The sequence below is a fragment of the Eucyclogobius newberryi genome, unplaced genomic scaffold, assembly GCF_026437365.1.
Source record: "Eucyclogobius newberryi isolate DKJ021-1_F unplaced genomic scaffold, fEucNew1.0.hap1 SCAF_13, whole genome shotgun sequence".
NCBI classification, from domain to species: Eukaryota; Metazoa; Chordata; class Actinopteri; order Gobiiformes; family Gobiidae; genus Eucyclogobius; species Eucyclogobius newberryi.
This window is the reverse complement of record NW_027315757.1, coordinates 4,070,852-4,208,177: the sequence shown is the minus strand read 5'-3', so window position 1 is coordinate 4,208,177 and position 137,326 is coordinate 4,070,852. Positions and strand designations below refer to the sequence as shown.

The following is a 137,326-nucleotide window of genomic DNA, read 5'->3' as shown; positions in this document are numbered from 1 at the left end:
GCAGATAAAGTCCGAATTGCGTCAAATTAGAATCAGTTGTTAAACTCTTTGCCCTAAACCTACTTGAAGTGAAATAAATTAATTTGGAGCCACAGCGCCTCCTAAAGATTTTATATGGAGGTTAAATATTTAGTTTTGCGAAATTATATGAAATTTGACACACAACTCAATTTTGGCATCCCCATCAGAAAAGTCAATGAGACCCATGTCATAATTGTTATGGCTTTGCCGTAACGATGACCGAAACCTTCCATGTTATTCCAATGGGGAAATCGCCAGAACATGTTTACACTTTAGACTTTCACAAACTCCTCTTAGGGCGTTAGACATATTAACCTGAAATTTGGTGAGACTCATCTTCAGGGGTGGACCATCAAAAGTTATCCACATTTTTATTCAAAGAGTCACGGTGTCTGTGCGGCAAAGCCGCACATTTTGCCAATAATTCAAAATAAAATAGCTTTTTGATGGTAAAACAAAGTGGAGAAGATGTGACAGCGTCACAGATTCAGCAGTAGGCGTAATAAAAGGACAATTGGGGCGCGTCAGCGCCCCCTCCTCTTGCGGCGTGGCGGCGGCGTAGCGAGGGCCGATCATTGCCGCTTGCGGCTATATTTCAAAATTATTATTATTATTATTTTTTTTTATAAAAAAAATAAATAAAACCATGTTTGGACGTACGAATCAAAAATCGGTCATTAAAGGTGGTATGGACGATTTTTCGGCGATTTGAGAACGCAGGCGGAAGTGCGCATGCGCACTCCCCCGTGCGGACTGATACAACACACACGTGCGTTTGTTTATTAGCGCAACGGAGCGCATCGCATCTCTCGTCTCCCGTAGATTTCTGTCCACTTCTCCGTCAGCTCGAACTGTCTTTCTCCGTCTTCATTTTGCCTCGTACACTGAAGGAACTATATTATGATAGATCCATGCGCTTAGACAGCCGGAAACGTGAGGACGAACCGCACGCGGCTGCAGGTGAGCGATAGGTGCGTTTTATGATTGATACGTGGCAGGACAAATGATTTATCCACGCCACAAGGAAATATTATAAAAAATTTGCTGAAAAAAATCGTCCATACCACCTTTAATATGTGAATCGATTAAAAATCGGAAAATCAATTTTTTCAACCCAGCTCTATTTGGAACACCTATTTCGAACATTTTCTCCCATTCTTCTTTGCACAACATCTCAAGCACCATCAGGTTGGATGGTGAGCGTCGGTTCACAACCATTTCAGATCTCTCCAGAGATGTTGAATTGGGTTTGAATTTTAATTTCTATTTATTTGGTCAGGACAGCGCAAGTTAATGATCATGAAACACATGATGTAAACAAGCCGGATTAGCCATGGGCTAATTTCATCTATTGTCCCGCATTCACTCTCACAACACTCTCATTCATACACGTTTTTAGTGGTAGGGGAAACCGGAGTACCCAGAGGAAACCTACGCAGACACGGAGAGAGAAAGCAAACTCAATACAGAAAGGCCCTGCACCTACTGTGCACCTACTGGGTGACATAGCAGCCAACTACTCAAGGACATTCACAGAGTTGTCCAGTAGCCACTCCTTCGTTATCCTGTCTGTGTGCTTAGGGTTGTTTTGTGTCTCTGTTCTGATCAAGGATTGATCAAAACATCTCTCTGTCTCTGTAACTGCAGCATTCATCTTTCTTTTTATCCTGACTAGTCTCCCAGTACCTGCAGCTGAAGAACGTCCCCACAGCCTGATGCTGCCTCCACCATGCTTCACTGTAGGGATGGTACTGGTCAGGTGATGCTGCCTCCACCATGCTTCACTGTAGGGATGGTACTGGTCAGGTGATGATGCTGCCTCCACCATGCTTCATTGTAGGGATGGTACTGGTCAGGTGATGCTGCCTCCACCATGCTTCATTGTAGGGATGGTACTGGTCAGGTGATGCTGCCTCCACCATGCTTCATTGTAGGGATGGTACTGGTCAGGTGATGCTGCCTCCACCATGCTTCACTGTAGGGATGGTACTGGTCAGGTGATGCTGCCTCCACCATGCTTCATTGTAGAGATGGTACTGGTCAGGTGATGCTGCCTCCACCACCATGCTTCACTGTAGAGATGGTACTGGTCAGGTGATGCTGCCTCCACCACCATGCTTCACTGTAGGGATGGTACTGATCAGGTGATGATGCTGCCTCCACCATGCTTCACTGTAGGGATGGTACTGGTCAGGTGATGCTGCCTCCACCACCATGCTTCACTGTAGGGATGGTACTTGTCAGGTGATGCTGCCTCCACCATGCTACACTGTAGGGATGGTACTGGTCAGGTGATGCTGCCTCCACCATGCTACACTGTAGGGATGGTACTGGTCAGGTGATGCTGCCTCCACCACCATGCTTCACTGTAGGAATGGTACTGGTCAGGTGATGATGCTGCCACCACCATGCTTCACTGTAGGGATGGTACTGGTCAGGTGATGACGCTGCTTCCACCATGCTTCACTGTAGGGATGGTACTGGTCAGGTGATGATGCTGCCACCACCATGCTTCACTGTAGGGATGGTCAGGTGATGACGCTGCCTCCACCATGCTACACTGTAGGGATGGTACTGGTCAGGTGACGAGTGGTAGCTGGTTTCCAGACATTACTCTCACTATTCAAGCCAAAGTGTTGTTTGTTTCATCAGACCAGAGAATTTTGTTTCTCAGGGTCTGAGAGTCCTTCAGGTGCCTTTTACTGGAGGAGTGGCTTCTGTCTGGCCACTCTAACATACAGGCCTGACTGGTGGAGTACAGCATGAGATGGTTGTTCTTCTGGAAGGTTATCCTCTCTCCGCAAAGACACCCAGGAGAGCTGTCATCAGGCTCTTTGTCACCTCCCTGAAGGCCCTTCTCCCCCAATTGCTCAATTTGGCCAGGCGGCCGGCTCTAGGAAGTCTTGATGGTTCCAAACTTTATCCATTTACTGATGATGGAGGTCACTGTGCTCAGAGGAACCTTCAATGCTGTGGCTTGGTTTGTGCTCTGATATCACTGTTAACTGTGGGACCTTATATAGACAGGTGTGTGCTACCAAAAGGTAGACTTTAAATCAAGTTGGAGAAGCACCTCAAGGATGATCAGCCGAGGCCGGGTCGCGGGGCAGCAGTCTAAGCAGGGACTCCCAGACACTTCCTCCAACTCCTCCAGGGGCATCCCGAGGCGTTCTCAGGCCAGCTGAAAAACATAGTCCCGCCAGCGTGTCCTAGGTCTTCCCAGGGGCTTCTTCCCGGTGGGACATGCCAGAAAGACCTCTCCAGGGAGGTGCCCAGGAGGCATCCGGAACAGATGCCCGAGCCATCTTAGCTGGCTTCTCTCAACGTGGAGGAGCAGCAGCTCTACTCCGAGCCCCTCCCGGGTGACTGAACTTTTCACCCCATCTCTAACCCTATCTGCGAAGGAAACTCATTTCAACCGCTTGTATCCACGATCTTGTCCTTTCGGTCATTACCCAAACCTCATGACCATAGGCATCGTGTTTTTTATTCAAGTCACATATAACGCTATCATATAGTTGAGAAAGCTACACTCAATAACGTAGACGACTTCCATTCTGGTCCCAAATGTTTATTTGGCACCTGTTCTGCGAGAACGTCTGGTAGTCGTGGGTGAAAGTGATGGGTGGGAAGGAGTTCACCACGTGGGACCCATTTTCTCACACACAGTCACACACAAACGTGTGTGAGCGTTTTTGATGGAGCCATCAGGACAACATTGTTAGAAAAACAAGACATCTCGACTCTCATCCAAGTGTCATTCTCAATCTTGTCTGGGAACTCAGATGTTTATTCTATTCTGAGTAGGCCCTGGAAACTCCAGATGAAGGGTGTTTACAGTTTCACTTGAGACTACACTCCTTTGTATCCTAAAAGCCCTGTAGTGGGTCGGTATAATCCCTCATTCATCCAGAATTGTCGTTAAATAATTTCCTAAAACATCCCTGTAATGGGCCATAAAAAATCCTATTTTAAACTGACTGTCGCTCCCTCATGACCGAGTACCGGATTTGCATCAGAATTGCCAGGGCTTCTCCCGCCCCATGACTTAAAGACATTGTCAAAGAAGACTGGTCTCAAGTGAAACACCCTTCATCAGGAGGTTCAGGAGAATATCTGAGTATCCAGACCTGATCCGATTGAGAATTACTTCTGTCTACATGCGTGTGCTGCAGAGACACAGGGAGATGCTCAAATAGAGAGAAGAAGGTAGGTGAAGGTAGGTGCGCGCGTGTGCGTGTGTGTGTGTACGTGTGCGTGTGTGTGTACGTGCGCGCGTGCGTGTGTACGTGCGCGCGAGCGTGTGTACGTGCGCGCGTGTGTGCGTGTGTACGTGCGCGCGTGTGTGCGTGTGTACGTGCGCGCGTGTGTGCGTACGTGCTAGGGCTGGGTATCATGGCCAACGTCCTGAATCGATTAATCACGATTCGATTCGATTCAATTCAATCTGCTCTTAAACAATGAAAATGGCTCAACTGTGTTACAAAATACAAATGTACTTTATTTTTTCTTTTCACCATAAACAGGTTTTAAGTGCAAACTTGTAAATTGGACAGTTTAAACTTCAGCTGTAAACAAAACACGAACCATTATTTGCAGCGTTGTCCGTCACGACTGCTGGGTCTTTGCTGGTCAGCCCCCACATTTCTACAATAACTGACCTCCGCTTCGCAGATTTTGCTAACCACTTTGGTTTTATCCGGCTCTTTGTTCTTTGTTGTTTTAAATCCAAAATGGTTCCAGACGTCAGACTTGAGTTGGGACGGCTCGCTGAGCCCAGTTTGACCTGCGTCTTGCAACTTGACAAGCGGACGTAAACGCGCCACTGCTGCGCCACGCACAAGACTACTGGGGTTAACTTCATGGGGAAAAAAATCAATCTCATGCCTTATGAATCGATATTGCAAAATTTTAATTACATCGATCCAAAATCGATTAAATTGATTTTTTTACCCAGCCCTAGTGCGCGCATGTGTGTGCGCGTGTATGCGCGCGTGTGTGTACGCACGTGTGTGTACGTGTGTGTGTACGTGCATGTGTGCGTACTCACCAGCACAGCGTGGATGAGCTGCTCATGCTCTTTACTGAGTAGCGTCACACAACTTCTGAATTCTTGCAGCCAGTTCACGATCTGAGCGTCCTGTTCAAACCAGAGCACAAGGTTCATCTACACATGAGCACAAGGTTCATCTACACATGAGCACAAGGTTCATCTACACATGAGCACAAGGTTCATCTACACATGAGCACAAGGTTCATCTACACATGAGCACAAGGTTCATCTACACATGAGCACAAGGTTCATCTACACATGAGCACAAGGTTCAGCTACACATGAGCACAAGGTTCAGCTACACATGAGCACAAGGTTCAGCTACACATGAGCACAAGGTTCAGCTACACATGAGCACAAGGTTCAGCTACACATGAGCACAAGGTTCATCTACACATGAGCACAAGGTTCATCTACACATGAGCACAAGGTTCAGCTACACATGAGCACAAGGTTCAGCTACACATGAGCACAAGGTTCATCTACACATGAGCACAAGGTTCAGCTACACATGAGCACAAGGTTCAGCTACACATGAGCACAAGGTTCATCTACACATGAGCACAAGGTTCATCTACACATGAGCACAAGGTTCATCTACACATGAGCACAAGGTTCATCTACACATGAGCACAAGGTTCATCTACACATGAGCACAAGGTTCATCTACACATGAGCACAAGGTTCATCTACACATGAGCACAAGGTTCAGCTACACATGAGCACAAGGTTCAGCTACACATGAGCACAAGGTTCAGCTACACATGAGCACAAGATTCAGCTACACATGAGCACAAGGTTCAGCTACACATGAGCACAAGGTTCAGCTACACATGAGCACAAGGTTCAGCTACACATGAGCACAAGGTTCAGCTACACATGAGCACAAGGTTCATCTACACATGAGCACAAGGTTCAGCTACACATGAGCACAAGGTTCAGCTACACATGAGCACAAGGTTCAGCTACACATGAGCACAAGGTTCAGCTACACATGAGCACAAGGTTCATCTACACATGAGCACAAGGTTCAGCTACACATGAGCACAAGGTTCATCTACACATGAGCACAAGGTTCATCTACACATGAGCACAAGGTTCATCTACACATGAGCACAAGGTTCATCTACACATGAGCACAAGGTTCAGCTACACATGAGCACAAGGTTCAGCTACACATGAGCACAAGGTTCAGCTACACATGAGCACAAGGTTCATCTACACATGAGCACAAGGTTCAGCTACACATGAGCACAAGGTTCAGCTACACATGAGCACAAGGTTCATCTACACATGAGCACAAGGTTCAGCTACACATGAGCACAAGGTTCAGCTACACATGAGCACAAGGTTCAGCTACACATGAGCACAAGGTTCAGCTACACATGAGCACAAGGTTCAGCTACACATGAGCACAAGGTTCATCTACACATGAGCACAAGGTTCAGCTACACATGAGCACAAGGTTCATCTACACATGAGCACAAGGTTCAGCTACACATGAGCACAAGGTTCATCTACACATGAGCACAAGGTTCAGCTACACATGAGCACAAGGTTCAGCTACACATGAGCACAAGGTTCATCTACACATGAGCACAAGGTTCAGCTACACATGAGCACAAGGTTCAGCTACACGTCTCAAACTTAACCATCCAACAACTCCTACTAAAGGCAAAAAATCTTTCTCATACACTGTGTTCCAAATTATATTTTGATCTGACTTTACAGAATAGTCAATATAACTGACAGTCATCAACCTTTAGACTACAATTCAAAAGTTATTGAACAAACCTCCCAATGATAACGTTTCTTTCCTTTTTTCCCCCCAAAAATAAAAACTTAAAATGCATCGTTCCAGATTATTATGCATAGCAGTTTATGTTATTGTAGAGAACTGAAACTGGTCATTTGTTAAATCAGTAGCATTAGCAGCTCATATTTAATACAATCAAAAGCCATTTCAATCAAACCATCTGAAAAGTTCAAGTTACATGTGAAGATAGAGCACTGATTCGACAGGAGCGTCACAATTGTTGCATCCATTGAACTTGTGAGTTTGTGAGAGTTTCTGCTTGAATTTCTTTGCAGCCGCCGAGCAGCCGGCCGGCCGCCGAGCAGCCGCCCGCCCGCCGAGCAGCCGCCCGCCCGCCGAGCAGCCGCCCGCCCGCCGAGCAGCCGCCCGCCCGCCGAGCAGCCGCCCGCCCGCCGAGCAGCCGCCCGCCCGCCGAGCAGCCGCCCACCGAGCAGCCGCACGCAGAGCAGCCGCACGCCGAGCAGCCGCACGCCGAGCTGCCGCACGCGGTGTATCGGCGTAGTGTGATCATATTGGCTTTCCATATCGAGGGCGCGAGCGGCAATTTTTTAAAGTAATTTTTGCTAGCGCCTACGGCAGTGTCCCACAGCCATCCTCAAACCTCAGCCCAGCGAGAACACTGTATTTGTCTGGCAGAAACCTTCCTCATTGTGCCTTTATCTGTACCAGTGTGTTCTGAATCAGCTACAAATGTCTTAATAGTCCGATGATCACACTAAAGTTTTTGTGAAATATCTAAGATTTTCATACCTTGTTGAAAGCATTCAACTATTTCACACTTTTCAGCACTAGAGAGATCCTTTTTCTTTCACATATTGCTTGAAAATTGTGGTCTGCTTAATAATGTGGAAAGTCCTTCTTAAGTGGATTTACCTTTAATTTGACCTACTTGGCAAACTAGAAGTTTGAGATTGATTTCACTGACCCAAAGAGCCCTGGGACACAAAAGACCCAGACACTTCCTGGTGGGACATGCCTGAAACACCTCCCGAGGGAGGCGCCCAGGAGGCTCCGGAACAGATGCCCGAGCCACCTCAGCTGACTCCTCTCAACGTGGAGGAACAGCGGCTCTACTCCGAGCTCCCCCCATGTGGCCGAGCGCCTCACCTTATCTCTAAGGGAGCGCCCGGCCACACGGCGGAGGAAACTCATTTCAACTGCTTGTATCCGCGATCTGGTTTTTTCGGTCATTACCCAAAGCTCATGACCATAGGTGAGGGTAGGAACGTAGACCGACCGGTAAATTGAGAGCTTTGACTTTCGACTCAGCTTCTTCTTTACCACAACGGTCCGATGCAGCGACTGCATCACTGCAGCCGCTGCACCGATCCGCCTGTCGATCTCACGCTCCATCCTTCCCTCACTCACTCACTCGTGAACAAAACCCCGAGATACTTGAACTCCTCCACTTGGGACAAGGACCCCCCACCCACCTGGAGAGGGCAAGACACCTTTTTCCGGTCGAGAACCATGGCCTCGGATTTGGAGGTGCTGATTCTCATCCCAGACGCTTCCGTCCCAGTGCATGTTGCAGGTCCAGGTTTGATGGAGCCATCAGGACAACATCGTCTGCAAACAGCAGAGATGAGATCCTGTGGTCCCCAAACCGGACACCCTTCGACCCCTGACTGCGCCTAGAAATTCTGTCCATAAAAATTATGAACAGAACCGGTGACAAAGGGCAGCCCTGGCGGAGTCCAACAGAGCTCAAATCCCTCAGAGTTAGAAGGAAGCCATCACATCGTTCATACCTAAAGAGGGGAAGGATCGACTTGACTGTGCCTCACACAGACCAATCCCTGCAGTGAACTATCAGGTATACATCTCAATTATGTCCAAAATAATGGAGAAAATTACACCCAAATGTAATTCAGAATGTTAACAAACACAAGATAACAAAAGATGATCTTTACACATAATGAACCATGTTCAAAAACAAAAAAATATAATAAGATATTAGACAATCGGAAACAATTTATGGTGTCTCAATTGATGGGACAGAACATAAAATTGTCTGCCATGCAGATGATGTCCTACAACATATGACCAAACCAGAAATGTCCATACCCAATATGATGCATTTTTCCTTCGTGTTATTGATCCAATGTCTGGATACAAACTGAATGTACAAAAAAAGATGAAATTCTCTCTTACTGACATCCCCCTCTGTCCTTTAGAAAGACTTACCCATTTAAATGGCAAATGGAATTCCTTAAATATTTAGGTGTGGTCCTCCATGAGGAACTATCAACAATCTTAGAGAAAAACTATACTATTCTCTTTTCTCCACTATAAGAAAGAGCTCGAAAAATGGACTCAGATCCAATACTTGAGTCAAAAGACTGAAACTACAAAAATGAATGTTTTGCTCAGATTTCTCCATCGTTCCAGACTCTCTGGACTCTCTTTCAGCTCAATTTAGAGCATTGCTGGTGTGACCCAGAGTATGAAACTCAATGGAAAAATATTGAAATGAATGTTGTGCCGGGGGTTCCTGTACAAGCCTAACTGGCAGATGACAAATGCTTGAGTCATTTGAAGGACAAGAATCCCTGGGTAAAATTTGTTCTTACATCATGGAAGGAGCTGATCAAGACATATAAACTAAACAAAGATGAGAACATCTTAAACTGGTTGGCTTATGACCAACGTTTTGTACCAAATAGAACTGACCTGAGATTTAAGGTCTAGATTACAAAAGATATAATGGGTTTTCCACCAAATTGTTGAAGATAATCACATGAAATGCTTTGATATGTTGAAAGAATCCTTTGACTTGGAGAAACAGGACTTTTATAGAAATTTACAAATAAGGAGTTATTATAACCAAGAAATTAAACAAAGTAACGACCATTATAACCATTTGACTGAAATAATTATCAAGGCTTATAAATTGGAACTTTCAAGGGGAAAAATATCTCAATTGTATCAATGCATTTATAATCTGTACAGCTACTCTACTAAATATATAAAGACAAGTGGGAAAGAGAAGTTCATCTTGTTTTGACAGACAAAGAGTAGGAAAGTGTGTGTAGGACCAGTGGAGGACCACAAAGTCACATGTCTAGAGTGAATTTTGTTGGGAAAATGTGACAGGTTTTTTCATAATACCGTTGGAGAACTGTTGGAGAAACTGTGGCACCAGGAGGCGAAACACTATGTTTTGGGACTGTCCTGTTGCTCAAAAATATTGGACAAAGACAATTAACAATACAAAGCAAACTGTTTTTTTACATTGCCATCCTTTTTTATAATCCACTTCTCTCATCTCTAATCTCATCTGTGGACCGGCACAGTGCAGTGGTTTACCTTTATCTCGGGGTCTCCCAGCTGGTGTCGGAGCAGCTCATAGTCACTCAGGTCGCCCTTAAAATACACACAAAAGGATTACACACGTGTGTGTGTGTGTGTGTGTGTGCGTGCGTGTGTACGTGTGTCCGTGTCTGTGTGAGTGTGTGTGTGTTCATCCTGCACTTAAGTTACCATCCTCTTTGTAAACCCCTCATTTGAACAGTATTCTGCAACGTTTACCATTTAAAATAAGGGAGTGTCTACAGAGCCGCGACGCGCGGCCGAAACTGCCATGTTATTTTTGTGCCGGCCGCGCGCCGCGGCTCCTGAAACTGCTGCGCTGTTTGACCGCGTTTTATTGCTGTTTTAGACCGCGCCGGGTTAAGGTTAAGGTTAGGGTTAAGGTTAGGGTTAAGGTTAGGGTTAGGGTTAGGGTTTGGGTTAGGGTTAAGGTTAGGGATGAGGCTATAAGAGAAGTGCTGCGGTCCCTGAAACTGCTCTCCAGCCACGGCCTTAAAATAAACTGTTAAACCTGCCTCAGTCTCCTGGCTCTGCGTTGGGGTTCACCTGTAAACATTACACTCATGATTCATTCAAACATCTTGAGCTGCTGTTAACCCATATAAATCAAAATTAAATAATTTGTCGACTAATCAAATATTTGGCCGACTAAGACATCAATCAATCGACTAAACGACTAAAGAATTACAGCGTTAGACTCTTTGACTTAAGTACATATTTTGGCTACTCTGTCCACCTCTGCACATTTTTGTGGTATATACTTTTAATATTTTTTAGTAGTATTGCACAATTGCACGAAATATCATGTCTTATTCTGCATATCAACTGCCAGCTCTGAAGTTTAGATCCAATTCTTGCATTAGTTTATCAGTTAATAAGCCCATTTCAGTCTTTTTGTCAAGTCCCCTGGATGAGTTTAAAATGTGACCTTTGGGCAGAATCACAATTGTAAAACTGCTCAGAAAAATCTCACCCAGAATTATATTCCTAAATACATGTTTACTCAATTACTATAGCAAGTCAGTATTTTCTTTAAGCAATGTTTTGTACTTGAGTACTATTGTTTTGAAGTAACCATTACTTTTGTACACATTTTGGCTACTTTACCATCTCTGATTATCTCCAACATCCAATGTTAATAATCAAGCTAAAGTAATCAAATGTCCACCACTAGAAAAGTCAGACAGTGAGTGTAACACTGATCAGATGTGTGATGTAAATGTGCACCAAAGACACCAATGAGACAAAGTACTAACATGTCTCTACATGTCTCAGATCAGTATTCTTACACGAACAACACAAATCTAACCTATATAATAATAAACGAATAATTCTAAGAGTCTGTGTCATTTCCACTCACCTTCTTGTATTTGGCTAAAGTGTCCGCCACTGTCGCCCCAAAGCGGACTGTCTTCATGGGAGGAGAATTCAAGAAGTCCCGACTGTGCAGCTCCATGTCAACAGCACAATGCTAACGCTAAAAGCTCTGACAGCACCGACAGAGAGCAGCGGGCAGAGACATGTCCAGGGCCCGGTGTGGGGACGGTGCGGGCCCGGTGTGTCAAGTCTTGAGTCTTGAAGCGGTTCAGTCCGGTGTGAATCCCAGAAGAGCCGCGGATATCAGCATCTGTGAAACAGCAGCAGCAAACACATGTGAGCGCTCCATCTACGGGACCGGAAGAGACCAGCGTGTTTACGGAAGTGAGCGCGACAAAGAAATCCCTCCGACGGCTCAGCGCCATGGATCTGGTATAATATCGGACCTCAGCTTCGTTCTTTGTTCTTTGTTCTTTGTTCTTTGTTCTTTGTTCTTTGTTCTTTGTTCTTTGTTCTTTGTTCTTTGTTCTTTTTTCTTTATTCTTCGTCTTCTTCGTCGTTTTGTTTTGTGGCGAATGGAATAATAATATATATAATAATAATATATATATATATATATATATATATATATATATATATATATATATATATATATATATAACATAACATATATATATATAAAATAAAATACTAAATTCTGTTGATCAGTCCTGACTCCTTCAAGAATCTAATGTATAGAAGGTATTCTGCTTAACCCATTTGAATACTGACACATGCCCCTTGTTTCTCATCTCGTTGATAATACTCTTTTCTGCCTTTGCTCTCGTCACTTGTCACATGAATGATGCTCGACTGTCCTTCACACACTGGTCACATGACTCCTTCAATTCAATTCAATTCAATTTATTTTTGTAAGGCCCAAAATCACAACAGTCGCCTCTGAGGGCCGAATCAACAATGTCTGTGGTGGCGATGGAGTCAGACAATGTCTGTGGTGGCTAGGGACGATGTCCCAGGGTCCTCTGTCCTTAGACCCTCCTTCTCGGCCAGGAAAAACTACAAAAAACCTCCTTGGGAAAAAGCGTAGAAACCTGGAGGAGTTCCAGTGAAGGAGAGATCTGACTCTCACAGACGGACGCGAGGGAGACTGGAACATGGACCCACTCTTCAGGCAGATGAGGGACCGTCGGAGGCGAGCTGGACCCACTCTTCAGGCAGATGACCACTTCACCAGGGGAGGGGCATCTGGGTCCACAGGTCCTCAGGAGTGAGAGAAAGAAAAAGAAGGCGGTGAACAGTTTGCAAGTGGAATTAAAAAATAAATATTGTTTGATAGCATAAGTAGTCAGAAGAAGAGGATAGTGCTCAAGCTGTCATACTTCCCCCAGCATAGTTACTCCTAGGGCAGCGTAGCTAAAGCTGTGGGTTTATGTTTCTGTTCCTAACTAGTCTGACCATAAGCGATTTCAAAGAGGAACGTTTTAAGCCTGGACTAACATGGGTCGGGAGCTGATTCCATAACACAGGAGCTTGGTAGCTAAACGCTCTACCTCCTACAGTACTTTTAGAGACTCTTGGCACCACCAGAAGGCCAGCATTCTGAGAGCGAAGAGCTCTGTTTGGATGATATGGTTCTATAGCATCTTTGAGGTGGGATGGGGCCATGTCATTTATGGCTTTGTAGGCCAAGAGTAGAATTTTAAATTTGATTCTAAACTCGACGGGGAGCCAGTGAAGAGACTTCAGCACTGGCGTTAATGTGCTCTCTTCTTTTTGTTCCTGTTAGTAATCTTGCTGCTGCATTTTGAACCAGTTGAAAGCTTTTTATGGAGCTTTTAGGACACGCTGCAAGCAGGGAGTTACAGTAGTCTAATCTAGTCGTTACAAATGCATGGATAAGTTTTTCAGCATCACTTTTAGGCAGGATTCTTCTGATTTTGGCTCTTGTTGCGCAAATGGAAATAGACTGTTTTACAAGCTTGATTTATATGAGCTTTAAATGAGAGCTCCTGGTCAAATAAGACTCCAAGATTTCTTACAGTAGAACTGGAGGCTACACTAACATTGTCCAGTGTGACTATCTGCTCAGATAGAGCGTCTCGTAGATGCTTAGGGCCAAGCACAATGACCTCGGTTTAATAAGCAGATACTTAAGTGTCATCCAGGTTTTTATCTCCTTCACACAAGCACTAAGTCTGTCTACTTGATCGCTCTGATCAGGTTTCATTGATAAATACAGCTGAGTGTCGTCTGCAGAGCAGTGGAAGTTAATGCCTTGCTTTCTGATAATGTTGCCTAATGGCAGCATATAAGAGTAAACAGAATTGGACCGAGTACTGACCCCTGTGGCACACCGTAAATTACTTTAGAGCAATGTGAGGAGCTCTGGTTTACATTAACAAATTGGTACCAATCTGATAAATAGGATTTAAACGAGCTGAGGGCTGTTCCTCCAACACCTACATCACATTCTAACCTCTGCAGTAGAATGTTGTGGTCGATGGTGTCAAACACTGCGCTGAGGTCCAACAGAACCAGGATTGAGACCAGTCCATCGTCAGCGGCTAATAACAAATCGTTTGTGACTTTAACTAGTGTCGGTGTAATCCCTCATTCGTCCAGGCGTGTTCCATAGTAGAAAAAGCTTCAGTTGTAGTCATCTGGACTCAGTTTGAAAAAATAGACGTTTCGACTCTCATCCAAGAGTCATTGTCAATAAAAGAATTTAGGTCGAGAACTCCGATATTTATACTATTCTGTGTTAAGTCTAGCCCATTGGGAGGAGCCTTCCTGAAGAGGAAAGAGTTGTTTGTTTCAACAGAAACTTAGCCTATTCAACCCTTTAATGGGCTATTAGTCTCCCCTTTCTCTTTGTGAGACCCTGGCTCACCCAACCTGAGTACCTGATTAGCATCTAAATGTCCTGGTACTGGTCCTCTAACTCTCCAGGGGTTCGGTATACCATTATAGATACCAGGAAGATTGAACCCTAGACCTCCGTTTCTGTTTTAAGAAGGTTTTTCTTTTTTAACAAAAATAGCTTCCTTAACTCCTCTTTCAAACCATCTACAGACAGATTCATGGCTGTGCCATGGGCTCGCCCGTCTCTCCCATAGTGGCCAACCTGTACATGGAGCACTTTGAGACGAAGGCACTGGCCTCCTTCTCAGGCATAGCCCCAAAACTGTGGCTTCACTATGTCGATGATACTTTTGTAACAATCAAGAAACAAGAGCTGGAAACCTTCTCTGATCACATCAATGCTGTGGACCCACATATCAGGTTTACAAGAGAAGACGCTAAGGAGAATCGCTTGGCCTTTCTTGATTGTGCCACGATCAGAGGAGAGGACGGGAAACTCCAAATAGAAGTATATAGGAAACCTACACACACGGACCAGTATCTGCTCTTTGGTTCCAACCACCCACTACAGCACAAGCTGGGGGTGATCAGAACCTTACAACACAGAGCTCAAGGTGTGCCCACCAGCTCAGAGGGCAAGAAGAAAGAGGAAAAACATGTCCGAAATGCCCTCTCAGCCTGTGGTTACCCCTCTTGGGCTCTCAACAGAGTGAAGAGAACCAAGAAGCAGGACAAAAGGGAAACTGAACAGAGAAGGAAGTTTGTTTCTATCCCTTATGTGTCTGGCCTGTCGGAAAAACTTCAGAGAATTTTTAGACAACACGAAGTCCCTGTTTATTTTAAACCAGGAAACACTTTAAGACAAAAACTGGTTCATCCTAAGGACAAGTTGCCGACCCAAAAACAGGGCAATGTAGTTTATTCTGTCCAATGCAGTGAAGAAAGTTGTAAAGAACGTTACATAGGTGAGACTAAACAGCCTCTGCACAAGAGGCTCTATCAGCACAGAAGACACTGGAGTTCAGGACCACAGAGCGCCGTGCATCTGCATCTTGAAGCCTCTAATCACTCGTTTGAAGACGGTGAGGTAAAGGTTTTAAGCAGTTGAAAGAGGAGTTAAGGAAGCTATTTTTGTTAAAAAAAAAAAGAAAAACCTTCTTTAAACAGAAACGGAGGGCAAAGATTCAATCTTCCTGGTATCTATAATGGTATTCTGAACCCCTGGAGAGGTAGAGGACCAGGACCAGGTCATTTAAATGCTAATCAGGTCCTCAGGGTGAGCCAGGGTCTCACAAAGAGAAAGGGGAGACTAATAGCTCATTAAAGGGTTGAATAGGCTAAGTTTCTGTTGAAACAAACAACTCTTTCTACTTCAGGAAGGCTCCTCCCAATGGGCGGGTCTTACCACAGAACAGTATTAATATCGGAGTTCTCGATCTAAATTCTTTTATTGACAATGACTCTTGGATGAGAGTCGAAACGTCTATTTTTTCTAACTGAGTCCAGATGAAACAACTGAAGCTTTTTCTACAATGGACTTTAACTGGTGCAGTTTCAGTGCTGTGGTGGGCTTTGAACCCTGCTGTGGCGGGCTCTAAACCCTGCTGTGGTGGGCTCTGAACCCTGCTGTGGTGGGCTCTGAACCCTGCTGTGGTGGACTCTGAACCCTGCTGTGGTGGACTCTGAACCCTGCTGTGGTGGACTCTGAACCCTGCTGTGGTGGGCTCTGAACCCTGCTGTGGTGGACTCTGAACCCTGCTGTGGTGGGCTCTAAACCCTGCTGTGGTGGACTCTGAACCCTGCTGTGGTGGGCTCTGGACCCTGCAGTGGTGGGCTCTGAACCCTGCTGTGGTGGGCTCTGAACCCTGCTGTGGTGGGCTCTGAACCCTGCTGTGGTGGAATCTGAACCCTGCTGTGGTGGGCTCTGAACCCTGCTGTGGTGGGCTCTGAATCCTGACTGGAAAACTTCAAATAAGTGATTGAGTTTACTTCACACACTGGCCACAAAACCCTGTTGGATGTTTGTTAAATGTAAAGACTTTAAGCTGTGTCCTGTTCTGATGGGAGTTATGACCCTCTCTTCCTTGGTGCTTCTCTGATTGTCCGTCCTGATCCAACTGTTTTCTGAAGCGTGTATAGACGTCTCCCTCTGTTTGTCCTGTCCCATGTGTCTCCCTTTGTTTGTCCTGTCCCATGTGACTCCCTCTGTTTGTCCTGTCCCATGTGTCTCCCTCTGTTTGTCCTGTCCCTTGTGACTCCCTTTGTTTGTCCTGTCCCATGTGTCTCCCTTTGTTTGTCCTGTCCCATGTGTCTCCCTTTGTTTGTCCTGTCCCATGTGACTCCCTCTGTTTGTCCTGTCCCATGTGTCTCCCTCTGTTTGTCCTGTCCCATGTGACTCCCTCTGTTTGTCCTGTCCCATGTGACTCCCTCTGTTTGTCCTGTCCCATGTGTCTCCCTCTGTTTGTCCTGTCCCATGTGTCTCCCTTTGTTTGTCCTGTCCCATGTGACTCCCTCTGTTTGTCCTGTCCCATGTGTCTCCCTCTGTTTGTCCTGTCCCATGTGACTCCCTCTGTTTGTCCTGTCCCATGTGACTGTCCCAGTCTGCCTGCCACTCTGACTTTGTCTCTGATCTGCTCAAAGGTCCATGAAAGTTTCTGTTTAAAGTGCCTTTAAAGTGTGTTTATCTGCTGCTTCAGGCTCAGCACATAATAGCCACTTCTGTGGCTCCTTTTACCTGAAGTGTGTGGTCTTAGAGCGACATCTACTGGACTGTTTTGAAACTGCAGGTCATTCAAGTCCAGAGCTGTGAGTAACGCGTTAGATTCATGGAATCTATTATATTCAGTTCTTTTCCCAAACTTTTGATGTCTCGAGTTCCCCCAATTCTCTGTCTCCAAAAGCGCCCTAACTACTACTACCGGCCTAAACCCGAGACACTTTAGTAGTAAAGTGTCTTTTATACCATATATTTTACTGTTTTAATTATATTTATGTCAACAATCCTCCAAATGTGTTCTTAATGATGTAGTAAGAACATGTTTTTATTCATGTTTGACTCTATACTTGTCCTCCTCCTCGACTCACATATTGTACAGTGTAACAGTCCTACTCGACTCACATGTTGTACAGTGTAACAGTCCTACTCGACTCACATGTTGTACAGTGTAACAGTCCTACTCGACTCACATGTTGTACAGTGTAACAGTCCTACTCGACTCACATGTTGTACAGTGTAACAGTCCTCCTCGACTCACATATTGTACAGTGTAACAGTCCTACTCGACTCACATGTTGTACAGTGTAACAGTCCTACTCGACTCACATGTTGTACAGTGTAACAGTCCTACTCGACTCACATGTTGTACAGTGTAACAGTCCTACTCGACTCACATGTTGTACAGTGTAACAGTCCTACTCGACTCACATATTGTACAGTTAGATCTACTCCTAATACGACTCTTTACGCTTTACTCTTTACTTTCATTTGTGGCTACTCTACCCACCTATGCAAAGCCACAATACTGCACATGTGCAACACCTCAAACCACTGCACCACCAGTTTGAAGCTTTGGTGAGAGAGGCCGGAGAACAACTTTGTGAAGTGTTCCTGGCTCCAGCAGAGGGCGCTCTTTCTTTTGGAGGTGGACAGTGTGCTCATGCTTCAGAGCCTTAGAACCTTCTGAACCTTCAGAACCTTCAGAACCTTCAGAACCTTTAGAACCTTTAGAACCTTCAGAGCCTTAGAACCTTCTGAACCTTCAGAACCTTCAGAACCTTCAGAACCTTCAGAACCTTTAGAACCTTTAGAACCTTCAGAGCCTTAGAACCTTCTGAACCTTCAGAACCTTCAGAACCTTCAGAACCTTTAGAACCTTCTGAACCTTCTGAACCTTCAGAACCTTCAGAACCTTTAGAACCTTCAGAACCTTCAGAACCTTTAGAACCTTCAGAACCTTTAGAACCTTCTGAACCTTCAGAACCTTCAGAACCTTTAGAACCTTCAGAACCTTTAGAACCTTCAGAACCTTCAGAACCTTTAGAACCTTCTGAACCTTCAGAACCTTTAGAACCTTCAGAACCTTCTGAACCTTCAGAACCTTTAGAACCTTCAGAACCTTCAGAACCTTCTGAACCTTCAGAACCTTTAGAACCTTCAGAACCTTCTGAACCTTCAGAACCTTTAGAACCTTTAGAACCTTCAGAACCTTCAGATCCTTGTGTGAGGAACATAACACTTGTTGTACAAAGAGATGAGATCATAGGGCTGGAGTTGAGCCTTCTTGTGGGCGTGGTTTGTCAGCTGTGGTAAAGGTCAGTCAGGTGTGGTAAAGGTCAGTCAGGTGTGGTAAAGGTCAGTCAGGTGTTGTACCTGATCCTGTCAGAGACACTGAACTGGCCCCGCCCACACTAGAACACACCATGGGCTTCATCAATAATCCAATGTGCTACTGCTTATTTACAAACTGATCAAATCAAATATTGCTATGAGAGATTATATTGCTAGAAATATAGATGAAAAACATTTTTGTTTCTGAGATACACACGTATTATGACATACTTACAGTTACTCATACATACTTTATTACTTACATACATACAATACATACTTCTGATTCATCATTAGAAGACGCTGTCATGTGAAGGGCAAAACATGAAAGAATGAACCACATCCTCCATTTTCAAAGGAGCAGCACAAAATGAGAGAAAACTCATCTTTTCTGAAGAATAAGAAACACTTGTGTTTTGTCACTGTAGATTTCAGAGAAGAAGAAGAAGTAAATGTAACTGACTCTGAATGTTGTGACCTCAGACTATGTCATCACTGGTGTGGCCTAAAGCAGAAGGTGCAGCCTGGTACAGACTGTCACAGGCTGGTACAGCCTGTGACAGTCTGTGACAGTCTGTACCAGCCTGTGACAGTCTGTACCAGCCTGTGACAGTCTGTGACAGTCTGTACCAGCCTGTGACAGCCTGTGACAGCCTGTGACAGCCTGTACAAGCCTGTGACAGTCTGTACCAGCCTGTGACAGTCTGTACCAGCCTGTGACAGTCTGTACCAGCCTGTGACAGCCTGTGACAGCCTGTGACAGCCTGTACAAGCCTGTGACAGTCTGTACCAGCCTGTGACAGTCTGTACCAGCCTGTGACAGCCTGTACCAGTCTGTGACAGTCTGTACCAGCCTGTGACAGCCTGTGACAGCCTGTACAAGCCTGTGACAGCCTGTGACAGCCTGTACCAGTCTGTTACAGTCTGTGACAGCCTGTGACAGCCTGTGACAGCCTGTGACAGCCTGTACAAGCCTGTGACAGCCTGTACCAGTCTGTGACAGTCTGTGACAGCCTGTGACAGTCTGGTGACAGCCTGTGACAGTCTGTACCAGCCTGTGACAGTCTGTACCAGCCTGTGACAGCCTGTGACAGCCTGTGACAGCCTGTGACAGCCTGTACAAGCCTGTGACAGTCTGTACCAGCCTGTGACAGCCTGTGACAGCCTGTACCAGTCTGTGACAGTCTGTGACAGCCTGTGACAGTCTGGTGACAGCCTGTGACAGTCTGTACCAGCCTGTGACAGCCTGTGACAGCCTGTGACAGTCTGTGACAGCCTGTGACAGTATGTACCAGCCTGTACCAGCCTGTGACAGCCTGTACCAGTCTGTGACAGTCTGTGACAGCCTGTACCAGCCTGTGACAGTCTGTACCAGCCTGTGACAGCCTGTGACAGCCTGTACCAGCCTGTGACAGCCTGTACCAGTCTGTGACAGTCTGTGACAGCCTGTACCAGCCTGTGACAGTCTGTACCAGCCTGTGACAGCCTGTGACAGCCTGTGACAGCCTGTACCAGCCTGTGACAGCCTGTGACAGTCTGTACCAGCCTGTACCAGCCTGTGACAGCCTGTACCAGCCTGTGACAGTCTGTGACAGCATGTACCAGCCTGTGACAGCCTGTACCAGTCTGTGACAGTCTGTGACAGTCTGTGACAGCCTGTGACAGCCTGTGACAGCCTGTGACAGCCTGTACCAGCCTGTGACAGTCTGTGACAGTCTGTACCAGCCTGTGACAGCCTGTGACAGTCTGTACCAGCCTGTGACAGCCTGTGACAGTCTGTACCAGCCTGTGACAGTCTGTACCAGCCTGTACCAGCCTGTGAAAGTCTGTACCAGCCTGTGACAGCCTGTGACAGCCTGTACCAGCCTGTGAAAGTCTGTACCAGCCTGTGACAGCCTGTGACAGCCTGTGACAGTCTGTACCAGCCTGTACCAGCCTGTGACAGCCTGTGACAGCCTGTGACAGACTGTGACAGTCTGTACCAGCCTGTGACAGCCTGTACCAGCCTGTACCAGTCTGTGACAGTCTGTGACAGCCTGTGACAGCCTGCACCAGCCTGTACCAGCCTGTGACAGCCTGTGACAGTCTGTGACAGCCTGTACCAGCCTGTGACAGTCTGTACCAGCCTGTGACAGTCTGTACCAGCCTGTACCAGCCTGTGACAGCCTGTGACAGCTTGTGACAGCCTGTACCAGCCTGTGACAGTCTGTACCAGCCTGTGACAGCCTGTGACAGCCTGTACCAGTCTGTGACAGTCTGTGACAGCCTGTGACAGCCTGTGACAGCCTGTGACAGCCTGTACCAGCCTGTGACAGTCTGTACCAGCCTGTGACAGTCTATACCAGCCTGTGACAGCCTGTACCAGTCTGTCACAGTCTGTGACAGCCTGTACCAGCCTGTGACAGTCTGTACCAGCCTGTGACAGCCTGTGACAGCCTGTACCAGCCTGTGACAGCCTGTACCAGCCTGTACCAGTCTGTGACAGTCTGTGACAGCCTGTACCAGTCTGTGGCAGCCTGTGACAGCCTGTGACAGCCTGTGACAGCCTGTGACAGCCTGTACCAGCCTGTGACAGTCTGTGACAGTCTGTACCAGCCTGTGACAGCCTGTGACAGTCTGTACCAGCCTGTGACAGCCTGTGACAGCCTGTGACAGCCTGTGACAGCCTGTACCAGCCTGTGACAGCCTGTGACAGCCTGTGACAGCCTGTACCAGCCTGTGACAGCCTGTGACAGTCTGTACCAGCCTGTACCAGCCTGTGACAGCCTGTACCAGCCTGTGACAGTCTGTGACAGCATGTACCAGCCTGTGACAGCCTGTACCAGTCTGTGACAGTCTGTGACAGTCTGTACCAGCCTGTGACAGTCTATACCAGCCTGTGACAGCCTGTACCAGTCTGTGACAGTCTGTGACAGCCTGTACCAGCCTGTGACAGTCTGTACCAGCCTGTGACAGCCTGTGACAGCCTGTACCAGCCTGTGACAGCCTGTACCAGCCTGTACCAGTCTGTGACAGTCTGTGACAGCCTGTACCAGTCTGTGGCAGCCTGTGACAGCCTGTGACAGCCTGTGACAGCCTGTGACAGCCTGTACCAGCCTGTGACAGTCTGTGACAGTCTGTACCAGCCTGTGACAGCCTGTGACAGTCTGTACCAGCCTGTGACAGCCTGTGACAGCCTGTGACAGCCTGTGACAGCCTGTACCAGCCTGTGACAGCCTGTGACAGCCTGTGACAGCCTGTACCAGCCTGTGACAGCCTGTGACAGTCTGTACCAGCCTGTACCAGCCTGTGACAGCCTGTACCAGCCTGTGACAGTCTGTGACAGCATGTACCAGCCTGTGACAGCCTGTACCAGTCTGTGACAGTCTGTGACAGTCTGTGACAGCCTGTGACAGCCTGTGACAGCCTGTGACAGCCTGTACCAGCCTGTGACAGTCTGTGACAGCCTGTACCAGCCTGTGACAGTCTGTACCAGCCTGTGACAGCCTGTGACAGCCTGTACCAGCCTGTGACAGCCTTTACCAGCCTGTACCAGTCTGTGACAGTCTGTGACAGCCTGTACCAGTCTGTGGCAGCCTGTGACAGCCTGTGACAGCCTGTGACAGCCTGTGACAGCCTGTACCAGCCTGTGACAGTCTGTGACAGTCTGTACCAGCCTGTGACAGCCTGTGACAGTCTGTACCAGCCTGTGACAGCCTGTGACAGCCTGTGACAGCCTGTGACAGCCTGTACCAGCCTGTGACAGCCTGTGACAGCCTGTGACAGCCTGTACCAGCCTGTGACAGCCTGTGACAGTCTGTACCAGCCTGTACCAGCCTGTGACAGCCTGTACCAGCCTGTGACAGTCTGTGACAGCATGTACCAGCCTGTGACAGCCTGTACCAGTCTGTGACAGTCTGTGACAGTCTGTGACAGCCTGTGACAGCCTGTGACAGCCTGTGACAGCCTGTACCAGCCTGTGACAGTCTGTGACAGTCTGTACCAGCCTGTGACAGCCTGTGACAGTCTGTACCAGCCTGTGACAGCCTGTGACAGTCTGTACCAGCCTGTGACAGTCTGTACCAGCCTGTACCAGCCTGTGAAAGTCTGTACCAGCCTGTGACAGCCTGTGACAGCCTGTACCAGCCTGTGAAAGTCTGTACCAGCCTGTGACAGCCTGTGACAGCCTGTGACAGTCTGTACCAGCCTGTGACAGCCTGTACCAGCCTGTGACAGCCTGTGACAGCCTGTGACAGACTGTGACAGTCTGTACCAGCCTGTGACAGCCTGTACCAGCCTGTACCAGTCTGTGACAGTCTGTGACAGCCTGTGACAGCCTGCACCAGCCTGTACCAGCCTGTGACAGCCTGTGACAGTCTGTGACAGCCTGTACCAGCCTGTGACAGTCTGTACCAGCCTGTGACAGTCTGTACCAGCCTGTACCAGCCTGTGACAGCCTGTGACAGCTTGTGACAGCCTGTACCAGCCTGTGACAGTCTGTACCAGCCTGTGACAGCCTGTGACAGCCTGTACCAGTCTGTGACAGTCTGTGACAGCCTGTGACAGCCTGTGACAGCCTGTGACAGCCTGTACCAGCCTGTGACAGTCTGTACCAGCCTGTGACAGTCTATACCAGCCTGTGACAGCCTGTACCAGTCTGTGACAGTCTGTGACAGCCTGTACCAGCCTGTGACAGTCTGTACCAGCCTGTGACAGCCTGTGACAGCCTGTACCAGCCTGTGACAGCCTGTACCAGCCTGTACCAGTCTGTGACAGTCTGTGACAGCCTGTACCAGTCTGTGGCAGCCTGTGACAGCCTGTGACAGCCTGTGACAGCCTGTGACAGCCTGTACCAGCCTGTGACAGTCTGTGACAGTCTGTACCAGCCTGTGACAGCCTGTGACAGTCTGTACCAGCCTGTGACAGCCTGTGACAGTCTGTACCAGCCTGTGACAGCCTGTGACAGTCTGTACCAGCCTGTGAAAGTCTGTACCAGCCTGTGACAGCCTGTGACAGCCTGTACCAGCCTGTGAAAGTCTGTACCAGCCTGTGACAGCCTGTGACAGCCTGTGACAGTCTGTACCAGCCTGTGACAGCCTGTACCAGCCTGTGACAGCCTGTGACAGCCTGTGACAGACTGTGACAGTCTGTACCAGCCTGTGACAGCCTGTACCAGCCTGTACCAGTCTGTGACAGTCTGTGACAGCCTGTGACAGCCTGCACCAGCCTGTACCAGCCTGTGACAGCCTGTGACAGTCTGTGACAGCCTGTACCAGCCTGTGACAGTCTGTACCAGCCTGTGACAGTCTGTACCAGCCTGTACCAGCCTGTGACAGCCTGTGACAGCCTGTGACAGCCTGTACCAGCCTGTGACAGTCTGTACCAGCCTGTGACAGCCTGTGACAGCCTGTACCAGTCTGTGACAGTCTGTGACAGCCTGTGACAGCCTGTGACAGCCTGTGACAGCCTGTACCAGCCTGTCACAGTCTGTACCAGCCTGTGACAGTCTATACCAGCCTGTGACAGCCTGTGACAGCCTGTGACAGCCTGTACCAGTCTGTGACAGTCTGTGACAGTCTGTGACAGCCTGTGACAGCCTGTACCAGCCTGTGACAGTCTGTACCAGCCTGTGACAGCCTGTGACAGCCTGTACCAGTCTGTGACAGTCTGTGACAGCCTGTGACAGCCTGTACCAGTCTGTGACAGTCTGTGACAGCCTGTGACAGCCTGTGACAGCCTGTGACAGCCTGTGACAGTCTGTACCAGCCTGTGACAGTCTATACCAGCCTGTGACAGCCTGTGACAGCCTGTGACAGCCTGTACCAGTCTGTGACAGCCTGTGACAGCCTGTGACAGCCTGTACCAGTCTGTGACAGTCTGTACCAGCCTGTGACAGCCTGTACCAGCCTGTGACAGTCTGTACCAGCCTGTGACAGCCTGTGACAGCCTGTACCAGCCTGTGACAATCTGTACCAGCCTGTGACAGCCTGTGACAGTCTGTACCAGCCTGTGACAGCCTGTGACAGTCTGTACCAGCCTGTCACAGCCTGTACCAGCCTGTGACAGTCTGTACCAGCCTGTGACAGCCTGTGACAGTCTGTACCAGCCTGTGACAGCCTGTGACAGCCTGTGACAGTCTGTACCAGCCTGTGACAGTCTGTACCAGCCTGTGACAGCCTGTGACAGCCTGTGACAATCTGTGACAGTCTGTGACAGCCTGTGACAGCCTGTGACAGCCTGTGACAGTCTGTGACAGCCTGTGACAGCCTGTGACAGCCTGTGACAGCCTGTGACAGTCTTTACCAGCCTGTGACAGCCTGTGACAGCCTGTGGCAGTCTGTACCAGCCTGTGGCAGCCTGTGACAGCCTGTGACAGCCTGTGACAGTCTGTGACAGTCTGTACCAGCCTGTGACAGCCTGTGACAGCCTGTGGCAGTCTGTACCAGCCTGTGGCAGCCTGTGACAGCCTGTGACAGCCTGTGACAGCCTGTGACAGTCTGTACCAGCCTGTGACAGCCTGTGACAGTCTGTACCAGCCTGTCACAGCCTGTACCAGCCTGTGACAGTCTGTACCAGCCTGTGACAGCCTGTGACAGTCTGTACCAGCCTGTGACAGCCTGTGACAGTCTGTACCAGCCTGTGACAGTCTGTACCAGCCTGTGACAGCCTGTGACAGCCTGTGACAATCTGTGACAGTCTGTGACAGCCTGTGACAGCCTGTGACAGCCTGTGACAGTCTGTGACAGCCTGTGACAGCCTGTGACAGCCTGTGAGAGTCTGTACCAGCCTGTGACAGCCTGTGACAGCCTGTGACAGCCTGTGACAGCCTGTGACAGTCTTTACCAGCCTGTGACAGCCTGTGACAGCCTGTGGCAGTCTGTACCAGCCTGTGACAGCCTGTGACAGCCTGTGGCAGTCTGTACCAGCCTGTGGCAGCCTGTGACAGCCTGTGACAGCCTGTGACAGTCTGTGACAGTCTGTACCAGCCTGTGACAGCCTGTGACAGCCTGTGGCAGTCTGTACCAGCCTGTGGCAGCCTGTGACAGCCTGTGACAGCCTGTGACAGCCTGTGACAGTCTGTGACAGTCTGTACCAGCCTGTGACAGCCTGTGACAGCCTGTGGCAGTCTGAACCAGCCTGTGGCAGCCTGTGACAGCCTGTGACAGCCTGTGACAGCCTGTGACAGCCTGTACCAGTCTGTGACAGCCTGTGACAGCCTGTGACAGCCTGTGACAGCCTGTGGCAGTCTGTACCAGCCTGTGGCAGCCTGTGACAGCCTGTGACAGCCTGTGACAGTCTGTGACAGTCTGTACCAGCCTGTGACAGCCTGTGACAGCCTGTGGCAGTCTGTACCAGCCTGTGGCAGCCTGTGACAGCCTGTGACAGCCTGTGACAGCCTGTGACAGTCTGTGACAGTCTGTACCAGCCTGTGACAGCCTGTGACAGCCTGTGGCAGTCTGAACCAGCCTGTGGCAGCCTGTGGCAGCCTGTGACAGCCTGTGACAGCCAAGACCTGCAGTCAACAGTGTGTGGTTCTGGGTGCGTGTGGCCCCTGTCACACCGCCCCTGTCACACTACACCTGTCAAACCGCCCCGTCACACTACACCTGTCACACTACACCTGTCACACTACACCTGTCACACCGCCCCGGTCACTGTGCCCCTGGAGTTACAGTATTTCCAAAACTCAATTTCCAAGTACATTTTGGCTGTCGCTGTCAGACAATATCTGCATGAATCATTTCAGCAGCATTTGACCTGATCTCCCTCTGGTCCATGAACTCCCATTTACAGGAAAACAAAAGCACAGATTTGACTCGTCCTGCACTGTCCAGACTCAAAGTGAAACAAGGACAGTCCAGAGTACTTTTACTTTGTTCTTTCATTCAGCATCAGATTCAGTCACTGGCTCATTTTACCTCATGTGGCTCAACTTTGCTGATTTCAGGTCAAATGGGCCACAATGTAAAACTCTTACAATCATGATTTGACCATAAACTGAATATTTTTACTGAATAATTGAAGGAAACACGTGGCTCATTAAAGAATAAACTGATGTGGATGTTCTGGAACGTTCTCCGATGTAAAACTATGATACATATTTAACACATACACCAAACAAGTAGTATAAAGCCCGTCTTATGATATTGTAAAGACAAAATAAATGCATTGACAAAATATATTGATTGATATAAAACACAGAACGAACAATGTGACAAAGAGAAAACAAATGAAACTAAAATCTAGATCACTTTGGTCTGGTTCTTTCTGTGGTTTCTATGCCTTTGTTTTCTCTGCCACAAGTTCTTTCACAAGACCGTTTGTTCTGTTTCCACTGCAGAAGATCTTTGAGCTGCAAAGTCCAGTGCAGCGCTTTATTCACCTCTGTAATCTGCAGTATTTGTGAGCAGTAAAACACGTGATAATGTCGGGCCGTCTGGCAACAAGCGTTTGAATGGTTTGTTCACTCATTAAATGATATGACTCGACTTTGACCTCATAAATCCAGGCCTAATGCAAACTGAGCCTCGGAGTTTCCCTGAAGCAGCTGTGGTGAAGCAGACGGGTCTAAACCAGCTTGTGGAATAAAACAGCACTTAAAAGCTATTCCCATAATAAGCCAGTTATAAACCAGAACTAGACTTTAGATTTAGACTGGACACGAGTTAAAATAACATCTTCAATTTATTATAAAAACAAACGTCAGCAAAATACTAAGGCAATGAGATGAACAGTGTGGATACAGAGGACCAGGACTCAGCACCAGGAACCAGGAACAGAGAACCAGGAACCAGGAACCAGGACTCGGTCAGGACTCAGGACTCGGTCAGGACTCTGCAACCCCAGATCACGGGTCAGTGGACACAGACAGTAATCCATACAATACAAAGTGATATATACATATATAACAGGACACGTGCCCTTTCCTGAACAGTCCAGTGTACAAGGGTCCTGATCCATAGAACTACAACCATCAGAGTGCCACGGGTGTGGGGTCCCAGGTGTGGGGCAGGGTCCCAGGTGTGGGGCAGGGTCACAGGTGTGGGGCAGGGTCACAGGTGTGGGGCAGGGTCACAGGTGTGGGGCAGGGTCACAGGACTCGCGACAAATCTGTGACTTAAAACACGGGGCCCATCCCCTGCGGAGTTCAGAGGGGCCGAGAGGAACTCATAGACTTGTGTTTGAACCTTAAATGACAGAACTTTTGGTCATTCTGTCACGTCAAAAACCAGAATGCAATTTACAACATCTTAGAGTTTCAGATTCAGAGTTTTAGATCCTGGGTGCTGTTCTATACGACGTAATGTGTCACATTTACATAAAACAGATTATTCTAGTCCTTTCACTGCGCGTGTCATATCTGCAAATGACTCATTTCATAATTAAGATAAGATTATTTGTCCCATAATTAGACAAAGAAGTATAATAAAAAAAACAATAACTTACAAAAACATCCCAGGAAAGTTATTTGACTCTTAATAAAAATAGAGTAAGGTTTGTTATTTGAATTGAAGTTTTCATTCCATCTTTGAATAATGAGCCGACATTTACAAAACAAAACCCATTATCACCAACATTTTAAACCTGCTGTCTTCATCATTTATAATTTGTTCAAAAGAAGACAAACTCCCAAATGTTCTGGTTCATTAAAGATCAAAACAAAACATGCAGCAGCCAAATATTGTCACAAGATACTTTGAGTTAAAGCTGCTGCTGCTGCTGCATTTTATTATTCTTATTCAAAAGTACCACTTTATTAATATAAATATTAAATATTTTCCACCGGGACTATTCACCAAACCGTCTGTGTGACGTCCCGTCATGTGCTGTCCGGCCTGAACCAGCCCGGGACACGCTTTATGACAAATGTGTTCAATGATAAACTAGACTGGAACATGAACAGATTAATAAACATACCTCTTCAAGACTACACCCGCGCCCCTGCACCTGCCCCGCGCCCCTGCACCTGCCCCGCGCCCCTGCCCAACAAATATATGAGGCTAAACTAAAGAGTCCAGTGTTCCGAAAGTGTTGAAACGCTGTGAATGATTAACAGAGATAACGCCGGAGGAGGAAGCAGTGTGGCAGTCTTTAGAGGGCCACAGGGGCCAGCGGGGCCCTCAACACTGCTGAGCTTCATCATTCAGTGGTCACTTAAACGCAGGACCGTTCACTGTGCGGTCACGTCAGACACGCGCTCACCTGCGCTCATGTGGGCCGCGTCTGTGGCGCGCTCGCGCTTCGTTGTCACCGTTTCCATGCCAACACACCCCGGTGCTGCCTGCCGTGCTGTCGGCTCGTGCGCGCGGCCGCTCCTCCTGAACGACGCCCGCACGGTGCCGGACACGCGGCTGGACACGCGGCGCACCGCGCCCCCCAGCGCGCCTAGCGCGCCGCCGCCGCCGCCGCCGCCGCGCTTCTTCGGCTGCAGCCCCACGTCGTCCTGCAGCTCGGCCGGAGGAACCTCGATGTTCCCCGAGTACCAGAAGACCCACCACACCAGGCTGAGGAAGATGAGGATGGCGCCCGCGTAGATGAGCAGGTCGTAGAAGAACACGTTCACAAAGACCCCCAGGAGCAGCACCAGGAGCCCCAGCACGTCAAACACCACCGCGAGCCAGAAGCAGCAGGCGCAGCGGCCCAGGCCCCGGTACACCGGCTCCATACCGCGCTCCAGTGCGCACGACACAGAGGCCGACCTGCGGCAGGTGAGGCCGGAGGAGGGGCCTGTGCCGGGGGGAGGGTTCACCTGAAGCCCCGGGATCAGGTGTCTGCACTGACCCGGGCCACAGCTTCTGCCACTCCCACGGGACACTGGAGTGACCAACACACAACAGCTGGTTGGATTTAGAGGACAGAGGCAGTTGTGTTTAAGACCAACACATATGGGTCTTATTCACATTTATTTCATATTATTTCTGTGCAGACAAAACCAAAGTGGACAGGTCACTTCTGAGCAGAGGGGGCATGATTAGAACATGGTTTACACATGGAGACACCTCTGGAGCAGTGGACAGGCCTGCAGTGGTGCACTTGCCCCCCCTGCTGGCCTACAGTTGAACACCTGGGTAAAGACAGTAAATGTAGGCCTGGTTCACAATGTTAGACGTTTATTGTCATAGTTGTTGCTTTAATAACATTTGCACACGCTCGAGCTGAACGCCACACAAACCAAAGTGGGTCAAAGCAAATGGAGACGCTCCGGTCTCACAGGGATTCAAAACATTCTTCTGGAATTTACCGCTCAAAATCATTCTCCAAGCAAAGCTCTGGTCCACATCTGACCGCAGATACAACTACCGTAGGTCAGGGTCATGTATGATAGCACAAAAAGATGGAAGAAATTGGAAATGTAATGTGTTTGTGTGAATGGCATAGCTGAGCTCTCAATATGAGAAAGCCGACTCGTGTGGACTTGTTCTTGGTCTGGTAAAAACGGGTTGGATTTTCCGTGAGTTTGTCTGGTCTCTGACGCAGAGGACGGCGCTCGGACCAGCTCCTGTGTCTCTTCAGCAGAAGAACCAGCAGGAGAACATCAGGAGATCCTGCAGGGCCATCAGTCTCGGTCTGTTATCAGCTTCAGCACCTTCCCGATGGCTATGGTCTTTCCTGAGGAGAACCACAAACACAACACTCAGCGCTGACATTCTCCACTACTAAACCTCCAGATAATCAGAGGTTAGAAGGCCCTTTCAAACAGATGATGTGGCCCAAACACCAACTTACAATGTTTATGACTTTATTTAGGAACAACAGAATTGTGATATGCCATGGCAGGGACCATCAGGGCCCCTCACAGGACCATCACACACTTTAGCTATATCACCTTTAAATCTGGAGCACCTGACTCCTTGTACAGGAGTAGGCTAAATTTGTTTTATCTCTGTAGAATCTTGAGAAATTCAGACCGCTGCACACCGTCTGCGTCCAATAAGAACGTATCTTCTCACTTTTATCCATTCCTGCTGAACTATGATCTAACCCAGGGACAATCACAGACGGCGGCGTATAAAGGTTTGTCACGAGGCCATTAGCATGAGGCGCTAACAGACGCTTTAACCCTGTGTCACAGAACGGTGCAGGACAGGAGAAAATGACTTGGGCACGGTTCAGAAACCCTTGGTTTGGGGCCCCTGCAGTTACAGCTAGGTGCATCGCTCACCTTCGTCCCGCAGGGTGAAGCGGCCCATCTGAGGGAAGTCCTTGAAGGTCTCGAGGCAGATGGTGCCGGCCGTGCGCAGCCGGGCGATGCACACTTGGTCCTGTTTGACGAAGCGCGGCCGCGTGCTGCTCTTCTCTCCCGTCTTTTTGTCCACCAGACAGCACAAGGCCTGTGGACACAGAGCACGGGTCCAACTGACACTCACTACAACACACACTGCTGGACGCTCGGCACTAGATCAGACACTCCTAACTCACGGAAGTCAGAATTCGGAAGTTACAGAATCCAATATGGCGGCCCTCGTGGTGGTCCAGATCACATGCGAGGTACATTTCCTGTCTTGCAGCGTAGAATCTTCAGATTTGTTGTCCCAGCGGTTAAAAACACGGCGTGCGGCGCTCGAGATCCTGTGTTCGACTCGCACTCAAAGTTATTGCAGGATCAAACTTTTTTATATACTTATAGATTAAGATTGTTTTCCCCTTCGTCTCCCAACGAATACAACAATTTAGAGTTATTTATTTTATGGTCAAACACTGTCTTTGAGCAGACTATACTATGTGTGAAGTGGAACAGACTAATGCAATGAAGGGACCGGTCTCAGTCGCCGCCATGTTGGATTCAGATTCAGTCACAGTTTCTTCCTGATTCCGTATATTAACTTGTGGAAACTGTTTATTGTCCGTTATAAAAGTTTTGTAATAAAGAATTTTGACCAAAAACAAAACCAAAAACTTGTGGAATTCTGACTTCCGTGTTCCGAGTTAGGCTTGATCTACTGCTGGACCACACCCACTGCCGGACCACACATTTTTCTCATTGACTTGATGGACACTTGGTGGACGTTCAAATGTACATGGACTTGTTTGTGCAGCTGCAAATGTGTCATTGTGAACCATGTGTGTCCAAATAAACCCAGCAATGTTAAAAGTGCCACGCTCGAAATGTGCTGTCATCAATGCTGAAGGAACTTGTGCAATGTTCAAAGATGCTTCTCTCTCCTGCCTCATTATTCCTCTCAGATCTTGCATTGATGGAGGGAGTGACCACTGCATTGATGGAGGGCGTGACCACTGCATTGATGGAGGGAGTGACCACTGCATTGATGGAGGGAGTGACCACTGCATTGATGGAGGGAGTGACCACTGCATTGATGGAGGGAGTGACCACTGCATTGATGGAGGGAGTGACCACTGCATTGATGGAGGGAGTGACCACTGCATCAGTCGGGTTTAAATAGTGAAAGGTCATTCATTACTTGCAGCCGGAGATGACCCGTTTGCCTAGTTAATATTAAGTGGCCACTTTTTTTTGGTCAGGCACTGTATATTTTCCATAATACTACATGAACAGTACCTGCCCTCAGATATAAAGTGAACTAAATCAAATATAGATGCACTTTCACAGTTGAAAGTGTTTGATGGTGCGTTCAGATATTTGCAGTTCTGACTTGTAAACTCACTGGAACAATCGTACTAGTCAGAATTCCTACTCAGAAGCTGGAGTTGATCAGAGTTACGTGGCATTCACAGCTGCACACGTGCCTCTACACACCGGTTACACTCTACATATTAAATAAAGTTTCAACCATTTCAATTTCCTAATTTGACAATTCATTAGTCCTAGTCCTTCAGGAGGTTCTTGGAGAACAGGCAGTGTCATGGTGGTGCTCGTGCCTCACCGTGATTTCCACCTCCTCGATGCAGGTGTGCACGTGCAGCACTGCGTTATACCCTGGACAGATGATGGACTTGTGCTCGATGATGACGATCTGAAACAAACACAACACCTTCACTCAAATGTTCTCACAAGTGCATTTTATTTTGCTGCATAGTCTATATGCCATTCACATGTTCATTTTAGTTGGACTCTCAATACAAGAATAATGGAAGAAAATCTTTGCTGATTGGAAAAAAGTATCCAAGCCATAAGCAATTGTCTATTGCAAATAAAATGGACACTCTTAAAAAACAAACAGACTTTGATCGTCAGCCAAAAGTCATTCTCAATCTGTGGATCTATTCTGAGGAAGTCCCACCCACCGGGCGGAGCCTCCAGATAAGAGCCTTGTTTATTTTATTGACACAGTTTTGAATTTTGCCTGAAATGTATCTTCTTTGTTACCCTAAGAACTCTGTATTGGGCCATCTGCTGCAGTTCCCTCCCTGAGGGGCGAATGAGGGCTTACACCACCTATTGCAGATAGGACTTACATTTAGGGCTTAAAATAGTTTCAGATAGCGGGGCCCCTCCCACTGCTCATAGCTCCTCAGAAGCACCTCCCAGTTTCCCCATTTAAAAGCAGGACGTCTCTACACTGCTGTGCCATTAGCATCACTTAACAGTGATGCTAATGGCACAGCAGTGTAGAGACGTAGAGCCGTGTAGAGCCTCTACCTAAAGAGCAACTAAAGCAAGTGTTTTCAGTGTGAAGGATGCTCTCAGAGCTCAGGACTATGGAGGAGGTCATAGGGCATATTTAGCATATGTGCTGCAGTCACTTCAGCAGTCTTTGTCAGAAGCTGAAATAATCCAGTGATCTATGAGCTCCTAAAGTCCTAAACCAGTCCTTAAACACGTTTAGGACTGGAGCTTTTTGGACTTTAAGCCTCTGCTTTTCTCCAAGCTTTGAACCCTGCGCTCATTACAACGGTGCGTCTAATTTATAGTTTTACGGGAAAACGGGGGCACTCTAGCAGCAAGCGCAAGCACTTGACACAGTGGAAGAAGACGTCAGTGGACAGTGGTCACTGTCCAAGGAAACGTTTTATTACAATCAGACTCATATTCACAGAGAAATGAGGCTAATGCAGAAGTGAATCTAGACGCGGCTGAACACAAAGCACAAAGACACACGGACATGAGATATACGGGTCTGCAGTTTACAACCTGCTGCATTGAAATGAGGTCAGATTGGTGAGAAAGCCTTTACACGACCGGTCCACCGACACAGGAAACACGTGTTTTGAATGAAAATACAATCTGATCCTTAAAAAGTATATCGGTAACTGATTACTTCATTGGCTAAATACTTTGCAGCGTGGTTCTGTCATGGTAACCATGCTTTGATACGAGTCACAGATTAATCAAGGGCAATTTATGTGAGCAGTTAAAGTGCACACAGGGAACAGCCAAACATGAGACACACAGCGCAGCCATTGGTCAGTAAAAGCTTCTAATGAAAAACCTGGACACGAGCGCAGTCAAAATGGCCTTGAATATGAGGAGTTGTGATATTTGGGGGCAAATGTAGAGAATATAAAGCTGCATGAAACAATGAGGTGTTTCTTGGTTCAAACCTGAGCGTCAAAAACCCGCCCGGAGTGGCACAGGTTGTCCGGGGTGCACAGGATGAAGCCGGGCAGGATTTCCTCCTCCTCGATGCCTTTGAGTCGGATCTTCAGGTTCTCCCCTGGTCCTACGTCATCCGTCTCCACCTCGTCTGAGAGCAGGCCCAGCACCTCCACTACGTGCTGTGGCAGAGACAGTCACAGGTCAGAGGTCGGAGTGTGAGGCCGAGCTGGGTATTGCCTAGTACTTTGCCACAACTTGATACGAGAAGTGTCCTGATACATGGAACATCCATCACATGGTGTACAGCATGAGCCAATGAAACGCGCCCCACTCGTGTGTCCTGTCTGTGTGTGTGTGTGTGTGTGTCCTCTATGTGTGTGTGTGTGTGTCCTCTATGTGTGTGTGTGTGTGTGTGTCCTCTATGTGTGTGTGTGTGTGTGTGTGTCCTCTCTGTGTGTGTGTGTGTGTCCTCTCTGTGTGTGTGTGTGTCCTCTATGTGTGTGTGTCCTCTCTGTGTGTGTGTGTGTCCTCTCTGTGTGTGTGTGTGTCCTCTCTGTGTGTGTGTGTGTGTCCTCTATGTGTGTGTGTGTGTCCTCTATGTGTGTGTGTGTGTCCTCTATGTGTGTGTGTGTGTCCTCTATGTGTGTGTGTGTGTGTGTCCTCTATGTGTGTGTGTGTGTGTGTGTCCTCTATGTGTGTGTGTGTGTCCTCTATGTGTGTGTGTGTGTCCTCTATGTGTGTGTGTGTGTGTCCTCTATGTGTGTGTGTGTGTGTGTGTGTGTCCTCTGTGTGTCTGTGTGTCCTCTATGTGTGTGTGTGTGTGTCCTCTATGTGTGTGTGTGTGTGTGTCCTCTATGTGTGTGTGTGTGTGTGTGTGTGTCCTCTATGTGTGCGTGTGTCCTCTATGTGTGTGTGTCCTCTATGTGTGTGTGTGTGTCCTCTATGTGTGTGTGTGTGTCCTCTATGTGTGTGTGTGTGTCCTCTATGTGTATGTGTGTCCTCTATGTGTGTGTGTGTGTCCTCTATGTGTGTGTGTGTGTCCTCTATGTGTGTGTGTGTGTCCTCTCTGTGTGTGTGTGTGTGTGTGTGTCCTCTCTGTGTGTGTGTGTGTGTGTGCTCTATGTGTGTGTGTGTGTGTGTCCTCTATGTGTGTGTGTGTCCTCTATGTGTGTGTGTGTCCTCTATGTGTGTGTGTGTGTGTGTGTGTGTCCTCTATGTGTGTGTGTGTGTCCTCTATGTGTGTGTGTGTGTGTCCTCTATGTGTGTGTGTGTGTCCTCTATGTGTGTGTGTGTGTGTCCTCTATGTGTGTGTGTGTGTGTCCTCTATGTGTGTGTGTGTCCTCTCTCTCTGTGTGTGTGTGTGTCCTCTCTCTCTGTGTGTGTGTGTGTGTCCTCTGTGTGTGTGTGTGTCCTCTATGTGTGTGTGTGTGTGTGTGTCCTCTATGTGTGTGTGTGTGTGTCCTCTATGTGTGTGTGTGTGTGTGTCCTCTCTGTGTGTGTCCTCTCTGTGTGTGTGTGTGTCCTCTCTGTGTGTGTGTGTCCTCTGTGTGTGTGTGTCCTCTCTGTGTGTGTCCTCTGTGTTGTGTGTGTGTGTGTCCTCTATGTGTGTGTGTGTGTGTGTCCTCTCTGTGTGTGTGTGTGTCCTCTCTGTGTGTGTGTGTGTGTCCTCTCTGTGTGTGTGTGTGTGTCCTCTCTGTGTGTGTGTCCTCTCTGTGTGTGTGTGTGTGTCCTCTATGTGTGTGTGTGTGTGTGTGTGTGTCCTCTCTGTGTGTGTCCTCTGTGTGTGTGTGTGTGTCCTCTCTGTGTGTGTGTGTGTGTGTGTCCTCTCTCTGTGTGTGTCCTCTCTCTGTGTGTGTGTGTGTGTGTCCTCTCTGTGTGTGTGTCCTCTCTCTGTGTGTGTGTGTGTGTCCTCTCTGTGTGTGTGTGTGTGTCCTCTCTGTGTGTGTGTGTGTGTGTGTCCTCTGTGTGTGTGTGTGTGTGTGTGTCCTCTCTGTGTGTGTGTGTTCTCTGTGTGTGTGTGTGTGTGTCCTCTCTGTGTGTGTGTGTTTGTGTGTCCTCTATGTGTGTGTGTGTGTGTCCTCTCTGTGTGTGTGTGTGTGTCCTCTCTGTGTGTGTGTGTGTGTCCTCTATGTGTGTGTGTGTGTGTGTGTCCTCTATGTGTGTGTCCTCTATGTGTGTGTGTGTGTCTGTCCTCTATGTGTGTGTGTGTGTCCTCTATGTGTGTGTGTGTGTGTCCTCTGTGTGTGTGTGTGTGTCCTCTATGTGTGTGTGTGTGTGTGTGTCCTCTATGTGTGTGTGTGTGTGTGTGTCCTCTATGTATGTGTGTGTGTGTCCTCTATGTGTGTGTGTGTGTGTGTCCTCTATGTGTGTGTGTGTGTCCTCTATGTGTGTGTGTGTGTCCTCTATGTATGTGTGTGTGTCCTCTATGTATGTGTGTGTGTGTGTCCTCTATGTATGTGTGTCCTCTATGTGTGTGTGTGTGTGTCCTCTATGTGTGTGTGTGTGTCCTCTATGTGTGTGTGTGTGTGTGTTCTCTATGTGTGTGTGTGTGTGTGTGTGTGTGTGTCCTCTATGTGTGTGTGTGTGTGTGTCCTCTATGTGTGTGTGTGTGTGTCCTCTATGTGTGTGTGTGTGTGTCCTCTATGTGTGTGTGTGTGTGTCCTCTATGTGTGTGTGTGTGTCCTCTATGTGTGTGTGTGTGTCCTCTATGTGTGTGTGTGTGTCCTCTATGTGTGTCCTCTATGTGTGTGTGCGCGTGTCTCCTCCGTGTGTGCGCGTTTGTCTCCTCCGTGTGTGCGTTTGTCTCCTCCGTGTGTGCGCGTGTCTCCTCCGTGTGTGCGCGTGTCTCCTCCGTGTGTGCGCGTGTCTCCTCCGTGTGTGCGTTTGTCTCCTCCGTGTGTGTGTGTCCTCCGTGTGTGTGTGTCCTCCGTGTGTGTGTGTCCTCCGTGTGTGTGTGTCCTCCGTGTGTGTGTGTCCTCCGTGTGTGTGTGTCCTCCGTGTGTGTGTGTCCTCCGTGTGTGTGTGTCCTCCGTGTGTGTGTGTCCTCCGTGTGTGTGTGTCCGTCCGTCCGTCCGTGTGTGTGGTGTCCTCTGTGTGTGTGGTGTCCTCTGTGTGTGTGGTGTCCTCTGTGTGTGTGGTGTCCTCTGTGTGTGTGGTGCCCTCTGTGTGTGTGTGTGTCCTCTGTGTGTGTGTGTGTCCTCTGTGTGTGTGTGTGTCCTCTGTGTGTGTGTGTGTCCTCTGTGTGTGTGTCCTCTGTGTGTGTGTGTGTGTCCTCTATGTGTGTGTGTGTGTGTCCTCTATGTGTGTGTGTGTGTGTGTCCTCTCTGTGTGTGTGTGTGTGTGTCCTCTCTGTGTGTGTGTGTGTGTCCTCTATGTGTGTGTGTGTGTGTGTCCTCTATGTGTGTGTGTGTCCTCTATGTGTGTGTGTGTGTCCTCTATGTGTGTGTGTGTGTCCTCTATGTGTGTGTGTCCTCTCTGTGTGTGTGTCCTCTCTGTGTGTGTGTGTGTGTCCTCTCTGTGTGTGTGTGTGTGTCCTCTATGTGTGTGTGTGTGTGTCCTCTATGTGTGTGTGTGTGTGTGTGTCCTCTATGTGTGTGTGTGTGTCCTCTATGTGTGTGTGTCCTCTATGTGTGTGTGTCCTCTATGTGTGTGTGTGTGTCCTCTATGTGTGTGTCCTCTATGTGTGTGTGTGTGTCCTCTATGTGTGTGTGTGTGTGTGTGTGTCCTCTATGTATGTGTGTGTGTCCTCTATGTATGTGTGTGTGTCCTCTATGTATGTGTGTGTGTGTCCTCTATGTATGTGTGTGTGTGTGTGTCCTCTATATGTGTGTGTGTGTCCTCTGTGTGTGTGTGTGTGTGTCCTCTGTGTGTGGGTGTGTGTGTCCTCTATGTGTGTGTGTCCTCTATGTGTGTGTGTGTGTCCTCTGTGTGTGTGTCCTCTATGTGTGTGTGTCCTCTATGTATGTGTGTGTGTGTCCTCTATGTATGTGTGTGTGTGTCCTCTATGTATGTGTGTGTGTGTGTCCTCTATGTATGTGTGTGTGTGTGTGTCCTCTATGTATGTGTGTGTGTGTGTGTCCTCTATGTATGTGTGTGTGTGTGTCCTCTATGTATGTGTGTGTGTGTGTCCTCTATGTATGTGTGTGTGTGTGTCCTCTATATGTGTGTGTGTGTCCTCTGTGTGTGGGTGTGTGTGTGTGTCCTCTGTGTGTGGGTGTGTGTGTGTGTCCTCTATGTGTGTGTGTGTGTGTGTCCTCTATGTGTGTGTGTCCTCTATGTGTGTGTCCTCTATGTGTGTGTGCGCGTGTCTCCTCCGTGTGTGCGCGTGTCTCCTCCGTGTGTGCGCGTGTCTCCTCCGTGTGTGCGCGTGTCTCCTCCGTGTGTGCGCGTGTCTCCTCCGTGTGTGCGCGTGTCTCCTCCGTGTGTGTGTGTGTGTGTGTCCTCCGTGTGTGTGTGTCCGTCCGTCCGTCCTCTGTGTGTGTGTGGTGTCCTCTGTGTGTGTGTGGTGTCCTCTGTGTGTGTGTGGTGTCCTCTGTGTGTGTGTGGTGTCCTCTGTGTGTGTGTGGTGTCCTCTGTGTGTGTGTGGTGTCCTCTGTGTGTGTGTGGTGTCCTCTGTGTGTGTGTGGTGTCCTCTGTGTGTGTGTGGTGTCCTCTGTGTGTGTGTGGTGTCCTCTGTGTGTGTGTGGTGTCCTCTGTGTGTGTGTGGTGTCCTCTGTGTGTGTGTGTGATGTCCTCTGTGTGTGTGTGTGATGTCCTCTGTGTGTGTGTGTGTCCTCTGTGTGTGTGTGTGTCCTCAGAGTGTGTGTGTGTCCTCTGTGTGTGTGTGTGTGTCCTCTGTGTGTGTGTGTGTCCTCTGTGTGTGTGTCTGTGTCCTCTGTGTGTGTGTCTGTGTCCTCTGTGTGTGTGTCTGTGTCCTCTGTGTGTGTGTGTGTGTGTCATCTGTGTGTGTGTGTGTCCTCTGTGTCTGTGTGTGTCCTCTGTGTCTGTGTGTGTCCTCTGTGTCTGTGTCCTCTGTGTGTCTGTCTGTGTGTGTCCTCTGTGTGTGTGTGTCCTCTGTGTGTGTGTGTCCTCTGTGTGTGTGTGTATTTGTGTGTGTCCTCTGTGTGTGTGTGTCCTCTGTGTGTGTGTGTGTCCTCTGTGTGTGTGTGTGTGTCCTCTGTGTGTGTGTGTGTGTGTCCTCTATGTGTGTGTGTGTGTGTGTGTCCTCTATGTGTGTGTGTGTGTCCTCTATGTGTGTGTGTGTGTCCTCTATGTGTGTGTGTGTGTCCTCTGTGTGTGTGTGTGTGTGTCCTCTCTGTGTGTGTGTGTGTGTGTGTGCTCTATGTGTGTGTGTGTGTGTGTCCTCTATGTGTGTGTGTGTCCTCTATGTGTGTGTGTGTCCTCTATGTGTGTGTGTGTGTGTGTGTGTGTCCTCTATGTGTGTGTGTGTCCTCTATGTGTGTGTGTGTGTGTCCTCTATGTGTGTGTGTGTGTGTCCTCTATGTGTGTGTGTGTGTCCTCTATGTGTGTGTCCTCTATGTGTGTCCTCTATGTGTGTGTGTGTGTCCTCTATGTGTGTGTGTGTGTGTCCTTTATGTGTGTGTGTGTGTCCTCTATGTGTGTGTGTGTGTGTCCTCTCTCTCTGTGTGTGTGTGTGTCCTCTCTCTGTGTGTGTGTGTGTGTGTCCTCTGTGTGTGTGTGTCCTCTATGTGTGTGTGTGTGTGTGTGTCCTCTATGTGTGTGTGTGTGTGTGTGTCCTCTCTGTGTGTGTCCTCTCTGTGTGTGTGTGTGTCCTCTCTGTGTGTGTGTGTCCTCTCTGTGTGTGTGTGTCCTCTCTGTGTGTGTCCTCTGTGTTGTGTGTGTGTGTGTCCTCTATGTGTGTGTGTGTGTGTGTCCTCTCTGTGTGTGTGTGTGTCCTCTCTGTGTGTGTGTGTGTGTCCTCTCTGTGTGTGTGTCCTCTCTGTGTGTGTGTGTGTGTCCTCTATGTGTGTGTGTGTGTGTGTGTGTGTGTCCTCTCTGTGTGTGTCCTCTGTGTGTGTGTGTGTGTCCTCTGTGTGTGTGTGTGTGTGTCCTCTCTGTGTGTGTCCTCTCTCTGTGTGTGTGTGTGTCCTCTCTGTGTGTGTGTCCTCTCTCTGTGTGTGTGTGTGTGTCCTCTCTGTGTGTGTGTGTGTGTCCTCTCTGTGTGTGTGTGTGTGTCCTCTGTGTGTGTGTGTGTGTGTGTGTCCTCTCTGTGTGTGTGTGTGTTCTCTGTGTGTGTGTGTGTGTGTGTGTCCTCTCTGTGTGTGTGTGTTTGTGTGTCCTCTATGTGTGTGTGTGTGTGTCCTCTCTGTGTGTGTGTGTGTGTGTCCTCTATGTGTGTGTGTGTGTGTCCTCTATGTGTGTGTGTGTGTGTGTGTGTCCTCTATGTGTGTGTCCTCTATGTGTGTGTGTGTGTCTGTCCTCTATGTGTGTGTGTGTGTCCTCTGTGTGTGTGTGTGTGTGTCCTCTGTGTGTGTGTGTGTGTCCTCTATGTGTGTGTGTGTGTGTGTGTCCTCTATGTGTGTGTGTGTGTCCTCTGTGTGTGTGTGTGTGTGTCCTCTGTGTGTGTGTGTGTGTCCTCTATGTGTGTGTGTGTGTGTGTGTCCTCTATGTGTGTGTGTGTGTGTGTGTCCTCTATGTATGTGTGTGTGTGTCCTCTATGTGTGTGTGTGTGTGTGTCCTCTATGTGTGTGTGTGTGTCCTCTATGTGTGTGTGTGTGTGTGTTCTCTATGTGTGTGTGTGTGTGTGTGTGTGTCCTCTATGTGTGTGTGTGTGTGTGTCCTCTATGTGTGTGTGTGTGTGTCCTCTATGTGTGTGTGTGTGTGTCCTCTATGTGTGTGTGTGTGTCCTCTATGTGTGTGTGTGTGTCCTCTATGTGTGTGTGTGTGTCCTCTATGTGTGTCCTCTATGTGTGTGTGCGCGTGTCTCCTCCGTGTGTGCGCGTTTGTCTCCTCCGTGTGTGCGTTTGTCTCCTCCGTGTGTGCGTTTGTCTCCTCCGTGTGTGCGCGTGTCTCCTCCGTGTGTGCGCGTGTCTCCTCCGTGTGTGCGTTTGTCTCCTCCGTGTGTGTGTGTCCTCCGTGTGTGTGTGTCCTCCGTGTGTGTGTGTCCTCCGTGTGTGTGTGTCCTCCGTGTGTGTGTGTCCTCCGTGTGTGTGTGTCCGTCCGTGTGTGTGGTGTCCTCTGTGTGTGTGGTGTCCTCTGTGTGTGTGGTGTCCTCTGTGTGTGTGGTGCCCTCTGTGTGTGTGGTGCCCTCTGTGTGTGTGGTGTCCTCTGTGTGTGTGTGTGTCCTCTGTGTGTGTGTGTGTCCTCTGTGTGTGTGTGTGTCCTCTGTGTGTGTGTGTGTCCTCTGTGTGTGTGTGTGTCCTCTGTGTGTGTGTGTGTCCTCTGTGTGTGTGTGTGTCCTCTGTGTGTGTGTGTGTCCTCTGTGTGTGTGTGTGTGTCCTCTGTGTGTGTGTGTGTGTCCTCTCTGTGTGTGTGTGTGTGTGTGTCCTCTCTGTGTGTGTGTGTGTGTGTCCTCTCTGTGTGTGTGTGTGTGTGTCCTCTCTGTGTGTGTGTGTGTGTCCTCTATGTGTGTGTGTGTGTGTGTCCTCTATGTGTGTGTGTGTCCTCTATGTGTGTGTGTGTGTCCTCTATGTGTGTGTGTGTGTCCTCTATGTGTGTGTGTCCTCTCTGTGTGTGTGTCCTCTCTGTGTGTGTGTGTGTGTCCTCTCTGTGTGTGTGTGTGTGTCCTCTATGTGTGTGTGTGTGTGTGTCCTCTATGTGTGTGTGTGTGTGTCCTCTATGTGTGTGTGTGTGTGTGTGTCCTCTATGTGTGTGTGTGTGTGTGTGTCCTCTATGTGTGTGTGTGTGTCCTCTATGTGTGTGTGTCCTCTATGTGTGTGTGTCCTCTATGTGTGTGTGTCCTCTATGTGTGTGTCCTCTATGTGTGTGTGTGTCCTCTATGTATGTGTGTGTGTCCTCTATGTATGTGTGTGTGTCCTCTATGTATGTGTGTGTGTGTCCTCTATGTGTGTGTGTGTCCTCTATGTATGTGTGTGTGTCCTCTATGTATGTGTGTGTGTGTCCTCTATGTATGTGTGTGTGTGTGTGTCCTCTATATGTGTGTGTGTGTCCTCTGTGTGTGTGTGTGTGTGTCCTCTGTGTGTGGGTGTGTGTGTCCTCTATGTGTGTGTGTCCTCTATGTGTGTGTGTGTGTCCTCTGTGTGTGTGTGTGTGTCCTCTGTGTGTGTGTGTGTGTCCTCTATGTGTGTGTGTCCTCTATGTATGTGTGTGTGTGTCCTCTATGTATGTGTGTGTGTGTCCTCTATGTATGTGTGTGTGTGTGTCCTCTATGTATGTGTGTGTGTGTGTCCTCTATGTATGTGTGTGTGTGTGTGTCCTCTATGTATGTGTGTGTGTGTCCTCTATGTATGTGTGTGTGTGTGTCCTCTATGTATGTGTGTGTGTGTGTCCTCTGTATGTGTGTGTGTGTCCTCTGTGTGTGTGTGTGTGTCCTCTGTGTGTGGGTGTGTGTGTGTGTCCTCTATGTGTGTGTGTGTGTGTGTCCTCTATGTGTGTGTGTGTGTGTGTCCTCTATGTGTGTGTGTCCTCTATGTGTGTGTGTCCTCTATGTGTGTGTGTCCTCTATGTGTGTGTCCTCTATGTGTGTGTCCTCTATGTGTGTGTCCTCTATGTGTGTGTGCGCGTGTCTCCTCCGTGTGTGCGCGTGTCTCCTCCGTGTATGCGCGTGTCTCCTCCGTGTGTGCGCGTGTCTCCTCCGTGTGTGCGCGTGTCTCCTCCGTGTGTGCGCGTGTCTCCTCCGTGTGTGCGTGTGTGTCCTCCGTGTGTGTGTGCGTGTGTGTCCTCCGTGTGTGTGTGCGTGTGTGTCCTCCGTGTGTGTGTGTGTGTGTGTCCTCCGTGTGTGTGTGTCCGTCCGTCCGTCCTCTGTGTGTGTGTCCGTCCGTGTTTGTGGTGTCCTCTGTGTGTGTGGTGTCCTCTGTGTGTGTGTGGTGTCCTCTGTGTGTGTGTGGTGTCCTCTGTGTGTGTGTGGTGTCCTCTGTGTGTGTGTGGTGTCCTCTGTGTGTGTGTGTGGTGTCCTCTGTGTGTGTGTGTGTCCTCTGTGTGTGTGTGTGTCCTCTGTGTGTCCTCTGTGTGTGTGTGTCCTCAGAGTGTGTGTGTGTCCTCTGTGTGTGTGTGTGTCCTCTGTGTGTGTGTCTGTGTCCTCTGTGTGTGTGTCTGTGTCCTCTGTGTGTGTGTCTGTGTCCTCTGTGTGTGTGTGTGTGTCATCTGTGTGTGTGTGTGTCCTCTGTGTCTGTGTGTGTCCTCTGTGTCTGTGTGTGTCCTCTGTGTCTGTGTCCTCTGTGTGTCTGTCTGTGTGTGTCCTCTGTGTGTGTGTGTCCTCTGTGTGTGTGTGTATTTGTGTGTGTCCTCTGTGTGTGTGTGTCCTCTGTGTGTGTGTGTGTCCTCTGTGTGTGTGTGTGTGTCCTCTGTGTGTGTGTGTGTGTGTCCTCTGTGTGTCCTCTGTGTGTCCTCTGTGTCTGTGTGTGTGTGTCTTCTGTGTCTGTGTGTGTGTGTGTGTGTCCTCTGTGTGTGTGTCCTCTGTGTGTGTGTCCTCTGTGTGTGTGTCCTCTGTGTGTGTGTCCTCTGTGTGTGTGTCCTCTGTGTGTGTGTCTCTCACCCTGTTGGGCATCATAACCAGCTGCTGGGCTTTAGCGATGCAGCCAGACTCCAGTTTACCCAGCACCACAGTGCCCATGTCCTGAGGAGAGAAGGTCACACAGAGGTCACGGTCACATTCACACACCCATGTCTCACACATGCACAGGTCCCACACTGGTCACATTCACACACCCATGTCTCACACATGCACAGGTCCCACACTGGTCACATTCACACACCCATGTCTCACACATGCACAGGTCCCACACTGGTCACATTCACACACCCATGTCTCACACATGCACAGGTCCCACACTGGTCACATTCACACACCCATGTCTCACACATGCACAGGTCCCACACTGGTCACATTCACACACCCATGTCTCACACATGCACAGGTCCCACACTGGTCACACACAGGTCCCACCCACTGGCCCCACACTGGTCACACGGGTCACAGGTCTCAGTCACACACTGGTCACACACCTACACACAGTACACACCTTATACTTGTCTACTATAGGCAGTCTCACCGGCCCGTCTTTGGATCTGTACAAGTTTGGCAAACTGTCCAAATGTGGAATGAAAGGTAACCCTCTGAAACGAGAAAAACACACGTCAAACTAGGATTGCTGTTTAGAGCAGTGGTTCTAAGCCTTTTTCCCAGGGCAACCCCTGATTATTCCAGTGCCTTTGATGGACACTACATCCTCCTGACAAATGGCCGTCTTATACAGACTAGTTAGTAATAAGACTGCTCCAATGAATCATGATTATTTAATTATAAAGAATCATCTTAGTCAATTGCAATGTTCTGACTTACATGTACCAGGGGCACAGGTCCGTGGCATCCTTCAGATTGGCCCCCGTCAGTCCAGAGCAGGGCATGAAGTGAATGTCTTTCTTTGGGTTGAAGCCCACCTTCTTTAGGAATGGCATTAGTTTATCTTTGCACTCTTCATACCTGTGGGGAGGCAGTGGGGCGGGGTCAGTCTTTTCACAGCATCACACTTATGGGCCATTTCCACCAGCCCTTATCCATGGAAACCGCTCACAACAAACAAATATCCAAGGAAACTCCATGTAACAATGAATTCTGTCAGCTCTGACAGTGTCAGATGCTGACAGAATGCGTATTTGAATTCGGGACTAAAAACAAATTGGATGCTGGTTAAACTGGGCTGGTGGAAATGCTCCAACCAGAGGCTGGCCTGGGCAGAGTAGAATAAGAATATTTCAGCACTGATGTACGGTATGTGGATTTAATCAAAGATCAAGGCAACACTTTCGCAGTTTGAAAGACTCCGACGGTCCCTCATCTGCCTGAAGAGTGGGTCCAGCTCCAGTCTCCTCGTGTCCGTCTGTGAGAGTCAGGTCTCTCCTTCACTCTGGAACTCCTCCAGGTTTCTACTCTTTTTTCCCAAAGAGGTTTTTTTTGTAGTTTTTCCTGGCCGAGAAGGAGAGTCTAAGGACAGAGGACCCTGGGACATCGTCCCTCGCCACCACAGACATTGTTGATTCATTTCTCCCTGTGGCCCTCAGAGGCAACTGTTGTTGTGATTTTGGGCCTTACGAAAATAAATTGATTTGATTCTTCTTTCGTATGGTAATCAATTACACAAAGATGTTTTCCCCCCCACATTTTGTTAATTGTAGACAGCATATTATTTTAAGTGCCTCTGACAGGGCTAACTAATCTGCTTAAAGATGCCCTGCAAAGTTATTTGTAATTGTGCTTTCAAGTTGTCGTTGGCCGTTAGTATCTGAATATATTAAGTAAGACTTGTATACTATTGATAAAAAAATAAAATATTTAAAATAAGGCTACCCCAAATAAATTGTCTGTTTGCTGTAACCAGAGTAAATTTTTTTTAAGTGGGTCGGACGGTAGACAAGTTTTTTTTTTTACTTTGAAGGCAAAAAAAAAAAAGATCCAAATTTTGTAATTTTTTGAGTCGGAGTGACCACCAGGGGTCAGGCTTCAACAGTCAATGACGGAAAACGTCTTTATCAACCCGATCGGGAGACTAAATCTCACGATTTTAAGATACTTCAATCGACCTTTTGTACGCCGCTATCCTTTATTTTGGTAGCTAAGACGAGCGGGGGGAACATGCGGGGGACACGGGCGCCGCCATGTTTGTTGTGATGACGCTGCTGGGCGTATTTCAATCCCAGAATGCATTTGCGCAAGTCAAATTTCACACCCTGACAGAGCCTGGCATTACTATGGACATGTCAGTGGCGCCGACAAGGGCAAACCAACTTATAAAAAGCAATGTGACGACTCCTACGCGCGCATGTGGCGGACTGAAAATGCAGACGCGCATGCGGGTGCGCAGTGCGTTATCAGTCCTTTTAGATGAAAGTCAGGTTTACCAGCGTGATAAATATATTTGACACGGTGGTTCAGGAAAGACCGGACGGTGAGTCGGCGAAATAATTGAAAAATAAAAGATGTTGACGTTTTTTCAACAAAATGTTGATATTTCTTTTTCAGTCGGCTAGTTTCATAGCGGGTCGGTTGGATTACGGTAAACAGACATTATTTTGCTCAGCCTAATTACGCTCTTTTGCTGAAGCCGTCTTTTTGCCTTCCCATAACCCGGAAATGTGTCATCACACCGGACATTGTCTAGCCAACACAGGATATTTACACTGAAGTGGACAGCGATAGCGAGCAAAATACGAGTGAATCCTAGTCAAGTGAGCGGATTTCTACAGTTGATGAAAAGGTCCAGCAGCTGCCGCCTCATATTTGAGCCTGACGCCTCGTCAGACGATGAAGATAGAGCAGATGAGAATGATAAGGAGACAAGAATGAGATGGCGACTGGACATCGACAGACTTTCTGAATGGTGCTTGTTAAACTGGAATATTTCCCATGAAATTATGTGAAATACAATAGTGCGCTGACTCACACCAGGCTCTTTTGCGTCCTCTCCCCACGAAGTCCTCCGGGGAGAGAGTCCTGACTCTCCCTGGAGGACGACTGAGTGCAACTGACTCACAGCGGTCCATTCAACTTCCTGCTATAATTATTACAACCCGTAATATGCATAAAATGAGCACTCTCGCCGTGAACAACAAACATCACACACACAGCGTCAGTCAGACAGCCGCATACAGTGACTACGAAAGCACAGACAACTGCCCTGATGTGAAAATATCTTGCAACTTACTTTTTCGCATATCTAAGTTGACATTTCACCAGGTTTAGGAAACTGCCTCCTGTGAAATGTCAGTAGCATAGCACTGGACCAGACTTGCCACACATCACCGAGCTGGGATTCCAAAACATTCTATTGGTACCGACAAATCATGTCCAAAGACGTGCTCTAGCCTTCCATTTGAGCCCCTCAAAGATCTCGTTTCCCTCTTTAGAGAAGTGCAGTGCTACACATATCCGTGTCATTGCAAGATTCGTCGTGTTAAACGTAAAATTCCGCTCTGCTTAGCACATGTCCGACGAGAACAATGAGGGTGCGCTACAGCGTGTTCCCGGTGTGACGTCACTGATTTTGCGACAGCGGTTGAAGCATTCGGTTACCAAGGCGGTTGCAATGGCGCAATGGTTGGACCCAAATGGCATTGCTTATTAAAAGAGGATCTTACAGCCCACATGCAAGTGTGATGCATCATTAGAAAGCTTAGGCCTTCTAGTTTCTGGAGATGTGCATACGAACACTGTCATGGCTTCAGAACTTACACTACAGAAGCCCTAACATGAACAAAACATAATTTTGTTTTAGTCTCGCCTGAATATTGTCAATTTGTAATGGTCCTGAGCATGACATACTTCATTGTGTGTTTATGCTGTTCACTGTACATGTTTATCTTGTTGACAACAACTGTGTAAAGTTTCAGATCTCTAGGAACAGGCATTTTGGTACCTGTTGAAAAATAAAAAATATATTTTATTTTAGTATTGGTATAATACATATAACAAAATACACGTCCAAAAGGCTAATAATATCAGGAAACGTGATGCGTAAAAGCTAGTCGCCAAATGCCGAAAAATCGAGGCGCTGACAGCACGTGAATATAGAGGATTCCGTGTGAATAAACCCTTAGTCCCGCCCCGCATTCTAAAGCTATTCTTGTTGGCTGGAAAAATATGTCAATAAAAGTCTGCTACGACACAGTTAGCATGAGCAATGTGGCTAAAAACAAGATTGATGTGCGCGTCGGAAGCGGCGCATTTTTTTTCCTCCGGAGGCTGTTCAATGGTTCCTTATGGACAGACTGAGTACAAGAATGAACAGAATTAACCTGTTACCATCCACCTATTTTCGCCCTGTGCACAATGGTTGGACCCAAATGGCATTGCTTATTAAAAGAGGATCTTATGTTCCACATGCAAGTGTGATGCATCATTAGAAAGCTTAGGCCTTCTAGTTTCTGCAGATGTGCACATGACTTCAGAACTTACACTACAGAAGCCCAAACATAAACAAAACATCCTTTTTTGGTCTCGCCTGAATATTGTCAATTTGTAATGGCCCTGAGCATGACATACTTCATTGTGTGCATATGCTGTTCACTGTACATGATGTTTATCTTGTTGACAACAACTGTGTAAAGTTTCAGATCTCTAGGAACAGGCATTTAGTGCTGTTGACCTTTTTGTATCAAAAAGTATATTCGGAACAAGTGATCCAAATATGTGCCAACTGTGCCAAACTGTTTTATTACAATTTTAGCTCCTCTATGATCATAAAACATACATTTTGATGTTTTGTAGGCCACTAATAGCAATTATAACTGCTAAAAACAATATATGTGAAAATGTGTAAATATGAGTTTACCCATGAATTTCCCATATAGAGGTTAAAAAAAAAATATATATATAATATTTTTATTTTATTTTTGTATTGGTATAATAATACATATATCTAACAAAATGCACGTCCAAAAGGCTAATAAACTCAGAAAACGTTATGCGCAAAATCCTGCCGAGAAATCTGGCTCTTTACAGCCTTCCCGGAGCCTTACGCACGAGAATACAGAAGATTCTGTGTCAATAAGCCCTTTGTCCCGCCAGGAGAAAGGTCTCCTCATTGGCTACAATAATGTGTCACTCAAAGTCTCCTGCGTGCCTGTTAGCAGAAGCTAAGGGCTAAAAACAAAGATGGACGCGCGCTTCGGGAGAGACGATTTTTTTTCCTCCGGAGGCTGTAGCAAACAAACCCGGTGACAGAAAAATTTGTGGATGGTCTCATTCTGTAGGTAACAGTCCAAGGAAGAGATCGATGTCAAACACTATCGTATAAGTCAAACAGGTAATTTGTTATGGACGGAGAAATGCGCCGGACAAGCGCATTCTCGTCCGGCGAGAAACGAAGAAAAGTTTGTTTACTTTACAATATCTCGAAATCGGATAACTTCAGGAAAAATACAAGTGGATATTGTTTTTCAATGGTTCCTTACGGACAGACTGAGTACAAGGATGTACAGAATTAAAGCCGTTTCGTCCGTCATAAACAGCAAACAGGACATGCGTTTGTAAAAGTTGAGACTTTCTCACAAACTATTGGCAATTGCTTCTTGGGGCATATTATTCAATGTAAATCAATGACATATTCGTTTTGTTGAGAAAATAAGCTTTAAAATGATGTATGGCTTGCTGGTATTGACCACGGAAATAAAAGTGATGATGTAAGAGAATATTTGAGATATAGAAAATGTTCGCCGGCGGACAGGTGGGTGGTAACAGGTTAGCCGTTTCGTCCGTCATAAACAGCAAACAGGACATGCGTTTGCAAAAGTTGACTTTCTCACAAACTATTGGCAATTGCTTATTGGGGCATATTATTCAATCAATGACATATTCGTTTTGAGAAAATAACCTTTAAAATTATGTATAACTTATGAAATAAAAGTGATGATGTAAGAGAACTTTTGTAAGTTGGAAAATGCTCGCTGGCCACAGGAGGATGGCAACAGGTTTTAACAGACGTTGCAGCCCATAATTAAACAGTTATTATATTTAAGGTTTTAATGAAAATGTTAACTCAGTTTAGCAGCTTTTTCAGGTTTATTATTACATAAGTATATATTGTATTGTGTTTAAACATATATTGCAATTGTAAAATCATAAAATCCCATTAGAAAATCCATATCTGTTACAACTATTCACAACTATTGTACACTGGCCTCAACTCCTAATATCTGAGAACACCTTATTTTTATTTGTTAAAGAGTCAGAAAATGTGTATTGTAAGAGTCTAGAACACTGGTTCTTAACCTGGGTTCGATCGAACCCCAGGGGTTCGGTCAGTCAATCTCAGGGGTTCGGCGAAGGTCAAGACACACCTCCGACTCATATGATTCGTGACGACACGCCCTGCTTGGCCTAACCCTAACCTGCTTATTAGCATGTAAAACAATTTACAGTACTTTTATCTGTTATTTGATATGAAGAGCACAAATACTGAATCATATAAACAGATCATGATCTTTAAAACTGTTTTTCAATATAATAATATTTCTTAGATACAAAATAAATACCGTTTACAGCATTTGACACAAAGAGATCTTGTGGAATATATGAAATCACATCCTACAAAATAAACTAACATATATACATTGTACCTGTAAATTAGACAGGCATTTCCGAGGACACGTGAACGTAACACGAACGCAGCGGCCAATCAGATGCCCGCTTTCATCGATATTACGTCACGGAGACTGCTCGGCCAATGAGAAGCGTGTCTGTCAAAACGAAACTTAAGCGATGAAAATGCCCCGAATATAGCCAAATTACTAGTTAAATCTTGATTTTTTTCGAAGAGGGGCACGGCGGGCCCCCTCCTATTTCAAACCGCGGGCCAGCCGGAGATTCAACTGCTTGCGGGCCCCCGTCTAATTCGCAGCCTGAAAATATATAGGTGTGTTTTGAATTTTGAAAAAATATTTAATTTTTCCAATAAAGAAGGGGTTCGGTGTTCATGTGCTTATGAAACTGGTGGGGTTCAGTACCAACAAAAAGGTTAAGAACCACTGGTCTAGCACATCAGTGTCGAACTATGGCCCGCGGGCCAAATCTGGCCCGCCAGAAGTTTTAATCTGGCCCGCCGAACATTTCAAATTTATATATATAAAAAAAAAACATTTTGTTGTTTTTTAAAAATTGATTCATAGAACCGTAGTTACATCCGTAACCATTTTTATCGCTACAACTATGCGTCCCACAATGCCGCCGGTGGCCGCCCCTCCCCCACGGGGCTCTGCTGCACTGCTGTGTGAGCTGCCGAGGGAGAATTGTACTTTAACCTGTTACCACCCACCTGTCCGCCGGCGAGCATTTTCTATATCTCAAATATTCTCTTACATCATCACTTTTACTTCCGTGGTCAATACCAGCAAGCCATACATCATTTTAAAGCTTATTTTCTCAACAAAACGATTATGTCATTGATTTACATTGAATAATATGCCCCAAGAAGCAATTGCCAATAGTTTGTGAGAAAGTCTCAACTTTTACAAACGCATGTCCTGTTTGCTGTTTATGACGGGCTTTAATTCTGTACATCCTTGTACTCAGTCTGTCCGTAAGGAATCATTGAAAAACAATATCCACTTGTATTTTTCCTGAAGTTATCCGATTGAGATATTGTCAAGTAAACAAACTTTTCTTCGTTTCTCGCCGGACGAGAATGCGCTTGTCCGGCGCATTTCTCCGTCCATAACAAATGACCTGTTTGACCTATAAAATAATATTGGATATCCTTTTTTTCCTCAGACTGTTACCTACAGAATGAGACCATCCACGAATTTCTGTCCACGGGTTTGTTTGCTACAGCCTCCGCAAAAAAAATGCGCCGCACATGGATTAGTCTGTTTACATCTAAATAGCGCCGCGTGCGAATGACGTAGCAGAGTTTGATTTACATATTATTCTAGCCAATAAGATTAGCTTTAGAAAGAGGGGCGGGACAAAGGGCTTATTGACACAGAATCTTCTGTATTCTCGTGCTTAAGGCTCCGGGAAGGCTGTAAAGAGCCAGATTTCTCGGCAGGATTTTGCGCACAACGTTTTCTGATTTTATTAGCCTTTTGGACGTGCATTTTGTTAGATATATGTATTATTATACCAATACAAAAATAAAATAAAAATATAATATTTTTTTTTTTTTTTTTTAACCTCTATATGGGAAATTCACGGGTAAACTCATTTATATATTTTTTTTAGCAGTTATTGCTATTAGTGGCCTACAAAACATCAAAATGTATGTTTTATGATCATAGAGGAGCTAAAATCGTAATAAAACAGTTTGGCACAGTTGGCACATATTTGGATCACTTGTTCCGAATATACTTTTTGATACAAAAAGGTCAACAGCACCAAAATGCCTGTTCCTAGAGATCTGAAACTTTACACAGTTGTTGTCAACAAGATAAACATCATGTAAAGTGAACAGCATATGCACACAATGAAGTATGTCATGCTCAGGACCATTACAAATTAACAATATTCAGGCGAGACTAAAAAAGGATGTTTTGTTTATGTTTGGGCCTCTATAGTGTAAGTTCTGAAGCCCTGACAGTGTGACATGTGCACATCTGCAGAAACTAGAAGGCCTAAGCTTTCTAATGATGCATCACACCTGCATGTGGAACATAAGATCCTCTTTTAATAAGCAATGCCATTTGGGTATGTCCAACCATTGTGCACAGGGCGAAAATAGGTGGATGGTAACAGGTTAAGCACTTTTGAGCAGAAGTTTAGTGGTGTGTCAGTTCAGGTGTACAGATAACTACACAGACGTGGAAATGTTAGTTAGTACATTTAAAAGGTTTTTTAGATCTTGAGAAGTTTATTTTGTTATAAAGTCAAATGTTCATCTCTGTGTAGAACTGTAGATCAACTCTGAAAATGTGATGCACATAAACTGAAGAACAATATTGGTGAAATTACACTTGTTTTTCTAAATACATTTCAGTTTATGAGAACAAACGTTGTGTCATATTTTTTTATCGATCCAGTAATTGCTTCAAAACAGCGTAGGCTATATGAAGCTATTTATTTCTTATATTTTTAATAGTTTTATGTTTTACGTTATGTTCGGCCCGCGACCCAGCCTGAGCGTCGAAATTAGGCCCACGGCCCAAAATGAGTTTGACACCCCTGGTCTAGAAGAAGTGCTCAGTATATTACAGATGGACTTGATGAGGCCGTGTAGAACTGCACCATCTGCACTAGCAGCTTAGCTCTCCTCAGCTCCTTAGCCTCAGTATCGTCTTCTTGATGAGGAGCTGATGGTGGGCTCCCACTTGTCACCTGTGTGATGGTGGTGATGGAGGAAGCGGAGGGAGTCCACGGTGGAGATGGGGGAGTCCGAGATGGTGGTGGTGGGGGGGGGGGGGGGGGGGTTGGTCTGGGCGTTGAACTCCAGGTTGTTACCGCTGCACCAGGACACCAGCCGCTCCACCTGCCTCCTGTAGACGGACTCACCCCAGTCCAAGATGAGCCCAATGAGGGTGGTGTCATCTGCAAACTTGATCAGTTTTACGTAGACGTGGCTGGAGGTGCAGCAGTTTGTGTACAAGGAGAAGAGAAGAACAGTTTCTTTCCCTCTGCCGTTGAACTCATGAACACTGCCTATGCACCTTGCACTCACTGCGCTGTCACTTCCTATTGCACTACCTAACTTTAGTTTTTATTATGTACATACTGTAGCGATAAACTACTGTTCCCAGAATGCATTGCATCTAGGTTGTTGGGACTTCCTGTTATTGGAATAAACGTGCCTCTTGACGCAAGATGCTCGTGTCCCGAGTCTTCTTCATACACATACCACCACTTCCTATTGCACTACTACCTAACGTTATACTTTATATTTTATTATGTACAGATCATGCCGTTCAGTATTCATTGTTCAATGTTTTGTTGTTGTGTTGCACCGAATCACAAGGACAAGTTCCTATGTCTGTACATTTTGTTAGACAAATGGCCATAAACCCTATTCTGATTCTGAGCAGGGGATAAAGTACAGAGCCCTGTGCTGATAGTACGAGTGTCAGACATTCTTCTCCAGCCGCACGATCTCGAGATCTAGCTCTCAACACCTCTCTGCTAAATCCATACTCTGCGTCTTTATAGCGCTCTCCATCACCGGCCCTGTGTGCTGCCTCCTTCTGCTGCCCCAGTTTTGGTGTGAACCAGGGTTTGTCGTCGTTTAAGGTGTGTGATGGTTTAATGCTGTCCTCACAGAATGTATGATGTCACAGTGTCCGTGTATTCATCGAAACTATCTGTGGCTGCTCTGAAAACCTCCCAGTCTGTGATGTCCAAACACGCACGTAGCTCCTCCACTGCCTCATCGGTTCACCGCTTAGAAGTCCTCACTACAGGTTTGGAGAGCTTCAGCCTCTCTCTGTACGTGGGGATCAGGCGAACCATGACGTGGTCTGACGAGCCCAGCGCGCAGAAGGTGTTGCTGACTGTTGTGATCCAGTGTGTTCTGCTCTCTGGTCTGTACTTTCAGACACATTTACAGCCGTCATGCTGCAGTTTATAGGAATGTTATGTTTCAGGTCAATATCAGGTGTTTTTCTAATGACCAAAGAACTTTTTATTTGTTGAGAGCCCAAACGTATTGAGATAGAATCATTATGGTGACCCGTGTGTTCAGATACACATCAAATGTCAAACTCAACACTGCACTACTTTACCACTCCACCACCGGGCAGCACGTGTGTAGTGCTTCTGAGTTACAGCATACACAGGGTACAACACAGAAGCGGCTTACCTCTCTAGGCTCCAGTTGACCGTGGGGTCGTCCATTTTGTTGACCAAGACAATGAGATGCTTGACTCCTGCTGTTTTGGCCAACATGGCATGCTCCCGGGTCTGTCCGGCCTTCTCAAAGCCCGTCTCAAACTCTCCTTTCCTCGCCGAGATCACCTGCAAGTGGTGGATAAGTCACAAAAAACACCCCCCCGCACATTAGAAGGTAGAAGGTAAATCATGTGTCCAGATTTAAGGCAAAAGCTACAAACTCTAAACCAAGGGTGTCAAACGTTTTTGATTTCTAAAAATTAAATAAAAAAAAATTCAATAGATTCATAGAACCATAGTTACATCCATAACTTTCGTTTTTATCGCTAAAACGTCCTACAATGTCACTGGTGGCCGCCCCTCCCCCGCACGGCTCTTCACTGCCGTGTGTGCTGCCGAGGGAGAAGTGCTGAGAAGTAACGATGCGCGTTTGCGCACTTTACAGCACTTACACACCTCAGAGCAGAGGTCTGAGCGAGAAAAGAGACGTGTGGCTTTAGGAAACACGTGGAAGAAAGAAAGGAGACGGTTTTGTGGATGTTAGAGCTGTGCTAAAAGTGGAGCTAATGTGGAGCTAACAAGAAAACAAATTTCTGTGATGATGCTCAGTGAGGAAAACATCCAAACCTCTACAAACCTGGACAGATCAGGAGCCACAGGTAAAAAACACAGGTCAGAGTGTAATAAAGTATGAACATGATTGTGTCCACACTAATGTGACTGTGAACAACACAAACACAATGACCTCATTTGAGTCACTACATGAATCATTTGTCACTAAGATCAGCTTAAACTATGAAAATAGCGAGCTCATATTGAGTTTGAGCAGAAAACATGTTTGTAATATGAACATTTCATATCATAAATCACATCAAAAGTCCTTGTTCCTGTTCCTGCTGCTGCATGAATATGGACTCAGTCTTTCACCTGCTGCACATTTGTGCAACAGTCTCCACAACTATTACTAGGCTGTAAAAAAGCTATTTCTCATATTTTTTATTGTTTTATTTTGTACATAATGTTCGGCCCACGATTCGACAAAAGAGTTTGGTTTGATGGAAACTGTGGCTCATGCACTGAGAAGAGTAACTTAACCTCCTTACTTAAACGCTCCATGTGTGTTTGTATTTTGTGGTGAGTCAGTTCAGGTGTACAGATAACTACAGATGACTACAATTTTGTTATAAAGTCAAATACAATATTTGTCTGTTCCAAATACCTATGACTAAATGTTTCTCTGTAGATCAACTCTGAAGTTGTAGATCAACTCTGAAGTTGTAATGCACACAAACTGAAGCACAGTATTGTGAAATTACACTTGTTTTTCTTAATACATTTTAGTTTATGAGAACAAATGTTTTAAAATGTCTTTTAATCGATCCAGTAATTGCTTCAAAAACAGCATAGGCTTTCTAAAGCTATTTATTTCTTATATTTTTTTTTATTGTTTTATGTTTTACGTTATGTTCGGCCCGCGACCCAAAATGAGTTTGACACCCCTGGTCTAAACTCTTTCAGAGCACATTTGAGTTTGAACCCATCTGACGACGGAGGGGGAGCACGCGACAGAGGGGGAGCACGACGGAGAGGAGCACACGACGGAGAGGAGCACACGACGGAGAGGAGCACACGACGGAGAGGAGCACACGGAGGAGAGCACACGGAGGAGGATAACTCCTCTGGCGGTGTGTCCATACAGTGGGTGTTAGCTCAGAGCTTGCACTCACCAGCACAGCCAGGTCTGCTTGTGAGGCTCCTCCAATCATGTTGGGGACGAAGCTCTTGTGGCCTGGGGCGTCCAGAATTGTAAAGTGCTTTTTGTCTGTCTCGAAGTAGGCCCTCCCCACCTCCACAGTCTTTCCCTTGTCGCGCTCCTCCTGGTTAGTGTCCAGCGCCCAGGACAGGTACCTGCAGAGCACACATTGCGGTCAGGGCGTCTGGATGGACCTCAGAGTGATGAAACACTCACCAGGTCTCTCTGTTCTTCTCCTTGGCCTCCCTCTCGTACTTCTCCAGCGTCCTCTTGTCCACCATGCCTGTCAGGTACCTGTGGCAGAGGCACACGTCAGCGTTTGGGATGTGGCTTGGCTTTAGAACAATCCCTCAGAGTACTCACATGATCTGCCCGCCAATGGTGGACTTGCCAGCATCTGTCAGACGACAGGGACAGGGTTAGTGCCAGGAGAGCCTTTGTACAGACTATGGGCCACCGTTATGTGGTTTATCGGTAATCGTGACAATTCGGGTCTCAATATAAGAGGTCAAACATAATCGTGATATCAGTTCAATCTTTGCTTGTGCTTTTTATGTCCGTTTATACCACATTAACTTAACTCTTTGACTTGATGATTCAGAAATAATTTGATAAAGCTGGTGATCCATGAGACAATGTGAATGTTCACTGATGTTTGGCCAGGGTGTCACAGTAATTGTGTTGCCTGACCCGCCAGCCCCGCCCACATTCTGTTCGAGTGCGTAAGGGTCTGGAAACCAAGTCAAAGCCAATGAAGTCGTCGGTAATCCATTTACCTATCCAATCCCAGGCGGAGGTTTTACCGCGTCACACTGAGATACGGAAGTAGCTCTTCACCCCCGTTCCAAAATATTCATGATGGCGGACCCGGCTCGTGACCGAGTGTTTACTTCTGCTCTCGCTTCGGTTTGAACAATCAGGAAAGTCCGCTCTACTCGACGTGATGAATGCGTGTTAGAAGCGGTTATACGAAGGGCGTCATCGCGATTCAGGAGACATTTTCTGCATTTGGGACGGATAACGCGGAACACGCCTTGTTGACATGGGCTACGTAATATCCGGTTAAGCGTGTTGCGTTTTTTGCGTCACTTCTGGGTTTATGTGATTGGTTCTGTCTCTGCTCTCCGCCCTAGAAATTGAACCGCAGCGGTCGAGCCCCAGACGTAGTTTGCCAAAACGTGTTTGGAATGGCTGGTCAGGCAAGTAATTGTGAGCAACCGTATAATTGCACCGGTTCCTCTCCCAATAATCACAAGATTAAATTAGACCAGATGCCTGGTCCAGACTGGAGCTCAGTGCAAGGGGTCATCCGTGACACAGGCCGACTCGTCATCTTAATAAGACCCCTCATGCCTTGCGACCCACACTTTTCACACCTAATTGACATGTTAATGTGAGTCCAGTAAACACGGATACAGCCATAATCACTTTACAGCAGCCAATGAGAGAACAGTGGCCATGTTTACAATGTTGTGGTAGCTCTTCATGTGCTAAACGCCAACTAAAGTAAATGAAAGAAATTGAGCATCAAAATGGACACATTTACAACACTCGGCCCACAATTTAAAAATTAGCTTTATTTTAATCCTGATTCCAAACGATCTCCGTAGAGAATATAATACAGCATATAAACTACCGCCACACTTAAAAACACACAATATTGTGGCATCAATCTGTCCATAATTTGGACAAAATGGTTGTATACTTCAGTCTAAGCTTTTGAAACGAGGTATAACCTGCCCAGGGGGAATATCGGATAGGCCGATAGACGATACTTCTCCTAGTGCCTGATCAATATACTGTATCTGACAGGTGCAGGGCCCAGCTGATGGCCCAGCTGCTGGCCCAGGCCCATCTGAAAAGGCGCAGGCGGTGCACTCACCTACGTGCCCGATGAACACCACGTTGATGTGCTCCTTCTTGGGGGCGTCGGGCTGAGGCGGCGGCTGTGGTTTTGGTTCGGTCACTTCCTCCTCCTCATCCATGCCCTCCGAGGCCTCTGATGTGGCCTCGTCCGGGCCCCGGTCCTCACAGAGGTCGCCCCCCGGTTCCTCCTCACTGGCCTCCTCCTCCTTCTGGTCCCAGGGCTGTTCTGTGTTCATGTCTGCGTTGCCGTTCTCCACTGGAGCTGAGAACACACACTTTATGTTCACTGCAGCTTCAGTCGAGCGCATCAGGCGTCACTCAAGATTTTTTAAATTGTAATAAAGTCAAATGGGTTCTGCATCAGCACAGATCTTGTAAAAGCAGCTCTCGGGGTGAAGAACAGACTGCTGTGTGCTGTCTGCATCCGATTTGCTGTCCACAAAGCAGGAAGTGCGGTGTTAGCGTGTTAATGTCTGCACTGGACCTTGTGAAACGCACTTCTAAACTCATGGCAGTGAAGGTGTATCTGATCATTCAAGCTTAAAGACATGTTTGAACACATTTCTTTTGGATTGATATTCTTATAGAGACACTCACAAAGAAAAAGTCAACGTATTTTGCGCACAATAAGGTGCACTTAAAAGCCTTTAACGTCCTCAAAAAAAATCCGGTGCGCTTAATATATGGATTATTTCTGGTTGTGCTTACTGACCTCAAAGCGATTTAGTGTGTTACACGGTGTATAGAGAAGACCCAGAGGACACGAGAGACTCAGATGCACGTCTAGAAGCACGTTTACAGTACTCCAGAACCAGAAGTCCCAACAACATGTACGCAAAGCATTCTGGGAACAGTAATCTACCGCTACACACAGCGCTCTGTCAAAATATAAACTACATTATACGTCAGGAACACCCGCACACCTAAATTAAGGACCCCAAGATGGCTCCTGCCAAGAGACCATGGATCTATTATATTTTCGCAGGAAACACGCTTACGACGCAGACTTTAAACTCTGGGCTTAAAAGTATCAGTCCTAACTGTGGTAAGAGCTTTCACGAAGGCCGGAATCATCACTGAACTGCAGCGTGACTCCAGATGCATCCTGGGATGAGGGATGTACAGCATCAGCACAACTGTTAAACTCAGACACTGAAGATGAAGAATGAACTGAAAGAGTGTATTGTGTTGTATTTGACGTGTTTATAAGTGAGCTCGTCAGAGTTGTTGTGAATATGCTAACGTGTCTGTTAGCAGTAGCAGAGTGTGTTGATCTGAATGAGTTTTGTTTAGCTTAATGCACTTTATAAAAAAATAAAAACAAAAATCAAGTTCAGCACCTTCAATCAAACCAGGGGCCAGAGCAGTGGAATGCACTTTAAAAACCCAGAGGAGCTCTACTGGATTTAAGTTTTTGATGGGGGAAAAAAGGATTTAAATATGGCCGTTGATAATAACTGACCCAGTGACAGAATGTAAAGTCCAACACTTGGAGCAGTGGTGTGGGGATTCTGGACCAAATTGTACTTACAAAGGTATTTGCTCAGAGTAATATGTGCGATTAAATAAAGAAAAAAAAGGTGCCACATTTGAAAAAGGGCACACACACAAATGAAAGCTAACTTTAAAAGCAGAGATTGTACGTGTGGCACAGTGGACATGGGTTTGATACTCACTGGCAGACACATCCATGCTGGAGAGGGCTTCCACCGACACTGCAAACACATGGCTCAGGTTAGGTTCATACAGAAGGACATCCTACCCAGCATGCACCAGGAGCGTCCAGAGGAGACAAGGATCACGCATTTATATCACCACGTCGACAAGACCTTCAAGAACAAGTTTATGGCGGTTGGTATCCAAGTGTTACATTACCATTAAGACTTTTAATGGCGGCAGGGACCAGGACAAGGGCCTCATGTCAGCAGGGACCAGGACAAGGGCCTCATGTCGGCAGGGACCAGGACAAGGGCCTCATGTCAGCAGGGACCAGGACAAGGGCCTCATGTCGGCAGGGACCAGGACAAGGGCCTCATGTCGGCAGGGACCAGGACAAGGGCCTCATGTCGGCAGGGACCAGGACAAGGGCCTCATGTCAGCAGGGACCAGGACAAGGGCCTCATGTCGGCAGGGACCAGGACAAGGGCCTCATGTCGGCAGGGACCAGGACAAGGGCCTCATGTCAGCAGGGACCAGGACAAGGGCCTCATGTCGGCAGGGACCAGGACAAGGGCCTCATGTCGGCAGGGACCAGGACAAGGGCCTCATGTCGGCAGGGACCAGGACAAGGGCCTCATGTCGGCAGGGACCAGGACAAGGGCCTCATGTCGGCAGGGACCAGGACAAGGGCCTCATGTCGGCAGGGACCAGGACAAGGGCCTCATGTCGGCAGGGACCAGGACAAGGGCCTCATGTCGGCAGGGACCAGGACAAGGGCCTCATGTCGGCAGGGACCAGGACAAGGGCCTCATGTCGGCAGGGACCAGGACAAGGGCCTCATGTCGGCAGGGACCAGGACAAGGGCCTCATGTCGGCAGGGACCAGGACAAGGGCCTCATGTCGGCAGGGACCAGGACAAGGGCCTCATGTCGGCAGGGACCAGGACAAGGGCCTCATGTCGGCAGGGACCAGGACAAGGGCCTCATGTCGGCAGGGACCAGGACAAGGGCCTCATGTCGGCAGGGACCAGGACAAGGGCCTCATGTCGGCAGGGACCAGGACAAGGGCCTCATGTCGGCAGGGACCAGGACAAGGGCCTCATGTCGGCAGGGACCAGGACAAGGGCCTCATGTCAGCAGGGACCAGGACAAGGGCCTCATGTCGGCAGGGACCAGGACAAGGGCCTCATGTCGGCAGGGACCAGGACAAGGGCCTCATGTCGGCAGGGACCAGGACAAGGGCCTTATGTCGGCAGGGACCAGGACAAGGGCCTCATGTGTTTGGAGCTGATGTGCTTTGAACTCGTGTGCTTCTGAAGAATGAAGTCTAAAGTCTAAGACGTACAACTACAGTAGGTGGTGGTAATGTAACACTTGAATACCAACCGCCATAAAACACCAAAGAAGAAGGAAACAGTTATGGCAGCAGACAACTTGAAATGCTTAAAAGGTTGAATGGACGATTTTTTGGCACAAATCTGAGTCTTATTTCCTCGTGGCGTGGACGGCCGATTTGTCCTGCCACGTGTCAATCATAAAACGCACCTATCGCTCACCTGCAGCCTTGTGCGGCTCATCCCACATTTCCGCGTGTCTAAGCGCATGGATCTATCATAATATAGTTCCCTCAGTGTACGGGACAAAATTAAGACGGAGAAAGACGGTTCGAGCTGACGCAGAAGAGACGGAAATCTACGGAGACGAGAGATGTGATCCGTCGTGCTAATAAACAAACGCACGTGTGTGTTGTATCAGTCCACACGGGGGAGTGGCATGCGCACGGGGGAGTGGCTTGAGCACGGGGGAGTGGCTTGAGCACGGGGGAGTGGCTTGAGCACGGGGGAGTGGCTTGAGCACGGGGGAGTGGCTTGAGCACAGGGAGTGGCATGACCACAGGGGAGTGGCATGCGCACTTCCGCTTGAGTTCTCAAATCGTCCATAACGCCTTTAAGTAAATAAAGGATTTGTTTTTTGTCGATTTGACCTTCCTATGTTTAAGTAGCTACATTTCACTGGCAAAATGTGAATACTTTCAGGACACTGCGGCAGCAAACCTTCAAAATCGAAAGGGATGAAAATGAGTCTTAAAAGAAAAGATAAGTAGTAGTTAGGCTTTTCCAGGCTCACATTCAACAGTGCATCTATAGTAAACTGAGCAAAAAGTATCAGATCTGATACTAATCTAAGGAACCCTTGCAGACACAATGTCAAATGCTAAAAATATAATAAAATCATAAATCATAATTTTCTTGGAGCCAAATCACAATTTGATCATGATTCATGTTACACTTTGCAATCTTGTGAAAGTTTCCACTTCACTGGAGTTGGTTCCATGTGACCAGGTGGTGTGAGCCCAGAGCTGAAGAGAACATTTGAGAATCACAATATGGCAATTTTACAAAAAAACATGCCACAGGAATAAGATGAACACATTTGCATCACCACATTATTGTCCAGCACAACCTCCAGGTAATGGAAGTGATCTTCAGGAGAATTTGATCATTGTTACGCTTTTTTTTTTTTTTTGGAGATAAGGTTTTGGGTGTCAAGACTGATCTTTATACATACTCCCATTTACATTTTGTGTGCTCATGTTGTGTCCTTCTGAGTGCAGTGTGTTACACAAATGAGTCTGGTCCTCGCCTTTCCAAGAGAAAGCGACACTTTTCAAACAAGCGCGGCCTAAAGTGTCAAACTAAAGACACGTCAGGGACTGTGCGGTCATCATGCTGCTCTAGGACCTGTGTCTGAAGGTCCAGTGGCCCGGGTCACCCTGCCCTCGGCCCCTGCCCAGGTCCGGTGGGGACAGACCGTGGGGCCAAAGCCGGGTAAAGTGTCAGCACTTTACAACGACCAATCAGAGCGAGGCGTCCCTCAGGCCGATCCAATGAGTACAGACGTGTTCAAGGCTAACGCCGGTGAAAGACAACTTAGCCCCGGTAACATTCTGACACTGTCCGCACACAGCGGACCACAAAACCCCCCACAGGCATGAGCACCTGCCCTACTGTTGTAGCGGCGTAACAAGCCCGAAGATACTGAGGCGCCAGAGCCGGAAACGTGGCTCTGAAGGCGGCTACGTTAGCACCCAGCTCTGAAAGCTAAGCTAGCCCCAACGTGACTGTGTGCTCACCCTCCACATCGAGGCTTTCCGAGGGCGCTTTAGCGGCGAATGACGGCACGAACTCCGCCGCGTTCACGTTGGGCACAAACGGCTTGGCATTGACGTTGAGAGCGGCGAGAGCGTGTTCCAGCTGGCCGTCCATCTCGTCCTCTTGTTCCCAGGAGTCAGGGGCAGAGTCTCTCGGGTCCATCATGGCTTTGGGCTTTTTACAAGTCACACGTGAACTACGCACTTCCCTGTACCCCAAAGTGTCCAGCCGCAGCCCGGCACAGGCCGGAGGTGTGTGCCCGGGGATGAATGCGGGCTCCCGGCTCTCACAGCGGATCAAGCACCGGTCCGTGTTTGAGACCAGACTCCGCACAGATGCTCGACTCAGCACTCAGAGACCGAGCCAGTCCGCGTGAGCTAATGCAGCGAGGCAGGCTCGCGCAGGGGCCGCTGGGAAGTGGAGTCCCCTCACAAGCCGAGCGTAGCGTGAGCGCCTTGTCAGAAGAGCAGGAAAACTACAGCTCCCAGCGGCGCCCTCTTACGTCAACACGTCCTGACCTTTCCCGGAACCGCACTTTCGACTCACGTTTCGTGAACAAGTCAGATGTTTTCACCCCGGACATCTATGACATTATGCTTATCAAAGAATGTTACACTTTTTTTCTAAATTGTACAATTCCATGTTTTTTCTCTTGTGTTTTGCGCATGTTTTGACAACTCTACACTTCAAGCTCATTAAAAATGGAAAAAGTTTGTCTATGTAAAGACTGCACCTGAACAGACTTTTCCTTGGTATGACCAAAATCACCAGAGCACAAAAGTTTGTTAGGTATATTCTTGTATTGTTAAACAGGAAATCATCTAAATACAATCATCACAATCAGACAATTTTATGTAAAAAAAAGTAGATTATTCAATAATACGTCCTTAGCCATTAAATAGTTCAAATAACAATTTTACTTTGCATTAAAAATGTGTTTACATCATATTAAATTAGTATAATACAAGTAATGTACACACCCAAATCAAACCAGATGAACATTCTTTACAGTGTTTTTGACTTGTTTTCTACTTATTAGCTATAATTGTATCAATAAGCTTGAGGCACCGGACGTCTGAAGCATTGTGTCATTTCACAATTACATCGATTCTTCATTGAACAAACCAAAGTGCTGATAATCACATGGGCCCTTAGTGAAGAAATACTCTATTCTTTTTCTCCTGTACCTATACTAATGTAAAAGTAGCACATGAACAATTTGCTTTTGTAAAGTTAAGTACACATTTAAAAATGTACTTAGAGAATATAATCACTCAAACATGAAAGGTATTTTGTGCTTTCTACTCCACTACCTAAAAGAGTTACCTGCTCTTAAATTTATTGAATTACAAGTAAAAATAATTCACAAAAAATTTACTCAATTTTATTATTCTGTACACACTCATTTCACATTTCTTCAGTGGTGGACAGTAACAAAGTACATGAGTAAAAGTGCTTAGGTTTATCTCTGTAAATTTAAGAGCAGGTAACTGTACTTTCTACTCTACAAGAAATTACTTTTCTGTAGATTGAGACGCTCTGCCGACCAAAAAAAAAGAAATAATCTAATATTTTCATCAAGATCATGACATTTTACTTGTTCTCAAAAACAATGTGAAATAATCCAACAGTTTTACTCTAAAATGTTTTTTTTTACTTCAGAACTTAGATTTTTTATATGTGCTACTTTTTGAAAATATACAGAACGACTAATTTACGATTGTAAATTACTCAACTAACTAAACAGAGCACTTCTTCCCCCACTGCATTTCCTATAGTTTGTCTGGAATTTCATCCTCGTGGGACATATAAGGTTCTCTGGTCGCATCATGTCCATCTCAACTTTCCCTTTTATGTGTTTATGCATTTGACATGGACATAGCAGTCAAACTGTTGGGATGGAGGTTAGGGGCCCACAGGGCAAGGGTAGGGGCCCACAGGGCAAGGGTAGGGGCCCACAGGGCAAGGGTAGGGGCTAGTATTACTCAGTAGGTGACATTATGTTTTGGCCCTCAGTTCATTTGCGCTGACAAGAAGATGGAAGTGCAGGTTTTTAGCGCTCTTGGTGCCGGCTCCCTGGAGTGCAGTTTATCTCCTGTTCCATTACCAACTGCTTTCACGTGAACAGGTTTGATATTCATATTTTTCAAGCAATTCAAAAACAATGATGTGCAATATAGCATTTAAGCGGCAAAAAGGATGAGACAAATGCTTTGGCTACACTGGCTGGACGGCGTTAGTGTGTACAGTATGTGATGTGGTGTAGATTATTGCATAGACCCAGAGCTCAGCCCTTCCACAGACATTTTGCTGATGGCTAAATACAGAGGTTCTCAACTGGTGGTCCGGGGTATGACTGGGCTTAAAAATGAGAACACGAAGGTTCACACCCGATGATACCAAGGACAATTCTTGACTTTTTGTTGTACAATAAAATGTCATTTTCAACAGAAACAATAGTAGTTAATTCAATATTGCCATAATAATATTGGCTTTTACTAGTTTTGATCATTTCAAGTTTCCAGTCGTTGAATCTCATGGGGTTTTTCCTCTAAAAAACAAACAAATGTCAAATTCTAAAACTAGAGTAGAAAAGATCAAATTCACTCCTATTTATGCTTTTCAGTTCATTTTCAATGTTTTATTTTTGGCTTCTATGTCATTTCAATACTAGTTTGAGTAAATTTAATAGATTAGTAACCTACAAGGATCATTATTTGTCCTTTGTACAATTTATTTTTTCTTTTTGTCTTTTTACTGAAAAAGGATATAGAAAATTATTCCTTTAAAAAGGATTTTTGATGAAATAGTTTTTGTCAGCAACTTAGATGAACAGCCCATAACATAAGATGCAGTTGTTATGATGTGGCCAGTTACGTTTTACATATTCATTCCTCTTTAGCCACCTTCACACCAAACGAAAAGGGCGTTTTACAATCCGCACCAGTCGAGAACTTGTTTCAAATGTCAACAGGGCAAATAGAAGCAAACTCGTAAAACAGATTCTTGAAAATCATTTCTTTTTTGATTGATTCGTTATAATTGACCCCATAACTGATCAGATGGGTGATCGCTTCAACAAAAACATGTTAGTAAAAGCCTGTGTTTTAAGTCTCAAGGTTTGACAAAGAAAGTAGTGCAAAAATGTGTATCATCAGCTTCAATTATGTAAAACCTGAGCGTTGTTGTGGCACTGGAGAAGGGGAGTGTGGAGAGTCAGGACCAGCTGGAGCTCGGGCAGCAGCAGAGGGTTTAAGAGTGTTTTTAGGTTTAGATTGACATACATTCAGGGGACTTTAAAGGAGGGCGATCCAAGCACTTCTATTCCAAGACATACTGAATATAAGTGCAGGTTTATGATAAGAGGACACACAGCGAGGGTCATTCATCCACATGTCCAAGTGAAATGCTCTTTTAAAATATCTGCTGGTAAACATTTATGTATTGCATTATTTCATTTGAAAGTGCATATGACATGTTTTCATTTCAGTATTTATCAAAGTTTTTCCAACAGTAAAGTGGCAGTTTGTGAAGAATAGTAACGAAACAAAGTTGAAGACGGCGTTCTAAAAGTGAATCCCTCGCTCTGTCATTGAAACACTAAATTCCATCCAAAATGTTTAAAAAGAAAAAAATGAACACAAGGGATACATCTTCTTTTGGACATTTAAAGATTAATTTAAGAAAATTGCTGTCATCCCTTTTTATTTATCGGTTAATAACTATTGTGTAAATTAACTAAACCCTTGTTTATGGGACTGTTGCTTGGTAACAGTTATGGAATGACCTCCACATTTGCTGCACATGCTCAACCATGAAGTAGGGTTATCAGGGTCAATCAGGAAAAAAAAATAAAACTACTGTATCTCTTGAATCTTAATCTTAAATGAGTAACTCATTAGTGAAAATGGATGTTTAGATGTATTAGAATAATTATAATTTTGACAGGAAAACGTTCCCACTAAAATATTCAAAAGTCCATCCTCCTCAAGAGGTTTTAAAGTTAATGTAGTTATACTTTATAATTTACCAGTGGAAATGTGAATAAAGTTGGGACAAAATACATAGATTTGCATTTGGCATGTTTCTAGCATTCAAACTATTGAAGCAGAGCATTGAAAGCATTACACTGGCCTTGGCTTGGCAAGAACGGGAGTACAAAAAGCATTTCCTCTGTAGCCTCACTGCTGCTGCTGGAGCTCTGTGGTGTCACCCGCCACACTCACCTTCCCCCTCCCTCACAAAGCTGATGTAAAGCCCACAATAACAGTTAGACAGGCTGGCTGGAGGTCTCCTGGACTTTGGTTCTGCTGATATGTTAGGACACACCTAAATGCTCCTATCTAGCTCTCTGCTCCATCTGCTGGTCTGCAGTGGTCAGCGCAGCCTCCCCCTGGACAGCAGCGCTCTCCCCCTGGTCAGCAGCGCTCTCCCCCTGGTCAGCAGCGCTCTCCCCCTGGACAGCAGCGCTCTCCCCCTGGACAGCAGCGCTCTCCCCCTGGTCAGCAGCGCTCTCCCCCTGGTCAGCAGCGCTCTCCCCCTGGTCAGCAGCGCTCTCCCCCTGGACAGAGGAACCTTCGTCCTGGTGGGGGTGGTCAGTGAGGGCAGACTCAGTGAGGGCAGACTCACTGACCACAGGTGGAGTGTTGCTGTTCAGTCTCAGCTCCTCAGGCTGTCCCGCAGAGCTGGTTTCACTGAAGGAGTCTGTGTTTTCCCCAGAACGCCGAAATATCTTCTGCCCTAGAACACATGTCCAATGTAAATTATCAACCAAATAACACTGGGGCAGCAGTATACAAGAGCCTTCACAATCAGCAGTACTAGACATCAGATAGTACTGCGCTACACACCAGGCTGTCTCGTGGCAGAGGAGGTGGGCGTGTCCTTGGCAGGGGTCCGGCCGCTCTGAGCCCTGGTGGAGTAGGTGGTCTCAGTAGAGTCCAGCGAGCCTGGAACAGCAGCTCATGTTAGGGTCAGGCCCACATGTCAGTCCCTTACCTCTCTGCTCTGGAGCCTACCTGCCGCCAAGTTAAAGCTCTGGCCCTTTATGGCGCTCTGGACTGGGGAGAACCAGTTCAGCACAGAGCCAACGATGGGAAGCTGCCGCAGCACCCCCTGCAGACCACCACCATTATCAGTTACAATAGTTAGAAACATTTAATTATGAAAGTATTCTGGTACATCGATAAAGATCATGTCTGGACTGACAACCACTTTCTATAGTATTCTGACTAGTCTAGTACTTCTGTATCTGATCTGATCTATTAGTCCCATCTTCACACTGCATTCAAAAGAATCAAGCGTTTAAAGGCGCAATGGACGATTTTTCGACGATTTGAGAACGCAGGCGGAAGTGCGCATGCGCACTCCCCCGTGCGGACTGATACAACACACACGTGCGTTTGTTTATTAGCGCAACGGAGCGCATCGCATCGCTCGTCTCCTGTAGATTTCTGTCCACTTCTGCGTCAGCTCGAACTGTCTTTCTTCGTCTTCATTTTGTCCCGTACACTGAGGGAACTATATTATGATAGATCCATGCGCTTAGGCACGCGGAAATGTGGGTACGAACCGCACGCGGCTGCAGGTGAGCGATAGGTGCGTTTTATGATTGATACGTGGCAGGACAAATGATTTATCCACGCCACGAGGAAATATGATACAAAATTTGCTGAAAAAAATCGTCCATACCACCAAAAATTATACCCCTCTCTTTACACCTATAAAGAAAAAACTTCAAAAACGGACTCTGATCCCATATCCAAGTCTATATCAGAGGACTGAAACTAAAAAAAATGAATATTTTGCCCAGATTTCTCCATCTGTTCCAGACTCTTCCAATTTCCATCTCCAACCGGCTGTTTGATGAGTGGAATAAAACCATCTCATGACTTGTATCAGGTACAAACCCTTGGTTTATCTTATCTGAAAAATAACTTTATTTCAGCTAAACCTAGAGCATTGCCCAGACCTAGAATATGAGATCAATGGAAAAAATATTGAGAGTAACGTGCTGGGGGTTCCTGGCTCTTCCTGGACACTAGCAGATGACAAATGGTTGAGTCATCTGTAGGAAGTGGAAAAAACAACTGTCTGACACGTTTGCCAGAGCTGTCAACTTATCAAGGAGGCTATGCAAATCTCATGCATAGTCTGCATAGCCTGCTCTCTGTGTCGTGTTCTTTGACTTGTGTTCTGTGTGTTTACATTTAAAAAAATAAAAAAACAGATCAATGTTTTCTCCATCTGTCTCCATCTTTGTCACAAACATGACATTGTGTTTTTCATCTTAAAGACACATAAAACACAACTGGTGACACGACCTGAGAGCAAAAGAATGTAGAAATGGTGTTTTCACAATGACACAACCCACTACAACGATGGGACAAGAGATTAATATGACCAGTTTGTGGATTTGATCCAAACAAACAAAAATGACTGGGTTCAACATTTGAGGATTTCTATTTTGGATATTTCTTTCTTTAAATTGCCCATAAGAGTTAAATTGGCCCTTGCCCATCATCTGATATTATGACATCATCAAATTTTAGAAAGGGACCGTCTATTTGACAGAAGTCATCGGCCTGGTTCACGTTCACATTTTCTCCCCCAAGCCGTCCGGACCAATTCATGCCTTTCAACTTCCCGTCTACAGCCGCCATTTTGAGCGCTATCAAAAGAAAGAGACTCTAATCCTAACCCATGGCAATAGTGTTCATCTTTCATCACTCTGTAACCCATGGATACATATGAAAACTTTCAAACTGTGTGATGACCAAAATGAATCCAATGTTATTTTACAAATCCTGTATGTGAAGAGGGAGCACGCACCTCCTCCATGAGCTTCTCCTCACTGGACTTCTGCAGCTGCTGCTCTGCCTCCTGGATGCCCCGCCTCACCACCTCACTCATGTTCTCCAGTAGCTGCACACAAGAGCAGGACACTCACAATGTGTACAATCACAAGAGCGCCATACAACAGGACACACGTGTACCCGTCCACTGTCGTCTATGTCCCGCCCCATTGCAGCGATGGTGTCCAGCAGCTGGACGACATCCACATCATCAGAGACCATTCCAACATACACACAAGCTGTGTCGGACTCCTCAGGACCTGAAGACAGGACAGGAGAACAGAGTGTGAGGGCAGGACAGGAGAACAGAGTGTGAGGGCAGGACAGGAGAACAGAGTGTGAGGGCAGGACAGGAGAACAGAGTGTGAGGGCAGGACAGGAGAACAGAGTGTGAGGGCAGGACAGGAGAACAGAGTGTGAGGACAGGACAGGAGAGTGTGAGGGCAGGACAGGAGAGTGTGAGGGCAGGACAGGAGAACAGAGTGTGAGGGCAGGACAGGAGAACAGAGTGTGAGGACAGGACAGGAGAGTGTGAGGACAGGACAGGAGAGTGTGAGGGCAGGACAGGAGAACAGATCCCTGCTGAGGCACTGACCTGAGCAAAAGCTAATGTCAGGGTCCAGCTCCTGCAGTCTCTTGAGCAGCTCGCGGTTGATGTGCTGCCCCTTATGGCTCCTGTGCTCTTCGTCCAGTCCCTCAGGCTCAGGCTCATACCTGCACATGTTTAGAACCAAACAGGCCTAAACAATTCTGTTCTACATTCTTAAACTGGAAAAACAGACGTAAGGTCAAAGGTTGAATAGAGGATTTTTGCGACCAATCTGAGTCTCATTTCCTCGTGGTGTGGACAGCTGAGTAGTTCTCCACATGTCAATCATTCCCTGCGTGCTAGTGCACACCTGCAGCCTCGTTCTGGCTCGTTCCCAGGATAACAGCACGTTCCCCTGGCTGCGTTCCCCTTGGGGGGCTTCGGACCCCCAAGTACATAAAGGGCTGAGGGAAGACAGAGAAAGACTGTGTTCGAGGCGATCCGGTCGCACTAATAAACAAAGGCGCACGAAGCAGTGGAGCTCATGCACAAGATTTGATGGGAGGCGGCCTCTCGGAAAGAACAGGAGGGTGGGGGGTGAGTGTGCGCATGCGCATTTGAAAAGAAAAGGACTAACAGTTGCTCTCTATTCAACCTTTAAGGTATATGTTATTGTCCCCGTAAGGATAAGGTACACAAGTTAAGGTTAAGGTACACTTTGTTACAAGGTACACATCATCCTTTGATGCCTACCTGTACCTATCGTACATATTTTGAGTTGATGGAGGAAACTGGAGCACCACTGCATTAAAAAAAAAATCAGTTCTCATTGGGAGGTGCAATAATATTCTAGTTGTACTCTAAAAGTTGAGGACTTGAAAAGTATGATGACTGTCATTTATATTGATTATTTGGCTAAATCAGAGAAAATTGGGTTTGCATAATCATTTGGAATGCAGTGTAAGCTCTTTTCACAACTTTCAGAGGCCAGAGCAGAGTTTACGGTCACAGTAACGCTAACAAACATTAGCAAGTTAACAAACATTAGCATGTTAACAAACATTAGCATGTTAACAGCGCGCTTCCTCCTGATACCGACAGCACACGAACACAAGCAGCTTTTACAAATACATCTGCACTTGGGGCTGAATAGATTTGATTTCATTCCATGCACACTTGTGACCGCTCTTCAGTTGGAAGGCTGTCCACTGCCCACCAATCCTGACTTTGCATGTTTGACTTGACAGGTGTCTGGAAGGAGATAATCGCTTTCGTACAATCTTTGCAGAGGGCGCTGGGCGCTTTTGGGCGCTGCCTTAGTTTGGCGACCGTCCGATAAACACCTAAATACAAGTCACAAGTCCATGTCAAACAGATTAATTGCCTGGATTATTCATTCATTTTCTACCGCTTGTTCCCTTTCGGGGTCGCGGGTGACTGGAGCCTAACCCAGTGACTTTGGGCCTTAGGCGGGGTACACCCTGGACAGTGGCCAACTCGTTGCAGGGCTGACACATTGACATAGACATTACAGACAGCCATTCACTCTCACATTCATTCACTAGGGCCAATTTAGAGGTGCCAATTTTTGAGCCAGAAAGCCATTTAAAGATAGAACCTTAAAGGCGGTATGGACAATTTTTCGACGATTTGAGAATGCAGGCGGAAGTGCGCATGCGCACTCCCCCGTCTGGACTGATACAACACACACGTGTGTTTGTTTATTAGCGCAACGGAGCGCATCGCATCGCTCGTCTCCTGTAGATTTCTGTCCACTTCTGCGTCAGCTCGAACTGTCTTTCTCCGTCTTCATTTTGCCCCGTACACAGAGGGAACTATATTATGATAGATCCATGCGCTTAGGCACGCGGAAACGTGGGGACGAGCCTGACGCGGCTGCAGGCGAGCGGTAGGTGCGTTTTATGATTGATACGTGGCAGGACAAATGATTTATCCACGCCACGAGGAAATATGATACAAAATTTGCTGAAAAAATCGTACATACCACCTTTAAGTAGCAAATCATTACATCCAGCTCACACTTCAGCAGGTGCTCTTTAACGGGTCCGTTCAAATCCGGCAATGTTTGTAAAAGCTAGAATTTTAAAACATTTCAAACAATTGCCATTTTGTAATCACAATGGCAAAGCTCAATGTTCTATTTAAAATCAAATTAATGATCTTTCATAGCACGTGGGTTTTGCACATGTTTTTCAGAGAAGTCAAAAGATGATGTGTTTGATCCCATATGGCCGACTTCCTGTAGGGTTTAGGGTGGGGTCATAATATAATATTCTACTACTGACATGAGCCATTTCGTGCAAAGTTTCATTTACTTTCAAATTTTTCTGGTCAGCGCTCCCATTGCTGCAGTGTAAATCGATTTTAGAGGTGGCGCTACTGAGCAGTCTCTCACTGAACTCCCACTCATTTTCCATACCATTTATCCATACCATACTCTACAAACTTGAACTCCCAAAGGCCTCGACGAGGAGTTCACCTGGAGTATTTTCTTGTATGTCTCTATTGAAAAAAACAAAACGTGAGAATGACAGTGAAAGGTGTTTCTTACCGGACGGCCCCCAGCCCCGCCCAGTCCCTCTCCTCCAGGTATGTGAGCGTGTGCCGCAGTCTCAGCGCCTGCTCTCGGAAGTCCTGCCTGAGGGCCACAGTGGAGCTCAGAAGAGGGATCAGCTCAGTCAGTGTGTCCACCAGCCGCTGCACATCCTCTGGCTGCGTCCCCAGAACTAAAGAACATAAAAGACATCTGCATTTGAAGACACATTCAGGAAGTCATGTATGCAGTGTGAACAGCAGCGGGCCTAGCACACAGCACTGGAGAACGTCAATATTATATGTGTTAATAGTTCAAATAGTTATCATTATTGTGGTATTTTAAATAAGCAAATAAGAACACAACAGTACAAAAAAACAACAAAAACTGTCCATTTCTCAGTCACTATTTCATCCTCTAAATGTACCCTCCCCCAACACAGTGTCACATGCAGCATTGCCCCTCATCCTCTCCTTTCACATTTTCATTGTAAGAGTAGTGGGCTCCTTCCACATCTTTAAAAAGCGGGCGCATGTCAGCAGTCCAGTACTTCTCACTCTGAACGCAGGTTTGCTCAAACAAGACGCATGACTCGTGTCCCGCTGTATTAAAGAGTGGGGAAGTTAAATGTTTTTTTTTTTGTTTTAAATGTTGGCAGTGGACAGCATGAAGCCAAATAAATTACACATCAATAAAACACACTTTGCTTTGCTAACATATCTGGGGGGCGGAGTTTATACGCTCACCGTATTCATTCTCCATAGGCGAAGAGTAGCGGGCGCAAAGTGTTTTCTTCTTCCTAGGGGAGGGGCTTATCAGAAATAGTTGAGAAGCTGCTATAGCCTAATTATGAATAAACAAAAATAAAAACCTGTTTGATACTGACAATAAAAATAATTCTAAATTATACAATAATTTAGATCTATAGGTAGATCTTGGGCACTCCTGCTCAAAGTGATTCAATGTTGTGCAAACATGGACCACGTATCTTTACCTGCCGCTGTGAGAAGGGGGCTGAAGCGGACACAGAAGCCCTCGTCCTCCAGCTCCACCACGTCCACCCCACAGGACGGGACCAGACGAGCCAGCTCCTGCCCCAGCTACGGAGCAGCACACAGGGCAGTCAGCACCAGCCAGAGGGACACACTTACTCATCACAGACATGCAGCTGACATGCAGCTGAGCTCACCCATCTGTTGAAAGTATGCAGCACCTCCTTCTCTGTGGGACAGTAGCTCTGCACAGACCCGCCGCTGAGCTCTGAGGGCAGGGCCAACCACAGACACAGACAGAGTAAGTGCATTTAGCTAAACAACCATCACTTGCCAGAAATCTATATCTAAGTATTTGACAAGCACATGTAAAATTCTCTTTTATTCAAATACTGAACTGGAACAAGCAGGGGCATTTCTAGGGAGTGGCCTGAAATCTGATGTAGTAAACTGGGGTTGAATAATTAATTAATTTTACTTATTATACTGTATCCAATTATAGCACAAAAAAAGGAAATGGACATACATATTTCTAATAGTTATTGTTTAAAAAGTGATTCAATCCCAAAAAAGGAAAATGTTAAGCTTGTCTTACGCTTGGGTTGGCCATGGTACCGCCCTTGAGCCACCACAGGGACGTGCTTAGGTTAGCTACTCACCAGAAAGCTTATTACACGTTACGGATGTAACTACGGTTCTATGAATCCTGCATAACCGCCAGAGGCGGTGCCTTAAGCACTGAATGATCATCTTTTGCGCATGCGCAGGTTGTGAAACTAATGACAACAAAGTCACCTGTGACCTTTCTGTGACCCACGTGAAGCTGTATAGTCATGTGACACCGAGAGCCCAGTTCCTTTTCTTCTCGCGATCAACGCGGATTCCGAGGGACTGATCGCTCTGGCGGCCATCCAAGATTCATAGAACCATAGTTACATTCGTAACTTTCGTTCTATTTCATCCCCTCTGACCGCCAGAGGCGGTGCCTTGAGCAATAGATGACAAATATCAACAATGTCCTGAGGGATCCCATAGGACAATACAAAAGATAAAACACGCCTACCTTACGACGAGGAAGGGTGCAGTCTCAGGATCCCCTCTAGTGGATTGGAGACTGCCACATTGTATTCTATAGAATCGGGCAAAAGAAGATGGTGAAGTCCAGGAGGCTGCTGCGCAAATTGCATCCAGGGGCCCTCCGCTCATGGCCCCCAGGAGGTGGCAGGCTTCTTGTCGAGTGGCATTTCACACCATCTGGAGGCTGGCGCTTCTGAGAAACATAAGCCTGCTCAATGGCCTCGACCACCAATCGGGCAAGGCGCCGTTTAGAAAGCGCTTGACCTTTTCTCGGGCCATCATAGCACACAAAGAGGCAATCTGACCTCCGAACAGGTGTCGTGGCTCATATGTACACCTGCAAGTTCACCGATCCGCTTACCTGAAGCCATAGCCAGCAGAAAGGCGGTCTTAAACGAAATCCATTTGAGATCTACCTGATCCAACAGTTCAAATGGAGGGTTTTGTAGTGCGTCCAACACCAGGGACAAATCCCAAGACGGGGCCATGCGGCGTCTAGGAGGGTGAAGCCGCCGCGCCCCCTTCAAGAAAAGTGAAATGTTCCTGTCACTTCCCACTGAGGCACCATCAACACTGTCATGCCAGCAAGATATTGCGCCCTGGATCGGGGTGCAGAATCCTCCCTCCCAGCTGGGAGAGGAGATCGCTCCTGTGGAAAAGGGGTCTAATGGCCCGTTCAAACCGCAAACGCCTATTCGCGCGTTATGGCGAAGTTGGACGCAAGTACGCATGAAGAAAAACGCAAATACGCCGCGTTCTCGACGCAGCGGAGCAGAGACGAAATATAGTAAGCAGACGCGCGTTTGCCGCGTGCGCATGCGCAGTGGAGGTGTGGTCAGTCTGGCTTCTCTAATGGCGGATCAAAGTTGAGAAAGTGCCTTTTGCGTATTTGCTCTTCAAAGCCCAAAAACGGAGACGCTCGGCGGCGTGTCTGGATCCACCAGTGATCCCAGTTGAGTCAATACCATCATTTGCTTCAAGACTGGATAAACATCGCTCTCAGCTGTAGTTTCGTTTGTCCCGGGTCCTGTTTGATGACTTGTTTTCCCGCAATGGTGCGCGGACATGTACCAGGACAACAACTACAGACGCCTGTCCATCTGTCCATCAGGTCAGTACAGAAATATTCATGTTTGAGCGCAATAATAAAGTGTATCTGTTGTGTATCTGTTGTGTATCTGCTGTGTATGTGCTGTGTATATGCTTGTGGTTGTGTATAAAACCAATGAAAAGTACATAGATAGTAAAAATTAATATTTTTTTTAGTAAAAAAAACATAGTTTTCATAGCGTTAATATTTTGTTCTAGTGCACCATTTAAAATTCGATTGTGGTATATTTAATGAAAGTACAAGTAAACTAAATTTAGGCTATATAGTTATTTGTTTGTTTTATTATTCAGATTTCTTGCCACTGGGGATTTCTACAGGACAATCACCAGCAGCTTCAGGTCCACAACAGAGGACTGAACGTCCACAACACAGAGGACTGGACGTCCACAACACAGAGGACTGGACGTCCACAACACAGAGGACTGGACGTCCACAACACAGAGGACTGAACGTCCACAACAGAGGACTGAACGTCCACAACAGAGGACTGAACGTCCACAACACAGAGGACTGAACGTCCACAACACAGAGGACTGAACGTCCACAACACAGAGGACTGAACGTCCACAACACAGAGGACTGGACGTCTACAACACAACAGAGGACTGGACGTCCACAACACAGAGGACTGGACGTCCACAACAGAGGACTGGACGTCCACAACACAGAGGACTGAACGTCCACAACACAGAGGACTGGACGTCCACAACAGAGGACTGGACGTCCACAACACTAAATTAAATAAGTACATCTTTAAATAGCCACTGAATTTCCCACAGACTCCCCAGTATTATATATATGAAAAAGATGCATGTAAACAGGACACACATTTTATAATATAAAATAATTCTCGGGGTGAAATGTGTACGTACATCACCGGAGCGTCATCTCTGATTGGCTGCTGCACCGCCTGCATGCTTTGATGCTTTTACGCCCGTCAAAGCGTCTCGAGCGGAAAACGCAAAAGCGCGCCCGCCTCGCCGCGCTCCTCGGCGAATCGCGCCGCAAATAAGCGGAAGCCGCGCCGCAAAAACGCAGGAGGTGCTAAACTGGACGCTTTTGCCGCACCGGTCTGAACGGGCCATAAGGGAGCCGCAGCAGATGAGGTGCAGCAGCGGAAACCAAACCCTGGCCAGCCAAAAAGGAGCCATCAGGAGAAGGCTGTGTCCCCCTTGATGAACCCTCAACATGGTCGGGAAAATGGAGTGGTGGAAATGCGTTCAAAGGACCAGCACCGTCCGTTAGGGAAAACCATAGGGGACAGTGACTCGCCTCTCTGGACGCAAAGAGGTCAACCTCTGCCCTGCCAAACATTCCCCAAATGTTGTCTACCACTTCTGGGTGAAGTCTCCACTCCCCAGGCAGTGGACACTGACGGGATGGAAAATCCGCCACCACATTCCTTGGACCGGGTATGTAGGATGCTCTCAAACTGAGAAAGTGGGGAGCAGCCCACACAAGGAGCTGTCGAGTCAAGTCCAACAGTCTCATCGAACTGGTGCCCCCCAAGTGGTTGATGTGATGAACCACCGTGGTGTTGTCTGAGTGAACCATGATATGTCTGCCGCGCACAACTGGAAGGAAGTAGTCCAACGCCAGGCGTACTGCCATCAGCTCTAGCACATGTATGTGCTCTCTGCTGACTGGTGGAGACCACGTTCCTTGTGCCATGCGCCTTTGCCATGTCGCACCCCATCCTGTGAGAGACGCATCCGTGTGCACCATCTCCCTCTGAGACGGAAGGGAGCCAAGAGGAACACCCTGCTCTATCCAGGACCGGTCTCGCCACTGAGACAGGGACTCGAGACACCGGGGTAACACCTGCACTCGTCGGCACCTGTGAATGGCCCGTGCGGGCTTTGAGTGCAGGCTGTTGATCCAGATTTGCATAGGGCGAAGAGAAAGGAGCCCCATTGGCACTACAGTAGAGAATGAGGTAGAGAATAAAAGGCAACACCTTGCCTTCCCAAAAACTGGAAAGCATGTCCACAATGCTGTCGACTCGCGGAGTTGAAGGACAAGCGGTCATGAGAATGGAATTCAGGGTGATCCCTAAAAAAACAGTCTCCTAGGCAGGGACCAAGCTGCTCTTTGCAAGATTGATCCACATACCCAACTGCCCGATGTGGACGAGGACAGTTTGGGTGTCTTGAACAGCCTGGCTGTAAGTGGGAGCACAAACCAGCCAGTCGTCCAGGTAAGGTAGTATTTTTAAACCGTGTGCCTGGAGGGGAGCCAGAGCTGCAGCAACACATCTGGTGAAAACCTTCAACGACAGAGACAGACCGAATGGAAAGATTCTGAATTGGTAGTGACGACCTCGAAATGCAAAGCTCAGAAACTACTGGTGGCACGATGCAATTGGAACATGAAAGTAGGCATCCTTGAGGTCTATGGAAGTGACGCCGACGGTGCAACTAAAGGTGGTAACCCTGGGAGAGAGTGCACAACACCCAGACGTCTGTGTTGTGTGCGCAGCCCAGTATTCCAACTGCCCCGGAGTAAAAAGTCCGACCCTCGGCGGCCTGGCTTCAGTGCCGCCCCCCTGGCCCGCTGGATGGGCTGGGCAGAATAAGGTGGTCCCGAGACTGGAGTCCGGGCCACCCTCATCCGATCAAAGGGCCGTTCGCCCCGTGGACGCGTGGTGGTTGTACGGGCCAACGAGTGCCAGACGCAGGCAGGCCACCACGTTGAGGGCTCTGTCTGCGGAGACCGACCAACTGGCTCCTAGTCCGGCTCGCTTGTGCAGTGCGTTCTAACGCCTCAAGCGCAGCCGCACCAAAGAGCTCTCCCGGGACAACTGGAACGTTCCTTAATGTCCTCTTACATGGTTTCGTAAGGGGAGACTGATCCAGCCACACCTGTCGGTGAGCCTGCGTCAGAGTGGACAATACGCGACCAAGCTCCCTGGACATAAGAGCAAACGTGCAATCAAGCATTCCCTGCGTCGGTACATCCACATTAGACTATTCCAGACCAGTGGAAAGACCGAGCAGCAGCCTGCATGCAGCAGCCTGCATGCACTGTCACTATGGGACCACCTGAGCTGGAGATGTAACATGTTAAGATTCAGTCCTGAAAGGGAGTTCCCCATCCTACCCATCCGTGCCCCCACATCGTATGCCCAGCACAAGAATTCATCAGTGATCTGACATTGCGGATTCGGGCACCTCGGGTTAGCCCTAAGGCCCTCCTCCGGGGAGACGATCAGTGAGGCAATAGCCGGCTCAACAGGCGGCATATGGCCCAGGCCAAACTGGGGGGCATCTTGCATGGATGCGGGACGAAAGCGGCCGCTTGAGCCAAATACGGCAGTAGCACAAAATAAACGGAGCAGGAACGAAACCGGCTGCTCAAAAATGACTGTTCAAAACAAGTCAAAAAGAAAGCTAACATAGCTCTGAAACAATCAGTAATCAGCTGTACTTACCCGGCGGTGGCTACATCCACCTAGCTGCAGAACGCCGGTGCTATCACAGCCTCTGAGGGGCGAGAGTGCTCGCTGCCTCGACGTAAGTCTCGGGGCTAAGCAAACCAGCAGGTAGTAAACAATTTAATGGTTTTCCGCTTACAACTCGACAAACCTGCTCGCGAGAAGAAGAAAGGGACTGGGCTCTCGGTCTCACGAGACTATATAGCTTCACGTGGGTCACAGAGAGGTCACAGGTGACTTTGTTATCATTAGATTCTCGACCTGTGCATCAGCAAAAGACTTTCTATCGCTTAGCAATAATGTTTGGGCTTTACTCTTTACATTACATTATATTTCTCTGCGGGGCAAGCTTCATTAGTAAAAGTAAGGGCTTACCGGAGCTTCTGTCCGGGCTGAACTTGAAGAGCACCACAGGAGAACTGAGCTCGTCCTCTACCTGAAGGACACACACACACACACATGAAGAACACCGGCTTCTGTCACTCATATGTGACAGCGTGAGGAGGAGGGGTCTGAAGCCTGCATGCACTGTCACTATGGGCCCACCTGAGCTGGAGATGTAACATGTTAAGATTCAGTCCTGATTGACACCATGATAGAGTTCTTAACATGTGCTGGGCGGGTGCATCTGTATGTGGGAGGATCATGTATTTGTTTACAGTGAAATGAAGTGCTGCAAAGCTGAATGGACATCACTTAAGGCTCATGAAATGTGTCATAATGTCAACTAACTAAAGTCCATCACCGAACTTAGAGTATATACTGTATATATGACTTGATGTGTTCACTCGTCTCCCTCGGGTGCTCTTCTGGGATTCAAACAGCTGTAAAGCCTCATGTAACAGCCCGGGCCGTCGCTGGTTCAGGGCGATGGCTCATGTGTTTCTTCTATTCTCAATGAAGCAACAAAAATGTACGGATGACGCAAAACAAGGCTTAACGGTGCGGAGAGAGTGTATGTTGGTAAAAAACAACATACAGTAATTAGTAATAAACTTAAATCCTGAACGTGACATTAATGGAAAAAACACACTGGAATGTCACAGCTTTGGCCAAAGGAGGAGGCACTATTATTTGGAATTACACAAGGCCAAAAGGTACGCAAAGTGCAGTGTATTGTATTAATGTCACAGATAATGTGCTGAGAATTGTTTGAATTAAAGTTGACCTAAATACGCGTGAAAAGAGAATTTTGTGAATGAAGCGTGGGGGAAATCAGAGCAGTGCTCGTGTGGTGGCTGGAGACGCAGATTCAGTGAAGGATTCTTCTCTGAAAAGGCTTTAGGTTTGAGTCAAAGGAAATAGCAAACCAAATGTGAGAATACTGAGATGATCAGAATGCCTTCTGATTGGATAATCAACTTGACAACCACATGAAAACCGACATCTTGTCCACTATGTCCAATATTTGTAATTCATTAATTGTTCTCGTTAAATGCTACATGTGATGTCAGCATGTTTACACATGTTTAAATCCTACATACCCTCGCTTTGAGTAGGACATGCCCCCCTTTCTGCCACGACTGACTGACCAGTGAGCAAATCCCTTATGATAATTCATGAGCCGTGTGATGGAGCTGGCCGCACGTCCCACAGGTGCCTGACCGCACAGCTGATGGCAGGGAGTGAGGGCGTGTGAGGGGGTAAAGAGAGGCTAAATCGCACCTACAATAGACAGCAGGACAGAGCCCAGAACATCCCTCACAGAAGCCCCGGAGAGAGCAGGCATCGGGAACACTGCACCCTGCAAACAAGCAGCTCGGCTAACTCTGGTCCCCACACTGCACACACATTACACACACTGCAACAAGCAGCTCCGGTAACTCTGGTCCCCACACTGCACACACATTACACACACTGCAACAAGCAGCTCCGGTAACTCTGGTCCCCACACTGCACACACATTACACACACTGCAACAAGCAGCTCGGCTAACTCTGGTCCCCACACTGCACACACATTACACACACTGCAACAAGCAGCTCCGGTAACTCTGGTCCCCACACTGCACACACATTACACACACTGCAACAAGCAGCTCGGCTAACTCTGGTCCCCACACTGCACACACATTACACACACTGCAACAAGCAGCTCCGGTAACTCTGGTCCCCACACTGCACACACATTACACACACTGCAACAAGCAGCTCGGCTAACTCTGGTCCCCACACTGCACACACATTACACACACTGCAACAAGCAGCTCGGCTAACTCTGGTCCCCACACTCTACACACACACTGCACACGGCACACACACGGCTCACACACTGCACACACATTACACACACTGCACACATTACACACACACACTGCACACACTGTACACTGCATACATTACACACACTGTACACTGCACACATTACACACAGTGTACACTGCACACACTGCACACATTACACACACTGTACACTGCACACACTGCACACATTACACACACTGCACACATTACACACACTGCACACACTACACACATTACACACACTGCACACATTACACACACTGCACACATACTACACACACATTACACACACATTACACACACATTACACACACATTACACACACATTACACACACATTACACACACATTACACACATTACACACACTGCACACACATTACACACACTGCACACACTACACACACTGCACACACATTACACACACTGCACACACTGCACACACTACACACACTGCACACACTGCACACACTGCACACATTACACCCCCCCACAGGAGCAGGACAGTGGTGCCTGAAGGACTGCATCTGTCCCACACTCACCCCTGTGATGCTTCCTCACCGCTTGTTCAGTGCGTCCCTGAGAGTCTAAAGTCAAATCTAACAACACTAGCTCTGGCTGTAGTTTACCATGTTCAAGGCCTCCTGCAGAGACACCTCTGCCTCCAGCACGTCCTGTGAGTATAAGGCACTGGTTTAAGCACCTCTGACCAATCGTGAGTTCAGAGCAGTTCTGTAAACTGCATTTTAGGAGATTGTTTTATCTGTGCATGTTTCACTGTGATTGTGCCCTGAGCAGACAGAAATGCACTCTATGTAACAAACACAAGAACCTTGAACTGCCTTAGTATGGAGTCTACAGTATTAGAAGGATAAACAATGCAGACAAGGTGACCAGCCACACACTGTATCCCAGGCTGAGATGTTCTGGTATTACTACACAGGGGTTTGATTTCCTCAGGTGCATTGCACTGGGGGCGACTGCCGACTCTACAGCGCTAGAGTGTCGCTCTCTACAGCTGACTGCACTCAGGTCATACAGGAGGATTCTCGGTTTACGTCAAAGTGGGATTTAAGAGTGTAACAACTTTTTTGCCACTAAACTGTGTACATGGTATTTTAGTAGTATTTTCTAGCGGAAACAGACTACGTAAAGAATGTAAAGAAGACCAAATTAACCTGTTTGGAACAGTACCAGAATGTCATTTAGAGATATTTCTTTGTAGAATACAATGAGATGTTTTATTCATACTTACTGAAGTTTGGATGGAGGTCAGGGATTTAAGCTTCTGCTGGAGCTGCTGACTCTGAAGAGACAAACCGTTGTTAAGGCTGCACAACTCATCACTAAATGATTACAACCGCCAGTCCTCTTTTTACATCTGAACTGATCATTTACAGAGCATTTGATTATGAATTCTCAGTAACCGCAGAGTGTGAGATGAACCAGGTCAAACAGTCTCTGGAGATGCTGTGGGGTCATTGAATAAATAGCCTGGTGTAAACAGGACAGAGCATTACCAGAGCTGTAGCATGTTGGATCCTCTGCACGATGCCACTGTGTCCCAGGTACTGCAGGGACAGCCACAGGGGGAGGGCCCTCAGCTTCTCCAGGGGCCCACTGGACATGAGGCCTGCCGACAGGGACTGAAAGCACCACAGGAGAGAGTAGAGAGTGTGTGAAGGTGTGTCGCTTCCACTGTAGAATATTTAGGCTTTCAAAATCAGGCAGGATTTCATCTTCTGCGTGCGTCCATCGTGCAGTGTGCAGGGGGCTACAAACTAACGTGTCAGCGTGCTAACAGTGTGTGCGCCGCCCACAGCCCTGTAAACACACCTCCTCTGGTGTCTCGCACTGAGTGAGCAGGTAAACACATCCATGCATCTCTCCATACAGTGCACATCTCATCATGAGCTTGAGTGTGACTTTATCTATCATTTGAACAATTTGTGGTGGCGCTCTTGCCCACACCTTGAAGGTTGGAGGAATAGAATATGTGAATGAAGGATGACACAGTGGAACACTTTGAGAGGTTTTGACAAGCCTGTAAAGTGAATTACAAGTGTAAGACATTACTATTATTGAGAACCATTTGGAATGTCTTAAAATTGCTCAGCTTTGTGTAAAATACAGTATTATACCCGCACAGGGTCCTCGTGTCTGTACAGAGTGACCGCGCACACGGCTGGAAGACCCAGCCACAGTCCAGGGGTCAGGGTCAGGCTGTCACTGCGGGCGGCCGCCTGTCCACAAACATGAGAGAACATCATGTCAAACATCTGGGCCTAAACCCACAGATATCCACAAGTCTGTGAGCACGGACCATGACAGGAGAGCTGAGGTTCCCCAGGGCCAAGGTCGCCAGGTTCACCCTGGAGAGGGAAGAGGGCAGCACATTTAGGAGACTCGAACATAATATAAATAAAATACATTTCTAAATAATTTAGAATGGCATAGAATGGAATAAATGTATGAACTCGTTTCAATGCATTTTTGATTTGATAACCAAAAAAAGGGGGGGAATCAAATACTGAAATACAGTCTCGGAGCGTGGCTTCTTTATTTGAATGAATGAATAAACAAGTTTATTTGGTTGGTAATATTAAAAAATATATATACAACTGAAAAATACATTGCCAAGTGTATTGGTTTCAAGCAGAAAGGATTGTGCAAATTCATTTAAATGGGGAAAACTAATACTTTTGAAAATTTGACAATTCTGCAAAAAGTACAAGTTGTTCAAATGTCAAAAGTAATGGGCACACGCACACTTTTATTAATTTCAAATATAGCTTTTAAATCAACAAATTTCTAAAATTGTGTCAACCCCATCTCTGTCCTGTGACCTGAACAAAGTCAACTTCAACTTCAATATATTAGACACTTTACAAATGTCATTCAGATAAAGTATGAATAATTTTGGCCCCAAATCACAGCCTTGTGGGAGAACTGCTTGATGAAAATTTAATTAATCTAATTTGTTTGGCACGTCGCAGAAGTTGGTTCTGTGCTGTACCGGCAGTGGGGCTCGAGCTGGTTACAGCTGATCTGGTCTGGGGGTGTACGCTTCTCAGGATCATCCGCTCCCCCCAGGTTATGGACCTGGTTTAGTCTCAATTTAGTCTAGGCAGACTGGGAAAAGCCCATGGACACGCGTCCCATTTCCGAGGGGTGAAAGCGAGCTCTTCGTGGCTCACACTCTGTGTGGTGGGTCAGTGTCAGTTACCGCCGGGGATTGGAGCATACGTTCTCGGGCTTGTTCCAATCCAACCGGACTAAACCAAGGCCAGGTCCAGCCCAACACCGCACTGTTACGCACAGGTGGACACGAGTGCTCGGTGGGATACTGTATGGTCCAGAGGGCGCGAGGACAGAGCCCACAGTGGTCAGCTCTGGAGCCGAGGGAAGTCTGATGGTACGTGGGGATCAAGTCCTCCCATGGTGCAGTCTGTGGATGGGTGGATGTCAAGGGAGAAGTTTCCCAAATAGACGTTCCTCTCCAACCTGACCACATGCAGGTCTGGACGGCCCAGTCGGGCCCAGACCGCGCAGTACCAGGGGTCCAACACTGAAGCACTTGGCCCAGTTCCCCATACAGGAGGTGGAGATGTCCAGCAAAGAGCCGAGTGTGTAGCAGGGCGGTGCTGTGCCCAGTATACGTTAGTGGGAACCACGGAGAGCTCGATTTCATCCCCGGGGAATGGAGCGGTTCCCAGTCTGCCCAGACTAAGACTAAACCAGGACCAGGACCAGGACCAGGAGGCGCTGAGCACTGCACAGCGATGGCCCGTACAGTCCCAGCGTTAGGCATCGGAGGGCTGAGCACTCGCCGATGGTTGTCACTCACGAGCTCAGCCCTGCCCAGTACTGCCATTAGTACAGCCCAGAACCTTTCACGTGGTGCAAAACAAATAAAGGTGAATTAAATAAAGAACCCACGCTCAGAAGATGCATCTGTTTGAATCAAAATGAAAAACAAACCTTCTTTTTTTTGAAAAACAAACCTTTTCCTTTTTTCTTTTGAAATAAAAAAATAAATTGAACCAATCATACGTTGATTGGAATAGAATAGAATGGAATAAAATAAGATAATCCTTTAATGTCCACACATGGGGAAATTTCGTTGTTACAACGCAGTAGAAACAGGAGGAAAGGACAGATTATAGGAAGTTTCAAAAAACACACTCTTAAGAGTTTTTTGTTTTGTTTATAAGAGTTCTTCTATTAACAAAACTCCTTAATAGGGAATGGAGGGAGAAGAAAATAAAATAAAACAGATAAATAAAATAAAAAGATAAAAATAAAATAATAATAAAATAATAGAAAGGAGTAGAATAGAATAGAATAAAAAGGTATATTTGGAGTGCGTGGACCACACAATGCTCCTCACCCCTCCACGTGGAGCCACATGTTGTTCTGATCACACAGCTCCTTGAGGCGGGACAGTTTGTCGGTGTGGCCGGCCGCTGGGGTGCCTGTTCACAACACATGCACCTCTCTTACATTACAAAGAAGATATATTCAGATGAAATGAGTCTGGTTCAGAGTACCTGCATTTTTCTGCACGTTTTTATGCATCTCGCTAAATAAAGTAGCAACAACAACAGCACTGACGGTACAGGACTTTTGACTACTGAGAAAGCTCTGGTGCTAATAAAGAACTCAAAGGGGGTTTGTTGTGACAGAGTCCAGAAGATGCAACTGAATCTTTCTCTACAATGGAACACTCCTGGTCGAATGGGGGATTACACCGACAAAAGGGGGTTTCTCTAGGTAAATACTTCAGAATACTGTAAGTACCAGTAACATAAACCAAGGACTGCTAAAGGAAAATACGCAGGATAACAAAGTGAAGAGTCCTCTGCAGCTCTGACCAGCGGGACAACCGCCTTCAGACCACATTTCACTTTTGGTATTATTGGTCCGAGTAGACGTTCCTTGGGACTCAGGAGACTTTGTTCCTGTATATTGTGTGTTCGCGCGTGCTCGTGCGTGCGTGTTGTGCGTGCGTGTTGTGCGTGTGTAGCATACCTGCGTTAGCGATGAGGAGCAGAGGAAGTTTCCCCGAGTCCAGGTCCTCTTGCACCAGTTTGTCCAGCAGCGCCACATCCTCAAATACACACAGACACACACAGACACACACAGACACACACAGACACATACAGACACACACAGACACACACAGACACACACAGACACACACAGACACACACAGACAGAGACAGACAGACACACACAGACAGACACAGACAGACACACACAGACACATACAGACACACACAGACACACACAGACACACACAGACACACACAGACACATACAGACACACACAGACACACACAGACACACACAGACACACACAGACACACACAGACACACACAGACACACACAGACACATACAGACACACACAGACACACACAGACACACACAGACACACACAGACACACACACACACAGACACACACAGACACACACAGACACACACAGACACAGACAGACACAGACACACACACACAGACACACACAGACACACACAGACACACACAGACACACACAGACACACACAGACACACACAGACACACACAGACACATACAGACACACACAGACACACACACACAGACACACACAGACACACACAGACACACGATTTTGCAGACATTACACATTAGTCATTAATTCAGAAATAAGTATGTGATTCTATTTAATATAAAAATATAAATATACAAATGTATAAATATTTTTTAACCATAATCTGGTTAACAAGTGTAAAGAATCTCAACAGGTTCAATCGGGACCAACTGATACTTTTTTGGTATGATATGAAAGTTTTTTTGGGGGGTACATTTTTTTGATACCAATACTCATTCTGGTCGAACCTTATTGGTGAAGTAATTTCAATAAATGCATGTTAAAAAGGGTTTTAAATAGGCTCCAAAGGACAAACAGAACGCTGACACATGGATCAGGCCAATGAGCTCCTGCTGAAGCTGTTTTAACGAGTGATGGCAAAAAGAAGATTCAAAATGAAGCCTCAAAATAACCGTGACCAAGGCTTCCATTTGTGTGAAATCAGAAATTTAATACATATTCTAGTTATAATTGGCAAAGGTTTTTAAACACTGGTAGAAACCTTCAGAATCAACTTTATATTATTTGTAATACCGTTGAATTCCCAGTAGATGGCAGTATTTTGAGGCTTCATTATATTGTGGCTCTGTGCTGTGACTGGAAGGCTTCACTTTCACTACTTTTGACACAAGATAATGAAGAAATGGCCCTGACCTGTCTAAAAGTGATGCTTTGCCTTATAATTGGCATAGTATCGATACCCACATTTGTACTGAGTCAGTATCGGTGTATTGTTACTTGGATATTGATATTTCCATCCCTACTAGAAAGCTACTAATTGTAGCTTTGACCACATTAAAAATATTTGAAATGCATAGGATTCTTGGACTAGTTTAGCAGGTCAGATTCAGTCCTCTCTGTAGAGTGAATGCTCCTCCACGCCTTTAAAATGTGAAATATTTGGCCCACATTCTCCCTCTGCCAGGACAGTAGGTGGAGCTGCTCAGAGTGTGGACCTACCATCTGGTGCTGGGACCCGAACATGGTGTTACAGGGGACAGTGCAGAGGCTGGACAGAGGCAGGCCCAGCTGAGAACACACACAGACAGACACACACAGACAGACACACACAGACAGACACACACAGACAGACACAGACACACACAGACAGACACACACACACACAGACAGACACACACACACACACACAGACACACACACACACACACAGACACACACACACACACAGACACACACACACACACACACAGACACACACACACACACAGACACACACACACACACACAGACACACACACACACACACAGACACACACACACACACACAGACACACACACACACACAGACACACACACAGACACACACACACACACACACACACAGACACACACACACAGACACACACACAGACACACACACACACACACAGACACACACACACACACAGACACACACACACACACACAGACACACACAGACACACACACACACACACACACAGACACACACACACACACACAGACACACACACACAGACACACACAGACACACAGACACACACAGACACACACAGACACACACAGACACACACAGACACACACAGACACAGACACAGACACACACACACACACACACAGACAGAGACACACACAGACAGAGACACACACAGACACACACACACAGACACAGACACACACACAGACACACACACAGACACACACACACACAGACACACACACACACACACAGAGACACACAGACACAGACACAATGTCATTTTGGATTGAACATGCAGGCCACAGGCCACAGTCCAAATAGTGGCCAGTAACCTGAAACGTTGGGTAATTCTTAGCTAGGGATCTTTACTGTAGTACATTATTTGAAACTGTGTAAATCATCAAAATATGTGTAATTTACAATCAAACGGCAAGAGCTCCCGATGCATCCAAACCGTTTTGGGGTTTTTCATCTCACTTCCAGGCGTGAATTGTCCAAAGACACAAAGACATAGAAGGAGGGGCTAAAAGTGTTTTTTTAAACATTGTTTTTGCTCAAATTCATTGGATTTGCTGCATAGAAATGAAAAATTGAAAACATTGAAATTGCAGTCAAACACATTTACACCTTGACTTTGTGGGAGGCTCCGCCTGGTGCTCACACTAATCTCATTTCATTCAGTGCGTTTTGATTCAGGTAAATCTGATATATAATTAAGATGGCAAAATTGATTGTTTATTTGCCCTTCAAACCCCATTATTTTTAAACCAAATACAATATTTTAATGTCATGTAATAGTATTAGTGCTTCATTTTAGCAGAATCTTCAGAATAACTTTATAAGTATTACTCAGTGACAGATAAAGCGGGAATCTGTACCTGTCCGCAGAGGTGCTGTCCCAGGCCCGGCCTACAGGAGGCGCTTAGGTAGATGACAGGCTGTTTGGAGGTGAACGCCCCATAGCCCTCCGAGGGGTACTCCTCATAGCGAGCATGGAGCACCAGACGGCACACTCTGACCAGTCCATCCCTGTCGTCCTCGTGGAAGTACGCGGACGCATTCTCATACCTGACAGAACAGACATAGAACTGTAACACTCCAACATTTAGTGTATTGTGTTTTTATGGAGCAATATTGGCCCTTTCAGAGGAGATGGTCCTGAAATGAATGTTCCATCTCATTCACTGTAATGGAAGCAGCCAAATCAGAAGACGTTTTACTGCCAAAGAACTGAGAAACCTGAGGAGTTCTATTTCATCCCTTCTGACCGCCGCAGGCCTTAAGCACTGAATGATCATCTTTAGCGGATGCACAGGTCGAGAAACTAATGACAACAAAGTCACCTGTGACCTTTCTGTGACCCACGTGTGGCTATAATAGTCACGTGACACCGAGAGCCCAGTCCCCTGAGAGTCCCTTTCTTCTTCTCGCGAGCAGGTTTGTCGAGTTGTAAGCGGAAAAACGTTGAATTGTTTGCTACCTGCTGGTTTGCTTAGGCAAAATCTGCAGGCTGTTCAAGACACCCAAACTGTCCTCGACCACATCGGGCAGTTGGGTATGTGGGTCAATCTGGCAAAGAGCAACTTGGTCCCTGCCCATGAGACTGGTTATTTTACCCTGAATTCCATTCTCATGACCGCTTGTCCTTCAACTCCGCGAGTCGACAGCATTATGGACATGAGAGAAACGGGAGGGGCAGCCTGAGCCAGTCGACGAGACCCCCGGCAACTGCTGCCGTGTACGGCAAGCCTGGGCCGTGCGCTCTAGAGCCTCCAGGGCAGCCGGGCTAAATAGTTCTAGAAGAACTGGAACACTCCTTAAAAGGCGCAATGGACGATTTTTCGGCGATTTGAGAACTCAGATGGAAGTGCTCATGCCACTCCCCCGTGCGCATGCCACTCCCCCGTGCTCATGCCACTCCCCCGTGCTCATGCCACTCCCCCGTGCGCATGCCACTCCCCCGTGCTCATGCCACTCCCCCGTGCTCATGCCACTCCCCCGTGCTCATGCCACTCCCCCGTGCTCATGCCACTCCCCCGTGCACATGCCACTCCCCCGTGCTCATGCCACTCCCCCGTGCGCATGCCACTCCCCCGTGCGCATGCCACTCCCCCGTGCTCATGCCACTCCCCCGTGCTCATGCCACTCCCCGTGCTCATGCCACTCCCCCGTGCGCATGCCACTCCCCCGTGTGGACTGATAAGATAAGATAATCCTTTATTGTCCACACATGGGGAAATACAACACACACGTGCGTTTGTTTATTAGCACGACGGAGCGCATCGCATCTCTCGTCGCCGTAGATTTTCATCTCTTCTGCGTCAGCTCGAACTGTCTTTCTCCGTCTTAATTTTGTCCCGTACACTGAGGGAACTATATTATGATAGATCAATGCGCTTAGACATGCGGAAACGAGCCCCACGCGGCTGCAGGTGAGCGGTAGGTGCGTTCTATGATTGACACGTGGCAGGACTAATGGACAGTCCACGCCACGAGGAAATAAGACTCAGATTTGGGCCAAAAAAATCGTCCATTCAACCTTTAAGGTCTTCTTACTGGGCGGGCGCGTGAAAGGTGTTCTGATATCGTCCTGTTAAAGGTGTTCTGATATCGTCCTGTTAAAGGTGTTCTGATATCGTCCTGTTAAAGGTGTTCTGATATCGTCCTGTTAAAGGTGTTCTGATATCGTCCTGTTAAAGGTGTTCTGATATCGTCCTGTTAAAGGTGTTCTGATATCGTCCTGTTAAAGGTGCTTCTGATATCGTCCTGTTAAAGGTGCTTCTGATATCGTCCTGTTAAAGGTGCTTCTGATATCGTCCTGTTAAAGGTGTTCTGATATCGTCCTGTTAAAGGTGCTTCTGATATCGTCCTGTTAAAAGGTGCTTCTGATATCGTCCTGTTAAAAGGTGCTTCTGATATCGTCCTGTTAAAGGTGCTTCTGATATCGTCCTGTTAAAGGTGCTTCTGATATCGTCCTGTTAAAGGTGTTCTGATATCGTCCTGTTAAAGGTGTTCTGATATCGTCCTGTTAAAGGTGCTTCTGATATCGTCCTGTTAAAGGTGCTTCTGATATCGTCCTGTTAAAGGTGCTTCTGATATCGTCCTGTTAAAGGTGTTCTGATATCGTCCTGTTAAAGGTGCTTCTGATATCGTCCTGTTAAAGGTGCTTCTGATATCGTCCTGTTAAAGGTGTTCTGATATCGTCCTGTTAAAGGTGTTCTGATATCGTCCTGTTAAAGGTGCTTCTGATATCGTCCTGTTAAAGGTGCTTCTGATATCGTCCTGTTAAAGGTGTTCTGATATCGTCCTGTTAAAGGTGCTTCTGATATCGTCCTGTTAAAGGTGCTTCTGATATCGTCCTGTTAAAGGTGCTTCTGATATCGTCCTGTTAAAGGTGCTTCTGATATCGTCCTGTTAAAGGTGTTCTGATATCGTCCTGTTAAAGGTGCTTCTGATATCGTCCTGTTAAAGGTGCTTCTGATATCGTCCTGTTAAAGGTGTTCTGATATCGTCCTGTTAAAGGTGCTTCTGATATCGTCCTGTTAAAGGTGTTCTGATATCGTCCTGTTAAAGGTGCTTCTGATATCGTCCTGTTAAAGGTGTTCTGATATCGTCCTGTTAAAGGTGCTTCTGATATCGTCCTGTTAAAGGTGTTCTGATATCGTCCTGTTAAAGGTGCTTCTGATATCGTCCTGTTAAAGGTGCTTCTGATATCGTCCTGTTAAAGGTGCTTCTGATATCGTCCTGTTAAAGGTGCTTCTGATATCGTCCTGTTAAAGGTGTTCTGATATCGTCCTGTTAAAGGTGTTCTGATATCGTCCTGTTAAAGGTGCTTCTGATATCGTCCTGTTAAAGGTGCTTCTGATATCGTCCCGTTAAAGGTGCTTCTGTATAGCAGTGATGCGTCCCACCTGAAGAGTCTGCAGAGCCAGAGCGTGCTGTCGGACAGGATACGCGTAGCGATGCTCCTCAGTCTGTCCCGGGGCAGGACGGAGATGTAGGCAGCCAGACTGTGCCCCAACAGTGCCATGTGAGCCTGCTCGCCCACCTGCTGACCCCTGACACACACACAAACACACGCACAAACACACATTGACTTCTATTTATTGATCCTAACATTTACCAACTTCCCTTCAGTAGAAATTAGATATGAACATCTAAAAATGACAACAAGCCTTACAAAATCATTATGGTCATATTGCAAAATATGAAGAATAATTTAGCGCAACAATTCCCTGGACTTTTTAGGGGAAATCTAAGAAAACCGCAACTAGATCACAACTAGACCAGTACCAGACAGGTACTAGATGTCTAGTTTAGCAGGTAACATTTCAGTTCTCGATTAAAATTGCATCTTGATTTAAAAACATACACACACACAAATCACATTACAATATTTCTGTTAACACTCACAATTGTGTGAAATTAAAAAAGTTCCTTAAGCAGATTGAAAGCGGTCGGCTCAGTCTGGACTCACTGTGTTTGGACACTCTCCTCCTCCTCCTCCTCTTCATGGATGAGGTGATGAACCAGATCCAGGATGGACGCCACATCCTGACCACTGCACAGACGCACACACACGCACGCACACACAGACACAGACACACACACACAGACACACAAACACACAGAGAGATACTTAGACTATGACACTATGGCAGGGGCATATGCACAGACGCACACACATTTTGGGTTTTCAGGAGGTGGAAAGTAACAAAGTATTTGTTAATAGATTTCTCACGTATCTGAACTCTTGATTATGAACATATCTGGCAACTTTGTACTTTTACTCCTTATATTTTAGCCCAAGTATATGTACTTTCTTCTAATTATATTTTCAAAACAGCCTTCAAAGCTTTTGTTTAAATCTGAGCATTTCTTTCCCTTTTACGATGCCAGTGCATCTGAGTTAACTCCTCAGGTAAATACAAGCTTGGGAAGGATCATATCAGTCAGAGGCACTGCAGTTGACAGGGTTTACTTTTATTTCATCTTTATAATTGCTTTAAAAACGAGCTAAACTGTAGAGAAGAAAATCCAAACCTGTGTCTGATCACTAAAAAATGTTTACCACTTGATTAAAGTCAAATTAATTGAGGTGGGTGAGGAGGAAGGGGAGGAAGGGGAGGAAGAGGAGGGAGGGGAGGAAGAGGAGGGAGAGGAGGAAGAGGGTGAGGAGGAAGAGGTGGGTGCGTGTGTGTGCGTGTGTGCATGTGCGTGTGTGTGTGTGTTCATACTCTCCCTGCAGGGGGGCTGGGATGCTGCTGCGACTCCGCCTCCCGTCTGTGAGCGGGTTCATCGCACTGTAAAAACAAACATCTTTCCGATAAATTCATAGATTGTTGTAAACCGTTTAAAAGACCTGCTCCTAACTTTTAAAGTGCACTTCACCGTCTCCAAGTGATTCAACGTGTGTATGTATTTATGCAGATATAGAATTGGAATGTGTGGATCTGGTGGTGGCAGGTATATATTCTATGATAAAAACTAAATGTAAAAAGGCAGCAAAAATACCTGATGAAAAATGAAAACAAGAACAATTTATAGGACTATTTTGCCATGTTTGATTGATACAGACATAGATACCAGTCACGATAACACGTTTTTGTTTTATATACATTTAGTTTTTAATATAAAACATAGAAACACACACAACTAGACAATAACTACATTTAAACACTCATGGCACAATCAAATCAAAATTAAAAGCCCATTTGGTCCAAAGTCGGTCAATCTTAAGTCCGAATGTCACTTTGTCCATTTCTCTGTTGTCCATTACTATGTCAGTCCAGTCCTTGATCGTTGGGGATTTTTGTGCCAGCCATTTCTTTGTGATGGCCTTTTTTCCTGCCACCAAATGTACATTCCGAAAGGTATCCATTGATTGGCAGGAGTTTTAAGGCCCAAGTACACGGTTCTAAAATTGAGAAGGATGGCAGCATCAAAAACAGTCTGCCGTGCAGGGTTCATTTCTGTCCAATATTTTTGAGCACCAGGACAGTCCCAAAACACATGATAGTGGTTTGCCTCCGGGCTGCCACAGTTTCTTTCAGAGCAGACTTGTTGCGTTCCCTGTCCCTGAAGCTCCATGCGTGTCATGGGCATGTACTACACAGCCAGTACTTCCTGCAGCTCTTTTAATGTTGCTGTAGGCCTCGTGGCAGCTTCCCTGACTAGTTTCCTTCTAGTCTTTTCATCAGTTTTGGAGGGACATCCAGTCCTTAGTAATGTCACTGTTGTGGCATATTTTCTCCACTTGATGATTGTCAAGAGGCAACTGTTGTTGTGATTTTGGGCATTACAAAAATGAATTGAAACACCAGAAATGTGTCCAGGCGCAACGCGAGTCACGGTGGGGTGCGCACACACGTGTCTTTGTCTCAGAACCCAGCATGTCAACAAGACTCGCGCTGAACGACTGGGAGACACGGAGGTCCACACTAGTGCGAGTGAACAGTGCGAGCTACACTCAGCGTGACTAGTTTATTTTATGTCGCTGCTTCATGAGTTTAGACGGAGCTGGGGGAGCCACAGAACGCACAAGCTCAAAGGAGAGAGGACACTTTTTATTCTTCACAAATCTGTTTGTTGTTGGTGTGAGCCAAAGAAAAATGACTTTCTCAAAGTTTCAAGCCCCTCCCCGTTACCATGGAGCTGATCTCACTCATAAATGATATCATCCTTAAAAGAGCTACAATGAGGGGCCAATAAGCATACATTTATATTATTGATTTAATTTGTGGCAATTATATACATTGTATTTTCTGCACAAAAGGCGCTCTTCGAGATCAGTAATAAGCACAACCAGAAGTAATCCATATATTAAGAGCACTGACAGTTTTTGAGGACATTAAAGGCTTTAAGGGCCCTTTACTCTTAAAGTCTGTATGACAGACTAAATATTTTGCCTTTTTGTCCCTAGTTTGACCATTTATGTTTATAATTGTACTTCCTGGTTGGAAATGAGCACAAATATGCCATAGGTAGAGGTAATTCCATGTTACCTAGCAACCAGATTGTAAACAAGAGCCAAAATCCATATAAATGAAACCAGTTATGATTTGATAAACTATTAAACTATAATACCATATAACACCTTTATTTTGTCAAATGATTGTTTATACTGTCAGTTAAGTGTAAATTGTCTCTGTGATTTCAATGTCACATTGATGACTCTGTTTTAGAACTCAGCTCCATTTCCTGTAATTGTACTTTAATAATTCGTTACACAATAAAAGCTGAGCCCCAAAAAATATTGTTAAATTTATCATTTGTTTAACTTGATTATAGTAATTTAGTAATTATCGTGACATGTCTATGGATTTACCAAATGGGATCATCTTTAAGTCAGTAGATTATTGTGGGAGAAAAGAGCACTTCCCTGTGTCAGTCAGACACTGCCAGCGCAGCTCTGAGCTCAGCCTACGTCAGACACACGAGTCCTGACTGGATCCCAGGTCCCGGGTCCCGGGTCCCGGGTCCCAGGTCCCAGGTCCAGTACTTTTGTAAATAAACTAAATAAACTTCTCCTGCATTAGAACTCCAGGCACATGCCTCTTCTTTCAACTCTTGGGCTTCTTCTATTTATTCTACAACATGAATGTTGCCAGCCTCCACGCTCTTTCTCAAACAACACCAGAGGCATTAATCCCAATTATAACTTGTTTCTGACTCATACAAACATTCCACTTAGAGGCTGGCAAAGAGCGTAAAGACAAACATCCTGGGCAGGAGGAGCAGGATGAGACTCCAGCACAGAGCTGTCAGGAGCAGTGGACACATCTCCAGGTCTTGGTGAAAGACAATATGCATCTTTACAAAATATATAATACAAAAGTCTATGGAAAAAAATATTGAAAATTTGCTTCCAGAACCACTGCAGGCTTGGAAGTGGGTGAGACTGGAGTGTTGGGTTGCTGGGGTAAATCTGAGCAGCCTGACACAGTTAGAACATCCAAACACCAACCTAACCCTAACCCACCACACAGAACGTTCAGGCTGTACCTGGAGTCCAGGATCCTCATGGCCTGGCTCAGGTTGTGTCCCACCTGAGCCAGTGTGTTGTCCACCATGTCCTCGGTTTGTTGGGGGTCTATCACAGTGAGGGGTCCTGAACGAGAGGAACAAGAGAAATATCCTGTCATTAAAGAGCAGAGAGAATACCCACACACCCATTATCCTACTATTCAAAAGGACTTGTAGGTCAATTAGACTATATTCCAAAAGGTGGCACTCACGTGACATCACAACATTCTGGAATACAAGTTTACTTTGATGAGGAAACTGCATTATAACATGTTTAAAAGATAGTAAAACGTCTGAGGAATAAAGTCTGGCGGTAATGCAACACTCGGATGCCAACCGCCATAAAACAACAACAACATAGTACAGAGTGAGTTTTACATAATATCTTCTTTTTTGGTGTCTCTGGTAAGTGTTACATTACCGCCAGACTTTATTCTTTAGACTTTATCCTGGAGGCACAATGTACATTTCGTTCATGAGGAGAAAGTATTTTAAATGATGATGTCATCATTGTTACTTCCAGCCTCATTCTCAATAAATGGCATTTTGGTGATTTTAAAACCGCGAATGGAAACCAGCCGCCATAAAACACCATAGAAGAAGAAGGTCGTCCGCTAGACAATATTTTTAGATGCAAATTATTGTGCCCATACTAAAACAAACACCTAATGATTATTTGTTGTGAAACAGTGTTATTACATTTATCACGAGCCTCAAACAAAAACGGTTTCTGCTTCTTTGTGTAAATGGAATTCTGAATATTTAGACCGGAGATGGAACATTTAACAATCCAGACATCTAAAACAGACATTTCGAGTGGTGTTAAATCAGCAGCTGTTGGCCAGATCCTGCCTCTTCAGGATGGCATCATGAGTCTGACCACCACTTGAGCAAACACCAGGGTTAGAGTTAGGTAAGGTAAGGCGGCTAATGTGCAATACTAACATCTCATAAACATCTCATCTCTTCAGCCCACACTGGATGTTTAGAGCCAGTGCTGGAGCAGGTTTGACACAAAAAGCACCTGCAGGATTAGACATAATAAATAGTACTGTTACAGCAGGATTAAAGGCCTTTAATACACTCATCCCACAGGGACAAGTTTGAGCTGATCCACGGGCAGCATCGACACGTGCATGGAGCACTGGGAGTAACTCCTGGGCTCCTAGGCTCCTGGGTTCCTGGGCTCCTGGAGTCCTGGAGTCCTGGGCTCAATCTCTTTCTTTTCCTGGTCCACGCGCCCGAGCCTCACGCACCTGACACGGATCACATGACCCGGCTCAGGCGCCTGTGGACGAGGCAAACACCCCCGGAGCTCACGGATGATCACGTAGTCAGTGTGACCTGTCAAACCTGTCACGGAGCTCGTCCCGCTGCTGACGCCAAAGCCTCCCGCCTCTGACGCTGCGTGACGGGGCTGCGCACTGAGCTGACCCCGGGGCCTTACCAGCACAGGGTCCAGGCTCGTCTGCGGCTCCGGCTCACACACACACGGGCTCCGGGAGGGTCCGTGCAGTCTGGCCCCGTCCTTGATCTCCAGTCAAAGCGCTGGGTTCGACTCGGCTCTGGCGCAGTTCTGGCGCTGTTGTGGCGCTGTTGCTGGAGCCGGATGAACTGGACACTTCCGGGTTGTGTTAAAGCGACGTGCCGCTCCACGCTGGCACCGGTGACGTCACGGCCCCCGCTGCGCTGCGCAGTCATAGATAATATAATATATAATACATCCATGTGTGCAGTCTACAGTGAAATACTAACGAAATATACTAACGAAATGAATTTCTGAGCTTTGTGTATATATATATATATATATATATATATATAATCTCATATATTATTATATATATATGTGTGTGTGTGTGTGCGTGCGTATGCGTGCGCGTGTGTGTGTAAAAATCATCTATAGATTCCTTAAATTATTGCACAAATCTTAAAGCCTTGAAGACCCAAACTCTGTCCTATTACACACCACTGAATCATTTAATCACTGGATTTCTAAAGCGCCTTTCGACACCCAAAGCGCTTTACAGTAGATTCACTCCACACTCAAGTCCTGGTAAACTGTCTCTGGCTCTTGATCGTGACCACACAGACCGGTCGGATGCTTGCCTATCCTACTCAGTGTCCAATTGAGTCCAGTATGACCCATCCTCCAGCGTTCCTGCTCATGTTGTTGTTGTTGTTGTTTTATGACGGTTGGCATCCGAGTGTTGCATTACCGCCAGACTTTATTCCTTAGACTGTTGTTCCTGCTCATGGATCTGCACGGACCAACACTACCCTGCATTTGATAGAGATGCCGACTGCATTCTTTACTTTATTCTTTATTCTTTAGCCTTTATTCTTTAGACTTTATTCTTCAGACTTTATTCTTTAGCCCTTAGACTAGTTGTTGTTGTTGTTGTTGTTGTGGTACTTTTAATGGCAGTTGGCAGCCAACTAAAAAGGTGCATTTACCGCCACCTACTCTAGTTGTACGTCTTAAAAGTATGTGTTTTACGCTGTACCGTTAAAAAAATAAAAATAAACAGAGAAAGAGAGCTGACTTTAGACTTTATTCTTTATTTTTTAGACTTTCTTCCTTCTGTCCCAAGTGGAGTTTGTGCTTATAAAATTGTTCATAAACTAGATGCTGTGCAATGGCAAGAAGCCAACATCATCTGCAGTGGACCAAGCACTGTTACAATTCAAAGAAGGCATCAGACCGAGAACGGCGACCATTGGGATACCAACTGATGCCAAAGGCGAAGAAGAATTATATAAATGCAGGTCCATTAACGCCCGCTGGGATTTTTGGAGCATACACTCCAGGGTCCCTAGCCAGCCTTGGCGAAGACGAAGAAAAAGAAGAGTTGGGTCTGCGCTGTGGGCGGTCTGGAGAGACAGGAGATGGCAGAGGAGAGTGGATCGATGGTCGATGGCGTTCTGGACGGCGAGGAGGAGCAGTCTTTTCTGGCTGCTGGTGCCCGGAAACGTAAAAAGTCCCTTAGCTCGTCCGAAGGTTCTGGAAGTGAGCAGCAGGATGAAGCTGAAGCTATTGATATTGGGGGTGAGAGCAGAGACTGTAAGGTGATCATGAGGCTTGCACAGGATAATGCATCCTTTAAGGAGTGGAATCCAGTGGCATTAAGAACTTAATTGTAGCTGTGGGAGTGGTCAAGCGTGCGAGTGTCCTTAGGGATGGCTCGCTGCTGGTCGTGTGCAAGGACGTTCCAGTAAAAAATATCGTAGTAAATAAATATCGATACTGTGACAATATATTGCTGTATCGATATTTTGAACACATTAGATTGCTGTTCTTTGTGGCGTAGTCTCATCTTCTTGGATCATGGCGATGCCGCTTCACGTGTCTGGCTCTAGATTGTCTTGTGGCTTGGAAAACTGAAGATGTGACTCCACGGGAAAAAAGCTTGTTCAAATACTTTCAGATTTGCTTTAAAGTACACAAATACTTCACCTGGAGATTATTTTTGACTCCACTGCGTCATACACCTCTGCGCTCTCTCCATACAATTTTCCTTCTATATGTAGTCGACAGTGAGAGATTAATCGCACATTCACGTCAACACCTACGACACAACCTTGTGAGGCTTTTAGGTCATTGTTTAGCTTCAAAATGTGCCTTGTCAAAAAACGTGAGTCATGTCTCTTTGTACTGGCCGTCCATTTCCATAATGTAGAAGCTCTTTTAGTTTAGTCCCGGTTTGGACCCAGTTTAGATCCGACCTGTTTTTTGGCCCAGTTTAGTCCTAGTGTAGACCCGGATTAGTCCCGGTTTAGACCCAGTTTAGACCCGGTTTAGACCTGGTTTAGTCCCGGTTCAGACCCGGTTTAGTCCCGGTTCAGACTCGGTTTAGACCTGGTTTAGTCCCGGTTCAGACCCGGTTTAGACCTGGTATCAAAGCTCTTTTCATGCCACAAAAGAGTTTTCCCTTTGATGGTGATTATAGTCACTGACTGTGACGCTGACCGGAGTGTAGAGAGTGAGCTCTAGAATCTAAGACGTGCAACTTGTTGTTGTTGTTGTTGTTGTTGTTTTATGGCGGTTGGCATCCGAGTGTTGCATTACCGCCAGACTTTATTCCTCAGACGTTTCGTAGTCCTCAGACTCTGTCGTAGTCCGTAAAAGTACTCCTCCCATCGCTTTGGCGTTAGGCTTCACTCGGAGGCGGTAATTTAACACTTGGATTCTGTACAAAAGACCCTGTAACTTCTTTGTTTCCGCGCACTTGTAGTGCTGCAGTAGGGAGCGCTCCCTCCTTTGCATAATAGCATACTATGACATCACATGTGCCTTATGACGTAACATGTGCTTTGAAGATAAAAGAATAGAAGGTTTACGATTACGAATCAGAAGCAATCTGTGTGTACCAGAGAGGATCACCTGAAGCCGTCCTTGTGTCTCCTTATTGTTTCTACATTTCCGGATATCCATCCAGGCCTTAAGGAGTGCTCTGACTGGCCCTCCAGAGCAGTGACCACTACACACCTGAACCAGAACCTTACAGTCCAGAGTGTCCAACGGATACCAACTGCCATAAAACACCAAAGAAGAAGAAGAAGAAAGAGATGTCCTCCACAAGTGAAAGGAGCTTTGAGGAGATGTTGCGGTGCTCCATCTGTCTGGAGGTGTTCTCTGAGTCAGTGTTCATTCCATGTGGACACAACTTCTGCAAAGGCTGCATCTGTGAGGCCTGGGCCCCTGAGGGGACCTGCACATGTCCTCTGTGTAACTGGAGCTATGACAGAAGACCTGAGCTCACAGTCAACTGTTTGTTCTTGGAGATGGTTTCTCAGTTTAGGAGGTCCTCTCTGCCGCACATGGTGGAGGACAAGATGCTGAAGGTCCAGGAGATCCAGCGCTGTGTGGAGCTCAGTGACACAGAGGTCCACAGAGAGAGGGCTGTGGGGCTGCAGGCCTTCTCTGATCTCATGCAGTCTGTTCAGAGCCTTCAGGACCGGTTCTTAGAGGAGCTGCAGGAGAAGCAGAGCCGGAGCCACAAACGAGCCCAGGAGCTGGTGCAGCAGCTGGAACAGGAGATCTGTGAGCCTGAGAAGAGCAGCACTGAGGCGGAGCGGCTCTCATGCTTTCAAGACCTCCTCCACTTTCTACAGCGCTGCCCTGCACTCACGCCCCCTGCTGGGCTGAAGGAGTGGCGCAGCGTGAGCTTTGAGCCGGAGACGTATGAGGGCAGTGCAGCCCGGGCTCTGTCTGAGCTGGAGAAACATCTCTCTGAACACTTTAACAAACTGTCTTCAAGATTAGAACTACTGAGAGTGCAGCAGTTTGTGGTGGACGTCACTCTGGATCCAGACACGGCTCATCCATGGCTCGTTCTGTCTGAAGATCTCAAACAGGTTCATTGTGGCGATGTAGAGAAGAAGCTCCCAGATTCTCCTCTGAGGTTTGATCCTTGTGTTTGTGTTCTCGGAAAGCAGAGTTTCTCCTCAGGCAGGTTTTACTTTGAGGTTCAGGTCAAAGAAAAAACAGAGTGGACTTTAGGAGTGGCCCAAGAGTCCATCAACAGGAAGGGAAAGCTCTATCTGCATCCTAAAAAGGGATTCTGGTGCATCATTTTGAGAAACAAAGATAAGTACAGTGCTTGTACACACTCTTCTGCCTATCTGTCTCTGCAGCGAGCTCCTCAGAAGGTCGGGGTGTTTGTGGACTATGGTGAGGGTCTGGTCTCCTTTTATGATGCAGATTCTGCAGATCTTCTCTTCTCCTTCAGTGGCTACTGGTTCAGGGAGAAACTGTTACCATATTTCGGTCCCTGTGTAAATTATGGAGGTTCAAACTCTGCTCCTCTGGTCCTCACTGCAGTGGAGACTTTCAGAGGTCAAAGTGACTAAGAACAAGAATAAAAGAACTTTGAACTTCAGTCAAATGTAACTGTGGATACGTTTTACTCCATTTTGGACTAAAGGTACAAAGTTCTTCTCTTTATTGTTTGTTATTTTGAAATTTTAATAAAAAAAAAAAAAATTTCACCTTTATATGGGAAATTCATGGGTAAACTCATATTTACACATACATTATTTTTAGCAGTTGTAATAGGTATTAGTGGCCTACAAAACATCAAAATGTATGTTTTATGATCATAGAGGAGCTAAAATTGTAATAAAACAGTTTGGCACAGTTGGCACACATTTCTGAATATACTTTTTGATACAAAAAGGTCAACACCAAAATGCCTGTTCCTAGAGATCTGAAACTTTACTCAGTCGTTGAAGTATGAATGAATGAAGTATGTCATGCTCAGAAAAATTGACAATACAAATTGACAATATTCAGGAGAGACTAAAAAAAGGATGTTTTGTTTATGTTTGGGCCTCTGTAGTATAAGTTCTGAAGCCCTGACAGTGTGACATGTGCACATCTGCAGAAACTAGAAGGTCTAAGCTTTCTAATGATGCATCACACTTGCATGTGGGCTGTAAGATCCTCTTTTAATAAGCAATGCCATTTGGGTATATCCAACCATTGTGCACAGGGCGAAAATAGGTGGATGGTAACAGGTTAAATCAACTTATTTATATACATATATATTTAATGGAGATGTCTACATCCTGTGTCAGTAAAACATGGGGTTTGGTGCAGAGTTCAGATTTTGGAGGAAGGAATTTGACTGTTTCGTGTTAAATGTCAGTGATCAAAAGTCTGTATTGTTTATGATGAAGCCTTTTTTTTTTTGAATGTTTTGGTTTTTGAAAGGAATCGAGATTGAGCAATAAGAGGAAAACAATTGTGATGCTTTTTTGCCGTACATCCTTTAAACTCTAAATTCACACTTTTGGTCTGGTTTGATCATAGTTTAGTCCTGATGTTGATTTCTTTTGCTCTCAGCGTTTTCTCCAAGAGCTTTCACCTGGAAACAACAACATTATCCAATCTGTTCAATATGTTTTATTATTTAATTGAATCTTCTTGCATAGAGACATAGATTTATCAGAATCAGAAAAGGTTTATTGCCCTTGTCAATGAACAAAATTCACAAACATAGGAACTTGCTTTGTTGATTCAGTGCAACATACAACGATGAACAATGATAAAAACAACATATATAGAATCAAATAGGGCATTCATTAACGAAAAACAATTCAAATTTACTATAAGATGAAAATAGGCTTACTTTGTACACAAGATGAATAGGTAAATATACAGATCTAGTGCATAAAGTGAACAGTAGGCCATTTGCCGAAGACAGAAAAGTGGCTAGAAAGTGGATTCCGTAGCAACATTAAGGGGGATACTTTCTTTTGGTGTTTTCTTAAAGCTAAATACTTGAGGTAACATGAAAAAAGTTTCACAAACCAAATCCCTGCTGTTTTTGAGAAATAGCCTGTTGAAGTTCGATAAAACGAAAATTAGCAAAAATCGGCACATGTGGCATTTTTACTGGCATTAAAACTCCAGATGCAGGCAAGATAGAGATACCATTTTTTGTTTACACATCTAGGGGCAACTGAAGTTTGGATATCTAAAACCTCAGACTGATCAGATTAATATTAAGCTTACATCAGTAAGTGTAAAAAGTGTAAAATTTGCCATTTAGAAACGATTTTGACAATTTTCATCAAACCTGAATAACTTTTCACAAATCCATTAACAATACCAACACCAACAATACAAATGAAAAACTAATGAATTAAAGATATAAAACTTAATAATGAAATATAATGACATTGCACATGGCACTTGATACGATTACACACAAGTCTGAGGGCAACATTCATTATAGAGCAATACAGTATTTACATTCATCTGTTTCACTATCTTCTGACATGACAGCTGCATCATTATCCTGAGGTTCGTTAGAACAGTTATTACATTGACAAAGGTCAGTGCAGACAAGTTGAGAAGACCTACAAGAACACCGATTTGACTCGCATTTGTTTGTGCCAAACTTGCAGTTTATGACCTTCAGAACATCTCTTGGGGCTGGACTGCCAGACATCCAATTTATGGACAGTTAATTGTCCTTTATGTTCCAACCATTTATTGATGGTGACGATGCAGATATGTGTTGATGTAGAGCCCTACGATGAATTGCAGCTTGGTAGTTTGCTCGTAGTATGTGCTGCTTTAGTGTTTAACTCATTATTGTCTTCACTGGAGTGTCCAATTCTTGCATATTCAGGACTAATACTACCAACATCAGTCTCTGAAGACATCTCACTGTCAGAATGAAGCTGCTCAAATACATCACCAGCCTGAAGAGTTTCCACATACACAAAGTCACTCGCATTTTGTTGACTTGGTGGATGAAATGATATCTGAGGGAAGTCAGCTTGTAGTCTTCTCTTCAATTGATAGCTCCTGGAAAATAAATAATTAATCAAACATCTTGAAAATTGTTATGTTAGTGAATACAGATTATCAGTTGATACAAATATTGTGTTTGAAATGAGGTAGTCATAAATACATACCCGTATGATGATGCATCCAAAGCTTTGTGGGTTTTTTTTTTATATCCTCAATAGCTTTGACATACGCATGACTTCTTGCTCTTCCAGAATATGTTTTGTGATCACACTATCACAAAAGAGCTTGTACGTATGTCCAAAGGGAAGTCTGGTTTCACTGGAAAGAGACATTTTTCATTACAAATTATATGGTAAATGAAAATTATTTCTAGAGTAACTTTAGTCTGTTTCAACCATTTCTAGGCCTAACAAGAGATATATTTTCTATTAATATCATATCTTAATTTACCTTGTGCTCTCTTGTGTTGTTTTTTTGGTGAACAGGAACCGTGTGTACTTGTTAGAGCTGCTGTGATGGTGTCTTGTGTACTTGTTAGAGCTGCTGTGATGGTGTCTTGTGTACTTGTTAGAGCTGCTGTGATGGCGTCTTGTGTACTTGTTAGAGCTGCTGTGATGGTGTCTTGTGTACTTGTTAGAGCTGCTGTGATGGCGTCTTGTGTACTTGTTAGAGCTGCTGTGATGGCGTCTTGTGTACTTGTTAGAGCTGCTGTGATGGTATCTTGTGTACTTGTTAGAGCTGCTGTGATGGCGTCTTGTGTACTTGTTAGAGCTGCTGTGATGGTGTCTTGTGTACTTGTTAGAGCTGCTGTGATGGTGTCTTGTGTACTTGTTAGAGCTGCTGTGATGGTGTCTTGTGTACTTGTTAGAGCTGCTGTGATGGCGTCTTGTGTACTTGTTAGAGCTGCTGTGATGGCGTCTTGTGTACTTGTTAGAGCTGCTGTGATGGCGTCTTGTGTACTTGTTAGAGCTGCTGTGATGGTGTCTTGTGTACTTGTTAGAGCTGCTGTGATGGTGTCTTGTGTACTTGTTAGAGCTGCTGTGATGGTGTCTTGTGTACTTGTTAGAGCTGCTGTGATGGTGTCTTGTGTACTTGTTAGAGCTGCTGTGATGGTGTCTTGTGTACTTGTTAGAGCTGCTGTGATGGTGTCTTGTGTACTTGTTAGAGCTGCTGTGATGGTATCTTGTGTACTTGTTAGAGCTGCTGTGATGGTGTCTTGTGTACTTGTTAGAGCTGCTGTGATGGTGTCTTGTGTACTTGTTAGAGCTGCTGTGATGGTGTCTTGTGTACTTGTTAGAGCTGCTGTGATGGTGTCTTGTGTACTTGTTAGAGCTGCTGTGATGGTGTCTTGTGTACTTGTTAGAGCTGCTGTGATGGTATCTTGTGTACTTGTTAGAGCTGCTGTGATGGTATCTTGCCTCTATTGCCACACAGTCCTTATCCCGGATGTGCCTCTCGTAGTCGTCCTGAAGGAAAATCACAACCACAAACAATTAGCGAGACAAATGATAGATATGTAAAGTGCATTTTTATTATAGGATCCACAAACTACCAGGAAGGAGACAGTGGATAACATTTGCATTAATTCAATTCACACGTCTTGCTGTCTTTGTCCTAGTGTGAAACCAAACGGGGCGTGGCCTTGGACATGTACATTTCCAGGCAAGGAGGGGTTGTGTCAGGGTGTGACTGTGTGTTAAAACTGAATCGAATAGAAATAGTATTTAATTGAAAATTGAAAAAGGCAAAGGGCCAGATTATATTATTTTCCACATCACTGGTCTACACCAGGACTACTCCAGAACTACACCAGGACTACACCAGGACTACACCAGGACTACACCAGGACTACACCAGGACTACACCAGGACTACACCAGGACTACACCAGGACTACACCAGGTCTACACCTGGTCTAAACCTGGTCTAAACCTGGTCTAAACCTGGTCTACACCAGGACTACAGCTGGTCTAAACCAGGACTAAACCAGGACTAAACCTGGTCTAAACCAGGACTAAACCAGGACTAAACCAGGTCTAAACCTGGTCTAAACCTGGTCTAAACCAGGTCTAAACCTGGTCTAAACCAGGACTAAACCTGGTCTAAACCTGGTCTAAACCTGGTCTAAACCTGGTCTAAACCAGGACTAAACCTGGTCTAAACCAGGACTAAACCAGGTCTAAACCAGGTCTAAACCTGGTCTAAACCAGGTCTAAACCTGGTCTAAACCAGGACTAAACCTGGTCTAAACCTGGTCTAAACCAGGTCTAAACCTGGTCTAAACCAGGACTAAACCTGGTCTAAACCTGGTCTAAACCTGGTCTAAACCTGGTCTAAACCAGGACTAAACCTGGTCTAAACCAGGTCTAAACCTGGTCTAAACCAGGACTAAACCTGGTCTAAACCTGGTCTAAACCTGGTCTAAACCAGGTCTAAACCTGGTCTAAACCAGGACTAAACCTGGTCTAAACCAGGTCTAAACCAGGACTAAACCTGGTCTAAACCTGGTCTAAACCTGGTCTACACCAGGACTACATAAGGACTACACAAGTGTAACAATCAGCTCCTCAGAGCCCAGTTACCATTAATTATTTAGGGTGTAATAGTGATGCACAATGCTTTTGTGTCTGTTTAAGCTGCTGTTAAGTTCTGGTAATGTGTAAATTGGAAAATGAAATGTCCACGCCCCAAACACTTTCGTTGTGGCCTCGTGCCTTTTACTTTAACCAAACAAAATCACGTCACAAGTAACACAGCTGACTGCTTCAGTTTACAGTCTCGACGGTCTCAAACCTTCACGGTGTTCACGGAGTTTAGTCATTAAATCCAAATGAGAAAAAGTATACTCCACAAAAAAACGGGTAATCCACAATCAATAATCCACAATCAAGCGCGCCGCGCTCTCAGATGCGCGCGTCCTCCTGCTCGTCCCAGCGCGCTCTCCGCCGATGAATACAGTGTAATCCGAACACGGCAGTAAGGTTCGCTACACGGGTTTTGCCCCGGTGGTCCTCACAGTCCGGTTCTACTGAGTTCAGTTCTCACGGTGGGTTTAGGCGGCCGCCGCTCGTCTCGCTCGATCCGAGACACAGAAACAGACAAAACAAAGAGCACCGAAACGCAGAGGCAGTCTTCAGCGGTGCCATCTTGTGCCTGATCAGAAGAGAAGACTCTGAGGTCTGCTGCTACCACTCCTAACAGCAATCTCACCACTAGAGAGAACCAAGGGCCTGTCTTGTGGTTGTAGTGGAGCCCCATGAGAGACTCTGTTTACTGTTTGACCAAAACACAATGGAAGTGACCTAGACAAAGCAGTGTACCTCGGAACTGTGTCCCGAGGCATTGATGGCGTCACATCTGAAAAAGTGACTTTAGAGCAGTAAGGTTTTAAACGATCGAATGCCCTTTGGTGCAGCTTGAGGATATTTTATGTCCAACATCTTGTAAATAAGTGCATTGTCATCCACAGATACCACCTTGAATGGTCCAGTCCACCAGTTTGGGCAAGGTTTTTGTCTCTGTGTAGTAGGGTCATCAAACCAAACAAGATCACCACATACATACGGCTCAAACTTAACCTGTCTGTTGTAATAGTGCTCACGCATCAGTTATTGTTCCTCACGGTGCAGGCGAACAGCTTCAAAAACAGAATCCAAGTGAGAAACCAACTCCGAGCCATAGTTCTGTGGGCTGTAACGATCTCTGGGTGATGACACCTGAACGTGAGCAGATAGCCTGGGCTCCCGGCCATGAGCAAGGAAATAAGGTGAATACCCGGTGCTTGAGTGAGGTGTAGACTTAAAAGAAAGAACCACAGATGGCAAATAGTCCCATTCACCTATATTGCTCTGAATAAGTTTACCCAACAGTTCTTTCAAAGTTCTATTCAATCTTTCCACCACCTTACCATTCCCTCTTACCTTTTCTTTGTGATGTTTAGTCTCTGGCATATGTGTCTGAATGATGTCCGACTCATACTGTCGAACCTGATCAGAAAACAATTTCCTCAGGAAGACCATGTTCAGGAATAAACCTCTCACAATGTAACTGTCCTACTGTAGCAGCCTTTTTGTCACACATATCATAAGCATTCACATATTTAGTGAAATGATCCTTTACAACAAGTACCGTATTTTGCACACGAAAAGGCGCTCCGGATTATAAAGCGCACCATCAGTAAATGGTCTATTATGGATAATTGTTCATATATAAAGCACATTAAGCTAAACAAAACTCATTCAGATCAACATTAAAACACACTCTGCTACTGCTAACAGACACGTTAGCATATTCACAACCAACAACAAAATACATTTGATATAAAATTACATTTTACTCTTTATAAGATAATAGATTAAAGAGCAAAGCAAAAATCTCAGTGATACTGTCACTTATAATGCAGAGTAGACATTACTACATGAAGAGGAAATAAAAACACAAACAATTGTAGGTGTTTCATAAAACAGCTTCTAAGTGGCATTAATTACCCTGATATACATGTGTAACATTTTACATTTTTATATTTAATCATCACAGACATAATTGCTGTTGGAAAGTTGTTCTTAAAGACATGTCATTTATAGCTTTCTTTCATGGGTAATATATAATATCCAAAGCATATTTTTATGAATATAAGTTAAAGATACTTAATGCTCAGCATTAGCCTTATCCAGGTAATAAACTAAACAAAACACTCTTTGGTGTGTTTGTAGTCATGGTAACGGAGGACAGTTTGACACATCACATGTCTTGGATTGATATGAAATCAGCCGCTTTTTCTTCAACATGAATATGTTATAGTTTTATATTCACAGCCAGCAAACAGCCACAGACACAGTTTACACAGACGTCTGTAGATGTAGTTTTAAGACGTAAACACGGAAAACACAACGTGTGGCACTTCCGTGTACAACGTGCACACAGCGGCGCCCCTCTCAGACTATTTTCCTATGGCTTTTCCCATAGTGGTGTAGTCACTTTTATTGTGATTTGATTGGCTAAAAAATCCCATTGCATTTCTATGGGGCTCAGGGGCGCTTTTCAAACAGCCCCACGGGTACGTAGAAAAGTGACGTAGGCTGTGCCACGCAGCAAACCACAGACAAAGTATCATCATATATATATATATACATATTTATAGATAGATATATATGTAAATATGTTATTATTTTACACCTTTAAACTAATAAGAATATAAACAAATTATTTTGTTTTTAGACACAAAATATTTACGTACTTGGCTGATTGACCAGCTGCTGCTGCCACAAATCACTCAAATTCTTCATCTTCAGTGTCTGAGTTTAACAGTTGTGCTGATGCTGTACATCCCTCATCCCAGGATGCATCTGGAGTCACGCTGCAGTTCAGTGATGATTCCGGCCTTCGTGAAAGCTCTTACCACAGTTAGGACTGATACTTTTAAGCCCAGAGTTTAAAGTCTGCGTCGTAAGCGTGTTTCCTGCGAAAATATAATAGATCCATGGTCTCTTGGCAGGAGCCATCTTGGGGTCCTTAATTTGGGGTCCTTAATTTAGGTGTCCAGGTGTATAATGTAGTTTACATTTTGACTGAGTGCCGCGAGCGCTGTGTGTAGCGGTGGATTACTGTTCCCAGAATGCTTTGCGTACATGTTGTTGGGACTTCTGGTTCCGGAGTACTGTAAACGTGCTTCTAGACGTGCATCTGAGTCTCTCGTGTCCTGAGTCTTCTCTATACACCGTGTAACACACTAAATCGCTTTGAGGTCAGTAAGCACAACCAGAAATAATCCATATATTAAGCGCACCGGATTATAAAGCAACAGTTTTTGAGGACGTTAAAGGCTTTTAAGTGCGGTTTATAGTGCGGAAAACACGGTACATATCTGTTTCCAGCGGAAGTTACAGGGAGTTCAGTAATGTCAGTACATATGTTGCACCCTCGAATGATACGACGATACATTCCGTTTTGCAACCTTTAATAAGTCCACGGTTCAGAATAAACACATTTGAGGCACGCAGGGGTACAACACCCACAACACACCTGGGCCACACTCAACACAATGAATAGGCGTGGCTGACCTACTTTTAACGCCACACGCCGTCCAAATACAGCCCCTTTCATGAACGTTCACTCTAATTCAAGTGCTCCATGATAATATGTCCAATTCAACACACAGAAGTAATAATAATTTAGCATCACAATTAAATATTACCATAATAAACTAGATGAGCAACACCCTCCCCCACTGAAAAGAGAAGTGCTCCCCATATATTTTTTTGATTTCATTTTTACATTTTACTAAAGTGAACAAAACAGTACAATAATAAAAAGGTTGCTCTAGGTATCAAGTATACTGGTAGGAACCGTGATAAAGATGACTCACTATTGCACATTTAAATAACTATAAAATGTCCTTTTTCCCTTAACAGGGACGTTCAGTCCGTTTGGTATCAATGGGTGCATAGTCCAGTGAAGAATCAGTGGGCCCCCTGATCTTCACACAATGGGACAAGGAAAATACTTGTTTCACCCAAAACATTACTACATAATCCTTACTTTCCTAAAATTTTCAGATACTTCCACAATATCATAATTCTAATTAGTACATCTGCTTTTCTACTTTGTTACCGTTACCATTTACTTCACCCACTGTCAAAACCCTAATCAATAAACCACTATTTACATTGGCACTTCTAATCAATAGCGTGAAAAAGGATACGTATAGGGTCTTTTGTAGTCATCTGAGACCTCTCCAGCTCCTCTCACATCAACGGTACAGCTGTGCAGCTCCCGGACCGATGGTTCACCTAGCTGCTCGTAGGTGTAAAGACGCCGTGGCTGTCTCACCCTCACAGGTCTTGATGGCGCGGCTGTAAGCGCTCTTTGCTCTCCTTCAGACTCTGTATCAGAGGCTTGTGAACCCCCCTGGGGCTCTGGCTCGCCTCCAGGAACTTCAGCGGCAACAACCTCCGGCTGGTGAGCAGGCATAGCTTTCTCTTCATGCCTCCCTCTTATTAGGGGTTCTCTTGCAGCTGCTCTGGTGACAGGGGGAACTGGTTGTTGTGCGGTCCATACACCAAATTCTTCTTCACTTGAACTCTCAGTGTTGGCTAGTTACAGCTCTAGCTGGACTCTCTGTCTTCCCCTTGCTTGAGCTTGACGGGGACTTGAGCTTGGCTGAGGAATGTCTGCTGGAGGCTCCTCTACCAGGTAAGGGCAGGGCAGTAACAGATTGCGGTGTAACACACGTCTTCTCCCAGCACCTCGCAGGGGCTCGACTGCGTAAACAGGACTGTCTGGACCCTTCCTCTAACTCACAACATAGATGTTTTCCTCCCAATAACTCCGCAGCTTTCCAGGACCACCTCTAGGGGTCAGATTTCGAACCAACACATGGTCACCAGGCTGAAGTGTAGAACTCCATGTGCGCTGGTTGTAGCACTGCTGCCCTTTTCTGGGCGATTGTTGCATGGCTTCCCTCCACTTCTCTGCATACACCACCACAGACTGATGTTCTTTCTCCTTTCTCCTGCGAGGGATGAGCAGATCAATGGGCAGAGTAGGCTCCCGGCCAAAGAGGAGGAAAAATGGAGAAAAGCCAGTGGCTTCATGGGCAGTTGAGTTATATGCATGGACAACTTTACTCAGATGTTCTTTCCAACGTGCCTTCTAGGTGTCTGCCAGTGTCCTCAACATGCATAGCAATGTCCTGCTGAAGCGTTCCGCTGGGTTAGACTTTGGATGGTAAGGAGATGTACGGGAGTGTTTGACACCAGAATAACTCTCGAGCTTACGGAAGAGCTGATTTTCAAACTCTCTCCCCTGGTCGTGATGAATTCTTGAGGGGAATCCAAAATGAAGAACAAAGTCATCAAAGATTTTCTTGGCCACCGTTTTCCCAGACTTGTCTCTCGTAGCGTAGGCTTGTGCATATTTTGAGAAATGATCGACGAGTACAAGGATGTACTCCTCCCCACCGCTACTCTTCTCCAAATGCAGAAAATCAATGGAGACCATCTCGAACGGGGCTGATGTTTTGATACTCTGGATTGGTGTCCGAGTGACTCTGTTTGGCTTTTTTCTCTTTAGGCAACAGCAGACTCAAAGTGACAACTCTATCTGCTCCCAAATGTCTCAAATCCTCATGCAGGTCCTTATAAATAAGGACCCTCATGGACTCTGGAACCACCAACTGTGCCCGGCAGGCTATCTCCCGCCAAAGAATCCCATCTTCATCTACATGCAAGCAGGGCCACTCTCTGAGCAGGTGTCGAACTGGTGCACTCTCTGCCACTTTTTCTTTGTACTTGAGGTACAACTTTTTCTTCAGGCACAGGACTCTGGCTATGGTTGAGTGTCGAACTGGTGCACTCTCTGCCACTTTTTCTTTGTACTTGAGGTACAACTTTTTCTTCAGGCACAGGACTCTGGCTATGGTTGAGTCAGACCCTTGTGCTGCCTTGATGTCTTTAACTGCCAAGGGCTGAACAGGTGGAAAAATGCTGACCTCTTCTGGCAGTGCGTCAATGTTGCAGGTGACAGCTGATATCTAATTGATTTCACCGGTGCTCTCTCCTCGCACACCCATTCCAATGCCTTCAATGTCCTCTTGAGGGCATTCCTCAGAGCACTCTTCGATGAGTGTGTGTATAGGTTGGTGTCAAGAAATCTGCGTCGTGATTTGCAGTCCCAGGCCAGTACTTAATTGTAAACCGGTGGTCGGCCAACTCCGCAACCCACCGATGTCCTGTAGCATTGAGCTTAGCAGATTTGGTGACATAGGTAAGGGGATTGTTGTCACTCTACACGGTAAAGTAGGGCGCATGGAAGAGATAGTCCCGAAAGCGCTCCGTAATAGCCCATTTTAGAGCCAGAAACTCCAGTTTCCCAGAATGGAGTTTATAGTTCTTCTCAGTGGCAGACAATGTTCTGGAGCCGTACCCAATTACTCTGAGGACTCCCCCTTGTCTCTGATAGAGAACCGCGCCAAGTCCTTCTTCTAAAGCATCCACGTGTAGGATGAAAGGCTTCTCAAGGTCCGGATAGGCCATCACTGGTGGATTAATCAGGTGGTTGACAAGTTTTTGAAGGGCTGCTTGGTGAACTGTGGTCCACTGCACTGGATGTGATGGAGGAAGCTGAGCTGACTGACCACTTGAGGGCTTCTTTTGGGGTCTCTTCTCTGCAGACTTGGGCCCGGAGAGAAGGTCATAGAGTGGCTTTGCGGTTCTCGAGAAGTCTTGGACGTATGACCTGTAGTAGCTGAGGAATCCCATCAACTTCCTCACATCTCTGACAGTAGATGGGGTCTCATATCGGAGAGCTTGGACTGTCTCTACCTCTTTGGGGTTCATCCTGTAGCCTTCAGCCGAGACGATGCGCCCCACATAACACACCTCAGGCTTGAAGAACTCACACTTTGTTGGTCTCAGTTTGATGCCAGATAGTTTTTTTGCCGTTGGAGCACCTGTCTCACATCGTGTACATGTTGGTCGAAACTATGGCTGAAGACCAGGACATCGTCCAGGTAAGGAACACACACTTCATCTCTCAAATCCCCAAGACAGCTTTCCATGTAGCGCTGGAATGTTGCTGGGGCATTTGTGAGTCCAAACGGAATGCGTACCCACTCATATAGTCCCCAAGGTGTAATAAAGGCGATAGATGGTCGGCTCTTCTCACTCACAAAACCCTGATGGTATGCCTTTCCTTGATCCAGGACAGTGAACCACGAGTTGCCCCCGAGATTCTCCAGAATCTCCTGGATCCGAAGGATAGGATGGCGATCGGGCAAAGTTTTTTGGTTCAACAGTCTGTAATCCACACAGAGACGGAGACTCCCATCTTTCTTCCGGACACAGACAATAGGTGAAGAATAGTGTGAACATGATTCCCGGATCCATCCTCTACTTAACAGGTCTTGAATATGTGCCTTTACTTCCTGATAGAGATGACGTGGGATGGAATTATATGTCCTTTGCACTGGGATATTGTCCTTTAGCTGAATGTCCATTTCCAGACCTTTAATACATCCCGTGTCCCAGTCATCTTTGGCAAACACTTGACTCTCCTCTTTCAACATTTGCCATACCTTCTGCTGCTGTTCCCGGGAGAGATGACTCAGGTCCACAGGCGGATCCCACAGCTCCCCTGGTGGCATCTCAGTAGACTGCTCCGTTACATCCATGGTTCCTCCCTCTGGTATTTGCTTAGGTTCAAGTGGGTATACACTGTCAACACTATGCAGCCAGCCAAGTGTGGTGCAGCCCCACAGTGTGATGTCTCTGTCAGTTGTATTTTCCACCGCCACCGTAAATCGTGTCTTGTCCTGGGGGAACACAAAAGCTGCTCTCTTACTTTTAGCCCACTAGGCCATTGTGCCTGTGGGTTGGGCTCCAGCATAGCGTAAGTTACCCCCCTGTTTACTTGTCCACAATACACATTTAAAATACAATTTTGGGGTATAGTGATGGGGCGTCGGCTGAGGTGAGCAACGTGAGGGATACTCTCAGGTTGGTGCTGCTTTAATACAGACAAAACAGCATGAGCAGTGCGACGGCCCACCTCTAAAGCTGAAGAGAGTCTCTGAACCATGTGACCCACTGGGTTACAGTTGCCAGAGGCATCACTGGTTAGGGCCAGCTCTTCTATGACATTGAATCCAATTATGGGACACTCCAGGTCACTGCTGGCCACGAGGACAGGAACAAGCATGGACTGCCCGCTCACTCCTGGGACAGCCTTGTGAGCCAAGGTGAAGTCTACCTCTATCCATCCCTCATAGGGGATTTCTGTCCCATTTGCTGCAGACAGGTCAAGCCCACCTTCTTCGAGGAGCTCCACCACTGGTCTCAGTTGGGCATGCGGCAAGTACTTTGCTTTCCAGTCCACTCCAACAATTAACACTTGTGAGCTACTGTCCCATAACACAGTTGCCCACACCATTTAGAGAAGCTTGAACCAGGCATCTTCTTCCCACTAGCTTAGCTGTTTGTCTCTGCTTGCAAGTTAGAGGGGCAGCCTGGCTGAACTGGACACAAAGTTTACCAAGATGTACCGTGGTATTTATCTTATTGAGCGAGGCATAAGTAACTTTACAACAGCCAATTGCCCAGTGATCAGAATTGCCACGTTTAAAACAGTGGTCACACTTGCCGTCGGGGTTCGTTGTCTGGCAGCGCTGACATTTCCGGAAGATCGGTGGTCTCTGCTGGAACCTGGCTCTTCTGCCATATGGTCGGCTGAACTTCTCTACTGGTGGGTGTCTTGGGGCTTGGTGAAGGCTGGAAAGCTGGGTGGAAAGCTGCTCAATAGCCTCACAGATTGCCTTATTGCCCTGGTTTACTTTTTCCAGAAGTGTCTCACGCTTGGGGGGCTCAGTGGACTTTTTGTTGGCAAGTGTCAAGTCAGGACTCCCTCTGTCCATGTTAAATTCTTCCCCCACTGCTGAAACTCTGGAAGCTCGTGACTTGGAGATGGAGGCTAACTTGTTTCTTCTTTCCATTTCCAAAGTATATGCATCTGTAACCCTCTCCAGTAGCACCTCATCAGACACTTTTGGGTCCCGCAAATATGGCTTTAAATCAGTCCTGATTGTGTCATTCATCAGACCTGTAAGGACAGTCTGCAGGAACTGTTTTTTTTTTTTATTAATTCAGGGCTATATTTGAGTCCAGTTTCAACCCTTTCAGATGCAAACAGAATCTGCTGCCTTAAGTCCATCACTCTGAGAACAAACTGAATGGGCGTCTCCCTGGAGTCCTGTGCTGCTCTAGTGAGAGAATGATAAAGTTCGGTAGCATCTTTTTCAATAAAGTGCGTCCTCAGAATTTGTCTCAATGCACAAAGAGTCAAGTCCACTCTGCTTTCCAGGTAGCTTTTTAATTTTATTCCTGGAACAATGGCCTGAATTACAGCCTCCACAATGTCTTCCCCACTGTATTCTTTATTTAGGGCTTTTTGGATCTGCCTCTCCAAACTAGTACAGTGATCCCTCGCTATATCGCGGTTCACTTTTCGCGGACTCGCTGCTTTGCGGATTTTCATCATGCATTGTGTTCTGCATTCTGATTGGCTAAACAGTCTCTCCGCGTCTTCTCTACCTGTGTGTCAATAACGTTATGGATTAATATGTACACGTACGTAAAACCGCTTGCCAAATTGAAGTTTGCGAGGCCGGTGAGAGCGGCGCGTGTGAGCTGCGGGACATACCGGTGAGAGCGGTGAGAGTACAGTACAAACGTTTATACAGTACTTTTATTTGTTAAACAAATGCTTGGGCCTGTAAAAAGTTTGTGTTCCTTGCTTTCAATGTTTTATGGAGTATTTCATTGTATAATAACTGTAAAAAAATGAAGGTTTCTCCTTCGCGGATTTCGACTCCCGCGTGTTCTTCTTGGAACGTAACCCTGCGATAAACGAGGGATCACTGTATAGCCAAGTTTATCCTTTTGGTGTGGTTCACCAATTTGCCCTGCAATTTTGAATTCCTTTCTGTAAAACTGGTGAACAAATGCTGAATTTGCATTATAAACCGGAAAACTCAAGTTAGAGGCAGCAACTGGAGCGTTGGACACATTAGGCACGTTTTGAGCGTTAGGTGCAGTACCTGATAAGTCCAGCAGAGGGGGCTCTTGCATTGGAGAAGCACAGGGAGCTAATGTCTTTAGTTCGTCAATGAGGTCACAAACTCGAAGCAACAGAGACATTCCTTCATCCTCCAGCGAAATGATGTCTTCTCCTTCCAGCTTGTGGAGGATAATCCTTCTCATTTTGCGGGGTAAGTTCTTGCCCTCTTCACTTACAGTTACTTCCAACATTGTGCACAGATCATAGAGTTCCAAAGCAGGCAAAGTCAATAATTTCTCCTCGATCTGTCCCAGTGTCTCTTCCCAGGTCACGGACATTCTCCGACCGGTAGACATGATTTGTGCTTTTACCTTAGCGTGTAGGTTTAAAAGCGTTTTAGTTCTTGTGAATGGGCCTCAGCGCTGTGGCTTCTCAGCTGGTGGCTTACGTCACCTCCACTCAGCTGTTTACCACCGGGGTGGGGTAGTCTTGACTCTGGCACCAGCAGGAGGCCGGTTAATGTTTAGTCCTGACTCTGGAACCAGCAGGAGGGCGGTCCATGTTTAGTCCTGACTCTGGCACCAGCAGGAGGCCGGTCCATGTTTAGTCCTGACTCTGGCACCAGCAGGAGGCCGGTCCATGTTTAGTCCTGACTCTGGCACCAGCAGGAGGCCGGTCCATGTTTAGTCGTGACTCTGGCACCAGCAGGAGGCCGGTCCATGTTTAGTCGTGACTATGGCACCAGCAGGAGGCCGGTCCATGTTTAGTCGTGACTATGGCACCAGCAGGAGGCCGGTCCATGTTTAGTCATGACTATGGCACCAGCAGGAGGCCGGTCCATGTTTAGTCGTGACTCTGGCACCAGCAGGAGGCCGGTCCATCTTTAGTCGTGACTATGGCACCAGCAGGAGGCCGATCCATGTCTAGTCCTGACTATGGCACCAGCAGGAGGCCGGTCCATGTTGAGTCTGACTCTGGCACCAGCAGGAGGCCGATCCATGTTTAGCCGGGTAAACTGACCCTGGTCCGGTTCATGACCCGCGTGGTCAATGGTCACATTTATACAGCGCTTTTCTACCATCAAGGTACTGGAAGCACTTGACCCATTCTAACCCATCACACACACAATCACACACCAGGTCTGTTCAGACACTGGGGGTGAATCGGGTTAACGGTATAGCCCAAGGACACGACGGCAGTATTGACCTGAGGCAGCTGCGATCACACCGCCAACCTATGGGCCAGTGGATCTGATTCAAACCGCCAAACATCGGATCAGAAGACGAGCACTCTACCACTGAATTAAATCCATTTCAATTGAAAAATCAACGCGCGCTGTTACACTGCCCACTGAGCACTGCATCCGCAGGTCCGGGAGCCACGAAGGTCTGCGGAAAGAAGCCGCAGGATGTCCATCTGTGGCACATCGGGGACAGCGCAGCTTCCCGGTCATTGCCAAAAATGCAACCGCAATTGGTGTAACGGGCAATCTACAAATAAGCCGCACGGGTCCTGAACGGCACCAGTACTGGAGTCAGTGTACACCAGGTGTGTTCATCCTACTCCTATTAGCCTACTCTGATCAGCCCTATTGTTTCCTTTGTATTGCTTTGAGGATCAAGGTGGGCGGGGCTTACTCAGATCACTACAACTGAGTCTCTACAGTGGAAATCCTGGCCCAATGAGGATCACAGCGACTTGTCCCTCACAGTGATCACCACATGACTTTGATGTGGCTCAAAGTTCTGTCCTTTGGATCTTCTAGTTCTTGTCTCAAAGTGTTGGTGCTGTTACAGTGGCTCTACCAGGGCAGGAGGAAGGAACAAGACCAAATGCTAACATCAAGTTGAAATGTTTATTCATCAGGAATATAAAGGTAAATTAACAGAACTATATACAATAATATATTATTTATATTTATATACAATGATTAAGATTAAGATTTTGTTCTAGAGCTTGAACCAGGGATGGTGGCTCAGCTGGTCCAAACTGATTCTCTTTCGGGTCCAGTGTGAGACAATCCTGGAGGAAGTTACTGCACTGCAAAAGAAAACGTATAAAGTAGTTTTAATAGAAATAAAAATAAAAGACACACACAATGTATGATCAATATTACACTTGCTCTTCCCACAGTGAGAATAAGTATCATAAGTAACATAAGTAACATAAGTAACATAAGTAACATAAGTAACATAAGTAATCGTTTGATTTTAAGATTTACATGTTCCAATATGTCTGGTCTGTTCCTTGGACACATGTTTGATTTTGCCCTTATTTGAGCATAGTCTATATGTTGTACTATTACTGGTATTTATTGTTTTATGTTGCACTTTATTGCCAAAGCAAGTTTATAGTTGTTATGAATTCTGTTCACTGGCAATGGCAATAAAACCTGTCATTCTGATTTGCCTGAAAAGTTCCACGGTAGAGCTTTACACCACTCATTTAAAAGGTGGTTTTATTGCTCAAAAACATGCACTGTTACTGTCATCTGCCACTCCACAGATCTGACCTGTCATTTAGTTTGGTGGTGTAGTTTGATGCAATATAGTGCTACATTCCAGGCAATAACAGGCGGCACATTGGAGCGTAGAAAGGTTCCACACCTTTAGTGTGACTGATGTTTGCTCGTACCTTTGGACAGGCCCCTCGGAGCAGCAGGATTCCACACATTCATGTTTCTGTTGTGAACTGGAAGTGGTGGGAGCAGCGCCCCCTCCTGCCACACGGAGGTAGGACCAGCGCAGCAGCTGTCGCTTTCAAAATACTCAGGAGGGGCTAAGAGTATGGAGCCTGAAATAAAGGGGAAAATACAGCTTTGTTAATATGTCAGCTAAAACTGATGAATCATTGAATTAGAACATTTGAACATATGTAGGATTAAAAGACTGTTTAACATTAAGGAATAGAAAAAACTCATGTATTTGACATATTTGAAAGCACTCTGACAGGTCAGACCACTCACTGAACTAAAACACAGTTAAGATGAATCGGTGGCAAAGGCGGTTAGCGCTCTTGCCTCCCAAGGAGATCATGGGCTCGATTCCCGGACCAGACCAACATCACACGATCTCTCTGGGTGTGGTCTGCATGTTCTCCCCGTGTTACTGTGGGTTTGTACATGCATGTGTTAGGTAAAATTGGTGACTCTAAATTGGCCCTAGTGAATGAATGTGAGAGTGTAATGTCTATGTCTCTGTGTCAGCCCTGCGACAAGTTGGCCACTGTCCAGGTTGTACCCCGCCTAAGGCCCGAAGTCACTGGGATAGGCTCCAGTCACCCGCGACCCCGAAAGGGAATTCACTTTGTTGAATTCATGTTTAGAGTTTGACTGGAATGATTGTCCCTAGTGTGATGTCATTTTCTACAGATTTGTCAACGTTTTTGGCACAAATACCTGCTCGATTGGTGTAAAACTATCATTTCTATGTACAACAGGTATAAATACACCAGATATAGTCCAAATGAGAAGATGGTAAAAAGCTCAGTGCTCGTGTCGCTACATCCTGTCAAACTCTATTTCTCTGGGGTTCCTGCTCTAAATACTCGAGTATAAGGCAGTGATGTAACATGTTAAAGATGCACAGATGACAAGACTTCATCAGAACACTCTTCTCTGTTGGTCAATGCTAGAATCCCAGGTCCAGAGGGACTGTCGGCTGTGATTGGTCATTCGTAGTGATGTGACAGTTAAGGGGTCATCATGAGTAAATAAGGTTGGGGTTTGGTTAAGAACAGGAACAGTTACATTTAGTTCACGCATTGACAGCAGGAACTTTCAAAAGAAATGTGTCACCTACTTTAGCCTTATCTCATCTTACACCAAAAACAGTCCAAAATATAACAGTTTAGGCCCGTTTGTGGCAACAGAAGTTAACACATTACTGTGATACTACTACTACTACTACTACTACTGCTACTGCTACTGCTACTGCTACTGCTACTACTACTACACACTTTCTGGTGGTTTATTCATTGCAGAGAAGGCCTCCAACCACTACTCCACTACTACTGTGAGATTACTACTACTGCAATAACTAGGTCTACTACTACGGATAATACAATAACTACTACTAGTACAATGTTGGTTGGGGATGTTACCTTCAAATTGGGAGGTGAAGGGCTCAGGTCGGGCCACACAAGCACAACCAAAGTCAATGATTGGGATCCTGGGACCGGACGCTATGCTCTGAACCAGGAGGTTTTCCATTTTAAGGTCTCTGTGGAAAATCCTTTTAGTGTGAAGATCCACCAGCGCCTCCACAACCTGCTGCACCATCACCTCAAGGACAAGAAGAGTAAAGAAACAAGTAAGAAACTAAGCAAGATTACAAATAAGATTCGTACAGAAGAGTGACGTAAATGGATTTTTTTCTCTACCTAGATCAGCAGTTCTCAAACTTTCACATCAAGAAAAAACAGTTAAGAAAATATTCAAACAAAGCACTAGATCTAAACAGGACTGTGCTGTACTAAAAACTAAACTCTGCTAAACCAAGTGTCTTCCGTCTTTGGGTTCACCTGTTACCACCCACCTATTTTCGCCCTGTGCACAATGGTTGGATATACCCAAATGGCATTACTTATTAAAAGAGGATCTTATGTTCCACATGCAGGTGTGATGCATCATTAGAAAGCTTAGGCCTTCTAGTTTCTGCAGATGTGCACATGACATTGTCAGGGCTTCAGAACTTACACTACAGAGGCCCAAACATAAACAAAACATCCTTTTTTAGTCTCGCCTGAATATTGTCAATTTGTAATGGTCCTGAGCATGACATACTTCATTGTGTGCATATGCTGTTCACTGTACATGATGTTTATCTTGTTGACAACAACTGTGTAAAGTTTCAGATCTCTAGAACAGGCATTTTGGTGCTGTTGACCTTTTTGTATCAAAAAGTATATTCGGAACAAATGATCCAAATATGTGCCAACTGTGCCAAACTGTTTTATTACAATTTTAGCTCCTCTATGATCATAAAACATACATTTAGATGTTTTGTAGGCCACTAATAGCAATTATAACTGCTAAAAACAATGTGAAAATGTGAAAATGTGTAAATATAAGTTTACCCATGAATTTCCCATATAAAAGGTGAAAAAAAAAAAATGCGCGTTCAAAAGGCTAATAAAATCAGAAAACGTTATGCGCAAATTCTAGTCCCCTCTTCCTCCTCTCCTCCTCTTTACAGCCTTACGCAGGAGAATTACAGAGGATTCTGTGTGGATAAGTTCTAAGTCCAGCCCCTCATTCGAGAGCTATTTTTATTGGCTAGAATAATATGTCAATCAAAGTCCGCTAAGTCACTGCTGACGTTAGCTATTTGGCTACAAACACGTTAGTTTCGCGCGTCAGAACCGCCGCATTTTTTTCCTCCGGAGGCTGTAGCAAACAAACCCGGTGACAGAAAAAATTCGTGGATGGTCTCATTCTGTAGGTAACAGTCTGAGGAAGAGATCGATGCCAAACACCATCTTATAGGTCAAACAGGTCATTTGTTATGGACGGAGAAATGCGCCGGACAAGCGCATTCTCGTCCGGCGAGAAACGAAGAAAAGTTTGTTTACTTGATAATATCTCGAAATCGGATAACTTCAGGAAAAATACAAGTGGATATTGTTTTTCAATGGTTCCTTACGGACAGACTGAGTACAAGAATGTACAGAATTAAAGCTGTTTCGTCCGTCATTAACAGCAAACAGGACATGCGTTTGTAAAAGTTAAGACTTTCTTACAAACTATTGGCAATTGCTTCTTGGGGCATATTATTCAATGTAAATCAATGACATATTCGTTTTGTTGAGAAAATAAGCTTTAAAATGATGTATAACTTGCTGGTATTGACCACGGAAATAAAAGTGATGATGTAAGAGAATATTTGAGATATGGAAAATGCTTGTCGGCGCGCAGGTGGATGGTAACACAAAATTAGACTAAAATAATTCTAAATTAAACAAACAAAAATTGCAGAGGACCTCGAGTTTACCACCAGTAGAAGCGTGAAAAAACATAATCAATATTTGCAATATTGAAGTTTTTCAAACAAAAAAACACTTAATTTTCTAATGAAATAAACAGAAGGTAGATCAGTTCAATGCCATAGTGCGGAGCATTCAAGGCAATGCCACAACATCTGGACAGCCGCCCTCCACAAAAGTGACACACGCCCCTTTTAAGGTCAACATTTGCGTGTGAGCGTACCTTTGCTTGCTTTTCAGACAGCGGTCCATTTTTCAGAACGTAGTGGTAAACATCTTCAGAGGGATTTGGTCGTTCCATGACCAGAACGATGTGGCCCTGGTCCAGGCTGAATCAGTCCAGGAGAGACACTGCAGGGTCCAGCCCGACCGACTCCCGATCGGGGGCGGCTTTGGTCAGCATGAGGACCTCCACGGGGACATCGTACACGTCATTGTTCATGTTCTAAAGGTAGAATATGCAAGATAAACCTGAGTACACAATCAGAAAGAGCAGCAAGAAAAAACCCAACATAATCATTGAAGTTTTAAAAGTGCTATAAATGTCTCGGCAGACACCACGATGCCCTGGCCTCTTGCTGTGTAGAAGAACAAAAAGTGCAAACCTTGTAGTTTTGACTAAATGATTTCTGAAATGTGTTTGTATTCATTTATAAGTTCATGTTTCAGTGTTTGGTCCTGGACATGTTTAAAATGTGTAAATCAAGCTTGATTTTAAAAGTAAAAATTCTGGCAAACGTAACAGCAAAAAAGAAATCAAATCACTTGCCACTGAAACAAAGTCCACATCCCATTTTTTGAGGTATTTAATGGCCACCTGGAAATCAGAAAGAAGAACGTCAAATACAACTGAAAATCTACTTGAAATATTTGCAATTGTATTTATAATAAATCAACAAATTGTTATTCTTAGGCATCATTTTTTATTAAATTTTTGAATTTTTGTCATTGTTTTTGAAGCAGATGTTTCAGTCAGACTGCTTTTAATGCACTTAATTTAAGGGGGGAAAAAATACAAATTAAAGCAGTCAGATGTAATCAAGTTAAAAAGTAATATCTGACTAAATCAATGAATATTCTGAATTCAAAAAGGTGCACTATGTCCATTTCCTTGTAAAGTGTCAGCCTGACTGTTTCCATGGAGATGTTTTGTAGTCAGACTTGTTTCCCTTTCAACAGGACTAGTTTGTTGTAGACAGTTAGTACTCACAGGTTGTTGGTCTGAGATCCGGACTCCAGCAAACACACTCCCAAATCCTCCTTCTCCATCTTCTTGTGCTTCTTGTACTTCAGCGGAAAGTCTGAGATGAAATCACAGAACAAAAGTCGACATTATTATCATGAAAACACTTCTAACAGTCACAATGAGGTGTCCTGCCCAAGAGCACAAGAGCAGTATTTGTTTTACTTCTAATTTAGGCTGATTTACTGGTGTCAGTCCTGGTTTAGTCCTGGTTTAGTCCTGGTTCAGATCTGGTTCAGTCCTGGTTTAGTCCTGGTTTAGTCCTGGTTTAGTCCTGGTTTAGACCTGGTTTAGTCCTGGTTTAGACCTGGTTTAGACCTGGTTTAGATCTGGTTCAGACCTGGTTTAGACCTGGTTTAGTCCTGGTTTAGTCCTGGTTCAGATCTGGTTCAGTCCTGGTTTAGTCCTGGTTTAGTCCTGGTTTAGTCCTGGTTTAGACCTGGTTTAGTCCTGGTTTAGTCCTGGTTTAGATCTGGTTCAGACCTGGTTTAGACCTGGTTTAATCCTGGTTTAGTCCTGGTTTAATCTGGTTTAGACCTGGTTTAGACCTGGTTTAGACCTGGTTTAGATCTGGTTCAGACCTGGTTTAGACCTGGTTTAATCCTGGTTTAGTCCTGGTTTAGTCCTGATTTAATCTGGTTTAGTCCTGGTTTAGATCTGGTTTAGTCCTGGTTTAGACCTGGTTTAGATCTGGTTCAGACCATGTTTAGACCTGGTTTAGACCTGGTTTAATCCTGGTTTAGTCCTGATTTAATCTGGTTTAGACCTGGTTTAGACCTGGTTTAGACCTGGTTTAGATCTGGTTCAGACCTGGTTTAGACCTGGTTTAATCCTGGTTTAGTCCTGGTTTAGTCCTGATTTAATCTGGTTTAGTCCTGGTTAGACCTGGTTTAGACCTGGTTTAGATCTGGTTCAGACCTGGTTTAATCCTGGTTTAGTCCTGGTTTAGACCTGGTTAAGATCTGGTTTAGTCCTGGTTTAGTCCTGGTTTAGTCCTGGTTTAGACCTGGTTTAGACCTGGTTTAGACCTGGTTAGACCTGGTTTAGACCTGGTTAAGATCTGCTTCAGACCTGGTTTAATCCTGGTTTAGTCCTGGTTTAGTCCTGGTTTAGTCCTGGTTTAGACCTGGTTTAGACCTGGTTTAGACCTGGTTAGACCTGGTTTAGACCTGGTTAAGATCTGGTTTAGTCCTGGTTTAGTCCTGGTTTAGACCTGGTTTAGACCTGGTTTAGACCTGGTTTAATCCTGGTTTAGTCCTGGTTTAGTCCTGATTTAATCTGGTTTAGTCCTGGTTAGACCTGGTTTAGACCTGGTTTAGTCCTGGTTTAGTCCTGGTTTAGTCCTGGTTTAGACCTGGTTTAGACCTGGTTTAGACCTGGTTTAGTCCCAGTAAATGCTCTTTTACCTGCTTCAATCACACAGAAAATACCTTTTACTCGTACTTATTCTCATGTTTGGATCAGTATTTTTGAACCTGTACTTGCATAACACATTTTAAAGTAACAACACTCTTACTTAAGTACACTACAACTTTAGCTACTCAACAAAAAAACCCAAAACATCAATGAAATGTTCCTAAAACGTCCTTCACAGACCTGTAAATGTCGCTCGCAGCCGCCAAAACGCAGCATTTCGCTCACTTCCATCGCTCTAAACAGTGAAACAATGTTGAGATTGAATCTGAACCAACTGTCCAGGAGCAATGTGGGCGTGGCTTTGTGGAGTTGCCTTATGACATCATCATGGCCACTGTACTGCCATTGGTCACTGAGAGATGTGTGGGGGAGGGGCTAATTCAAAAGTCTGAAGAATAAAGTTAAATAATGAAGTTTAAAGAAGTCTAAAGACTAAAGTTTAATAAATAAAGTTTAAAGAATAAAGTTTAAAGTTTAAAGACTAAAGTCTGGCGGTGATGTAACCCTTTGTTTTGAAATGTAAAGGGAAAAAAGGAGAAAAAAAGAGAGAGAAATTTGTCTAATGTAGATGTATTAATATTCAAATAATAACAGCTCTGTCTGAGGTCACGTGCTGCTGCAGGTCACGTGATGCTAAAGGTCACATGATACTGCAGGTCACATGATGCTGCAGGTCACATGATACTGCAGGTCACATGTTGCTGCAGGTCACATGTTGCTGCAGGTCACATGTTGCTGCAGGTCACGTGCTGCTGCAGGTCACATGTTGCTGCAGGTCACATGATGCTGCAGGTCACATGTTGCTGCAGGTCACATGTTGCTGCAGGTCACGTGATACTGCAGGTCACATGTTGCTGCAGGTCACATGATGCTGCAGGTCACATGTTGCTGCAGGTCACATGTTGCTGCAGGTCACATGATGCTGCAGGTCACATGTTGCTGCAGGTCACATGATGCTGCAGGTCACATGTTGCTGCAGGTCACATGTTGCTGCAGGTCACGTGATGCTGCAGGTCACATGTTGCTGCAGGTCACATGATGCTGCAGGTCACATGTTGCTGCAGGTCACATGTTGCTGCAGGTCACGTGATACTGCAGGTCACATGTTGCTGTAGGTCACATGTTGCTGCAGGTCACATGATGCTGCAGGTCACATGTTGCTGCAGGTCACGTGATACTGCAGGTCACATGATGCTGCAGGTCACATGTTGCTGCAGGTCACATGTTGCTGCAGGTCACATGTTGCTGCAGGTCACGTGCTGCTGCAGGTCATGTGATGCTAAAGGTCACGTGATACTGCAGGTCACATGATGCTGCAGGTCACATGTTGCTGCAGGTCACATGATGCTGCAGGTCACATGTTGCTGCAGGTCACATGTTGCTGCAGGTCACGTGATGCTGCAGGTCACATGTTGCTGCAGGTCACATGTTGCTGCAGGTCACATGTTGCTGCAGGTCACATGTTGCTGCAGGTCACGTGATGCTGCAGGTCACGTGATGCTGCAGGTCACATGATGCTGCAGGTAACATGATGCTGCAGGTCACGTGATGCTGCAGGTCACATGATGCTGCAGGTCACATGATGCTGCAGGTCACGTGATGCTGCAGGTCACATGATGCTGCAGGTCACATGTTGCTGCAGGTCACGTGTTGCTGCAGGTCACGTGATGCTGCAGGTCACATGTTGCTGCAGGTCACGTGTTGCTGCAGGTCACGTGATGCTGCAGGTCACGTGATGCTGCAGGTCACATGTTGCTGCAGGTCACATGATGCTGCAGGTCACATGATGCTGCAGATCACATGTTGCTGCAGATCACATGTTGCTGCAGGTCACATGTTGCTGCAGGTCACATGATGCTGCAGGTCACATGTTGCTGCAGGTCACATGTTGCTGCAGGTCACATGTTGCTGCAGGTCACATGATGCTGCAGGTCACATGTTGCTGCAGGTCACATGATGCTGCAGGTCACATGTTGCTGCAGGTCACATGTTGCTGTAGGTCACATGTTGCTGCAGGTCACATGTTACTGCAGGTCACATGTTGCTGCAGGTCACATGTTGCTGCAGGTCACATGATACTGCAGGTCACATGTTGCTGCAGGTCACATGATGCTGCAGGTCACATGTTGCTGCAGGTCACATGTTGCTGCAGGTCACATGTTGCTGCAGGTCACATGTTATTGCAGGTCACATGTTGCTGCAGGTCACATGTTGCTGCAGGTCACATGATGCTGCAGGTCACATGTTGCTGCAGGTCACATGTTGCTGCAGGTCACATGTTACTGCAGGTCACATGTTGCTGCGGGTCACATGTTGCTGCAGGTCACATGATGCTGCAAGTCACATGTTGCGGCAGGTCACATGTTGCTGTAGGTCACATGTTGCTGCAGGTCAAATGTTACTGCAGGTCACATGTTGCTGCAGGTCACATGTTGCTGCAGGTCACATGATACTGCAGGTCACATGATGCTGCAGGTCACATGTTGCGGCAGGTCACATGTTGCTGCAGGTCACATGTTGCTGCAGGTCACATGATGCTGCAGGTCACGTGATGCTGCAGGTCACATGATGCTGCAGGTCACATGATACTGCAGGTCACATGATGCTGCAGGTCACATGTTGCTGCAGGTCACATGTTGCTGCAAGTCACATGATGCTGCAGGTCACATGTTGCTGCAGGTCACATGTTGCTGCAGGTCACATGTTGCTGCAGGTCACATGATGCTGCAGGTCACATGTTGCTGCAGGTCACATGATGCTGCAGGTCACATGTTGCTGCAGGTCACATGTTGCTGCAGGTCACATGTTGCTGCAGGTCACATGTTATTGCAGGTCACATGTTGCTGCAGGTCACATGTTGCTGCAGGTCACATGTTACTGCAGGTCACATGTTGCTGCGGGTCACATGATGCTGTGGGTCACATGTTGATGAGGTCACATGATGCTGCAGGTCACATGTTGCTGTAGGTCACATGTTGCTGCAGGTCACATGATGCTGCAGGTCACATGTTGCTGCAGGTCACATGATGCTGCAGGTCACATGTTGCTGCAGGTCACATGATGCTGCAGGTCACATGTTGCTGCAGGTCACATGATGCTGCAGGTCACATGTTGCTGCAGGTCACATGATGCTGCAGGTCACATGATGCTGCAGGTCATATGTTGCGAGGACTTTCATATTCTGATCGTGACATCATCATCGTCATGACAACCGTACAGAATATGAAAGTCCTAGACTTTTTCATGTATTCATATTTTCTATTGGGTGAATAAAAGTGTTGCCAGTCTTTCCTGTGCAAATCAAGAGAGGCCCGTTCATCAAGACCAGAGCATTGTTTAGTCCTGACTCTGGAACCAGCAGGAGGCCGCTCCATGTTTAGTCCTGACTCTGGCACCAGCAGGAGGCCGGTCCATGTTTAGTCCTGACTCTGGCACCAGCAGGAGGCCGCTCCATGTTTAGTCCTGACTCTGGCACCAGCAGGAGGCCGCTCCATGTTTAGTCGTGACTCTGGCAACAGCAGGAGGCCGCTCCATGTTTAATCGTGACTCTGGCACCAGCAGGAGGTCGCTCCATGTTTAGTCCTGACTCTGGCATCAGCAGGAGGCCGGTCCATGTTTATTCGTGACTCTGGCACCAGCAGGAGGCCGGTCCATGTTTAGTCGTGACTTTAGCGCCGGCAGGAGCGCGGTCCATGTTTATTCGTGACTCTGGCACCAGCAGGAGGCCGGTCCATGTTTAGTTCTGACTATGGCACAAGCAGGAGGCCGGTCCATGTTTAGTCGTGACTCTGGCAACAGCAGGAGAACGATCCATGTTTAGTCGTGACTCTGGCACCAGCAGGGGGCCAGTCACTGTTTAGTCGTGACTCTGGCACCAGTAGGAGGCCGGTCCATGTTTAGTTGTGACTCTGGCACCAGCAAGACGCTGATCCATGTTTAATCTTGACTCTGGCACCAGCAGGAGAGCGGTCTATGTTTAGTCGTGACTTTGGCAACAGCAGGAGGACAGTCCAAGTTTAGTCCTGACACTGGCACCGGCAAGACGTCGATCCATGTTTTGTCGTGACTCTGGCACCAGCAGGAGAGCGGTCCATGTTCGGTCATGACTCTGGCACCAGTGGAGGGCGGTCCATGTTTGGTCGTGACTCTAGCACCAGCATGAGGGCGGTCCATGTTTAGTCATGACTCTAGCACCAGCAGGAGGCCAATCCGTGTTTAGTCATGACTCTGGCACCAGCAGGAGTCCGGTCCAAGTTTAGTCCTGACTCTGGCACAAGCATTAGGCCAGTCCATGTTTAGTCGTGACTCTGGCACAGCAGGAGGCCAGTCCATGTTTAATTCTGACTATGGCACCAGCAGGAGGCCGGTCCATGTTTAGTCATGACTCTGTCACCAGCAGGAGGCAGGTTTATGTTCAGTCATGACTCTGGCACCAGCAGGAGGTCGGAACATGTTTAGTCGTGACTCTGGCACCAGTAGGAGGCCGGTCCATGTTTAGTCGTGACACTGGCACCAGCAGGAGGCCAGTCCATGTTTAGTCCTGACTCTGGCACCAGCAGGAGTCCGGCCCATGTTTAGTCGTGACTGTGGCACCAGCAGGAGGCCGGTCCAAGTTTAGTCCTGACTCTGGCACGAGCATGAGGCCGGTCCATGTTTAGTCGTGACTCCGGCACCAGCAAGACGCCGATCCATGTTTATTCTTGACTCTGGCACCAGCAGGAGGGCGGTCCATGTTTAGTCATGACTCTGGCACCAGCAAGAGGCAGATTCATGTTCAGTCGTGACTCTGGCACCAGCAGGAGGCCGGACCATGTTTATTTGTGACTATGGCACCAGCAGGAGGCCGGTCCATGTTTAGTTCTGACTCTGGCAACAGCAGGAGTCCGTTCCATGTTTAGTCATGACTCTATCACCAGCAGGAGGCCGGTACAAGTTTAATCTTGACTCTGGCACCAGCAGGAGGCCGGTCCATGTTGAGTCTGACTCTGGCACCAATAGGAGGCCGGTCCATGTTGAGTCTGACTCTGGCACCAGCACGAGGCCGGTACAAGTTTAATCTTGACTCTGGCACAGAAGGAGGGCGGTCCATGTTTAGTGGTGACTCTGGCACAAGCAGGAGGCCGGTCCATGTTTAGTCGTGACTTTAGCACCGGCAGGAGCGCGGTCCATGTTTATTCGTGACTCTGGCACCAGCAGGAGGCCAGTCCATGTTTAGTCGTGACTTTAGCGCCGGCAGGAGCGCGGTCCATGTTTATTCGTGACTCTGGCACCAGCAGGAGGCCGGTCCATGTTTAGTTCTGACTATGGCACAAGCAGGAGGCCGGTCCATGTTTAGTCGTGACTCTGGCAACAGCAGGAGAACGATCCATGTTTAGTCGTGACTCTGGCACCAGCAGGGGGCCAGTCACTGTTTAGTCGTGACTCTGGCACCAGTAGGAGGCCGGTCCATGTTTAGTTGTGACTCTGGCACCAGCAAGACGCTGATCCATGTTTAATCTTGACTCTGGCACCAGCAGGAGAGCGGTCTATGTTTAGTCGTGACTTTGGCAACAGCAGGAGGACAGTCCAAGTTTAGTCCTGACACTGGCAACGGCAAGACGTCGATCCATGTTTTGTCGTGACTCTGGAACCAGCAGGAGAGCGGTCCATGTTTGGTCATGACTCTGGCACCAGCATGAGGGCGGTCCATGTTTAGTCATGACTCTAGCACCAGCAGGATGCAGGTCCATGTTTAGTCATGACTCTGGTACCAGCAGGAGGCCAATCCGTGTTTAGTCATGACTCTGGCACCAGCAGGAGTCCGGTTCAAGTTTAGTCCTGACTCTGGCACAAGCATGAGGCCAGTGCATGTTTAGTCGTGACTCTGGCACAGCAGGAGGCCGGTCCATGTTTAGTCGTGACTTTAGCACCGGCAAGACGCCGATCCATGTTTTGTTGTGACTCTGGCACAGGCAGGAGGCCGGTCCAAGTTTAGTCGTGACTCTGGCACCAGCAGGAGGCCGCTCCATGTTTAGTCCTGACTCTGGCACCTGCAGGAGAGCGGTCTATGTTTAGTCGTGACTTTGGCAACAGCAGGAGGACAGTCCAAGTTTAGTCCTGACTCTGGCACCAGCAGGAGGGCAATTAACTTTAAGTCGTGACTCTGGCACCAGCAGGAGCGCGGTCCATGTTTATTCGTGACTCTGGCACCAGCAGGAGGCCGGTCCATGTTTAGTTATGACTATGGCACCAGCAGGAGGCCGGTACATGTTTAGTCGTGACTCTGGCACCAGCAGGAGAACGATCCATGTTTAGTCGTGACTCTGGCACCTGCAGGGGGCCAGTCACTGTTTAGTCGTGACTCTGGCACCAGTAGGAGGCCGGTCCATGTTTAGTCGTGACTCTGGCACCAGCAAGACGCTGATCCATGTTTAATCTTGACTCTGGCACCAGCAGGAGGGCGGTCTATGTTTAGTCATGACTCTGGCACCAGCAGGAGGCCGTTCCATGTTTAGTCGTGACTCTGGCACCAGCAGGAGGCCGGTCCATGTTTAGTCCTGACTTTGGCTCCAGCAGGAGGCCGCTCTATGTTTAGTCCTGACTCTGGCACCAGCAGGAGGCCGCTCCATGTTTAGTCGTGACTCTGGCACCAGCAGGAGGCCGCTCCATGTTTAGTCCTGACTCTGGCACCAGCAGGAGAGCGGTCTATGTTTAGTCGTGACTTTGGCAACAGCAGGAGGACAGTCCAAGTTTAGTCCTGACACTGGCACCGGCAAGACGTCGATCCATGTTTTGTCGTGACTCTGGCACCAGCAGGAGAGCGGTCCATGTTTGGTCATGACTCTGGCACCAGTGGAGGGCGGTCCATGTTTGGTCGTGACTCTAGCACCAGCATGAGGGCGGTCCATGTTTAGTCATGACTCTAGCACCAGCAGGAGGCCAATCCATGTTTAGTCGTGACTCTGGCACAGCAGGAGGCCAGTCCATGTTTAATTCTGACTATGGCACCAGCAGGAGGCCGGTCCATGTTTAGTCATGACTCTGTCACCAGCAGGAGGCAGGTTCATGTTCAGTCATGACTCTGGCACCAGCAGGAGGTCGGAACATGTTTAGTCGTGACTCTGGCACCAGTAGGAGGCCGGTCCATGTTTAGTCGTGACACTGGCACCAGCAGGAGGCCAGTCCATGTTTAGTCCTGACTCTGGCACCAGCAGGAGTCCGGCCCATGTTTAGTCGTGACTCTGGCACCAGCAGGAGGCCGGTCCAAGTTTAGTCCTGACTCTGGCACGAGCATGAGGCCGGTCCATGTTTAGTCGTGACTCTGGCACCAGCAGGAGGCCGGTCCAAGTTTAGTCCTGGCTCTGGCACCAGCAGGAAGCCGGTCCATGTTTAGTCCTGACTCTGGCACCAGCAGGAGGCCGGTCCATGTTTAGTCATGACTCTGGCATCAGCAGGAGGCCGGTCCAAGTTTAGTCATGACTCTGGCACCAGCAGGAGGCCGGTCCATGTTTAGTCGTGACTCTGGCACCAGCAGGACGGCGGTCCATGTTAATTTGTGACTATGGCACCAGCAGGAGGCCGGTCCATGTTTAGTCCTGACTCTGGCACCAGCAGGATGCCAGTTAATGTTTAGTCGTGACACTTGCACCAGCAGGAGCGCGGTCCATGTTTAGTCCTGACTCTGGCACCAGCAGGAGGCCGGTCCAAGTTTAGTCCTGACTCTGGCACCAGCAGGAGGCCGGTCCATGTTTAGTCGTGACTATGGCACCAGCAGGAGGCCGGTCCATGTTTAGTCATGACTCTGGCACCAGCAAGAGGCAGATTCATGTTCAGTCGTGACTCTGGCACCAGCAGGAGGGCATTCCATGTTTAGTCTTGACTCTGGCAACAGCAGGAGGCCGGTCCATGTTCAGTCCTGACTCTGGCTTCAGCAGGAGGCCGGTCCATGTTTAGTCGTGACTCTGGCACCAGCAGGACGGCGGTCCATGTTTATTTGTGACTATGGCACCAGCAGGAGGCCTGTCCATGTTTAGTTCTGACTATGGCACCAGCAGGAGGCCGGTCCATGTTTAGTCGTGACTCTGGCACCAGCAAGATGCAGATTCATGTTCAGTCGTGACTCTGGCACCAGCAGGAGCGCGGTCCATGTTTATTCGTGACTCTGGCACCAGCAGGAGGCCGGTCCATGTTTAGTTATGACTATGGCACCAGCAGGAGGCCGGTCCATGTTTAGTCGTGACTCTGGCACCAGCAGGAGAACGATCCATGTTTAGTCGTGACTCTGGCACCTGCAGGGGGCCAGTCACTGTTTAGTCGTGACTCTGGCACCAGTAGGAGGCCGGTCCATGTTTAGTCGTGACTCTGGCACCAGCAAGACGCTGATCCATGTTTAATCTTGACTCTGGCACCAGCAGGAGGGCGGTCTATGTTTAGTCATGACTCTGGCACCAGCAGGAGGCCGTTCCATGTTTAGTCGTGACTCTGGCACCAGCAGGAGGCCGGTCCATGTTTAGTCCTGACTTTGGCTCCAGCAGGAGGCCGCTCTATGTTTAGTCCTGACTCTGGCACCAGCAGGAGGCCGCTCCATGTTTAGTCGTGACTCTGGCACCAGCAGGAGGCCGCTCCATGTTTAGTCCTGACTCTGGCACCAGCAGGAGAGCGGTCTATGTTTAGTCGTGACTTTGGCAACAGCAGGAGGACAGTCCAAGTTTAGTCCTGACACTGGCACCGGCAAGACGTCGATCCATGTTTTGTCGTGACTCTGGCACCAGCAGGAGAGCGGTCCATGTTTGGTCATGACTCTGGCACCAGTGGAGGGCGGTCCATGTTTGGTCGTGACTCTAGCACCAGCATGAGGGCGGTCCATGTTTAGTCATGACTCTAGCACCAGCAGGAGGCCAATCCATGTTTAGTCGTGACTCTGGCACAGCAGGAGGCCAGTCCATGTTTAATTCTGACTATGGCACCAGCAGGAGGCCGGTCCATGTTTAGTCATGACTCTGTCACCAGCAGGAGGCAGGTTCATGTTCAGTCATGACTCTGGCACCAGCAGGAGGTCGGAACATGTTTAGTCGTGACTCTGGCACCAGTAGGAGGCCGGTCCATGTTTAGTCGTGACACTGGCACCAGCAGGAGGCCAGTCCATGTTTAGTCCTGACTCTGGCACCAGCAGGAGTCCGGCCCATGTTTAGTCGTGACTCTGGCACCAGCAGGAGGCCGGTCCAAGTTTAGTCCTGACTCTGGCACGAGCATGAGGCCGGTCCATGTTTAGTCGTGACTCTGGCACCAGCAGGAGGCCGGTCCAAGTTTAGTCCTGGCTCTGGCACCAGCAGGAAGCCGGTCCATGTTTAGTCCTGACTCTGGCACCAGCAGGAGGCCGGTCCATGTTTAGTCATGACTCTGGCATCAGCAGGAGGCCGGTCCAAGTTTAGTCATGACTCTGGCACCAGCAGGAGGCCGGTCCATGTTTAGTCGTGACTCTGGCACCAGCAGGACGGCGGTCCATGTTAATTTGTGACTATGGCACCAGCAGGAGGCCGGTCCATGTTTAGTCCTGACTCTGGCACCAGCAGGATGCCAGTTAATGTTTAGTCGTGACACTTGCACCAGCAGGAGCGCGGTCCATGTTTAGTCCTGACTCTGGCACCAGCAGGAGGCCGGTCCAAGTTTAGTCCTGACTCTGGCACCAGCAGGAGGCCGGTCCATGTTTAGTCGTGACTATGGCACCAGCAGGAGGCCGGTCCATGTTTAGTCATGACTCTGGCACCAGCAAGAGGCAGATTCATGTTCAGTCGTGACTCTGGCACCAGCAGGAGGGCATTCCATGTTTAGTCTTGACTCTGGCAACAGCAGGAGGCCGGTCCATGTTTAGTCCTGACTCTGGCTTCAGCAGGAGGCCGGTCCATGTTTAGTCGTGACTCTGGCACCAGCAGGACGGCGGTCCATGTTTATTTGTGACTATGGCACCAGCAGGAGGCCTGTCCATGTTTAGTTCTGACTATGGCACCAGCAGGAGGCCGGTCCATGTTTAGTCGTGACTCTGGCACCAGCAAGATGCAGATTCATGTTCAGTCGTGACTCTGGCACCAGCAGGAGGGCATTCCATGTTTAGTCATGACTCTGGCACCAGCAGGAGGCCGGTCCAAGTTTAGTCCTGACTCTGGCACCAGCAGGAGGCCGGTCCATGTTTAGTCCTGACTCTGGCACCAGCAGGAGGCCGGTCCATGTTTAGTTGTGACTCTGGCACCAGCAGGAGGCCGGTCCATGTTTAGTCGTGACTCTATCACCAGCAGGAGGCCGGTCCATGTTTAGTCTTGACTCTGGCACCAGCAGGAGGGCGGTCCATGTTTAGTTCTGACTCTGGCAACAGCAGGAGGGCGGTCCATGTTTAGTAGTGACTCTGGCACCAGCAGGAGGGCGGTCCATGTTTAGTAGTGACTCTGGCAACAGCAGGAGGGCGGTCCATGTTTAGTAGTGACTCTGGCACCAGCAGGAGCGCGGTCCATGTTTAGTCTTGACTCTGGCACCAGCAGGAGGGCGGTCCATGTTTAGTAGTGACTCTGGCAACAGCAGGAGGGCGGTCCATGTTTAGTAGTGACTCTGGCACCAGCAGGAGCGCGGTCCATGTTTAGTCGTGACTCTGGCACCAGCATGACGCCGGTTAATGTTTAGTCCTGACTCTGGCACCAGCAGGAGGCCGGTCCATGTTTAGTCGTGACTCTGGCACCAGCAGGAGGGCGGTCCATGTTTAGTCATGACTCTGGCACCAGCAAGAGGCAGATTCATGTTCAGTCGTGACTCTGGCACCAGCAGGAGGGCATTCCATGTTTAGTCATGACTCTGGCAACAGCAGGAGGCCGGTCCATGTTTAGTCATGACTCTGGCACCAGCAGGAGGCCGGTCCAAGTTTAGTCCAGACTCTGGCACCAGCAGGAGGCCGGTCCATGTTTAGTCTTGACTCTGGCACCAGCAGGAGGGCGGTCCATGTTTAGTTCTG

At 46.7% G+C, this 137,326-nt stretch overlaps 5 protein-coding genes across 5 annotated transcripts in view; 1 reads left to right on the top strand and 4 right to left on the bottom strand.

Moving 5' to 3' along the window:
• Window positions 1-11,821, bottom strand: part of rrn3 (RRN3 homolog, RNA polymerase I transcription factor) — a 33,326-nt gene extending 21,505 nt beyond the window's left edge. The window contains exons 1-3 of the mRNA XM_072442352.1: window positions 11,563-11,821; window positions 10,200-10,256; window positions 5,072-5,161 (exon numbers count right to left, since the gene is read on the bottom strand). Of these exons, the coding sequence (XP_072298453.1) occupies window positions 5,072-5,161; window positions 10,200-10,256; window positions 11,563-11,658 (243 nt within the window). The 5' untranslated portion in view covers window positions 11,659-11,821. The remainder of the gene's footprint in view (window positions 1-5,071; window positions 5,162-10,199; window positions 10,257-11,562) is intronic.
• A 15,674-nt stretch (window positions 11,822-27,495) lies between these two features.
• On the bottom strand, window positions 27,496-29,369 carry LOC140357563 (transmembrane protein 238). Its single transcript, XM_072442088.1, has 2 exons — window positions 28,891-29,369; window positions 27,496-27,522 (listed from the first exon to the last, which is right to left on the bottom strand). Exons 1-2 carry the CDS (start codon window positions 29,351-29,353, stop codon window positions 27,515-27,517), a joined length of 471 nt encoding a protein of 156 aa, XP_072298189.1. The 5' UTR covers window positions 29,354-29,369; the 3' UTR covers window positions 27,496-27,514.
• A 416-nt stretch (window positions 29,370-29,785) lies between these two features.
• Window positions 29,786-63,377, bottom strand: gspt1l (G1 to S phase transition 1, like). The gene is made up of 14 exons (XM_072442351.1): window positions 62,974-63,377; window positions 59,859-59,897; window positions 58,199-58,444; window positions 56,680-56,713; window positions 56,533-56,610; window positions 56,291-56,471; window positions 54,535-54,689; window positions 44,604-44,744; window positions 44,284-44,377; window positions 43,797-43,877; window positions 34,150-34,323; window positions 32,532-32,621; window positions 30,851-31,019; window positions 29,786-30,297 (listed from the first exon to the last, which is right to left on the bottom strand). The coding sequence occupies exons 1-14, from the start codon at window positions 63,155-63,157 to the stop codon at window positions 30,245-30,247; spliced, it is 1,719 nt and encodes a 572-aa protein (XP_072298452.1). The 5' UTR covers window positions 63,158-63,377; the 3' UTR covers window positions 29,786-30,244.
• A 3,954-nt stretch (window positions 63,378-67,331) lies between these two features.
• pdxdc1 (pyridoxal-dependent decarboxylase domain containing 1) lies at window positions 67,332-96,984 on the bottom strand. Its single transcript, XM_072442307.1, has 22 exons — window positions 96,879-96,984; window positions 94,112-94,177; window positions 93,352-93,435; window positions 92,786-92,932; window positions 89,753-89,942; window positions 88,376-88,444; window positions 86,815-86,893; window positions 86,174-86,258; window positions 84,107-84,155; window positions 83,925-84,026; window positions 83,304-83,429; window positions 83,039-83,089; window positions 79,918-79,978; window positions 74,119-74,189; window positions 73,924-74,029; window positions 72,948-73,122; window positions 70,442-70,560; window positions 69,988-70,106; window positions 69,824-69,916; window positions 68,011-68,107; window positions 67,843-67,941; window positions 67,332-67,732 (listed from the first exon to the last, which is right to left on the bottom strand). The coding sequence occupies exons 1-22, from the start codon at window positions 96,944-96,946 to the stop codon at window positions 67,332-67,334; spliced, it is 2,457 nt and encodes an 818-aa protein (XP_072298408.1). The 5' UTR covers window positions 96,947-96,984.
• Window positions 96,985-101,425: 4,441 nt separating this feature from the next.
• LOC140357790 (zinc-binding protein A33-like) lies at window positions 101,426-102,749 on the top strand. The gene has a single exon (XM_072442306.1). The coding sequence runs from the start codon at window positions 101,466-101,468 to the stop codon at window positions 102,747-102,749; it is 1,284 nt and encodes a 427-aa protein (XP_072298407.1). The 5' UTR covers window positions 101,426-101,465.
• Window positions 102,750-137,326: the final 34,577 nt, after the last annotated feature.

Excerpts from the sequence above, each read along its gene's own strand:
- LOC140357563 (XM_072442088.1), bottom strand. The coding sequence starts at position 29,353 with ATGGAGCCGGTGTACCGGGGCCTGGGCCGCTGCGCCTGCTGCTTCTGG.
- gspt1l (XM_072442351.1), bottom strand. The coding sequence starts at position 63,157 with ATGATGGACCCGAGAGACTCTGCCCCTGACTCCTGGGAACAAGAGGAC. Across the intron at positions 56,472-56,532 it reads GAGAAGAACAGAGAGACCTG|GTACCTGTCCTGGGCGCTGG; the intron begins GTGAGTGTTTCA and ends TGTGCTCTGCAG. Across the intron at positions 31,020-32,531 it reads TCGAGGAGGTGGAAATCACG|GCCTTGTGCTGTCTGGTGGA; the intron begins GTGAGGCACGAG and ends CTGTGTCCACAG.
- pdxdc1 (XM_072442307.1), bottom strand. The coding sequence starts at position 96,946 with ATGGTGGACAACACACTGGCTCAGGTGGGACACAACCTGAGCCAGGCC. Across the intron at positions 70,107-70,441 it reads TGACATTAGCTTTTGCTCAG|GTCCTGAGGAGTCCGACACA; the intron begins GTCAGTGCCTCA and ends TCCTGTCTTCAG. Across the intron at positions 69,917-69,987 it reads ACATAGACGACAGTGGACGG|CTACTGGAGAACATGAGTGA; the intron begins GTACACGTGTGT and ends TCTTGTGTGCAG.
- LOC140357790 (XM_072442306.1), top strand. The coding sequence starts at position 101,466 with ATGTCCTCCACAAGTGAAAGGAGCTTTGAGGAGATGTTGCGGTGCTCC.